At 30.7% G+C, this 115,383-nt stretch overlaps 1 long non-coding RNA gene across 1 annotated transcript; it reads right to left on the bottom strand.

The window, feature by feature from the left end:
• Positions 1–6,419: 6,419 nt before the first annotated feature.
• LOC142318239 (uncharacterized) lies at positions 6,420–112,821 on the bottom strand. The gene is made up of 3 exons (XR_012754860.1): positions 112,807–112,821; positions 41,988–42,078; positions 6,420–6,461 (listed from the first exon to the last, which is right to left on the bottom strand). It is a non-coding gene; the product is annotated as an uncharacterized LOC142318239 (long non-coding RNA).
• Positions 112,822–115,383: the final 2,562 nt, after the last annotated feature.

Genomic DNA, 115,383 nt, shown 5'->3' with positions numbered 1-115,383 from the left:
TTAAATTTCAGTAAAATAGAATTTCTTGTTAATATAAACATTTTATCGTCTATGTAAATTGTAAGCTATGATTTCTTGAAGAATGTTTCTAATTTTTGAGTAGATTTAACGAACTCTTTATTCTGTTTAGCCTCTGGGACCACGGTAAGGTATTACTTTAGAGGATGAGTGATGATTATATGTATGAATGTAAATGAAGTGTAGTCTTGTACAGTCTCAGGTCGACTGTTTCAGAGATGTGTAGTTAATTGACATCCAACCACCAAAGAACATCCGTATTCACTATCCAGTGTTAAATCCGTATAAAAGTAACTGCCTTTACTTGGATTTGAACCTTAGAATTCTCAACTTCGAAATCAGCTGATTTGCGATGACGAGTTAACCATTAGACCAGTCGGTGGGCTAGATTTAATGAACTGTTCTATAATGTTAATTATTCTTGAATTCTTCGTTATATGTTATATTTTATGAAATAAAACGAATTTATTTTTGGAATAACAGCGTATATTTTGTGTCATAGAATTAAATTTAAGTTGCTTAGTCAGAAAGAAGCATTAAATTACTTTTGATACGAAAAGCTACTTATAATAAACTTATGCAACAAAGAATAATGTAGACCTCTTATTAATGAATTATTTGCGTTCCGTTAATTCTTTAGGTGCTGCTGGATAAATACTGAAGTGGAAAATAGGATTATTTCGTATGATAGTTGTCTTTTACGACGATTATTTAACAGCTTATTTTTTATGATTACTTTTCTTTATCGTTATTTTTTATAATAAATTCTTTTGATAATAATAATTTAATCTCTCTTCAGTCCGACTTTCAATCATAATAATCATCAATGCAGTCTATTACCGATTACATTTATTCTGTTATGTTCCAAATGGTGCGAAAGACACAAATATTTAAATCGGCTACCGAGAAAAGATTGATTATAAAAAGAACTAAAAGCATAGTACACGAGACCGAGAGTTGTAGGTTTTGCATGTCTCTTTCTTTCATGAAGAACACTACTTGTAAAATAATAATACATCATCCGCATTGATGAAGCATTGAAACCAATCCCATTGATTGGTTTTTGAAACCAATCAATTACTGTGTTATACGTATTTCACCACATCAAACGTCCTTCTTGTGGCGAGTTAAAAAATTATTAATCGGGCACAATTTTTGCTGGGGATGGACCTAATGATTATACCTACAGTAACAAAACTTCCTCATAGAACGAACACAAAATCCATTTAAAAAATTAGCGTTGAAGTAACGTTCATGGATGTTTTTTAAAGTGAAAATCTAATTATATCAGATCCTTCATAATGGTCCTTTAAAGACCGATTTTTAACGGGCGTTTTGTGGGGAAATACGTATAACACTGTAATTGATTGGTTTCAAAAACTACTCTTGGTTTTGTACAAACAGATGGTTTTTAAAATATTTTGTTTTGAGAATATAGGATATTTTTGACGGTACAATCGATTTGGTGGAGTACAATGGCGTCTTCTTTTCAACTGTTTTTTAATGCAGTAGCTATTGAAATTACGTAGTGTATTGATTTCTTTATGTAATTGCTTGCAAGAAAAAAATTATTGTTTTTTTCACTCGGGAATTCCTTAATTCAACAAATAAAATAATACAAGCAAGGATTTAACAGCTATGGATACTTGTACGTACTAACCGTAAGTTTATTTTAATTCACGTGTTGGACTTAATACGAACACGTAAAAAAACTCGAAATCTTATTTTACTAATGAATATATCTCATTTCTGAATTCCAATACATGAATTTCAGTAGAGTATGTTCCTTTAATATTTTAGACTCGTTCAAAAGGTTTTCAAGACTAAGAAGTTTCTAAAATTGAAAAAAACATTTACTAGTTTACTTATTTTCTTTAAAATAGTCCAAATTTGTAACAACAGCATTAATTTAGTTTCAATTAAAAATAAGAATTGGTGTGAGAGACAGAAATGGAGTTTAAATTTTTCAAATAACATTTTCCAATTTACTTTAAACCCAAAATTGAGTATTTTAATGAAATAATTACTCTGAGTAGATAGGAAGGCTTCTCAGAATGGGAAATTATTTTTTTCTATTATAAACTCATTTCTTTAACTTAAAAATAATTAAAATTTGTGAAGTCCTTTGTATTTCACTATTGCGTTGTTGAAATACATAATTAAGATAACTTTTTTCTTGTAGCGTATTTACTTCAATGCAAACGAATATAAAAATGTATTTTTTAAACGGTCTAATCCCTGGAAAATATGAACATTTTTACTTCCTTGTACGAAATAAAAACAAACCAACATACTTGGCATTTATAGACCAAGAAAAGGCATTCGATAACGTAAACTGGAATAAAATGTTCAGCATTATAAAAAAAAATTAGGATTCAAATACAGAGATAGAAGAACAATTACAGCATTACAGCATTAATTATTTACAGGAACCAAACAGCAATAGTAATAATTGAAGAACATACGAAAGAACCCGTAATAAGAAAGGGAGTCCGACAAGGATAACATCCTTGTCCTTGGATAACAAGGACTTGTTATCCTATTCTCGTTACTTTTTAATCTTTACATAGAACTAGCAGTTAATGATGTTAAAGAACAATTTAGATCCAGAGTAACAGTACAAAGCGAAAAGATAAAGATTCTACGATTTGTTGATGATATAGTAATTTTAGCTGTGAGTAAAAAGGATTTAGAAGAAACAATGAATGGCGTGGATGAAGTCCTACGCAAGAACTACCGCATGAAAATAAACAAAAACAAAACGAAATTAATGAACTGTAGTAGAAATAACAAAGATGGACCACTGAATGTGAAAACAGGAGGAGAAAGGATTATGGAGGTAGAAGAATTTTGTTATTTGGGAAGTAGAATTACTAAAGATGGCCGAGTAGGAGCGATATAAAATACCGAATAGCACAGGCGAAACGAGCCTTCAGTCAGAAATATAATTTTTTTACATCAAAAATTAATTTAAATGTCAGGAAAAGATTTTTGAAAGTAAATGTTTGGAGTGTCGCTTTATTGGATGTGAAACTTGGACGATCACTCCGATCGTCCAAGTTTCACATACTCAGATACTCCATCTGAGAAGAAAAGATTAGAAGCTTTTGAAATGTGGTGCTATAGGAGAGTGTTAAAAATCAGATGGGTGGATAAAGTGACAAATGAAGAGGTGTGCGGCCAATAGATGAAAAAAGAAGCATTTGGAAAAATATAGCTAAAAGAAGAGACAGACTTATAAGCCACATATTAAGGCATCCTGGAATACTCGTTTTAATATTGGAGGGACAGGTAGAAGGAAAAAATTGTGTACGCAGACAACTTTGGAATATGTAAAACAAATTGTTAGGGATGTAGGATGTATACCGAAATGAAACGACTACCACTAGATAGGGAATCTTGGAGAGTTGCATCAAACCAATCAAATGATTGAAGCCAAAAAAAAAGTACGAAGTAAAGGAAGTATTGTGATCGCAAAAAATTTCGGTTTTCAGGTTTCAATGGAAGTATCCATTTTGACCATCCCTGAATCCAATTTGACTAGTTTCGGCGTAACTTCTGTACATACTTACGTATATATCTCGCATAACTCAAAAACGAAAAGCCGTAGGATGTTGAAATTTTGAATTTAGGACTGTTGTAATATCTAGTTGTGCACCTCTTCTTTTGATTGCAATCGACTGAACCAAAAGTGTCCAAAACAGCCCAAAATTCAAAAGAATTTGGATTTTTGACTTTTTTAACTGCAGTAATAAGTCCTTCATTGAGAGCTTTTCAATGATATATCATAAGCGGTACTTATTTTCATTGGTTCCAGAGTTATAGACAAATAAAATAATTTTAATTAATGAAATATTTGATCTTACAAGGGTAAGGCACATCGGTTCGAATTCGAATTCATCTCTTTTTTTTTACTTTAAATATATTGATTTATTAATAATAATTAACCTCTGATTGTAACGAAAAAAAATTACAGTAAATAATAATTAAGTAAAAAAAAAAAATGAAAAAAAAAATCAAAAGTTATTAATGAAATAAAATTTTATGTACTTTTCATTTTAAATAAAATGTGTTTGTGTAATTTAATAGAAAGTATTAAATTACACATATATGACTTCCAAGTGTACTTGGAAGTCATGTAGTGTCCAGAACTGATTTTTAGGTAGATTGCTTATGAAATCTACCTTTTGTAATGGGTACCATGATTCGACTTACGGAAAATTTCGACATGTATTCGCGTTTCAGACCCTCAAACCCCAAAACCACCGTCAGTTCAAAAGTTTATATATACTTTTATATATATACTCGTATATATATTTAACTTTCTTGTGCACACGATTACTTCCGTAATTTTCGCAAATCACTTTTAAATTCATACATAAAATATAATGACCCAAAATCTCGGTAGAATTCGTTAATGGACAAAATCGGACATAGAGTGAAAATGGGAGGGGCTTTTTCGAAAAAATAATTATAACTTCGAAAGAATTGCTATAACTTCTTAAGTAAAATATCAAATTGGTTTAAAGTTGCTACTGTTCTTTCGATAAGAGCCTAACACTCATCTAAGTAAAGTTTTTTTATATCACCAACCACTGGCCCAGGGAGTGGAAAAAATAGGGTTTTGAAGATAAAAATCATACCTCCCTTAATAGGCACAGTATCGAATCGGTTTAAAGTGTTTGTTAGTCCTGTAAGCATTATCTAAAGTCGTTTTCTGAAATAATTTTTGATATAACCACCAACCCTTACGGCAAGGGATGACGAAAGTTTTGCTGGAATTGTAAGAAGATGGGGCTTGTCATATGCTAAACATGTGAAACTTTTTTCACATGCAATCATTGTCGTATAGAGTAAATTTGAACTTTTTCATAACTTTAAGGTGGAAATATTTTTTTTATCCCCTACTTAGCACCGGTGAAATCTACCTCCGCCTTCCGGCGTGCCGAAACGGATATTTTTTTAGTTGAATAATGATATATGAATAATTTCTTTCTTTTATTTAACAATTCTGTAAATATAATAAAAACAGAATTTTCGATAAACATAATCTTTCATAATTTCTACACATCAAGTAAATTTCATCTCACATGCATTACCATTGAAAAACTAGGCTTTAATATTATGCTAAGGAAAGTTTCCGTCTATTTACTTTATGAATTATAATTTTCTAACTTTTGTCAATGAAATCAATGATAATTGAATACAAACTTCGAAACAAAGAACTGAAAAAAAATTAAAAATAAATCTTTTCAAATGTATTTTAAAAACTTGTTCAGTTTATCGTTGAAAAAATCTTATTTTTTAACTTATTAATTGCAACTCTTCATATTGTTTACTTTGCAGCAATTTAATTTATTCATATACAGAATGATTAACATGCAAATGTTTTAGCAATTGTAGCGGGGAAATTACTTTAAAAAATGTTATACTGTTTGTTTTGGAAATTAACTGCAAGCTGAAATTGCCATAGATGAAGCAAATACCATTATTATATTAAAAAAAATGTAAATTTTGCACATATATGCTTTATTTAAAAAATATTTATTTCATATTATTCAGAAAATTGAAATGGAAAGTTGTAAAAACCTATTATTTAATTTACGATTATGTACACCAATTATATAAAGTTGATGTATAAAATTAGACAAGCTTACAGGTGTTACTGCAAACACGATTGGTTTTACAGGTAAGAGTATGTTCTCTAATATTACCCACCTTCGATCCGTTATAGCCTAGAACATTAACCTTTCTATAATTTGTTCTAAATCATACGTTTTTCTTCAACACTCATGCCATTTTCTCAGTAAATAAATTTTGGCAAGACCGTTTTTTTTATATCCTACTTTAGAAGAGTCCTGTCATACTTAATTCAATTATTAAGCAATTTTCCGCATTCCTGATATGAAATATAAGAATTGGGTGGGAGAAGGAAAACTATAAAACTTTGTTGAATTAAATTGTTTAATTGACTGACATGTTTTTTATATAATTGATTAGTGGTAAATGATTAAAACAACGCATACTTGAACAATTTACAGTTAATAAATAATTTTATCTATAACTTCAGAAAGGTTACAATGAAAACAAAAACATGTTTCTCAATTTTTCCAGTTTTTAATGCAATTTATAATTCACTTTCATGACAATGAATTTATTTCACAAATTCTTCTTCGTCTTTAACAGACTCAAACATTATTCACTGAATTTTCAATTTAATTAATTATAAAATTTCTTCCATTTGAAAATGTATATTGCATTGTAAAATGGATATGCTATTGCACAGATGTGCAATACCATATACTGCTCGGTGAAGAATGATCACATTAGAGCTCTCTTTCTCCAGTAAGCTTGTCACAGAGTGCTGATTATTCTTGAGGAATGACTGTACCGTTTTTGGGGGTAATTCTCAGGTTGAAAATATTTGTGCTTATGTTAGTTACCTAGCAAACAAAACAAATTGTTTTATGTTAAAGACATCATTTGCTGCTACTACTACTACTACTATATTCTTCTGTTAATTTTTTATTCATCATTATTATTAATCTCACACAAACGTTTAGGGACTCCTCAAGATTGCATTATTTTACGCGGTTGATTGATGAAAATATAACGATATATTGCCCAGGAAGAGCGAATTCAAAAATGGCCTAAAAATCGGTACGGTACTTTTTTTTTAATTGTAAGAAATTAAATAGAAAGTGTATAATATTTATGATGGATAATATTTATTTTAGCTGAATTTCTATGCATGAAAAAACTTTACTTTACTTTATGAACATTTTTTTCATAAAGTAAACAAATTTTTTCATTTTCAATGCATATTAAGAAGGAACACCCCACTTAAAAGTATCCTGCAGTTACAAGGTAGGTCGCGGGGGAAAAAAGATAAATTCGTATTCAAAACGAACTCATTATAATGTGTTTCGAAGGTATGAGTGCAAGTACAATTCAATGTACCGTATATTAAATAGAAAAACATCATTAACCGTTAACTTGTAGTTACTTCATACGTAATTGATTATTATATAATTAATTTCTATTGAAATATTAATAAATAATAAATTTCGCTTCTTTTTCAACGTTGTGTTCAGTACTAATGAACTAAATACAACGTAATGAGCATTTACGCAACGTATATTTACTGGAATAAAAATTTGAATTCAGAAATATTTTACTAATATCGATTTTCAAGTGACAAAATTGTGCTACCTTTTATTTAGTCAGTATAAAAGACGATTTTCTCTATTTATAATAAAACAATTATTCTAAAAACTAAAGAAAATTTTGTCTGCATAAACACGTTTCATTCCTCACATCCACCGGCGCTAGTTAGTCTTTCTGGTTAATCGAATTTCTCAACAGTCTTCGAATGAATCAGTTTTTATTTTGTCGTATTGTCTATTTTTTTTTTGAGCAGAACATAAAGCGTTCTTTTTAACTAATACATTAAAGAACGCCGAACAGTATAATAGCCGATGCGGTTAAAAATTTATTATAGACATGCTGTCATTTACAGTTACACAAGATTGCGGGTAAGATAATTTTTAAGAAAACGTTTAAAAAACTTAAAATTTACTTGATTTATTATCACAAAATACTCGAAAAAAAATTTGCCGAATATTGTAGCACAATACTTTACGAAATCACATTTTTGGAAAAATGTGATTTCTTAAATTCAAAAATAAAGATTCGTTTACAAATAAATATCTTGTTTTTGCAGGTCTTCAGTATTATGAGAAGTTCTGTATATTCGTTTACTTGGATTAATATTTATGGAACCTAATTTATTATATCTATATTTTAATTATCACTAGTTGAACAATTCTCTAACTTTCCCAGGAAAGTGAGTAAAAATCTATAATAATAATAATTCACAGATCTTCTGTAAAAAGTGAAAGATACTGTATAAGTAATTTAAGAAATAAACATAATATCAGAATACTAAGCCGATTCCGTAGAAAATATATTACACATAAAGAAAATGCAGAAGGCGTAAAAATGATCGTAACAATTATCCCACTGCCATTATAGTTTTCCTGAAGAATTGAGTTCTCTCTCAGAGCTTCTTCTCCTGTGGATGCTATTCGCGGCCTTCTTGTAGAATATTGTAACAATATTTTTGCTTAAGTCATCGCTCGTTTCTAAGGCTTATCAAATCAGAAGAATACGAAAAAAGTGATTAAGGTAGTGTAGATGGCCCTTTCTTTCTGCAGAGCTGGAACAGTTTCAATTTTCTTCTATAAATGACAAATGTGTTAGCTGCTGGACTGAGATCATTGGTGATAAATGATTTCAGTCAATGTACATTCTATTATTGTAAATTTTGCTCCAATTGAAATTGGTTATTTCAATTCGTTTATTGTACATGAGGCTCATCGAAGATTGAAAACATTATAGCTCTCTTTCTCAGTAAGCCTGACAGAGTGTACATTTCTCTTGAAAATAACTTAACCATTGTCCTTACCGCCCTCTCTGGCATGTTTTCTTTTAAATCTCTACATGTGTTTTTTATTATCTATATAATTTGCTCAGTTTTTAATAAGATGTTGTATGGTCTTCATTTACACGCTGGTTCACTGATTCTAGATTTTTAGCTTATTTCCGTCCAATTTGCGCGCAGCACAATTCAAAAACATAGTTCAGTGATTCATAGCGTTTAAAGTTCTGGATGAATGCAGCCTTTGATTCAACAACGGTTCTGTGGATAAAACATCTACTTAAGTTTTCCACAGGCCTACATAAAATACAAGGCATGTTTATAAAATTAAGGTCCGTTTTGAAATAAAAACAACTGAAACTTATAGAAAATATTAATTACTTTCGCATAAAAACTCCATTTACTACTTTTCTAAACAGCCGCCTTAAACTTCAACACAATTTTCATAGGATTGTACTAGCTTTTTTATTCCCCCTTCAAGAGATTCCGCCACCAGTGACTTAAACCAAGCAGTAACACCATTTTTCAATTCGTTATCATCGTCAAACCTTTGTGATGCAAACCACTGTTTAAGGAAAAAGAAGAAAAATAATCACCAGAAGCTAAGTTAGGGATGTAGAATGGATTGTTAAAGATTTTCCAGCAAACTTTTTCTATTTGCTTCACCGACTGATTTTCCTTGTGTAGCCGGTTATAGCCATGCAAAAACAAAACCTGCAGGATATCATCCCACGTCGTTTGTTTTTCTTTTCTAAAATATTTTAATGTTTTGCAATACCCAATCGGCATTCAATGTAGTTCCGTGATTACTAAATTCGACATTCCAGACCCCCACTTTTTGTATAAAAAAAAAAACAGTAATGAAAATTCTATTTACCGAACGTTCTTGTTTGAAATTATTCGATGTAGAAGATAATGAAATTCACCATTACATTGACTGCCGATTTGTCGTGACATTTGAATAAAAAATCCAGGTTTCATCTCCGATTGCAATGTATTGAAACAAAATTTATCACCTTCATTTTCGTTATGTCACAAAAATTCATGGGCTACAGCAAGCCGTTTTTCTTGTTTTGTTGATTAAGATCTTCGGCACCCATCTGGCACACAATTTTTTAGCCTAATTTTTCAGTCAAAACCTCATAAATCAATGATCGTGAAACATCAGAAAACTTCCAAGACAGTTGGAAAAAACAAAACAAAAAACAAAAACAAAACCTGCTGGATATCATCCCACGTCGTTTGTTTTTCTTTTCTAAAATATTTCATCTCCGATTGCAATGTATTGAAACAAAATTTATCACCTTCATTTTCGTTATGTCACAAAAATTCATGGGCTACAGCAAGCCGTTTTTCTTGTTTTGTTGATTAAGATCTTCGGCACCCATCTGGCACACAATTTTTTAGCCTAATTTTTCAGTCAAAACCTCATAAATCAATGATCGTGAAACATCAGAAAACTTCCAAGACAGTTGTAACACGTGTAGCGCCCGTTTTCTCGAATTTTTTGTCAACTTTTTCAATCAAATCATCCGTTGTCATCAAAGGCCGGCCGCTACGTTTTTCATCATGAATGTTTGTTCCCCTTCTCAAAATAAATGGCACCACCGTCTTTAGCGTCTGTAACAATATCCGGCCCGTTAAATTTATTTTTTTATTTACATTATAATAACCGACTTACGCTCACTTGCAGTTACTAGATTAATGATAAATGAATTTTGTAGCGTGTGAAAAATGCCATGCCTGACCGGGATTCGAACCTGGGACTTTTGGTGAAAGGCCGAGGCGCTGTCAGTCCATCACGGAGATCGGAAAATTTCCATTACATATTTTTCAGTTAATTTCATCCGCAGAATTGTTGTTTGCTAACAAATATAAAATTATTCTTCTTACTTCACATTTGGGGGAATCACGAATTGTAGCCCTCATTATAAATGGATGATATTTAAAATAACATCAAAATGATCAGCTGTTAGTAACTATTGTTACTAAGAGCTGACTGTTGACTGAATTAACTGATCTATCAAAGTTCATTTGTTAGACTACATAGGCGGTAAATTTAAAACGGATATTACTTTAAAAATACCCTTCGTATATATTTGTGATTACTGTTCCTTTGGATGTAGCTGAAATAGTCGATGTGTGTCACATCATGAAATTACTCAGGTTCTGTGTAGGGATGAATTTCGATTCCTTTAGTGGACTACATTTCCCGGCAAGCGCTAATTCTCAGCGATCAATTTCAAAATCAACCGAAACACAATTCCAGTGTACTAGTCTAACATTTATGTCTATGCGGTAGGTCGTTCCTTCGTTATCGCAGCTGTTTTCTTTTTTTGTAAGTATCATCTTAATATAGGTTTCACAAGAAATAGATTTCGATATGTTGGGGGGTATATTATCTCCCAAGCCGTTGCGGGAGACTCTTTGCTATCTTATTACAAGCATGCAATTGCCAACAGACACTGTGGAAGCTTTCTTTTTAAGGCGTGACATAGTCTTCAACTTGGTAAAATACTGGGTAAAATTGAACTAATTAATTTGAAAGTATTTTAAAACCCAGGAAGTCACTGGTTTAAATAAGACATTTACATGATCGAGACTAAGGACAAGGGATCTGTAACTTATTGCAACCTTACCCTAATTTGTGTTTATTACACAATTATATTTTCATATTCCTTTTGAAATTTTCTCTTTGGTTCTATTTAAACGTTATTCTGTTATTTACTAAGTTGCAAAACATCAGCTAAAATTAAATAAAAATGATACAGCCTAATTTAAAACTCATAAAATGAGTATTTGTGAATGTACCCTATTCTTCAGTTTCTCGTTTGATTTATCTCAAGTTATTCTTATGAAATTAATTAAATTTTTATGTAAAAACATTCTCAGTCTTCCAGATAAGAAAAAAAAAGTCTTAATTTTTAAGTAATACCAAATTCAATTGATCAACTAGCACATTAAATCACCTTGAATTAAAAAAACCTTTTAGTGCAACTTTTAACATATTTTTTTTTTGTGTCGATATTTAGAAACTATAAAAAAACACTTGTCTGATATATACTGCATAGAAAAAAAGGAATGAATATTAAAAATGCAATATAAAATAAAACAGCATTAGCCAAAAATCTTTTTATCCTCCTAAAAGAGGATAATTAATCCTCCTTCCTCTTCACTGGAAATATTCTGGGCCTTGTTCATCATTTTCTACTGAGTACTTCCTTCGTTTTCTTTAGGATGCTTAGGAAGAATCGTTTTCAACCAAGGAGATCGTTAACAATGATTGTCTTCAGTTTGTCCACATACTCTAGGTGGGAGACTCTAAGTATTTTATAAAGAATAACGCTATCAAACTCGAGTTTTCCATAGAATCAGTAGGAAACCCCCTTCGGAGAATATGGAATTAATAATTTACTTGTTAGCAACATGGGAAGGTTCTATTCGTGTAGTTGCTGCTTGGTTTATTATTTTTCAATTAAAATTTGTGCGACTTTTGCATAAAGGTTTCTTTGTATAATATCCTGAGTGACTTTGAATTGCCCTGAGTGACAAAAATTCACCCATTATACATACAGAAGTAGCAGATCCTTATTATAAATGTCATTAAAACTAATAGATGTTAGAAATCGTACCTATATTATTTATTTAATTTTTGAAATCTTTCGTGAAAATTAAAGTGTATCTTTAACAAGAAACTATATACTCGTATAATATATATATATATATATATATATATATATATATATATATATTTATTTAAAACTACTTTCCACCAAAACACTGATTATTTTCAAGATTAAATTTTTTTAAATCGTTAAAATTAATAAAATAGTGTTACAATTTACTGATATTTACATCAAAGACATCCTGAACCTTCTGAAATCAGTATTTCCGTTTCTGCACAAATCAGAATAAACTGATAGAAAGAAACCAATTTTGAAAAAGTAAACTCTCACAGGCAGTACCGAATGAAACCGTAGATGTCAGAAAGTATCCAATATAACAAGCGCATCTAACCTCACATAACATTTTTATTATTTTTACACTAAAAAAAATTAGAGTAAAACATACTTTTGTGTCTAAATTTTTAAAATAAGCTGTTTGTATGTAAATTCTGTTTATAAATTTAGAAAATAAATAAATTTAGAATAAATGTTATTTATAAATTGTAAAATCATTAATCTAAAGTAAGCCACATAATTTAAGGTACATTCAGTTGTAAAAAGTCCTTTTAGCTTTTAAAATCTGTAAAATTAGGACTGTTAAGAGAAGATAAGTAGAGTTTATGAATTTATTGCTCAGGTTATTAGGAACATCATGGGATTCTTTTGCCTGAACCGGAAAAAATCATACGGTAGACGAATTTAAAAATAACGAATTACATTTTTAATAAACAGAAATTGTTAAGACGCTTTATTTGAACTATTCGAGATAAATATTGTTAGCCAAAATCTTATGACTGCTGCAATTTAAATAAATAACTCACATTTTTAGTAAATAATGTAGAAATGTAGAAGATACCTGTATATGCTTTATAGTGTTAGATTGCGGTGAAAATGTTAATTATAATAGTGATATTTTTTACTACGAATACTCGTACATCAGTATCTATAAAATTATAGGTACAGGAATAGGATTGTGTTAGTCATAGTCTATATACGTTGTCTTTTTTAAAAGTTACAAATTTTAGTAGAATAGCAGAACACTAGAAAACCGATATCAACAATCTATAGGATTACAACGCTCGTTGGAATTACGATCGCTTCGTTTTGTACCTCATATAGGTCATTGCTATCGGTTATGGATTTAAGATTTCACGTAGGCGGCAATTTAAGGTAACAGTACACTGCAGTACGTATATAAAGAGACAGAGACAGAAGGACAATGACAGAGCAGAGTCAGCATGAGGGAGAAAAAGAGAAAGAGAGACAGATAACGAGTGAGAGGGATTTAGGTATCCGTTACATCGGAGCGTTGCATGTCGCGGGGGGCGGGAATGGCGCGTGGGCGGGTGCTGGCCCTCTAATCACAGACCGCCAACGCCGTAATCACATACGCAGGAAACATCTCTATCACCCTTTAATAATCAGAAAAAACTGTCTTGATGAATGTTCATTGAGATAATAAAACGCTTCACCCCTCGCTTCGGACACCATCCTTTAATATACACGGCTTTTAGCACCCATTCCACCTACAAGAGTGTTGTGGATTCGGCTGACAGTGATAGTATTCACACAGTTTTAAATAATAAACGTATAGAATTACGGTTACACATCCTTGAACAAAATCCATTTAAACTGTTCATGATCGCGTTGATAACTAACATTTTGAAATAATTATTTAAGATCAAAATTATTCATTCAAGGCCTTAAATCTAGCGAATAAAGTGTTATGATACATTGTGATATCATTTATTGATGGTAGAACATAAACTATATTTTATCGGTTTATCGGTATAACAAGCGTTATATAAAATTTTTTACCGGAGATAACAAAGGTTTTAAACAATTTCGGCTCTAATATTTATAGTTACTAAAACGATGAAAAATCGTTTCGGTATACAAACAATATTTCTTAAAATTTCCTTCAAAATCGCAATTTTCGCGATGAGCCAGTTCCTGTGTGTTGATAGTTGAGATTACGGGAAAAGCGGTACCTTGAACTGTACCTGTAGGGTACCTTGAAGCGGGACGTTACCTTGAATTCAAAGAAAGAATACAAAATTATGTTCTGTTAGTTAACTATCAACGATGCAGAAATCATTAATTATTGTAAATTCTGTAGCAGTTTGCTATTTTCTATTTTAAATTTATGAATAAGTAAGGATTTCTGATACCTAAGGATTGAGGTAATACATTGAAAAAAAGAGTTTAATATTTAAAAATAAAAAGGTTCAGTCAAAAATCGGGAGAGGTATAAGAAGAGTTACCTATTAAACTAAAGTCAAGCACAAATATTATAGTTAAATAATTACATTGAATTATAATATAATAACCATAATTTATGGGAACGAAATGGTACTGTTAACGCTCTACGAATTTAAGTATACTCTTATATTACTAATATTACTTACTGTGAGCTAGTACGTTAATTGGAAGTACAATGTTGTCCTGGTAAAATATTTCTTTGTGCCGTATTTCAAGAAGGATAGAATCTTGCCCTGATACAAAAGCCTAAGCGTAAGAAGAATATAACAGCAACTTCAGTTATCAAAAAGATAAGACGATTTCTAATATCTAAAATATTTCTGAAGATTTTGAACAATAAGTGAAAAATATAAACGTTTGCTAGCCAAAAATAGCAGAATTTAAACGGTTTATTAACCAAACATAAGAGCATGTTTAAAATTATTTTGGTGATACTATTATTTTCAGAAAAAATTGTTTTTTTCTAAAAACACAGGTCAAATTTAATAAGTAAATTGTCTTATTATGATTATCGAAATTAAAAACCGGTAATTACTAGTCGATAAAATGTGGTCATCTTGAGGGTGTTACATCAAAATATTTTTTTAAAAATAATATAAATGTTTCAATAACTGTTTGCTGTAGCTTGGAAAACCTTCACAAAACTTTTGGAAAGTATAATTGTTGCGTCAACCATCTACTTTCTTTTATGTGCTGAATCATTTTCTATCTTATATTACTTTATAATTCTAATCGTTGCCATTCCCTACCTGCTACTAAAGGTGCTGAAGACAGGCAATGCATACTAACACTATTTCTCAGAGAAAGGAGTGCAATAATTTGTCATAATATTCTTCTTTTCTTTTTTTTTTTTAACTGATATTTCTTGATTCTGAGACGCTTGTAAACTATCTGATGTACAAGTGGCACAGTAAGAGCATTATTTGAAACGATATGAATAATGATTATGATGTGCCTAATATTATGAAATAATTTAAACCTTTTAGGGAGCAACTTGTGTCTCGTGTCAGATCGCCTAAAACTGTCAGGTTTAGTTTTAAGTACGGTTCCTAACAAACACAATAATCATCATTATTTACTTTTCTACCCGTAACTCTAAAGATGTGAGGCTACTCCGGGTGCTGACTTGAGTCGACTAGATAGGGACTAGATCGGACCGCACTTAAGGCGAGATGCAGACTCTAGACTAGACATGAGTTTTTTTTTAAAACCTCTCAAAAAGAAATAGTTCGCGTCGCTCAAATTCTTAGATTTTTTAGAATCTCCAAATTCGGAATTTGAATTTTTGGTGTGAACTAGTGCAGTATTTTTGTACGCTTTATATTGCAATCGCATTCTACGTCAGCCAATGTTTGCATACATTTGTATTATAGTACATATGTAATCATAAACATACAATTAAATGTTTAGTGCTTACTATAGAACGCATTTTCTCGTACTAATTTGACCAATTTTTCTTCTTCCATTTTATTATTAAAATGCACTCAATAGTAAACTGCATACTGTAAACAATTTGCTTTATAAAAAAAAACACTTCATTACAAATTGCATGCACCAGCCATTAAGCAAACGAAAGACAACCTGATGTAGCCTGCATTCCTAAATCCATTTGGCCTACTTGACTCCGATCGGTTTCTTCTGTCAAGTCAATTCCGGTCAGGAAGTTGTGCAGCCGTTTACAAACTTAACGACTGCATTTCTAATAAAGCCGTAGTCAGGTCAGGTGAACTCAAGTTAAAAGCAGATGTAAATTTATTTTAATGGTTGTAGACAACCTGATTTAAGTCAAAATTAACTCCCGAAAATGATATGCTGCTATAAGAATAATAAGCCTATCATGTCAGGTGTATTAACAGAAATGCAAATTTAATGTTTTCCAGTCGTCTTCTTTACGGAACCAACCAAATACACACACGTATATGAGCATGCAAAGCACTCCCAAATGCAACCGATTTTCGACGATACAAGTGAGGCCTTCACGTTTCGCCAAAGGGAATCGCTTCAAAGAGGACATTTTCATTCTAAAAGAAAGAGACAGTAACTGAAACTTGACAGATATTTTACATGAGATACGTTACAATAATGATAAAAACTGAGACTGATAGTTAAAGCAAGAGATTTATATACTCTTCTCTATCATGAAAAAAAAAATTGTTATTACTTTAGTTCAATCAGAGGATATATATATATATACATACACGAGTATTTAAAGAATAGAATGTAAAATAGAAAGTTCTTTTATTTCTGCCACTTAAAAAAATATATATTATCTAATTATAATATGGAAAATTAAAACTGTCATTAAATATCAAATCTAGCGAAGTGCAATATACAATTTGAACAAAGAATTTTATTTACAGGACTACTACATCACAGAACGTGTTTTACATATCTTTCACAGTCTTCTACATTCTGACAATAAACTTTGGGGTTCCAAAGTAGATACAAAGTAGATAAGTAGAGTGAAATACCACATAATATTCTTGGAGTGGCAGCTATAGCAAAAGAACAGTTTTTATTACGAAAAAATAATGTAGCGTATTATTCTCAAAACAAAAAGATATATACACATGTATATGTGTGTGTGTGTTTGTGTGTGTGTGTGTGTGTGTGTGTGTGTGTGTGTGTGTGTGTGTGTGTGTGTCTGTATATATATATATATATGTTATGTATGTATGTATGTATGTATGTATACGGAAAAAAGTTATTTTTTTCTGAAATTCTAAGATTGTATTTACAAATTAAATAAAAGTTTTAGTTATAAAGTTTTCATTATTTTAATAATTTTTAACTGCGCAACAAAGAAGGAGAGTCTGATGAAGGGCAATAACGGTTTTCAAAAAATATCAATACACTAATATTCAATTTAATAAACCACGCTCATATTTCTTCGGTTATTCTTTAAAGATATTATAACCGTCTCAGGAAAAAAGCAAGATCACTAATACAAGATCACTGAAGTTTTACCTTATAAATTGAATACTTTATCCTATTTTATGTTTATACGTTACTATTTCTATTATCGTAAAATAAAAATTTATATCCTATAGACTATCTGTAGTCATAAAAGGTTTTTTTTTCTAATTTAATATACGAATTACAAGTTTAAATATTAAGCGCTATTAATTTGGTTTATTTTCTGCTTAGTTCCAGAAAGTAATACTTTATTATGAGGGCAGTGACATGAAACAACATATATTATTTTGTACCCGATCGTAATAAGAAGACGACTAAAGTTTCCTTGCGAAGCAGAGTAGTTCGGAATTCTAGAAGAACTCAATTAGTAAGAATTCGGTTTATGACCGAATGGACGTCTTGAAATGCGCCACTGCGATATTTATATTCGTCACATATATTTCTGGTTGCTGTGAGCATGTCACACAAATTCTAAACATTATGTGATAGCCTTCTTATAACCTACAACCTATTAACCGAAGACTTAAACCCTATCTACTAATAAAATAAAAGCATGCGTCATACTTCACCTCCTCCTTTACGTTGCTCCTTGTTATGACCTGCCACATCTATAAGCCGACTGCAACGAATAAAGATATAAAATTATGCTTTTTAAATGTCACTTCATTTTTAAAAGGAACTCTTAGATCGATACCTCGTGATTTTCTTTCGCGGATTGTACCGACGAGATAAATGGAATGGCAAATTACAATTCAACTAGTTTTACTTTGAATAAGTTATTTATTACAATTCAAAGTCACAATATAATTTGTACCTTACTATGAAAAAGGTATTTTGTAAATCGTTTAGTGTAAATCACTTACACACACACACACACACACACACACATATATATATATATATATATATATATATATATATATAGCTAACTTTTTTTTAAATGCGAGGTGTATCACAGTAACACATTTTGTCTGTGATAAAAGGAGATAAAAGGAATGTAGAATTATGTTAACTTCAAGTTGAAAACAGTTTGCTGAATCTTAGTTAAATTAAAATACCCCGTTTAAGTGAATAATAATAAAAACACATACACAGTTCAAATTTTTAATTCTTGCGTATATTAAAATTTTGATTTAAAACATTTTAGATTCAGTTTTAAAATACAAACTGAACTTATCTAGGCGGCCTTTGCCAGTATGGTTATCATATCAAGTATGTTAATAAGATTAACTTTTTTCATGATTTTTGTTTGATTTCTGACGACAGAAATAAAGATCGTGATCAGAATACAAAGATTAACTCGGTAATTTTAATTCGATTTGTACTGATACTTTTTTTCTAAATCTTTCGTTTTCCATTTTAGAGTTAGAGTCTTATCCGTATAAATACAGCGGTTCCTTTTACATTACTGAATTTAAATAAAGCAAGACATGTTCGATAATTAAATGTGACTTTCCGGTTATTTTTTTAAGCTGCTAGTTTAGCAGCTAAAATCGGCGATTCACTCTCCAACACCTTCCCATCAAAGCCAAAATAGAACAAGAAAATTATATAAAACTTACGTAATTTTTTTTATTTTTTCAACTGGCCTAGTAGTTTACAAATAAATAAAAATTATCCGGCAAATTAGAAAGAAAAAAAAAATGAACCCCTTAATTTGACGTAATCTAGGGTCATTAAATTTCCAAAGTATTCTTTCGGTAATGCAATATTGAGGAGAATTATTTTGGGATATGAAAGCTTTTAAACCGACTTTCTTCCAAGGTGCATCTAACTTTTTTTTTTAATTTAAAGAAAAGGAAAATAATTTAAAATAATTTATGAATGTATCGATTTCTGAGTGATATCCCATGTATTTTATTTATAAAAAAGTTAAAATATTGATTTAAGTGTTTAAAACATGAAACCCTGATTATTGATTGCAGAAAATTATTATATAAATGAAGCCGGGCAACGATCACAATTATAACGATTATACATACACTTGAAACACAGTAATCTAATCTTATGTCTTTGAAAACTTATTTTGTTTCTCGTGGCAAGTAAAACATAATGTTAAAGTGGAATTTATTTTATACGGTTTAGTTAAAAATTAGTTTAACTGAAATATTAATAAAACTAGTTCGTTTTAACCTTCTGATTGTAAAAAGATTTACTGTGTTTTTATAAATAAAGGAGTATTTCAATTATTACCTGTTCCATTTCTTTTTATTCAAACAGTAGCAAATATCAAAGCTGTAGTTGAACATATTGAGTACTTTTAAGAATTATAAGGCGATGATAATGGAGCTTTATATGTTAGTTTTCTTAGCGATTCTTTCTCTTCAAAAAATGTTTGAAAAGTTAAATTTTAATATTAAAAGTTTTTTCAAACCAAAAGATAGTATTTTAACACCCTAAAGGTATGTGTGCCTTGCCACAGAGCCCATTAGTTTTACTTTTTAGGTTATAGTTTGGTTTCGGTTTGAAGATCAAACTTTACTTCTGCATATACCTTATTCCTTTCTACTCTAAGATACTTTAACCAAGATACCTTTATATCGCACACCCCAATTATCTGTTTCATGTTCATAATGTGTTATCTTTCTTTACAGGTTTTCCCTAACAAAGTTCATTAGAAAAGTTTATTTTTCTAATTCCTAGAAAAATTTAACACCGATAGTCAATGATTTCACCAACAATTAAGATCAACATTGTATGCTCAACACCAAAAATTTTTCTTTTCTTCATATTTGCTCTCCTTGGTCATGACAGTCTGTTTTTAACAGCATTTATATAATGAGCACAAAATTTTTAATTCTATCATTAGTTTTTTTTAAAACTAATTATGTAATAAATTTTACATCTTCCGAAAAATTCTTCATCATGATTTTTAGCTTCTGTCTTATTTTCTTTACTTTCAAATTAAGCTTTACCGAAGCATCAGATCGATAAATAATTTTTCATGCAAATATTGTAGAGCAATAAGTCGATCCTTAGTGTAGGTTTCAGAATAATAATTTATTTACGTACTTGATTTTTAAAATAAGGATCTATAAAAAATTAAAATGATGACTCTAATTTAAAGAAGAACGCAAACCTCGGAGACCACGTGCTTATATGATAAAAATTTATTAAGGTTTTATGAGAGCAAAAACTTCTGTTATTATTATATCTTACAAAAAGTTACGGAAAATTTTAAAAGCTCTGTTTAAGTTCTAACAAGCTTATTTTAAAATTTTTAAAAACAATCGACCAGAATTTTTTGTTACAAATTATTATAAATATATTTCTTTTTTACTTTAAATTTTCAAAAAAAAAAATATTCATAGAAAAATGTATAATCTTCATTAGTTTGAATTAGATATTTATGAATTTTTCTTTAATATTAATCCGGAGAGAAATAATTAAGCACTATTATTCACCAAGAAAAGACCGGTACCCTTTAAAAATGAAATGATTACGTATTTTTTTTTTTTTTTTTTTTTTTAGTACCGGTGAAGATAAAAGTAATCTACAATTTTTTTTAATTACGATTGTTTTTTATAAATTTTCAGATAAAAAGATAGACCAACAAAAATTCAAAAACGATAGAAATTTCATCTTATATAAGGAAAACCGTAAATAAGAATCACAACCACGTTTACTGTAGATGTAATTAAATGTTTATTTAATTTGAAAATATTTGCTTTAAATACTTACAAAAACAGATGGATTATATTGGCTTTTTAATTAAACTAATAAATTAAACCACATTAAGTCCACATTAAATTAATAAATTAAAATTTAAAAAAGTGAAATACAGTTCATACAAAAAAGGAGAAGTAGTCGTTTTTTCTGAGTACAAAAGTTGATTCCTCATTTCCAAGCTATTAAAAAAAAACACTTAGTAAACTTAATAAAGTTTATTAGATATTTGTGTAAAGTTAACTTTCAGTTAATTTTAATTAATCCCAGTTTTTTAACTTTTTAGTTATGTTATTTGCTTTAAAACTTAGGTTAATGCTACAAAATCCATTTTGCAATAATTTCATTATAGTTCATCATTTCGTTTATGATTCTTCATAGTAATTTTATTTTAAAATATTTGTATATCTTAATCTACTTTTAAGTAGCAGTGAGAAAATAGAGCTTTTAACTGTACACTGCATCTTTGAAGTTGCGTTCCGTTTGACCGTCATACAATATCGTTCTTGGAACGGTTCAGTCCGTTTATTCTTGAGGTATTGTGCAATTATTTTTGGTACGTGATTGTATTTTTTGAGTAATGATTTTGTTTATTTGTTGTTCTGAGGGCCATATTATTTTATCTAGATTTTTTTTTTTTTTTTAATTTGTAAGCTATTTTCTCAAAAGTCTTTGTTGCGGTATGTTAATATAATGCACCTTTTGTTTTGTTTGTGATCCTTTTATTTTTCTTACTATTTGTTTATTTATTTTCGTGTATAGATGTGTGTCAGTGACATTATGTCACTGTGCTGTTATGTCCTTTTGTGAGCGCAAGGTTTTATAAGGTTGAGTTATAAATAACCTTCAGGTAGTGTTAGTATGTTGTGTAGTCTGTGGATCTATTTCTATAAGCAGATAGTTTATGTAAAGTTAGATGGTTTGCGGTGTTTTGAATGAATCCTTTGTCGTTGGCTTTCAATAAACCTTGCAAGTGTGTTTATTTTGGTTACTTTTTGCGGTAGTTATTATAAGTAAATTTATTTGTCCGCATTTAGCGGAAAAGTTTAAGTGTTCTTCGTTAATGTACGTCCGTGTTGCATACTTGTGTTACATCGGTACGATAAGGTGATACTATCAGCGGCAATGTATGTTTTTGAGAGGATATTTTTTTTTACTGTAAATATATTTGTTGGATGGATTACAGATATCTTTCTACATCGATAAAAATCGATTAAGTAGTTTTTAAGAGTATTAAGTAATATTAACTAGTTTTTATAAGAGATTATTTTTCGGGCACAGCGAATCTTGTATTTTTATATATAATATTTATTTCTGTTAACATATTAAACTGATTTAAAACCGTTGCACTATATTTATGAATTTCTTTTGTTATTTTTCAAACGATATAATTTGTATTACAATGACAAAAATAGTTATGAATTTAGGCCATTTCTAAAATAATAATAATAAAACATTTGAATCGCCACTTTTTTTTAACTTTTCAAGATAGGTTTTTTATCTTAAAAAAATATAAAGGGTAGAAAATTGGAGCGCATCCGTTTTTTACGATTTTTATTGTAGAAAATAAAATAATTAGTTTCGCTTAATCTGGATTCCTTTGTTTTTTTTTCAGATTTAATTAATTAACTCATATTGTCGCTGTCGTTTAGATAATGCCATAATTGAAGCATATTATTGGATTTTTTTTATAATTGCCTAGTTTATAGCGAAAAGTTTTTTTGTTTTTTTTTTTTTTACCTACAGTGTGTTAATTTTATGATCATGCATAACCTACGATAATAACTAATTCCGTTAAAAAGTGTATTTAATAAATCAATAAAATTTGATTTTACGTTTGAAAAACCTTTCAATAAGAAAAATATTTACTGAAAACTGTCGGTTAATCACGGAAAACTCGGAGTTGAGGAAACTCGAATTCGGACAACTTGACTAGAGTAAAAGATAACACTGTTTCTGTAAGCTTTTGTTACTTTTAGATGATTTTCAGTTACTAGTTATTTGAACATCAATTTATGGATATTATTTACATATTGGAAATTGTTAATTACATTCAGTTATTTGTAGATGAATTCTACCGAAATAGTTCTCAATCGTTTTCTCCAACGTTAAACATTGTAACTCTTACTGTATTTAAAATATTTTCGCTAGAAATAAAACTGAGTAATTTTAATTTTTTTAAAATAATTAAAACAGCATTATCATTTATCCTTTAATTTATTTCTGGTATTTCTTTAACCTCATATTTATGCATTTTTATATTATTTTCTGAGGTATTTTAAAACATTACCTTGAAATCAACTCTTCATTACGGTACACTTCTTTTTAATAGATATTTGATTTTATATATAAATTTCGTTCAGCAACAGAATGATATAGGTTAATACTTTCTACTTCTACTTAAAATTATTATTACTGATAATTTTTTAATTTTTTATTTTGATTATTATTTTCCTCACTTACCCTATTCCGTTAAAAACTAAATATAAAATCCACATCAACCGGGCTGCTATAGTGTATTTGAAAAGTGAAATAGTGAATTAGCTAGAATATTCTAGAAACTTAAAACCTTATTAAAATTACAAAATTAATGAAATGATGCTTTAACACAAACCTTATCCGGTAATTATGCCGGTTAAAAAGTACAGGTTATAATTAATTAGAAATTGAAATACTTCTGACCTTACTGTTATTTATTTTAGAAATAAGTAATTATTATTCATAATAATCAATAACAAAAATATTTAATACTAACTAATCTCTATTCGGCGTGCATGGAAGGTCTAACTACTTATTAATTTTTACTTGAAAGGTAAAATTAAATAGAAGGTTAAAGGTGACTTTTTATTATTTCTAATAAAGTGCACTCATATTGCAAGTTTCCCACATGAAAGTCCTGAATAAAGATAAAGCAGAACTGACTATCATATGTAATTACATATTTTCATATTCATTCACTTTTTGCAATGTTTGGTAAAATTCACCCCCTTCCGCTAACTCTATAACTCTTTCTTTTTCTTTTCTCTTTTCGGCTCCCTTCCTTTCTATACTCTTCTACTCTTCTGTATCCCTCTCACTCACTAATTTATAAAATGCGGAAATGTAGTAGAGATGTTGTAAGTCGTAATTGAAAAGTTTTTAAAAACTCAAAACTTTTCCATTTTCCTTGATAACGTAGATTAGGTACAGATTGTTTTCTTTTTAAAGAAAATGTGTTATGTAAATCTGTTAAAATTTATTTAGATTTTCATAACTGCATTATTTACATTACGTCGTTTCAAATTTTACTTCTTATTAAGTGACATGATTATTAACTGTGAGATTAAAATTGTTTATTACTAAACTATGTTTCGAAAAACTATAAGCAGACTTAACTTGTGTAAATTTTTACCTGATGGAAAAAATGTAAATATTTAATAGTCTTCATAGTTAAAAAGCTCAGATTATTATAAAATAAATCTAATTTCTTTTTAAAAAAGAAATCACAAAAACTTATTGACTGAGCAGCCTAAAATATCTGAAATCGTATTGTAAATTTTGTTATGTGTAAAAGTATACTGTATAGAAAATTTTAAAATAAAAATTACGATTCTGTGTTTTTTTATTTACTTGTAACATATATGTAAGCTTGAAAAAAAAAATTTTTTCTTGCTCTTTAGATATCAGCAGTAGACAAAATTTTACATTTAGGTTATAAGTATCATTCAGTTTTCTGTTTATATTGTTACCACATATATTGTCTAGCTTAATATCGGCGTACGCAATGCACTAGCAGATCAAATGTCAACGGGAGTACAGTATACATACGCACTTGAACGGCGTCATACCCACCACGTAGCAGATCGCGCAGATCTTCCACCATAGCTGCGCTGCGACCCCACCACTCACATGCTACAATAAAAGAGCATAGACCAGGGTGAATTTTCATTCGTCATTGACCATCGCTTGGAGAACACCAAGAAGAAGAAGATAGAAGAAGTTCACTGGCCGACTCGACATTTGTAGTCCAATTTTAATACCAAGACTTGTGTCTGTAAACGCCTCAACCGTCGACTAAGTGACGAACCAATTCAGTACTAAACTCATACCGTTCAAAATGTGTTATACGTAACAACGAAATTCAGACCTGCGTCCAATCACCAAATAAACATCATACCTGAAACCACCATTGGAAAGTCAGTGCCACACCTCACAACTGCATGGATCATACCCTCGGTATCGCAGTCATCCTCGCGACAGCGCCTCCGCCACCCAACTTTAACAACTACTGTTCTAAATTAGCCGCGTGACATTTACTCCTCAACCATCCCGGCCGGCGGACTCAGCAGCAGAATCCGGCTCAGCGTGGGATCGCTCGGGGAGAACCGCCTTGGCCGCGCTGACAGAAGATAACCGACGCCGACCCGACACTGTGGGGCTCTGGGGGCCACCACCGCCACGCTGTAGTGGGGATCCAACTTCCGCTGAGGGGTAGCGGGTCTGATTTCAATGTTCGAGCCGCAAATCCCCGACTACAGCCGTGTCGACTTTGCCGGAGACCAGCTTTCGGACCCAACAGCTCTTCTCAGAGCTAACGCAAAAACGGGCTCTTTTCAGGTCCACCATTCCAGAACCTCAAACAGCCCTTTTCAGGGCTACCACAAGGTTTTAAATTACAGCTGTCGAAGACATTCGGCGACAACAACAGCTCTTCTCAAGGCTACCATAAGGTTTTAAGGTGCCACGTTCCGTCGAAGCCATTCGTCGACAATATTAATAGATCGGTTAAGATAAAGAACATAAGATTATTGTATTTCCAGTTAGTTATTTATTATCATTATTTTCCATTATATTTTTATTTACTGTAACAAAGATAATGGAAAAACATTTACTGTAAAATGATTCTTTATTTAGAGCACATTGTAGCTAAATCAAGACAAATATATGACAATTTTTATTTTGCTAAGTAAATTAGTTTTAAATTTGCAAATAAATTCAAATAAATTTGCAAATAAATTGCAACATGCTCCTGTTCTGAGGGAAGTAAAATGAAACAGTAAGTTTTTCATAGAATATATAAATTTTCTGAACCGAATAAATACATAAATACTTCATTCACATCATGATATAATTTTACATTATGTAGAAAAGGTCACCGATTATCCTATTATATGGATAATAGAATGGAACTGCTCCAGCGCCTGTTTGGCAGACTCAACAAAATTTAAACCGAATATTATTAAAAAAATATATATATATAAATAAAAGGGGAGTTGATTTTTTCAAGATAAAATTAATAAATAACTAAAATCACTAAACCAAAAAAAAAAACATTTTCAAGTAGTTAAATATTTGAGCAAACGTAAATCTAAAATTAAAAAAAAATCATGTTTTTTTTGATTATTTAAAAATTTATCGTCAAGGAATCCATTTTTTTAAAGGAATTACTGCATAATGAAATTACTTTTTTTTAAAGGAATTATAATGCAAATAAACTGGGTGGAAAATAATAAAGATCAGATTACCTAAGTATATACTTTGTTCATTAATTTATTAACAAAATGACAAATTAGTAACGTCTTTTATCGTAGGGTATGGTATTCTACTGTGATGTAAAAAGTGGTGTTGCCTAGTTTCATGTGACTGATTATTGACTTTTTCTTTAGGAATTCATTATTTGTTGTTTCATAGCAACGATAGCAACTTCGTAAACGCAACCACATGGAAACGTTATAAGTTTTAATTTACTATAAAAAAGTATCCACATGACTTTTCTTTACCGGCCCCAAAAATCTGAAAACCCAATTTTGTATCCTGAAATATTTCAACTATTCTCAAAATTCAATAGAATGTAATATACGAGAATATAAATATCAATAAAAGAATATTATTATTGTTGTATAAGAAAAATATTGGAAAAAAAAAATTTAAATAGTGTAAATACGTAATAATGATACCAAGGATAGCGATTAAGACTCTTTAAACGAAATGACTTAAAAAAAACTTTTTACAAACCAAATACTTTGGTCATCTCACGAAAACTAATCTTTAACAAGACGCCCAAAAATTTACTCTGCGCTCAATAAAAATAATACTGTTATCATTTATAGGAATAATACCTCACGATTTGCGATGACAAATATGAATAACATGAAAATGTTGCAGTGGTTTTATCTATCTGCTGAAATAGCACAATTGGGAGAGCATTAGACTGGAGAAGTTTTGTTTTGAATTATTTAAAATCCATCAATAAAAATTTTACTTCATTACAGTATTGTATGATTTAAAATTCAACGCTGAGAAATAATTAACGTGCAATAAGTGACTGAGCGAGAGTACTGACTTGCACTGCGTGAGTTTTACTGGGAAAGAAATTTTGTATTGTATTCATTTGTATTGTTACATATTTTTATTAATTACAAAGAATTCGAAACCATACAATTTGGGAGAAGAAAATTCCCAGTATGGAAATTGAATAAAGTTTTTTTTAACGGTTTTACTTTATTTACATCTGCATTGTCTTGTTAGTCCAATATAAAAAACAAAAATCCTTTATGAAATTTTACACTTTCAAAAATCATTTTCCTAATATACTTTTATGCTTAAAATCTTTGAATGTATAAATTTTTATTATCTTGATATAAATCAGTCATTATATCCTATCATGTTTTTTAGATGATAATAATAAGAACCAATGAAAATAAGTACCACTTATGATATATTGTTGAAAAGCTCTTAATGATAGCTTATTTCTGTAGTTAAGAAAAAGTCCAAAATCCAAAAAAACTTTGTATTTTGGGCACTATTGGTCCAGTCGATTGCAATCAAAAGGAGAGGTGCATAACTAGAGGTTAAAACAGTCCTAAATCCAAAATTTCAATATTTTACGGCTAATCGTTTTTGGGTTATGCGAGATACATAGGTATATAACTACTGTCGCCAAATAGCTTCGACGGCACGTGGCACTTAATAACCTTGTAGTAGACCTGAGAAGGGCTGTTGTTGCCGTTGATTGGCTTCAACGGTTCTAATAACTAATTCTGTAACTGATAACCTTGTGGTAGCTCTGAAACTGGTCGTTTTTTGTGTTAACACTGAGAAGAGCTGTTGAGTCCAGAAGCTGGTCTCCGGCGAAGTCGGGAACTTGCGTCTCGTCCATTGAAATCAGACCCGACCTCCCTTCAGCGGCAGTTGGGTCCTCACTACAGTGTGGCAGTGATAGCCCCCAGAATCCCGCAGTGTCGGGTCGGCGTCGGTCGTCTTTCGCCGGCGCAGCCGAGGCGGTTCTCCCCGAGCGATCTCACGTTGGGCCGGCTCCTGCTGCTGAGTCCGCCGGCCAGGGCGATTGAAGCCCAGCCAGCTGGAGGGGGAAGATAGCGTCCGCGTCTAGCGGCACCCTCGGCGGCCCGGCCAGGCCTGCTGCTCCGGCGGGGATGTTGACATCCGGCGGGAGGTCCCACGTTGAGGCGGCCAGGGTACGTCTTCTGTCTTCTTCCATCTTCTTGATGGAAGATGAATTCCATCTTCTCGTGGTCGACGATGAATTAAAAATTACTCTCGTGCACGCTCTTTTATTGGAGTCTGAGAACGGTGGGGCTGCAGCGCCATTATGGTGGGAGAACTGCGCGATCATCTGCGCGGAGGGAGTGACGCTGTACCAGCGGGTACGTATACTGTGTTCCCGCTGACAACTGAGGTGCCACCGTTGTTGCCCGCCGATATTAAATTAGGCATATATGTGGTAAAAATACGTGCGTACTTACATTACGCCGAAACTAGTCAAAATGGATTCAGGGATGGTCAAAATAGATATTTCCGTTGAAATTTAAAAACTGACTTTTTCGCGATTACAATACTTCCTTGTGCAGTACAAGGTAGTGAAAATAACAAAAAGATCAATTACCTGTTACGCATACTAGCAAATACAACATTTAAGACCAGAAATGTTATTTTTTTAATGTGAACCTTTTTATTAAAATAAAAGATAAAAATACAATAACATAATTTTACCCTAAATTTCATCAATCTACACTATACTTCTGGCAAAATATAACATTTTGTAGTCGCTCTTTCTATAGTGTTTAACTGCGTAAAACTTAATTTTTAACTTTGTACTTTGAAACTTTGATTTAACTGCGCACTTAATCTACGTTAAATTCATCGTCGCTTTGGTATGTTATTGATAATGATGTATACATGGATCATCTTAAAGTTGTTTTGTTTTTGAATTTAACAATTTAATATTATACTGTATGCATTGCAAACATTTTTCGGATATTTTACAGCTGATAGTAAAGAAAAAAATATATTGCATCACATGTGTATTAAGTTTAGGAGTATAATTCAAGCTAAAAGTTCAATGTCCTCACGTACGTGCGGGATAATCGTGGATCTCATTATTCCTCACGAACCACGGCGGTTCCGTTATTTTCTTGAGTATTTTGTTTTGGAACCGCTGGATGACCTCGAAGTTGCTGTCACAAGTTATGTCACATAGTTGAATTGTAGGTCATATCGGCTTTGAATCCATAGGTCATATCGTAGGTCCATATCGGTTTTAACAATACTTTACACAATAATACTTTGACAGACAACTAAGATCTCTGCCCAGTAACCAGTTCATCCTCTTAAACATACTTTCTTACTTGATCTCTTTGTGTCATATGACGATCTAGATGAAAATATAAGTACCGTACACTGTTATGTGGATTTTCGATATCGTCCAGGTGAACTCGCAGGCAGTCTCCTCTCCTCATCGCAAACATCACATGATTGTACTTCGCCGGATTAACATTTATCTTCTCTTTACAATATCAAACGCTGATAAAATCTAACCCTGATTGCAGTTTATCAGTGGCTAGAGTCAGGTCATTCTCAACCACCAAGACTGCCGTATCATCCGCTAATGATCCAACTGTGACATAGACTAGGAAGGTCAGGTATACCTGACGTTCACCTGTAGTTCAGATATAAAATCTGCTCCAAAACTGAATCTTGTGGAACTCCTGAATAAGTGTCAGAAAAGTCTGACAGCTCCTGATTTATCTAACTTGCGAAAAGAAAGACAGTTAAGTCGGATTAAATAGAATGGTTGGGGTAGGTTCGACTTGCGATAACTTCCACTCTAACGGGAAGTGCGTTGTTTGAATTTCTAAGTAAACAAAAATGTGTCATGTTTAATATGACTTCAGTCAGAAGTATAAATAACATTTTTTAAGTAATTGAATCAAATCCGGGAGATTTTTTCGAATTTTATATTCTCTTGAATTCTTGTGATATCTCTACAGATGAGAAGGGTCTTACAGAAAGACACAGAGGAATCGAGTTATCCAGTACCTTATGTAGCTGGAGGACCTTACTCCGGAGTGCAGCAAACAACTCGACCTTTTAGTTATCGCTAAAACCTCATCCATTCAATGTTAAAGTGAAAGGAAAGAGAAGGTTGTTTATGCTTCTTTGTGACCTTCCACAAGGAATAATCAATCATCTCTGCTAAGAAGGGACACAATTTGAACGTAATCCCTGAACTACTCATTTTTGATTCTAGTAGTCCTATTCAGAGGTCTTCTATCCTCAGGTCTCCTGTAGCATCTCATCTCTAAAAGAAGGATCTGTAATCCTTCTTTTAGTGGTAATAAGGTCCATAACCTCCCGAGGGTAAACTCTGCCTTCTCGCCCCTCACGTATATGAGCCGGGTGTCGAGCGTCATGCCGCCACGTGTATGATTGAGATTAAACGTTGTGTCGCATCATCGATATCATCTGCGCACTTGAATGGTACGTCCAAAGGTGACTCGACCTTTACCCAATTTCGATAGGGCTCTCAGTCTCTTCTATTATTATGAAGGATAGGGGAATTCTTCTTCGTTATATCCATGGTGCTAACAATTAGGAGAACAGGGGAGTGGTTGGACATGGAATCGTAGTTATTGCTCAGATCACTGTAACAAGACGAATCTTCCAAACACGATATAAATCCAACAAGTCGGAAACTTTTGTTGGATCTGATGGTAAATAAGTCGGTTGTAGTCCAGAGGTAACTCTGAGACGTATATTCTCGATAGACTCCTTTAAGGTTCTTCCACGAGTAGTTATTATGAGTCGGGATCCCCGAAGAACAAGTTTCGCATTCCAATCGGAATTCAACCTCCTGCAACCAATCGGCAATCCACTGTCCCAAAGTGCTCACAAAAATATCATCTGTGACCACATGACGAGGGAGACAGTTGATTACTGAGAGCCTTAGAGGCCCGAGCCTGTCCAATATCTCAACTGAGGTTGCTTGGGTGTGAATTTTTCTGATTGGTGGAAGCGAATTACGCCTTAATAATTTTTTTACTGAATCGCAGTACCCAGGATGCAGGATATATAAACACATTTTTTTTTAAAAGCTTGGTATTTTATCTATCTGTACTACCCTTTCTTGTAACAATGAGGCATTTGAAGAACCATAATATAAAGAGGAGAAATATATATATATATATATATATATATATATATATATATTATACATAAATAAATATATGTATATATTTACTTATTATTATATATTATTATTAAATAATTGGCCAGCTAGTCTTGGCTTTGGCTAATTGTTTTTTTTTTATTTTTATATTGTTATAATTTATTTATTATTATTTTTTTTATATTTATTTATTTACTTTTTTTTTAAATGTTTATATTTTATATATATATATATATATATATATATTTATCAATAATATTAAGAGGAGATCATATTTACTGCTTCTAAAGATATATTGGCGTATTAAGATGTGTTTTCGATTAGCGTTTATGTGTTTTGTTCTCTTTAAGTTCAAGAGGCTCCAGTAAGGTTACATTTTCTGAACTTAATGATGATATAACTTGTAGGGCTGAACATCACCTTATTTCGGTGGGTTTGGCATGAGTGAACAAATCGACGGATAATCGGATTAATTTTTACAATTTTCTATGTTCTCCTTGCACGGTATGATTATTAAGAGTGATTAGGCAATTTTCAAGAATGTCCTTTGACTTGGGTCAAGTTGCCTACAATTATTACTACTGTAATAATGCTCGACGTTGGTTCTGTAAAAACATAATTATCTTAAAGAAATTCATTCTTTATGACGATAAACTTTAACTATTAAAATACCCACTGGAAACACTTAACATTTTGTTTTTCAACTGTAAATATTACTCTACCGACTAGAAAGTTAAAAGAAGTATGCAATTTGTTTACAATTCAAACTGAACACTAAATTCACTAAGTCGACTTCAGCTGTATTGTTACAATAAAAATATTATCAATAAAACGAATGATATTTCGTCATGTTGGAATTTTTACAGCATATTTTCTTAATAAAATTTACTGTGTGTGAAAAACTAGAGGGACTGAAATGAAAACTGCATTTTATATTCGGCTGATTATCAACATGTGCACAGGCATAAAATAAAATGTTTTTATATCGAATCGCATACATTTCACTTTTTTAAATCTTTTATTCTTAAAGGAAAGAAACTATGAAAAATATATTAAAATTTTACATGATACAGGATTTCGTGGGAACGAATAAATTATGTCCACCTCGATAAAAAAAAACAACCGTAAAATACAAACACTGGAGTAGTTAAAACCTCAAACTAACGCAGTAAAACACCTGACTAAAAGTACGACTGATTTAACAAAACAATTTAATCATAATTTATAAAAAAAAGGTATTAAAATATAAACATCTAACTGGTATTATAGTTCTCAGGTTATGTAAAACAAAATTTTTCTTGAATAATTATTTTCCATTTTAACATATTATTTTTTCTTTGTTATTTTAATACGTTTACAAAAACCGTTTATTCAGCTTAATGTGAAAATAATTTTACATTACATGTTTAACCCCTAAATAATTTTTATTTCAGCCCATACTGCTTAGTTTTCTCAACTTATCTAGGAATTTATTAATCTAATTTTATGAATTTTTTTTACAACTTTTTTTTTTTTTTTTTGTTAAACCAAATTTTTTTTATTAGAATTAAAATAATTTATTTAAATTTTTAACTTTTTGTTTATTTATTTTTAACCGCTAAAATATAATTTATGTTAAAAAAACACAAAAACAAATTATTGAAAACTTTATTAAAAACATAGCTCCGTTTTATCAGATAAATTTGTCGAAGACACAACTCCAATTTTATGGGCTCAAGCCAGAACTGGTGAAAAGGCTAGTTTAAAATAAAGATTATTCATAAATTTATACAACCTTCTTATATATTACTTCGATTTTAATGCATCATTCGGCTTTTCATTTTTCTTTATTTTCCGGAGCGAGGGGCACAAAGACCTACATAAACTAGTGTTCATGGAATTCCATGGCAAAACTTGATAACGTATAAACAACTTAATTAATTTACTTAAGTAATTTAATTATTCTTTTAATGGTTTGCTCCCAAATTACGAGGAACCATTCGTCTGTAAGATCTTCTTGGAACTGATTGTACTGCTAGTTTGTAGTGGAGTTGTTAAGGTTATGAAACCGTTTTGATGCGAGTGGGAAACCCGTTTTTATTATACGGTTCAATAACGTGTTGTTTTTTGTTAGAATTTAGTAGTATCTTTGTAAATTTCATATTATTCAAGCGCGTTTAAAACTTGTTTTTTTTATTGTGTGTTATGTGCAAAATTTTATGTCCAGTTTATATAAGGTCATTTGCAAATATTGGTTCTGCTGTGCGTTCCTTTTTTCTTTGTTTTGCGAGTGAATTAGTGTTATCTACCAGAAGATTTTGGTGTAGGCACTGCAGCTTAATTTGTGTACTCCTGGATTACGTTGTTAATCAGTGTATGTTTTCTTAGTTAAATGATCCTGTGTATTTTTTTTTTTTTGATTTGAAAGTAACCCAGCAATCTTTTCTCCTACAAAAATTGATAATTGTTTACGACCGTTGTTGCTGAAGATTAGTTTTTAGTATTTTCTGCCTCTAAGAGTATTTTAGATTTTGCTTAATGCATACAGTAAAATATAGTACATGACATTCTATCTACAAATGTAGGCAGAAAGCCCCTTAACGAGTTCTAGAAATTCATTTTTAGAATAATTAGCTGACAATTTTGTGTGTGTGTGTATTTGTGTGTGCGTGTGTGTGTGTGTTTGTGTGTGCGCGTATTATTTAATATGTAAGAAAGCAAAGGTACGTTGGGTTTTGGTAAAATAAATGAGTTGAATCCATCTGTTGTGTTAATGCACTACAATGCATTGAAAGTTACAGTATAATTTATTGATGATTATGAGGAATTTGTCCGATTATCTTTGCGCCGAGATGGCACTAAGAACTGGTAAATTTAAAGAAACCTCGAAAACTACCGAAATACTGTTTAGTCAGTACCTATTTCGATATACTATACTTCGCAATACTTTTTTGCCCTTATTGTTTCAAACATTTCCACCATCAGAGATCATATTTACTGTTTCCAAAGATATATTGGCGTAATTACAGCAAAAGTCAATGCATATGCCTTTGTACCGTTTGTCGTAGGCAGAATACCAATAAATAATATAATAGTGAGATTTACCCAAACATTCGTTAAGCAACAGGTGTTCAATTTATAAGAATTTAAATATTCCTTTAATAAACTTCTGTATGAAAATGATATTCAAGCTAGAAAATTACCAAGAAAAAGAAGGATTTTTTGTGAAGAGAAGGACGATAACTTTGAAAATATTTTTTTAAATAATTCTACATGCCTAAGTAATATGCAAAAGCAAAATCAATCTATGTTTCTTATCCGTACATACAGAATGATTCAAGTAATTTAGGAACTAGTTTTAGTGCTTGAAATAAGGATAAAAATGCATACCAAGCATACGTTCGAAAACGCTTTTTCATCCGATTACGGTAAGCAAAATATTTCGTCTGGATTTCAGTTCCCCGGAAAATGAGGTCATACTAATGAGGAAATTTTTAAGGCTTTATGAAAGTAGTAAATCTGATTCCTTATGTTTTTTGAGCTGGAAAAACGAATAAAACAAGTACCATAACTTTATCGCCCGTAGCCTTCGTGATATCCAACTTAAAACACAAAAATTCGGTGGCGCAAAGAACGTTCTTTTTGGATTGAAGTACAATAATTTTGTTAAATTACTAATAACTGAGTAAGTTTTATTACAATTCTTGTAGAAAATTTCATTCTGAGAAAATTGATTTCATAAAGTTTATGAAATAAACTTTGTGAAATCAGGAAGGACTCAGAAAGGACCGGTAACACTACTTGAATCCTCCCCTCACTCTCGCTCACTCTTTATACATATATATATATATATACACACATAAGTTTAATAATTGCTATTAAAAAAAAGTTAAAAGTGACTTAAAAATAGTTAAACAGTAAGCAAGAAAATTGCCAATAATAGTAATAAAGGTAAGTTTATCTACTTTTATTTGTTTTAGAGTAATTTGAAAGTAACAAATTTTTAATTAATTTTTGTATTTCTACGATGACAATAATTTAATTTTAGAATTACTGCCATTATGGGTTTTAATATGAATGTTTTTTTCGTGGTGCAATAAAAATAATTCATTTGAAATTGAATCTAAATGATATGAGGTGTTTATTTTTTTCCCTCGCATAAGCATGCGTCCATGCCATTGTGAATACGATTTTACTACCTACCATAAATAACAGGCTCTATGGATTCCCACGCAAGTCCTCTAACATTAACTACAACTAGACTCAGTATCTCATTACATTTTATAACATTATAATTCACAGGTAGACTTTTTCAATATCATCAAAATAGAAGTTTAGAACTTAAGATATTGTGCACCTATAAATTGTTCAAATACGGGATCGGATGGACAGACAGGTGTGGGCGCTTCCAACAAATTACAATATGCAGAGACACGAGTTCAACTCGACTTATGATTTCTGCCTTCTTCATACAATGAAATACTTTTTTAACGTCCTCCTAACGCTCAAGATAGCTTACAAATGATCGTAGAAAAATACAATTTTATGTTACATGTAATTTAAAAGTATGATTTACACTACACTATCGGTTTTATTGTAACATATAAAAAATAGATAAATAACAATCGTTAAGATTTTGTGAATATCAGTGGGACTACTTTGTGGTGATGTATAATATTATTCCTTTCATTTCTTTTACTTGTAGTTAATAATTTATTTTAGATAAAGTTTAATATTACGCAATTTTTATCAGAAATTCATGTACGACTTAACCGTTATTTAAAGCTTCTAAAGTTTAATATCGCACACGACACTTGAAGTAATTGTAATTCTATTTATTCTTTTTTTTTTAAATAGATAGGAATTGCTTATACATTTTGAAAACAAAATGAAGAAAAATGGAGGTATTAAGTTGGCCTAACGAATAAAAATTAACGGTGGATTTAAGTAAATTAAAAAAAAAATTTTTTTACTGTAATTATTAATATTACTTCTAAAAATGGGAAGAAAATTAAAATCCATTAAGGTGAAACACGAGACAAAATATCTAGTTTTACGCTCTTATGTTACAGAAGGTGAGGTGATAGAAATAAAAATTTGAAAGAGCTCGTATTCCGGTATTGGATGAATTAGGAAGTACTGAAAGTTAAAGGATGAGGCAGAAAACAGATAAACTTGGAGAGATTAACAAACTTTTGGACCTGTCGCTTGACAAAAATCCTGAAAAAAAAAAATTAAAATTAAAATGCAAAGTATAACGTTAAATGTAAATCAGCGATTGTAAATTGAAGGTATGAAATCTAAAATATTCTTAATAACTTTCAGGTAGAAGTAACTGTTTACTTATTTACGTTGCATTCTGAATTGATACTGATCCATTCTGTATATCTACAAAAACCACTACACCTAATTAATTGTTCGGTTTTTATGCAGCGTAATCTGGGCTGAGACTATGGACTAACCTATACACTGAGACTACTGTAAATTGTATAACTCTATTTTATATTGCAAGTGTTTATTGCACAATAGCTTACTGAGAATGACTAAAAGTTACTATACCAGAAGGTAAGTTATATAGTCGTAGTTTTCGCTTTTGACATTACAATGAACAAGGTATACTACAGTGATCTCATAGATATCTTCACCGCTAACTACTTCTCGAGCAGACCAATCATCATTGACTTCCTAAAGTTGAACCGAGTCCTGGCATAAATCACTCAGTCCCTGATACCATTACTTAGTTTTAAGTACTTCACTAACCGCGGTATAATTTCATTCTCTCTTTTATTGTACTGTTATATTCGATTAAAATATAATAAATATATTAAATATTATATACCATTAAAAGCTGTTAGTAATTTTACTCAACATATTTATTTTAAAGAGTGCTGGACGCAATTACTACTACGCAATTTGTTCCCGATATATTTAAATTCTTGCCAAATCTATATTATTATTTTGTAATATTAAAAATTAAAAAGAATAAAATACATATAGTACAGAATACGTATTTCAGAATCACTTCTACAACCCGGTCTTCGTATTTCCGCAAGTCATAGGCGCAACCACGGTGAAGCAGAGTGAGACGCTTGACCCCCTGGCTTATTTATTCAAACGAAAAATTATAGGTCAGTATCAACAGGGTTATAGTATTGTGTGGCAAGAAAACATGTTTTAATCGTGGCGGGAACGCTCTCTGGTGAACGAGTGGGAACTGGCGATTCAAGGTCTGGATAGTTTGTGGTAAAACTCGAAGATTGTAGAATATTCAGATTGGATTTAACAGGAAAATTCTAATACCTTCTGTTCCCTATTTAAACTCTGCAATCAGTGCGAGTGAGTCAGTTGAGTGAGTTGACGCATTTGGCGTAGTTCAGACCGCAATTCTGTAATCATAGCAATCTAAAATGGATATCAGAAAATTTTTTAGCACAAAATGTATCTATATTATTTTTATATGAGCAAAACGATTTAATTAAAGCAACGTAAAATGTTCAGGAAATGCGGAGGCTGTTTTTTGTTTGTAATAATAGTGATTTTGATATTGTCTTTATTATTGAAACTTCATAAGTTATCATATTATTCAGTATCATACCATACTAAATAAGGAAGTAATAACAACTATACCACACTCCAGTAATTTTAGATATCGATTGAAAATTGTAATTGGCTACTTTTGCAACATTTTGCTTAATTTTATGGTTTTAAATTTTGAACAGGTTGATTTTGCAACTAGATACTTCTGCAAGTTGCAAATAGTATAATATAATAATAAATAATATAATTTATAAAAAATATTAAAGGTTTATTAAAAAATACAATCATTCAATAATAAAAAAACTTTAAAAGTTCGACAGCTAATAAATATTGAATGGTTCAAGATTCATAACAGTCCAATTTTTGTTATGATCAAGTTTAATCACTACAAAATTTGTTGTGCAAACACAACTCAATCTTGACATAAAAATTTGTAACCTCAAATCAGGGCCATATTGGTTCACATTAATTTCATTCTGCTACAGCTACAGCCTTAGATTTGACCATTCCATCACTTTCTTTGTGTTTTTTCTACTTATACCACTAGTATACTTTTGTAGAAATTAAAAATATTTACTTTTGTAAATTAAAAAAAAAGAAGACAATTAGATGATTTTGAAACACAACTCATTCTTAGGTTAATAACATTATTCACGAACAAAAAAATTTTTTATTGATTTTCTAAAAGCTGTAACTTTGTGAAAAATTATTTGAATGGAGACTATAAAAAAAAAATTAAGCTTGAAGTTTCTAATAGAGAGTCGGTTCAGAAGCTTAAATTCTTAGTTGCTTTAATTTTTTTGGGAAGTATAGTAGTAGTTATTTATTTTTTTTAGGGAGACAGAAGAGAAAGCAACCAGATAAAAGTAGTATCGAAAATGATAGCGGCGGAAAAGAGACATCGAAGCAGAATTTTGGTGAAAAATCAAGTAGATCTTCGCTACCTTGTGGTTCTGGTCTATAGGATCAAACTTATTGTGATAATGATGTGAGTCACTGGCTTGGACATTTGTTCAGTATGACCTCATCTCAAAAAATGGAAGTTTAAAAAACTATTGGTCACCAACTCTAAGTTACGACTTTGGTAACGATGCTGTGCAATTAAAACGAAAATTGAAATACAGCTGGTTGGCAGATTATGCTCCTTGGCTGGCGTATTCCAAGAAATTAAAGGGCGTGACCTATGTAGCGACGTCATTACATCATGACTGACGTAAATTGTGTAGAGTTGACTGACATAGATGCAAACTGTTGCATCTGCAATTAACAACATTACAGAAAAGATAGGCCTTGTTCCAGAAAAGTGCGTCGGTCAAGGATACGATGGGTGTTCCAGTATGGCAGGAAAGGATGATTGCGTCCAGAAAATTATTCAAGAAAAGTATACGAGAGCGTTATACTTTCACTATGCTAGTCACAAACTGAACTTAGTTGTAAACGACTTAAGTGAAATAGCAGTGATATGAAATACGGTCTCCACAATAAAAAAAATACTAAGAATCTTTTGAGAATTCATACCGAATATACCGCTCTGTGAAACCCGTTGGTCTCAAAAATATAAAAGTATCGCCGCATTCAAGAAACATTATGAGTAGTGGGGAAATAGTGGTACTAAAATTTATTACTCTTGCCACCAAATCTTCTTTGAGACAGATTATTCATCTTCCAGACAGAACGGTTCTTCTACCAGGAAGCAACCATAAATGGTATCGTTTATCCAGATGCTTCAAAATTGCTTAATTAGACGACGATGACCAAAATGGAAGCCATTATTATCAGCAAGACCAACACAACCTCACTACCGCCTTGAAATCCGAGATTTTCTCTATTCTCGATTCCCAGGTCGGTGGATTGATCGTAAAAATCCAATTGCATGACCATCTCTCTTCCCAGGTTCGACCCCGCCAGGTTTTTTCTTGTAGGATTTCATTAAATATCGGATTTACGTACCACCTTTGCCCGTTGATCTTATTGAGCTAAGACTTCGAATTAACGCTGCAGCTGCAGAGGTAAAGCCCGACTCGCTGGCTACAGTCTAGAATAAAATCGACTTCATATGGAATGCATGCCGCATTACAAATGGAAGCCATATGAAACCAAAGTAAATGTTGGATGACACATTTGATGTGGTTTTTTATGTAATAAAATCTTAACAAAATCTATAAGTTATCTCAGTAACCGTTTATATGCTTTTAAATTTGTGACTTCCTCTTTGAATCAACTATTATTTTACAATGTTCAAATTAGATATCGGTTTGCGTACAGGCGGATATTCATTCATTGCAAAAAAAAAGTGTTTGATTTTCAAGAGCATAAGAAGTTTATAAGTTAGTTATTTTACCAAACAATTAATAGAAAAAGTTGTTTCCATTATTTCCGGATTTTTCAATTGATTTCAATTTTTAGGTTTCACCTGTAAATATTACAGAAAAAACAGATTTTTTCTGTCATTACCAAACTTTATTAATAAATTATATTTTAAAAAAATGCATATAATAACAGAGTATTTGGTGGACAGGAGAGGTTTTTCCTTTGAAATGTATTTTAATCTATTACTGTAATTTATTACGTATTACTCATCAAAGTTTAGAAAGCTAAGCTGAAGCTCAGTGTGAGGATGGATTGCTGGACCGGCGATTGGCTTCTTTTTATCAAGATGTTCTTTCGATAGCAATATCGTAATCGTATCTTGGCAACTTGAGAAAGCATCACAAATAACTTCAGCTAGTACTGGATTACTCGAGTACTAGCTGAAGTGTTAATATTATCACTAGTCACTGATTAAACTCTGCTAAGTGTATATTTAGAAAAAATTTAACCAAAATAACTCTTTATTTTATTCCACACTTAATTTAAATTATAAATTTGGTTGCTTTCGTCTTAAAAATGATTAATTCTGTGTCATTTTCATCAACTTATGGATGTGTGGGTGAAAAAATTTTCAAAAAGAATGATGTAAACTTATCAACCGAACAGGTTGACAAGTTTTTATTCAAATGTAGTTCATCTAAATAAGTAAAGGAATATTTAAGTTGTGGGTTTATCATTGATAAAACAGGCATGGTTAAATATGTACAGGCTAAATAATAATTACTCTCTTACTATTTTAAAAAGGGAAAATAAACAAAAGCCTGTTTTAAGGATTTTGTGATCATTGTCGGTCAACTACTGCAATTATCCAACTGAGACATTATGGTGAATTGCTGGTTTTTATCTATTATACAATAGGTGGATGACAAAATAAAATATCATTGCAATTTCTAAACACAAACCGCAACCTCTAAAGGAATTAAACTGTGGCCAAATACACGCATAGGAGTAACGATATACTTCGGCCAAATACATATCACGACACAAGCAGAACATAAAATATAGCCTTTTTTTTACTTGTAAGATACACGCCAGCTAGAATATGTCAATTAACGCATTTCTATTATTAGCACTAGTTTTGATTCCGTATAACATAATTACTATTTTTTTTCTATTTATGATCAAAATTTATTTTTTAATACTTATGCCTTTGAAAAGTGACAGAATTTTAAACAATACATGAAAATCTTTTAAATGTCTTAGGAAGCAGATATTTTTGTCCATTAAATACCTGAAAATAATTTAGTGATTCAGGATAGGAATTTTGTATCTCTTAAGAAAATATGCAAAATTATTCATTGTGGTATATAGTTTCATCAAAATCGAATATTTCATTTTAGAAATATTACCAGTGATCTAGCTATATTACTATTGTTTCCTGAGATATATACATGTTTATAAGCATATACATTTCATTTATATCCATCTATTTTTTTTTCTTTTTTTTTGTAAAGAAGAGATAATTTTAATTCATACAGCTGTATATATAACTCTAATACTTATAGATAGTTGTACTACTAACAGAAAACTAAGTTTATAATTATTTTATAATATTTACACATTTTTTTTAATTTGTTTTGTTTTCCTTTAATTTATTATAAATTAGAATCATACGGTATAAAAATAACAGTTAAGTGAAGGAATATAGAATATAAAAAATAAAAAATAAATATGAAAATAGTTTTATTACCTCTGTTTCCTTGGAAATTATTTCTCTCGTAGGATATTGCGTGAACTTTGTAAATTCTTGCCAGTACATCTTATTTTAAAATATTATCTTGCTACGGACAGAAGGATCAAATAAATTATACCATCGCATTTGGTTGTTTATTCATTTCTATATACAAAGTAGGTAATAAAAATAAAACTGGTAAAGAGAAAAAACTCGTGATAAAAACACATTATTAATGCTGTATGATAATTTAAATAAAATAACTCTTTGTTCGATAGAGAATTTCAAATTGTGTTGTAAAATTTTGTTTTTTGAACAACAAAACAAGTTTATTAACAATAAAAATAAAAACTATCCGTTAAAACCAACTTATATATTAAAATTTCCGATAACCCTGTTGCCTTGCTACAAATATGAAGTTAAATTCTTGTTCAAATATGCTACCGCATCAGTCGGAATTACTAGTTCTTAGTAATTGTAGTTAATAAATTACGTTTGAGTTGCGTAGAATGAGTGAAGAGCAATCAGGCAGAAAACACCCGCGCGGTTTCTGCTGTTGTAAATGGGAACTGTGCCAGGAGTCTTGAATGAGGGCTTATTACTGCAGTTAAGAAAAAGTTCAAAATCCAATTTTTTTTTTTTGGATTTTGGACTTTTTTTGGACACCTTTGATTCAGTCGATTGCAATCAAAAGGAGAGGTGCACAATTAGATTTTACAGCAGTCCAAAATCCAAAATTTCAATATCCTACGGTTAATCCTTTTTGAATTAAGCGAGATACATACGTACAGACGTCACGCCGAAACTAGTCAAAATGCATTCAGGGATGGTCAAAATGGATATTTTCGCTGAAATCGGAAAACCAAAATTTTTCGCGATTACAGTACTTTCTTGCACTTCTTACAACAAAGTAAAAATACGTATTAGTAAGAGTAGTATGTATTATATTCAATTTATGGATAAAATGATCATGGACAAAGAATTTTTTAACTTGAGAAAAGTAGGCAGGCAAACGCTTAATCAAAATTTACATATTTTTTTAGTAATTACTTCAGATCTTAGGGATAATATAAATTGAGATTTTTATTAGAAAAGAGACAGTTTATTAATAATTGATATTATCTAATCCTAGATATCCCTAAGTGATGCAAAAATTCCTGATAATTTTTGTTTTAGATGACTAACAAAAGGTCTTCACAGAAGCTGTTTACTGAATTGAATAATTTTTACTTCCTTGTACGAAGTAAAGGAAGTATAGTGATCGCGATAAATTCTGGTTTCAGATTTCAACAGAAATTTCCAATTTGACCATCCCTGAATACATTTTGACTAGTTTCGACTTGACCTCTGTACGTACGTACATACGTATATACCTCGCATAACTGAAAAACGATTAGCCGTAGGATGTTGAAATTTACGATTTAGGACTCTTGTAACATCTAATTGTGCACCTCTCCTTTTGATTGCAATCAACTTAACCAAAGGTAAAAAAGCCCAAAATCCCAAAAATATTTTGGATTTTGGACTTTTTCTTAAGTACAGTAACAAGCCCTCATTGAGATCTTTTCAACGACATACATAAGTGGTACTTATTTTCATTTATTCCAGAGTTGTAGCCAAGGAAAATTTTAATTAATGAACTATTTAGATCTTACAAAAGAGAAGGCACATCATTTGAATCAACTTCATGTCCTTTTTTTAATTTAAGTATATTGATTAATTTATTAATAACGTTTAACCTCGAATTGTAGAAACATGTACGATGAATAATAATTTAATAATAACAACAGAAAAAATGAAAAAATATGAGAGGTTTTTAATGAAATAAAATTTTATGTACATTTCATTTTAAAAATATGTGTTTATTAAATTTAATAGGCGTACAAGGAAGTCATATGGTATTCACATCAGCTTTTTCTGGATGCTTTCAAGAGCGGAGCGAGTTATTTTCAGAGTTTATTATTCCGTTAAACGAATTTAAAAAAAAAATTATTCTCATTTTTAACGAATTATTTTACAAGATTCAGAAAGTAAAATCGAGAATATTGAAAGTAGCTTACCTTCCAGATACAACATCTTAAAATGAATCACCAGTAATAAAATAATTGCCGTTGTTTTCTTTTTTTATGACTTTTACTAATAAACCAGTAATTCTCACAGCCATTATTACACTTCATTCCACAAATTTAAATTAAAACACACAGAATTGTTATTGAGAACGGTTAGTTTATAGAGAATAGTCCTGAATGAGACAGCCGGTCGGCACTCTTTGAAGCCATGTCTTGTAAATTACTTTGTTGGAGTTTCAGAGAACCCGACTTGCAGCCTTTATATTTTGAAAAGAATTGTTTAGAGCCCCATTTAATATTCCTATCAGTTCTCTATTCCCTTTTAGAAGAGGGGAGTGTTCAAAGCGCGTCAGAACCTGGTCCTACAAATATGCATTACAATACCTTCTCATACTTAATCATTAACAATTTCCTGAACGCAGTAAAAGTTACAATTTATTCCTTTTTCAAAGATGTTGTAATCTTTCTTGATTTTGTTAGACTTTCCTTTTATTATAACCATTATCTTTTTACTAATAATATATTAACCCTTTACCTAAATACATTATAAAATAAATGAAGGACGTTTTTTATTAAATTTTACTTCATACAGACAGCTATGAAAAGCAGCCTATGGAAAATGTTCAAATTCTTTACAAAAACACACCGAATTAATATTTATTTAAAAATGCTCCAGTAAAGCATTTTTACAGGAAATGAATAACTTACATGAAAGTAGTTTTCCGCTATTTATTTAATATTGCGTGTTACTGGAAACTACATTTTCAAAGCCTTGTGTAATAATTCTTATAAAAACGTGAATAACAATTCATTAAATCCAGGATGTTTGGAACTAGTAGTAATGAAAGTAAAAAAAAAAAAATAATTAGTCTTTTTATTTAGAATTATATTAAGTTATACATTTTCGAGTTTTTCTTTAATATGATTCAAATTTAAGAAAAGTTTCTATATTATTGAAAATTTTCTATAGTCCACGTTTCTATTTTTTAATTTTGGGGACTAAACCGATCTAAAACTCTTATAATAAATTAAACATTTATTTAGAAAAAACATATTTGAAAATACACTTCGTTTAACCATTTGATAAAACCAAACTTCATCAAGTAACAATACCCAAATTAAAGCTCAAAAATATCCAGTTTCCAGAAATTATATTTTTGTCATTATATTTTACAGATTTTAGATTTAGTCATTCATATTTTATTGATTTTGATACGATAGCATTATCCAAATTTCTGGAGATAATTTTAATCTATATATTAGAGATAATGTAAAAATGTTATATGTGGTATACTATTTTTTTTTAGTTTGGCGGGAGGTTGGATGCAGCCGAATGCAGCGAATCAGTTAGATATTATTCAACTTCCTAAAGTTTCATCTAATTGAAAAACCATAACTACATGAAACATTTAAAAAGAAATACATCGCATTATATAAATATTTCCTTCTACTTAATTTCAAGAAATATAGATATTATATTTGTATATATAAGTATTGTATTGTATTTGTAATTGCATAAATATAGATATCTAATTGTATATTAAATAAAAAGATGTATTTTTAATTTTTAATAAAAACCAAACTTCCATTAGTACTATCAATACTATCAACTTCGAAAAAGAGTAGTAGAAGGAGAGGATGCGTTATACTACCTTTCTCTTTCATATCACCTACCTTCAAAAGAGAGAGCGAGAAAGAAGAGAAAAAGAGTATGTGTGCGTGTTTGTGTGTGTGTGTGTGTGTGTGTGTGTGTGTGTGTGTGTGTGTGTGTGTGTGTGTGTGTGTGTGTGTGTGTTTGAGAAAATATATATATACATATGACAAAAGTAAACAAAGAAAAGCTCATGGATTAATTATTTTTATAGAAAATGGCAGTTGTATAAGGTTTTTTAAATTAGTAACGAATTAATGAATCCTATTACTTAACTATAATTAAGATCGCATTAGCCACTCATTTTTTTAAAGTTTTTTCTCCTAGACTTACCTTTTTGAATAATTTAAAATGACTGTTATATGTCACTAAATTAAATATTATAACCCTAATATATTTCTACTGCTACCATATGAATGTTTATGTTTGTAGAAAACACTAATTTGAGACAAAAAAGGTTTCTGTTTTAATATTATTAAGCAAATGAATAGTTATTATTCTCGTCAGTATAATTTCTAAATTAAAAAAAAAAAAAGTATTATTAATTCAATGGATTGCTGCAAACTTCAGTTTATAAAAATACTGGCTGGTCTGGGATTTGCTTAGCTCATTTAACTGTCTATCCAGGAGACGCCGCCCCGGGACCCCTGCATTGTTCGTTATCCTCATGGTTGTGAGAATAGTAATGATAAATAACAATTAACGTATTCAGACTTTATAGAAACTAAATTGCAGAGACAAAAGAGTAGTAACTATAGTAACTAAATTTCACAATTTAACAAGGAAAACTTTACAACTTGCTTGAGTTAAGTTGACATGGTAAAAAAAACAACGTTGCCATGGTAACAGAAATATAATAATAGATTAAATGGATTATATTTTTTTGTTTAAAATTCTCAATTTGATTTAATTCTTATTTTTTACTTTTTAGAGGGTTTTTCTAATTATTTTACTTTTTTTTATTAATGTTAATATTAGTTAAATAAAAGCTTTTTTTAAAAAATAATTTTTTATATGTAATCAAATATATTTTCTAATTTTTTTTTGTATTTTTTACTTTTTAGTCTTAATGAACAATAAACTTTTTACATCCAAAAAAATATTCTTAATAATATTTATATTTAAGTTACATCCGTGTATCAAATTTCATTGATTTTCATACGATAGATCAAAAGATATAGCAATTGCAAGATTTGATTACAACTAAAGCAAGTTAAATAAAAGTTTATAAAAAAAAAGGATATGAAGTCTGATTCAAACCATACAAATCCAAATTCTGACATCCAAATATTTAATTAATTAAACTTTTATTTAGCTATAACTCTGGAACCGATGAAAATAAGTACCACTTATGATATATTGTTGAATAGCTTTCAATGAGGGCTTATTACGGCAATTAAGAAAAAGTTCAAAATCCAAATTTTTTGAATTAAAATTATTATTATTGTTTTTGGATTGTTACGTACCTACAGATGTCACGCCGAAATTATCAAAATCCATTCAGTGATGGTCAAAATGGATATTTCCATTGAAATCTGGAAACCGAAATATTTCGTGATCATAATATTTTCTTTACTTCGTACACGGAAGTAAAAATGAAAAGTAAATTATGTATACAAATATAAATTTAGAATAAACAAAACCATAACTTTTTATTATGCTGACAGTTGGATATCGTTTTATTTAATCACAATACTGAGACCTTTCAAAACATAGTTCACCACCAAAGTTTACGACTTTGAAATTTTAACAAATTACAGAACACAACAAAGAAGAATTTGAAAATAATAATTAAAAAATTTAAAAAAAAACGTATATGTAGCCTAAAGACTTTATCAATTATACCTCAGTTCTGAAGGTAAGTACGCAAACCGGAAAGTTCATTTCCGCAAAATCCTTTTCAATTCCTTTTAATCATTAAAATTGGGATACCATTGGCTTTAATTTTCAAAGTGATTCATCATCATACAGTGTTCATAGTAGTTTTTGTTAAACAGTTTTTTCTATTTTATTTAATTTAAAGAAATAATTAAATAGGTTGATTAATTCCTTTCTTGTATAAAATTATCGGTTGAATTAATTTTTATTTGTTTTTAATTATTTGTATAATTAATCTAAAAATCTTAAACAAAATAAAACCAAATAAATACTTTGTACAGTATTATTAGTTTTTTAATAATATGTTATTGTTGATATTACACTAGTTACAAGACACCTATATAATTCTATTTTATTAGGCAACATATGATTCCATCAGCTATTCGCAGCTACCACCTGTAATACTCTCGTAATAACAATAATATTAATAATACTGAACAGCACAACGGCAACAGATTAGCAGGACCATATAGGGCAAAGGATGGAATCAATTAGGTAGTCTCGGTGGCAGGTACATTCATAACCCATGTAATTACTAGAGTTCTCCATTCATCAACTCATCGGACAGTCTCATTTCAATTCTCCATCCTGTTGGTTCCATCAAATTTGTTAGTTTAACATCCTTGTAGTCTTTTATTTAACACGAATTTGCAGCAATAATATATATATATATATATATATATATATATAATGTCTAACTTTTTTTTGGCTTACAATGATTTTAAATCATTAAAAAGAAATAATAAGTAATAGTTTATTAACTTTTTATATATTTCATAAAAATCATTATTTTTAATTATGATCTATTTTTATAAAAAAGTAGGCTGCTGAAAAAACTTTTGTTTAATTTTAAGCAATTCTTCTTTTTTTAATGCAGGTCTAATAATGAAAAAAAAAAAACTATAATTTCAAATTTCAAAATGTTGGGATTTACCATACTGATTACGTCAAATATTTATTGATTTATATATGATTTTATATAATTTTCATACATCAGTTTGATGTTTATGGTTGTTACAAAACAACCTGGGAAAGGAAATTGAGAGAAAAACCTTCGTATGCTAAAGCTTTAATATTTTATACATTAATTACGTTTACATAATTAATACTTTTTTGTTATTTAAACGAATATCATCTAAGTTCATCTTAACAAAGATTTTTTTGATTTAACAAAGATCTTTCTTGACTTAGATAAACCAATTTATAAGACTTTATAATATTAAATGTATAAAATGAAATAATAGTAAAAGAAATTTATTGTAAAAAAGCTTTATTTATTTTTATAGTGTTTGTACTCAAGTTTTGAAAGCTTTATGCGTTGCGGATATACGCCGATAAGTGTTTTTCCCCCTTCTCGATGCTGTGTTTTCTATTATGTTGAGCTTATTGTATATAATGCATCATTAACGATAAATTTTAATATTACAGTAATAGGCGATGTAATGTAACATGAAAGCTTAACTTATTCAATTTTTAGATAAACAATATACGATAGATATATTAATGTTAAATATTGCTTAAAGATTTTTAATAAATGTTTTAGAATCTTAGAACAAAAAAATATAAAACCAAAACTTAGACCTTAGAATTAATAAAACAATCCATTAGCTGTGAAAATACACGCAACAATTTTACCGTAAATTCAAGAAAATAGTCACAAATTGGCTAGTATTTAAAGTTATCGTCACATATGCTTTAAAGGAATCAATTGCTACTAAAGGAGAAAAACAGCTACTTTTAGTATTTTTGGTAAAGACGCGTACCACTGAGGTTTAAAGCAGGACAATAGAACAGATAGCTGAAACGGGAGACAGGCGGACTCGCTGATTTACGCTGATTCGGCGCGGTTCTGACTTTGAAATCAGTGGGTTGCAGCTGTCCTCTGGTGTGGACTATTCTTTCCCCCTCAGGATTCTGTAGTTCAGTTACACTCTACCTAAAGTTAAATACCTGCAAAACCTTATTATTGGTTCTATACAATCGGTAGGATTATTTTTTCAAAGGATTTTAAAAAAAATTGTAGTACAGTAGGATATGTTTGATGTCTATACGCTGAAATAGTTTTTTTAATACTAAAAAAAAAAAATCAATAGCTTTTGTACATGTATAATATATATTTATTGATGTATACCCATATGTATATATATATATATATATATACTCGTATATATTTTATTTATTTATTTATTTTTTTTTGTTAACTTTAGTAATGATAGTCAATGATGAAAGTTTAAAAAAGATATTTCAACAAAAATCACATAAAAAATATCTATGTAGACACCATATGACTTCCTTGTACCCTTATCGAATTACGTATACAAATTTTTAAAAGTTCATAAAATTTTAATTCACTAATAACTTCTCATTTTTTATTGCTATTATTGAATTATTATTTAATGTAAAAATTTTTTACAATCACAGAAATGAAAAAAAATGAATCACGGAAATGAAGTCAAATTCGAACCGATGTGTCTTCCTCTTACGTCAAAATATTTCATTAATTTTAATTTTATTTGCCTATAACTCTGGAATCAATGAAAATAAGTAATATTTATGATATATCGTTGAAAGGTTCTCAATGAGGGCTTATCGCAGGAGTTAAGAAAAGATCTAAAATCCAATTTTTTTTTATTTTGAGCTTTTTTGGACAATTTTGATTCAGTCAATTGCAATCAAAAGAGGAGGTGCATAACTAGTTATTACAACAATCTAAATCTAAAATTTCAACATCCTACGGTTAATCGTTTTTGAGTTACGCGAGATGTATACATACGTACAGACGTCACGCCGAAACTAATCAAATTGGATTCAGGGATGGTCAAAATGGATATTTCCGTTGAAATCTGAAAACCTAAATTTTTCGCGATCACAATACTTCCTTTACTTTGTACAAGGAAGTAAAAACTAATGCACTTTGGAAACACTAAATTACTTATAAAATCAATTTCGTCCATATATTTAGTCTTTTTACCGCCTTTTTTAAATATTGTAGTTTAATCTTTAAGTTACTTGGATAACTAATTTTCTTTTAAGTTTCTTTAAAAGTCAAACTCAATAGTATCTTTCAAAATAACTAATTTCTTTCATAATTTCATAATCGGCATTTCTATGTATTCTAATATATCAATATTTCTTGATAACCATGGAGGGTTAATGAATATACCCAAATTTGTTTTGAAATCTGTAAAAGATGGGTAAATAATTTTTTTAGGCATCACTCGCAATTTCTTACCTTACGTTCACAAAAATGTAAAAATTACTTTGTTCACCAGAAGCTTGTTCTAAAAAGTACGAATTCTCCCTATCCCTTCACAAAAAAAAATTACAATATTCAGCTTTATACCTTGGAAGTATTACATATTAAAATTAATTTTCTTAATACGAAAGAAGTTTTCCCTTTCGAACATAAAAATAAACTTGCATTAAAATTTATTAGGAGAAATAAAGTTTTTATAATTCTTTAAAACTTATATTAAAACGTCTTCATGTAAAAAATATAGTACAAATTTTTGTAAGAGGGAACTTTGAGCGCACTCGAGTTTGGATGATGACAAAATTATTTGTTTAGTAATAATAATATGTACAACATTACAATTAATTAAAGGTAACATAAATACCTTCTAGTAACATACTCAAAGTAACATACCTTCTAGTAACATGAATTCCAATTAAGTGATTACTATTATGATTTCGATAACTTTTTTTTCGTTTAACTGTCATGGTTTATCATATAGAATTTACAATCTTACTTACATAAAACAAAAATCTTAAAAAAATTAATAGAAGAGCATAACACGCAAAATTTTTGTCAATAATGAATAGTTGTGATTCAACGTTACACAATAATGATTTTTACAAGATAGAAAAATTGTTAAAATACCCTTATTTTGCATTATTAAATATTGAAATATATTAAAAAATTACTAGTTAAAAAACAAAAATCGAATAACTAAATCATAATTCATAATTAGCGATTCTACTGGAAATTAGCATAACTAACATGCTGATGTAACTATGAACAATTATAAAACAATTTTCTCTTAGGATTATTTCTACTTTTCCATATAATAGAAAATAGGGTTTAAAATGAGTGATTAATAATTATAATCTGAACACTATTTTACTACTACCTCGCTTACTAAGTTTAAATTAAGTTTAAGTTTAACTTTTAATAACTTAAAAATTAAATTAAAAAATATATATAGTATATATATATATATATATATATATATACTATATATATATAGATTATATATTATAAAGAAACAAGCCCTCCGGACTAGTCCATTAGCTAACTCATCGCAAAACAGTTGTTTAACAGCTGATATTGTAAGTTGAAATTCTGGGGTTCAAGTCCTAGTAAACGTTTGTTTCTTTTATACGGATTTGAGTACTTGACAGTGGATATCAGTGTACTTTGGCGGTTAGGGTTATATTAACTACATGTCTCCGGAATGATCGGCCTGAATTTGTGCAAGACTACACCTCTTTTACATGTCATAAATATCATTTTCATCTAATTGGACCGTAGGGAATTGTTTATTGTTCACTAGTTGAAGAGATGCATCGTACACGTTAGGAAAATAAAATAAAATAAAAAAAATATATTTTAAAGAAAAAAATGGAAAAGAGAAAAATACTACAAAAATAGCCAGTAAAAATTTCCCACTTTATTTGTAATGAAAAAGACTGGAATATATATGTATCTATGTATTTGTGTGTGGTATTGCCTAAATTACTCAAAATTACAAAAGAAAAGTGGGAGAGGGAGAGCTCCAAACGTCACAGTAAAAATATTAATGTGTCCTACATGAAAAATTTAATGCGATTATAGATAAAACCTGAGACAGAAAAACTTGATAATTTCTATTAGAAGGCCGATTCCCAAAAGATGGATTACCAAACAGGAAGGAACGAGAAAAATTAAATTGATATTTTGTTCGAAAGGCTACATAGATTTAATTTTTTTTTAAATGTAACTCTATATAAAAATATTTTAATAAGCTTTGCTTAAATTACTGATTAATAATTTGGAAAAAATATTCTTCTGTTTTGAAATACAACTATTTAAAAAATAATGTAAAGCAATAATAAAAATTAATTAAAAACATTTTAATAGACGGTTCTTTGAATGACAGGATTATTCGTAGAAATACGTTAAGAATTTTATTATTACCTTAGTATATATGTTTCGGAAACCTTTCTTAAGGAATATAATGTAAAATAAAAACTGAATTAATAAATAATCCCCTTTCTCCTAAAAAAATATCTAGTAACATAAAATAAAATAGTCATTAATGATTTTATTGATCGGGGCTGATTCTAAAAACAGACTTTTAAGTCTAATATAATTTCAGTAGTTCTTATTTATTCTGAAAAAATTGCTGAGTCAGTACCTACAATCAACTGTATAAAGAAATACTAGATTTGTATCAAGAAAATATGATACCTGTTTTTAGATATAGATTTATTTATCTAGCTATGGGCAATAAGTAATAGACCGTGATGCTAACAGTTGAAGCCAAATGCTCGATAACAATTTATTGTTTTTTATTTTAAATTTATCCGCAGCAACGTTTATAGCGTATTTAATTCGGTAAAAGTAATGAACGGTGGCTTTACAAAGTAGTTTCGTTTATTCTATTTATAATCATTTCTACAGATAAACGTTTATTTTATAATATTTTGCGTGAAATTAATGAAAAAAAAAACTGAATTATACCTCTAATTAAGTTCTTTTGTTTTTTAACCTCCGGGACCACCGTTAGGTACAGAGGATAAGATGAATGACAGTTTTTGTAGCGTGTGAAAATGCCATGCCTGACCGGGATTCGAATCCGGGACCTTCGGATGAACCTTACATTATTTATTTGCAATACCGCATTAGAGTAAAATTGTTTCAAATTTTTTAATAGTTTTGCACCTTTTTTTTATTATATTTACATAATTTTTCGTATTTTTTCTGCATAATCTAAAAACCAAAAATGAAGTAAATAAGAATTTTGAATTAGTAATTTTTTATTAATGAAAAAACCTATTTGTATAGGGACTGTAATCGCTGTTTATTTAGAATAGAAAAGGTAACAAGTGGTGAAGATGAATTGAAAGCAGATCTAATGAAGTACATTAGGGTAACGCAATGCGTCACGAAAGAACCGTATCGCAACGTGAAGAATGCGATAAAGCATGCTCTATCAGGCCTGTGGAGAACCGCATTGGTTTCGAATATTTAGCACATCCTCACAGTTTGATATGATGGGACTTGGAGCCGGCTGCATCTTCAATGCGCGTAGAAAATTAACCGCCTAAACTAGAAAATAGTGTGAAAATAACACGATTTCAAGCTTCTACTTCATACAAGCAAATAACTTGACTCCGTAATTAAGAAAAAGTTATTTCAATTTAAAACTTTTTAATAAATTTTAAAATAATGACAGAAAAACCAGTATTTTGAATGAAAATAAATATTTCGTGAATAAAAATTTAACAAAAATCCCTTTAGGCACGCCAGAAGGCGGAGGTAGATTTCACCAGTGCTAAGGAGGGGATAAAAAAGACTTCCACCTTAAAGTTAAGAAAAACTTCAAATTTACTCAGTACGACGGGCATGTGGAAAAATGTTTCACACGTTTAGCATACGACAAGCCCCACCTTCTTATAATTCCAGCAATATTTTGGTGATCTCTTGCTGTAAGGGTTGGTCATCCCAAAAATTGTTTCAGACAAAAGTTTTAGGTAATATTTAGCGGACTAACGACAACTTTAAACCGATTCGATATTGCGCCTATTAAGGGAGGTATGATTTTTTTTTATCTTCAAAACCCCATTTATTCCACCTCCTGGGCCAATCGTTGGTGATATCAAAAAACTTTACTTATATAAGTTTCAGACTGTTATCCAAAGAATAGTAGGAACTTTAAACAAATTTGATATTTTCTTAATAAGAAAGTTATAGCGATGATTTGTTTTTTTTTTCAAAAAAGACCCCCATTTCCATCCCCATGGTTCGGTTTTGGCCGTTAACGAACTCGATCGAGATTTTGGGACGATTTACTTTTAAGAAGCAATTTGAAAGTGATTGGCCCAAAATTGCGGCAGTTATCGTGTTCACAAGAAAGTGAAATATATATTTATATATATATAAACTTTTGAGCTGACGGTGGTTTTAGGGTCTGGGGGATGTGAAACGCGAAGAATGACGAAATTTTCCGGAAGTCGAATCTACTTAAAATACAAGACATTTCATAAATATACTTTTATAGTCTCTGTAAAAGATTAATGAAAATTTGCCTTCTATTAGTTATTTTCAAAATGTTTGCAGTTGATGTACTACATCTTTCCACACAAGTATGAAGTTTCTTATGTATATATTACATACCAGTAGAAAGTTTGATGTATAGAAACTTAAATTAACAAAAAAAAAAACTTAATTTTGTACAATCCTTTACCTACGATTGGGTGTTTAATTTATTCCTTTAATCTCTCAACATTGTGCTCATACTCGTTTTATTATTTAAGTGACAAAAATGCTTAAAAGTTCATAAAATATTTGACAACCTCTTGCAATAAAATCTGTGAAAATAATTGACACACATAAAACGGAAAGAGAATTCTATTGTAACGGAAAGAGAATTTTAACAGCCTTGAATCAATAAGAAATATTAAAGTTAATAAATTTTAAACAAACTTTCCTTATATCGGTAGTATGCAACTGATTAAAAAAAAAAAATAATAATAATAATAATAATAATAATAATAGAATAGTATTACTGAAATATTTAAAGAACGTTTTCGAATTCAGATTTGCAGCTTTTTAAAATAATTTTGAAAAGAAAACTTTTGAAAGAATCTCTAATTAGAAACATTATTTTCCAAAAAATAATATTTTTAATTTATCAAATATCAGTTAAACAAAAGAAGTTTGGAATCCATTTCTTTTATAACTCTCCAGTTTCTGTTTATCTAGCACGGGCAAAGAAATTTACAAAGTGCTGGTTTATTATATTCTCATCACGTAGATGTCAAATTTTATTTTCTTTGCTTTAGTGCATTTATTTTATATATAAAGCCGGAGATTTGTATGTTTGTTTGTTCTCGCATAACGCAAATACAAATAAAATCAGGTAACAAAAAATCATGCGATTTATGCAAGTTGTCATTTAAAGATATTCATTAAAGATACATATTAGGAAAATAAAAGTTAAAAATAAAGTATATTTTTTACTTCATTATTATATTTCGGTCACAATGAAAACAGAAATAAGTTATTATGAAGTATTCCTCGTCAAAGGTTCGTGTACTTTAGTTACCGTAGATACTGCTATTTTATCTTTCGTAATTTAGTTCCTTTTTCACATTTCTGTAAAGGCTGAATACTTTGTTATTTATCAATACTATTCTCAGAACCATGAGGGCAACGAAAACTGCGGGATTCAAGGGACGGAATCGTCTGGCTAGATAGGAATGGCGAGCGAAGCGAGTTCTGCGGGAATCCAGGCGCCGGTCAGGCAAGAAAAGCAAGGCCCAACTAGCTTGGAAGACCCTCAGAAACCCCGGAATTCCCCAAAGAGGGCAGGGGCTGGCCGCGGTACAATAGGAGGGGCTGAGGATCCCCTGGATCGGCCCGGAGATGCAGAGGGTGCAAGGTACCGTAGCAAGACGGCGGGCTATATGTATAAAATTAAGCCTAAATGTTGCCTGTTTTGAGGTGTCGTTAGCAGAATTCTTGTTTAAATAAAAATATATTTAACAAACCTTTTTCAATGCTAGGTGTTAAAAAACCATACAAACGATAAAATATTTTATAACCTACATTTTACTCGCCTAGCAGTATAACATTATTTTAATTAATTAGTTTTATTATTAGAAGAAGAGTCGATAAATTAAAAAATCTAAAGGTTAATTTTAATTTTTAAACAATTTTTAAAACTGATGATTTCACTATCGTCATAAATGCGTTCTTTTAATATACTTCTATAAGTAAGTTTATTAAAAAAATCTTCTAAATCGTTACATAAAAGTTAAATTTAATGGCAGAATCGTTTATAACTTAATTATATTATAAATAGAAGGTTTATTTGTACTTACACTTTCATATTTTTTTCTTTTTATACTTTTAAAATTCTACTCATTAAGAGAGCTTCTTCCCATTATCACATGCCTTTTACGGCAATTTGTTGTTAACTCATCTGAGTTAACAACTAATTGTTAACTAATCGTATACAAAGCATCTGCTTTGAATACGATAATTTTATTTACCCATCACGCACAACGTAACAGTGCAATGATATGAGAACACGATATCGGTAGAAATTATTTATTTAATATCACAAACAAATCCTACTCGTCATGCCAGAACAAATTACGAAAACATGAAGTGCAATCAAACATCAGACCGATTATTTTGGAAAAGTGATTCATTATCTAAAATAATTATACTAGAGAATAACCTGAAAACAAACCAAAAATTTTCGTCATTACGTTTTTCCATTTCTCATAAGATTTTTTGTATCAGTTTTGAATCAATGAATGTCAATTGACTAGGTATGAAAGAAACTTTCAAAAACCTACTGAAAGCGTTATTTTAATAAATCAACTGAGATTATCATACTACAGTTGCAATGGTAGAAGAGGAAGAAAAAGCTATTGTGAGAAGGGAACGTCAGGCAAACTGGGGTAGGGGTTGTAATGTATTTCAATGGAGCACACAAGATGGTTTAATGTAGGTTTTCCGCGTGGAGGGTCGCAGAATTTGACACAGTTATGGTGATTTTACTTTCCGCGCAGTTGTTTATTGTATTTTGTTGTCTGCTGCTGACTGTCCCCCTATAATACACACACAGATACACATACACGAAATCATCGTTCATTTATGTATGTTTCTGCAAAGGGCTTGAAAACTGGTGGGGATGTTTTTTCCTACGAACCGCTGCTACTGTATTTATAAAGCAAATTAATCGATTCATAGCAAAGGATATTTTACTACTCGTATGTTATTTTAACTCGCTAAAATGCTATACTAAAACTTATAGATTATCAAATAATTAAAAATAAATTTACCAAAAATCAATTGCAGTAATGTATTAAGTGTTAAGCAGGGAGTGTATTAAATAAAAATTCGAAAATTATAATTATTATTTATTATTGTTTATATTGTATTACATTATATAATAAATTACATTAAAAAAAGGACAGAGATGAAACCTAATTTTAAAAGGCTGTAATTATCTTTCCTTTCCCCTACGGAATAGAGGCAATATGTGAGATATTATTTCAGAAGAGAGTGGTCATTGATTTGCTACTGTCCACTATCTGATCCAGTTTTTCCTGCACCTGTTACTCAGTTAAAGAATATTAGTGCAAGAAAAACCGGTAGCGGTTGGAGAAACCAACCGCTACCGGAGTAAAAATGTGCAATATACAGTTAGTCGCTGTGATAAACTGAGAATACAAAAGTTATATAATCAAAAACAGTACACACCGATAGAACGCAGGACTGTGCTATTGTGAATCAACGATAATACTGACACGTAGAATGCATAGAAAAAAATCAGTACTTCTAGAAGAATTAATTTACTGTTCATTTTTTATGCCGTTGCCATCTGTGATTATACAAACGGTCTAACTTTGTTACGGTTAATAACCGATAGTAGAAATAAACAATTAAATTAACTTATATTTGTGTAACATCTAACACCGTAAAATAACATCATCGTTCATCAAAGTGTTTGGACTTCTATTACTTCGCTGCCCTTTGATAAAAGTTTTTTTTTACGAAAGCATTTTTTTTTCAGCCTGGTATTATGCAATGTGATTTTTTTTCTGTTCGCCAAATTTCAAAAATAAAATTTATTTTTGAATTTGGTCCAAAGATTATTTAATAATCTTTGAACTACTCTGTTTGATTTTGAAGAAGATGCCTAATCTTTCTTAAACGGAATGTGTTTTTATTTTTATTACCAATTGTTTTCCAATAGATTACCGTGCGCCAAACCAAAAAAAAAAATATATATATAATAATATTAAGCCGCAAGATAAAAAAAACACCGGACAATTTCATGTGCTAAAATTTCGTTTTGTATTAAAAAATGTATCAACAGAAATAATAAATAAAAAAAAATAAATATTGCGTACAACAGACGTGAAAGATACGAAATAAAATACGAGAGATAAAACTACACAACAAAATGAGTTGCTGGAAATGACAAAAAATTATTATATATAATCTGCAAAATGATGAAGATTAGTTTGTCTTAAAACAAACTATTTTTTTATAGCCGTTAACTTTGAAAATCCTCAGCAAGATGGTTAATGTAAACTGAATATTCCACTTGTCTTATGTCTATAATTAAAAGAATAATAGTTTAGAAATCTTGTCTCCGTTATCAGCTAATATTATGCAAACACAATATAAAAAACGGCTAGCGTATATAACTAAACTGTATCAGAAATATTAAAATTTTATGTATTATAACATATGAAGTACCTCGAACTATATGAGGTAATATTTACAAAAATATTTCAATTAAAAAATGTCGTAATGTTTTTTTTTTTTTTTTTTTATTATTACGCAATTTTATGAAAGTTGTATAACAAATATAAGAATACAATTTTTACGTAAATTAATTTGTAGAAAGGTATAGAGAAGGTAATAAAGCAGATTGTTAATACTAATATTACACTTTATTTATATTAGGCTATTACTTAACTGGGATTTGGAAATTACAAGACTTACAGTTCCAAGCAGCGCCGCTACGACTAGATAAAGAATTTATTGCTATTGAAATTTGTTGTATACAAAAGTAGCAAAAATAATGTCTGTTAATTTTTTTTTTTTTCAAGTAACTGAATTCAATAGTTCTTCATTTTTAGTTTTAAGTTACGATCAGGATTTTATTCTTTATAAAGTGATCTACGAAATAAATCTTCATTGACAGTTGGACATAGCACAATCTACGTTATGGCATCCATTTGTTACATCGAGCCTCAGGAGCGGTGCCTATGCTCTCTTTTTCCAGGAACACGTTGCCTAGAAAATTACATCCGCCTTCAAGTAATGGACAACCGATTAACATACGCCTTAATTTTTTTTTATATTCAGGTTGTTCTCTTCCTCGAATTTTTCAGAACACTCAAGCTTATATAAAATTGTATTTTTCAGTAGATAAATTATATAAAAGTTATATTTAACAACCACTTACACGACCACCGTTATATTACACGACAATCAGTAATCAAAAACGTTTGCAAAACTTGAAATAAGTATTTGGATTTTTCAAATATTTACTTTTGTTGTTAGATTTGAATATCTTTCCTAAGCCTCATCATTAAAAAATCTTTGAAATTTTAAACCAACATTCCTTTTTAAACACCCATGGTTTATAATAATATTATTAACAAATTTTCAGCAATTTGAGTAGGCAATAAATAAGCTCATTACTGCTTTTGTTTTAATTTAATTGGAAGTATAAACTGCATTTTTATTTTTATTTCTGATCAGTTAGATTACTTTTATACTGTTTTTCTACTAGTAACGCTATTTGACTCGTAATCATCAAAATCTAATAGTATTATGACTATCCGAGAATTACATCACGATTTAAATAGATAATTATCTATATACAATTTCATCTATTAGCTATTAGATCTATTTCCTCATCTACATAACTAAACACTAGGTAATACAATTAATTACATTGATAAATACAGCATTAAGTTATTTTCAGTTGATATATATATACATATATATATATATATATATATATATATTATATGTATATGTACATGCATATATACCATATACCACGTACATGTGTACGTGGTACACATGTACCACGAATGTGTTTTGTATATGTAGACTATATATATATATATATATACAAACGCGCGCGTGCGCGCACACACATATAAATGCAGAGCCGCTCTACCAGTTGCCAGAAATCAGAGAGCCGTGAATCATAAAAATTTACAAAAAAATTACTTAAACCATATCAATAAAATTTGTATTACAAAAAAAAAACAAATATGATGGTTTACCGTGAATATTGTTATAATAATGGTAAAACAAAATTTACAATCATAATAAATTGAAGATGCTAACCCTTGAAGCACAATGCTATCAATTAATGTGAAGGAAATTATGTTGAATTACCTAAAATGTAATGCACTGTAAATAATTAATTATCTGCGAACGGCTAAGTTACATAAAGAAAGAGAAGTAAAGAGAAAAAGGAGAGACAAAAGACTGACAGAAAGAGAAAGAGACACATGCGAAAATATACATGATGCTAATTCCATTTTATAAGAATTATTAAAGAATGACAGAAATAAACGTGAAACTGTTACAGAAACTGGTGCGGCGGGCGGGAGGATTTAATGGGTGGGTAGGTAAGGCATAATACTGCGATCGGAGGGATTGTGTTCAGTTGTAAATGAAGACCGTGTTTATGAGAACGCGTGAGTTTTTCACTTTCACGACTGGCCTCAAACATCAAAGTATTTATTAAAAGCAAGAGAAGGGCATAATTAGAGACATATTACGTCTACTCTGTCATTATAGAGCTTTCTCCAATACCCTGCCCCTCTCTTATTTCCGTAACATTAGAAAAATTAGATAGGCTATAGACGATAACATCTGTACAGATTGTAGATGCATATAATTAAATTCCAAATTCACTTAAAATGATTTGTTTATATTCTATAAATGGTTAAAAATGTAAGCCTATATTAAGGGATGTCAGCTCTCTACGTATGTGTATGCTCTTGCTTATTCTCTTTAGATAAAACGGTCCAAAAAGAAATTTGTTAATTTTTAACGAGTAACTCTGTAATTGTTTTAACAAGCAACTTGGTAATTTTATAAAGTGTTAAAAATATATAACTTATAATATTATTTTTTTTGTAAATTTAAAAAAAATTATACTTTGAATTTACAACATACGAAACTATTATTCTAGAATTAGCTACGAAAAATGTCGATTTAAAAACTCATCTATAATTCACCTCATAATTTATTTTTGTTGTTTGATTTGAATATATATTCACAAGAGATATCATTAAAAATCTTTGAAATTTTAAATCAACAAAGTGGATTAATTCTTTGGTAAAGATCCATCCTTTATAATATTATTGCGTAATAAATTTTCAGCGAATTGAGTACGTAATAAATAAACTCAATTTTTTTTTTTTAACTGAAAACATAAACCGCATTTTTATTTTTATTTAAGATTAATTACATTATGTTTTTACTGTTTTTCTACTAGTAACACTATCTGACCCGTGAGCCTCATAACCTAATAGTACTTCTAATCGTTTTGACTAACAGAGAAATTACATTAAGAATTAAGTAAATACTAATCTATACAGAGTTTTACCTATTTAACATACTACTGCATTTATATGACTACACATAAGGTAATAAAATTAATTACGTTGATAAAAATGGTTAATATACGCAATAAAATTTAATCGTTCATGTTAAAAGTTTTAGACGATGATCATTGACCAGATTTATAAATATCTTTTTATTTACTAGAAATTTACATAATAAAAATAATTATTTCTGATAACTTCTAATAAATCGAAAATTCATCAGAAAACTTTCACCAAACTTTTTTTGTTTATGGCAAGAGGTATTAAATTAAGCTCTTACTTCAAACACTGTAGTTCAAAGTTGCATTAAAAAGTTTTTCAGTTACTGTTGTTTTTATAATTCTAATGTAAAAATAAATCATACTGTAGACATTTTTATAAATCATATAAAAAAGAGAAAGAATTTATCATAGCAGTAATTGGAATATACCTATATTTACAGAAGAAAAAATTAGTTATATTTTTTCATAACAAAAATGTTATTTTTTGAGCCTTCTTTAAATTAAAATTTAAAAAGGCTAATTTTATGCTACTTTTCTGGTATACAAAGAATGTGCATCCACATCGATTTTAATTACCATTAATTTAAAAAACAACAAGTTTGATTACTTACAAATAAGGAAATATTCGTGAAGGTAATTATTCTTAAAATATTTACAATAATTTTACTTAAAAGATAAACATTTCTCCTGTTAAACAGTCATCATCAATGGCGCACTACGGAAAAAATGTATTTATAAATTAAATGTAAATAAATTAAACAACAAGAAATAATAATTATGATAAATATTAATTGATAAGTAAGCAAGTCTCATAAAACGCAATAATTTAAATACTTTAGCAAGGCTTTTTGAATAAAAAAAATATATAAAAGCAATTTGGTTTGCAGAATAATAATAATAATAATAATAATAATACAATATAATCTGCAAAAGCTTTGTGCTACTTTTACTCCTATCAAAATCCCTACCAAAAATATTCGTTTTGAAGAATTTTTTAATACTTTTCAATTAATATGTCAAAAAATATTTTTTGTTATATATTTTTTTCATTTAATTATTTTTTTTGTATGTTATTTTTTCCACAGTGACTATTGATTGATGATGATGATGTTTTAAAACTAAAACGTCCATCTCAGATTTTAAGTAAAATTTTTGTAAACGGTTCTTTATCCCAGTCTTGTTTTACAGTAAATTTTTTGACAGTTAACACGACCGGAGAGACTAGAATATTTTGTTACTATTTATTGCATCTGTAACGTCAGTTAATTGTAAATAGGCAGTTTTTGATGACCTGGACTAGGGAGACCGAGCAAGCATGCCTGCATAGCGAATCAAGTCACTGAATCATTGAACGTGCACCCTTGTAACCGGCATGACGACTACACAGCTGCCTGACCTGGCCATTGTCTGGCTAAATTTAATTTAACTTTGATCTTTGAAAGAGCTTGTTCTGACCTTTTATTATTAAATATTTATTGAAGTAGGAATACATACAACATTATGGAATATTGTTTACACGAAATATCTCAAAAACTGTGAATGCTGAACATATAATTTTTATTATAACTAACTTTAAACGCTATTGAGATAGAGAATACTAGACTAATACTGCAGTTAGTTTATCTTGAATTAATTAATGCCATTATTTAAGTAACCGAGGCTGGATAACTTTTTTCTGTTTATTTAATTACACTTGAAACATTTTTTTTTTTTGTTTAGCCTATTTCCTCCCTCGAATTATTCTAGATCGACGTATATTACAATTCTGAACTCGGAAGAGTTATGTTTAACAGTGTCTCAGATAAACAATCAACACATCCTGCCTACTTCATGGCTGTAATCCTTAGAAGCTGCCATCGGCATTTTATAATTTATACGTAGTGAAACAATCTATAATATTTTATACGTAGATTTGTAATAATAAATTTGAAATCACAAACGGCTCGATTCTCCCATAAACCATAAATACTTTGAGAAATATGGCAGACTGACCATGAAAACAATCGAATTTTTCCACTCTTCCGCTTTACTAATCAAATTAAATGAATAACTTAATTGAATTTAGGTTAGCTGTAATTGAGAATATGTCTATAGTTACTGAAGAAAAACGTAGTAATATTGATATAAGTACATTATATATAGATGTTACTTCAAAGCCCTCCATTAAATAAAAAAAAGATTACTTTTATGTTCAGGAAGGCTTTAGATTTAGTTGTTATTTCTGAAAATCATTTTCCTTAAGTCTTAAACTTTATGTCTGTCTTAAAACTAGTCGAGATTTCTTTACGGATGTCCATTGCTCGTTCCATGATCAGATATTAGGATGATAGTGTCTTCAATTTTGGTTTAGCAAGTTCAATATTTATTATAAATGAAGATTGAGATACGGTAACAAATATTTTAAAACTGTATACGAGTTAGTATGAAACTTTAAAATAATCATTTACCCATTAACTTCAGCGATTTTTAATTCGCGTCGTCTTTAAATCGGAAATTCTGAATTAGGTTACGTTTGATTTATTGTTTTAATGAGGTAAGGTAATTTTTGTAGCACTAATTCTATTAAAGCTGTCATAAAAGACAAACCGCTGATGCGTTATTAATAAATAGTTCATTACGATTCGGATTGTTTCTACAGCCCGATTCATATTCTTATTTTACATTTATTAACTTAAGATGTTTATTCTTTCCGGTTGAATAACAACTCTTACAAAATAATTTAGACTAATATTTTCCAGAATGTTGAAACTTTAAGCAGCATGAAAACAAGATGATTTTACCATATTATTCTAAAAATATTGTCAGATTTTTCGGTTACTAAAAATATTAAAATCCAAATAATATGAATGATTTTTTTTTTTTTAATTTAAATTTGTGAATTGTAATTATTAGATTTTTTTTAATAAAAACAGAAGAAAGTAATGACAGTCATTTAATAATAGTAGCTAGAGAGATATCGTCATTAGTCAGTAGGTGAACGTTTTTTTCATTGTTTTACTTCTTAATTTCTATACATTAGCCTTTTAACCGTAACATATTTTCTGTATCCGACATCTCAAATTCTGTTTGCTTTATAAGTATTTCTTCCCTAACAGCTTTACATGTACGCTTACCTATAGTTCTGCTAGTTTTAATTTGGTAACCCAGGATATTTTTAGAAGTAATTTATCAACTATTTATCTTCTTATCAAAAGGCTGTTACAGGGTTCTTTATTCATATTAATACTTATTTTCAATTGAAATTATCAAACGTTTTAAATCTAATTGCAGTCTCGTGTTATATTTCAAAAGCATATTGTCTGTTCTATTATTCATCACTTTTTCTTCACTTAAATGCTGCATTCCTTTCAAATATTTTTCAGATTTTAATTTCTAAATTTATGGCCGTATTATCATATTGCTTTTCTCTTTTCACTGGGCTATTTCTTCCTCTGTTTTCAATTTCTTATCAAAACATTTTCCTACCTGAGGCGTCCCCGTGTGTTTTCTTGTACTGCATTACACTATCTTTGTAAGTCACTGTTCATCCGTTCTTCTAATACGGCTAGTTTAAAAACTTTACAATTTTAAAAACTTTACAGTTCTTTCGCACATTTAAAAACTTTTCTTTTTTCCAACTGCACTAACGATATTTTCTGTGAAATTATTTTTTTCTACTAATATATATATATTTTTTACTCGTATTTATGTATTTATTAATTTTATTCTTCTGAAACAGATAGGAATTTTTATTCTCTCTGACTAACAAGGTATAATATTCTACACTGTTAAATTTTGTACACTCGTTCAAATAATTTTTAAAGTTAGTCAGCAAATTTATTATTATCCAGACTTTTCTACAATCTCCCTTCTTTTGAAATAATATTTTCTCCATCTGCTAGTGAGAATGATGTTAATAAAACAAAGAAAATATTTACTTTATTTTTGTTACTTTTAAGATCTTTACCCATAATCTTTTGAAATTAGAAGAAAAAGCAAAAGTAATCACCACTAAATACATTTTTAGTGTCAATTCTGTCTATTTAAAGTTTTTTTTTTAATGTTTATAGCTAAACTTAAGCATGAGTTTTAAACATGCGCCCGTGAAATTTCTTAAAAAATTCTGCATGTATACATATAAAAGTCAGATGATAATGAAAAATTATTCTCTAGAATGTAAGTGAAATCGGTATTGTTAAAAAACGAAAATTATTTTATTTTGCAACTATTATTTATCCGACTAAATAGGTACGAGTGACATATCAATTAAAAAGTAAAATGGCTTCAGTCCCGTTAGAATAAGAATTTCGTTCTGCCACCATTTTATCCACACGATTAGGTAATATGTATTATAAGTTACCCTTCGTTGTCAAATGACCTATATTTAAAGGGGTTGGGGTGAAGTCACCCTAAAATATATTTTACATAATACTAACTCCCTCTGGGATTTGACCAATGGGAAAAGAGGAGGCCATGCTTGTAGAGCGATAGGATCTGGTTTTATGTTTGCTTATCAATGTAACATTAATCAATTGTAAAGCGATGCTAATGAAAGCCGTATAAATTGCATTGTTAAGAAAGAGTAATGTATAACTGCTTGTATGACAGTTCTTATTGCCTGCGCGTTCCCATGATTGCTACCCGAATTATAAATTCTCTTATGATTATTTTGTTTGCATTTTTATTAGCAGTAAATAAACAAATGAAAAACTATGTTGTAAATATAGACCAGAATACGAACAAAAGTAAAAGTACATTGTAAACATTATATTCAATGTATCTCACATTGCAAGTTGTATATAATTAACTACATACTACTAACCTGGCAAACAATTAAGGAAATCTCATAACCTATACAATATATTATTTATTTATTTGAACTATTATGTAATACCAGAAAAAGTTATCAAAACTTTTTAATATTTCAAGAAAAAACACCCAGCTCGTAAGTAAATTAGTTAAAATTGGAAAAAAAATTAAATACCGAGATAATATTTATAAAATTACAAATTTATTTTCAGAAAGTAATATGAGTTTGGAAATTCCTAATTAGAAGAAATATTGGTGATTTAAAAATTGAAAAATTTGTAAATTACAAAATGATTTTGAGGGCTTATTAAAATTAAAACTTTATCCTAAATATTATTATCATTAAAATTTTTATTATTATAGTTTTTAAATTTTACAATATTATTAAAAATTTGTTTGTTGTAAAGTATTTAATGATATATTACACTGAAGTATTAAAAACATATAAGTATTTTTTAAATGAATTTGATCATATTAACAAAATAAATTGAACCAATATAGTCTCTGTTTATAACCTTACGAAAAATGCAGATCAAGGACAGAAAATTTTTAATAAACATTTCTGTCCGTCGAAGAATATTTACATTCCACGTCAATGAAATTTTTAACAAGTAAAATGTTCATTACCTGCTGTTGTAACCGTGGCTACTTACTCCAGTAAACGTTACCAATATTTATCACAATGTTATTTATCACAATGTGTATTTACCATAACGTTTTATGTAGTTGGTTGGGTGTGCGATATCATAGTAAGAAGAATTTTTTCAGGATAATGTCGGTCATTAGAAAACTGTTTATCTTACATTCTAAAGGTATGATAATTTGGCGAACATAGGTTTCACCAACTATCAACAACAAATTTTTTTTTATAGAGTGAAAATGATTTCAATAAAATTGATGAGACATTAATTTAGCAGAAAGATAAACGGCCTTGTGAGAAATCTTACAAAACTATACAGGAATAACGGCCTGTCATTCCTGTATATTACCAGCGATATTAGCGATATTACTAGCCGTTTTTTAGATAATGAGATTTATTGTTACGGAGAATTAAAATTATTTTTGTTTATAGTATCAATGATATTTCAAATATTTTTCTTGGACCAAATGGTAATGATGAATTGAAAACAGATATTCATGAAGAAATCGGAGTTATTTCTTTAAAAACGTTAAAAAGGACATGTAAGAAGGCGTATATTCTTACACACACCCGCGCGCGCGCACAAACACACATTCTAATAAGTTTTATTAAATTTGACGTGGATTACAAACCTTAACAAATTGTATATCGGCGTAACAGACAAATTAATCGAGTCAAACTTTTATGATATATTTAAAAAATTAAAGTTTTGAAAACCATTATTCAAATCAATGTAATAAAAATTAAACAAATGATTTACAAACATATCTATTGAATGCACGCAGTTTGAAATGATTTAAGAACAATCCTCTCTTTTCTTGCCTCCTCAATTTTTGAGAAGCGGATTTTTAATTGAAAAAAGAAAAATTGTACTTAACAATCAAAATGTGAATTGTTCAGGCCATCTTCTCTAACAGAAAAGTGTTGTAATTTGAGAATGATGTAGGGACATTGTATTTTAAGGATTTGTCAAAGTACTTAAATAGCTGTAACGAATTTGAGTTTCTAATACAGTGTAAAGTACTTTTTTCAGTGAAAACTACTTGTTTTTACAAAAAAATAAAAAATAAATAAATAAATAAAATAAACGTAAAAGTCTTTCCGTACACATAATAGATAATTTATGTTTCCACAAGGATGGTCAAAATCTGTGTGGTTGAAACAGAAATGATAGTATCTGTTCAAACGTGAACATAATGGACTTAGCTTTTGTGAACTGAATAAAAGTTATACAAAGATGATTGATTAATTTGTATCATACAGACATCGGCAATTAAATAGTCAAAATTAAAAAGTAATTATATAAAAAACTGTTACAGCGGTATGTTTTTTTATCGGGTCCCAACTCAATCACAATGGTTATACGTATCTTACATAATCCACCCATCACTTCAAAAAATAGCATAGAATTTCTCAGGAATAACTATTAATTGACAAGATAGTTATAACAACGAGCAGTGAACTGGTGCCTTCTGCATTGAATATTTATCTATCGTGTAGTAATATTAGACTGAGGAAGGAGGACTAAGATTGAAATCTCAGAAATACATCTTTGAAAAAAATTTGAACATCTTTTAAACAAAGACTTTGATATTAAAACTTTAACCCCAAGAAGCGACTATAATATTATAACTGACAATTCCAGATAAGTTAAAGCTACCTCTTATCGTGTTCCTTTTTTAATCTACCCAGTAATCGAATTTTAACGTAAATTAAAGTGTAGAGAAACGGGTTTGAAAGATTCAAAATATGTTGGATAAGTGGGAAATTTTACCTATATCTGGCTGTGACTGCAGTGAGCTGTATCAAACAAATTAAATCTTGGTTAGATTTCCTAATATACTACCCCACACATTCCTGTGAATATTCATAATACCTGAAGTACTCAAACTGTTAAAACACTGAAACTTTTCTGGGCATAATATTTAAAAATCTAAGTTTTATCTAACAGATGAGAAAAGTTTTCACAACTGTACTGTATCAGCGTACTGACTATTTCATCAAAATGCAGGTGATATTCAGTATTATAAGTGTTACGTTCTTTCTTTTAACCGTAGGAATCTGCTGTAAAGCGCTCAATATTACTCTCAGAAAAAGCAATTTACAACCTTGTAACCCCGAAGGTTTACATTTTCTAGATAGGATATTCCTATCTAGAAGCAGTTCCAGATACCGATGGAGCCATTTATTACCCCGATCTCCAGACGCATGACCATGTGATTTGCAGGATAAGCATCTAGGGTCCTGCTAGCAGTCCTTGCCTAAATGACCAACCTTACTGCTGTAAAACACTGGCCGCTTTTGTCTGCGCCAGAACAATACTTGGCCCTATGGCCTGGATTCAAAAATCTGAAGCAAAGATCGTCGGATGTACGCCGCACCACTCGACAGGCCACCCACACAATTAGAACTCTGTTATCAGACACTAGTTTGTTCGCCAGGACGGACGACATTGACAGTGTAACCACCTGAGTGGAGCCGTAAGCCGGCCGCATTGACAGGACATCAGTAGTAACCGACTCATCTATCGTCTTGCGAAGCCCCCGAAGAAACTCATCCTGTAACGTGAGGGTATCCACGTCCTTAACCAGGACCTGGGCTCTTCTGCCATCCCTATCAGTCAGGGCCGTAGTAGCAACCTCCACCCTTTTGCCAATATCCTTTTGCCAATATGGCGGACAGCTGGTCCGCCATGCCAGGGGGGCAGCTGGTCCGCCATGCCACTGTCCGCCCGAACCCTGAGGTGAAGATCCTCCCCTTGGCCCTGCCGTAAGGAGAGGACTCTTGTCCCGTAGTGAAACTGCCCCTTTCACCGAGCGGAGAAGATCTGCAAAGGTCCGCCCCTCCGCCTTGACCACAACTATAGTAGTCGGCGGACCTGCGGGTTGCTTCTTACTTGTCAATATCGATGATGTGATGCCCAAGTCAGATAGACGAGAAGGCATTTCCCCATCCTTCTCCTTGCGTACTCCACGGACCGCCGTAGGATATGTCCGATCCGCCCTTGTGAACCACAGAAGGACACCCGCCGATCTTGTCCATCCTCCAACACCCGTGACCTGCAAATAGCACAGGCTACCTCATAATCCCCCGCTGCAGAATCGATGACCAGAGCGTAATCGGTCCACCCAAGTGCGACCTCACAGCTGCTATCCTCTTCGGAGAGGTCTGAGTATTCGACTGCAAAAGGAGGACCTGGCCAGGCTTCAATCTGCCAGCAGTAGCTAAGTCCATAAGCCACGGAGCTTTCCGAAGTACTGTCGTATGCTGAAAACGGTCAATCCCAATCGCCATGTCAACAATCCAGGCGGAGCTAACTCATTCGTCCAAACTGTCAGTACCCTCAACAAGGGTGGAGAACGGGAAGATGTCCTCGGATCAGCCCCTAAGGATCAGCCGTTCAAAATCGGCATCAGGGACCCCATCTTCGACCGCCCGCCCCATCCTGATTTGAGTTGCCCCATCAGAGACAATTTGATACGTCTGTATGGCTTTGTCCTTCCCACTTGGCCGAAAATATTTTCGCCCCTGAAGTCCCTCTTCTAGTCAGTCTAAAACTTTCTCAAAAGACTCCAACATAAAAACGCTTCGGTCCATGTCTCCGAAGCACTTCTTACCCTCTATCTTAGTTGTCGAGTGTTGTCAGACCAATACATTCAACTCCCTCACACTACGAAAGAGAAGCCTCATATTCTGGGCAAAACACTCCTGTTTCAGAAGAGCCGACTCTGCACTTACTACATGCAGCTATCCAGCAGATCCTTCTTCCCCCATACCGGAAACGTCCACCGACGACTTGTATTTTTCCAAGGCCTAGGCCTCCTCCGCCGAATATTGGGAACTCCAACCGGCCCGAGACCTTCTTGTTCCTCTCAAAGGCCGGAAGAGAACCATGTAGTCGACGCTTCCCTCCATGCTTAATCGACCTCTGTTCATCATCCTGGTTGTCATCCGATCCTGTCCGGAGAGACAGAAAATCTACTTCATAATCCCTAGCGGGCGAACCAGACGAGCCAACAACCCTCTTCTGGCGTCAAGCCGGAGCCTTTTCAGTCTTCTTCGACTTCTTGAAAGCAAGTGATCGGCACGCTAAGTCTCCGCTACATCCACCTTTCAATACTCTCACCACCACTACTGTCTTGCACGATGACCCTATACCCTCCCTCCGGCAGGATCTCCGACCCGAAACAGGAGAAAATCCCTGCTTGTCGATCGTACTGCGATGACGACTTAACCACTATACCAACCCGTTGGGCTTTCTTATTAACATGTTTATCTCAACTCAACTGCACTTACTACTTAAAATAAAATAGAAATGTATATTTTAAATAAAAATATATACTCTTTTATAAAAAGAGGAGTAAAAGATATTAATACACTATAATTATTTTCAATATTATTTCTTTTTTTTTTTCTTTTTGCTTAGATCTCTAACAACTAATTCACAAAACCGTGTTTTTTTAGATTACCTACTTCTTGAAAATTGCTCATCAGGCGTGTCCTTACTCTCTTAATCAGACAATCAGCCATCTACATAACGTGACAAACTTTTCGGATTTTTTTTATGAAATTTTTTTATTTACATCTGAAATCCAACCTACTGTTGAAGTATGGTGCCCATAAGTGCTAATAACTATCCTCCTTACTAGGCTAGAAGAATATAATTACTGCGTAGTTTTTGTTCGTATTGGACTGCGATACGCGAATTTTACACAGCAGCTAAGTTCAGGAAATGTAAATAAAATCAATATGTGCAACAACATATTTCTAGCTGAATTACGGATGCCTAAATTATTTCAGCGTTCTCCAACAAAAGAAATGATGTATTTACAATGGATATCGAATCCTTTCTTTTCATATGTTTTATTATAATTATTAGTTTTTACAGTCATACTACATTTTGTTCTAACCGTCACGTAATATAAGAAACACAAATGCTTGTGTTTGCACGAGAGCCGCACAGGTGTCAAAGAACATCTTTAAAATGACATTGATGGACGCGGTGATTTTCTTGCGAACTGTGTTTGGACGACTATTTATTAAATTATTATTTACCAGTGTGCGATGAAGTATAGAAGTTGACGGGTGGTCTTGTAATATATAGCGTCGATCACTCACCCATGATGGAGGTTTCATTAACCGGACTCCAACATTCTAATGAATCTCTTACACTCACACGCTCAAATACTAATAAAAAAAAAGCGGTACCATCCTCATAACTGCCCAGAACGAAGGTCAGAAACTAAACTACTGCTGACTTGTAGTGGTGTATGTTACGATAAAATATTATAAACTAGTATGGATGTAACTGTAATTTTTTATGATTTACTTTCATGTTCAAGCAAGTATTTCTTATATCGGCACTAACTATTTTATAAATGCGATAGCTAATCGTGAAATAAGTTAGATTAAAATAACAATTTAAATTATCTTTACATTTTTTTAAAATTTAAATAATTAAAATTTGATTTTAAAAATTAACTTTAAAAAACTAAAATTTATTAATTCTGACCCCAATATATCTTTTAACAGTGGTTATTTATTTATTTATTTTTATTTTTTTGCTCTTTTCATGATAATATTTAGTATTCTTTGCAAAAATCACTTAACATATTAACACTAAAGTCAATATGGACGTTTGTGATCGGAATTATCTAAATAATTAAATAAAGAGAAATAAACTCATGAACAATATTGAGCACATAGCCTGTACTGAATAAATATTATCTGAAAGAAAAAGAATAGTCTCTATGAAATCTTATTTGTATTGAATTTAAAATCAAGAAAGACAACTTAAGTGGGAAACGGAAAACTAATTCGAAATTCTTTTTCCAGGATGTATTACGTTAACGGAAAAATGTAAATAAGTTGAAATTTTTAGAACAGCATAATAATGAGCACAATACTTAATTAGTTTTTTCTACTAAATTTTTTATAAGTCATCATCTTTTTCATTCTCATGTGTTAGGTTGTTGACTTTTTCTGCTTACAATTATCATTATTATTATATTTTTTTTTTTTTTTTTAGCTTGGCTGTGGAGGCAAATCCTAAAATAGAAACAGAGTGAAAGAAACTTATAGCTATACGGATTGCTACTGGCTGAATATAAAATAATACTTTTAATAGTACTGTCAAAAAACACAAATTTTGTATCACAAAATGTAATATAAAACTCTGTCTTTTATGAGAAATGGGATTCATCAAATGAATATAATTCCATACCTTTAAAAAGGTTAAAAATATGTTTACTGATTTTTTGAATGATTTTTCATCTTTGTAATTTCCTCTCCTTAGACATTTTTGTATTAATTTAGCCCCTATGCACGTTAGAGTATTTTGGGATATTTCTAATTAATACAGTTCAATGTGAATATTGCTCTTATATCTTCGTTGAAATTTGTGAATATCTTCATTCTTTTTTAAACTAAAAATGTTACATGCATAATAAATTCATAAATATAAAACTTTTGAGTTTCATTAAACAAAGTGAAACATCAATAGGGAAACCTGTCTATTTAGTTACTTTCTTCATATTTAATAAAGCTTTATGACATTTTTTGAATTTCCAATCTTATTTTTAAATTAGAACATGATAAGGTAATCCAAAAATAATTCCATCTGTCAATGAAGCCACCAAACCGCACATTTACTCATAATTTTATATTGTTCAGCCTAGCAGTATTTCTGACTCAACTTTACTACTTAGGGCATCACTATATTCGTTCCATAATAAATACTTGTCGTCAGTAACCCAGCATATTATAACTAAAATCTTCATTTATTGTATTTTTTGACTGTATGTTTAATTTTGTTCTTGTTTAGTATATTTATTATAATATTAAAAAAAAGATTGCTTTCTTTTGATCTGTTTCTATTAATATATTTTATTTATTATTCTTCAAATTTAGATTTATTAGTCAATTTGTAATGGGAAAGTGTAAATTTGTACCTGAGCTGATGATAAACATAACCTCTATAGATGATATGATTACCGTCTTTCTAAAATTAGTGAAATCATCGTTCAATTATATAAATTAGAAATAAAATTGGACCTAAGATTGAACACTGTAGGATACCAAGTACCCTTGTAAGAAAGTTGAAGGCTGTATCCTAATCATTGTGCTTATTTATATGATACAGAATGTTCAAAAAGTGACGCAACCTTATGGGAAAATGTGTACGTTATAATAGCTGTTGAAAGTAGCCTCCATTACGCGATTCACATAATTGAATACGACTTTACATGCTCTTAAACACATGTAACGTTTGTTGAGGAATTACAGCAACTCATAGCTCTACAATTTGGAAATGATGTATGGATGAGTTTTGTAAACAGCATCCTTAAAGTAACCTCACAAGAAATGATCAGGAGGGGACAAATCAGGAGACCGAGGGGGCTATAAAAATCACCCTTCGAAATCACTTGTCCATGAAAACATTAATCCAAGAAAGTCATAGTGTTGTTAGCTGTATGAGCCGTAGGATTGTCCTGCTGAAACCACGTGTGTTCTAGCCGGTCTGTAGGTATAGTATTTACAAATTGTTGTACCATCTGTATGTAGCGCTCACTGTTCACTGTGCCATGAAAGAATGTCATGAAGATTCGCTTACGTGAAATTGCACACCAAACAACCATTTTTTTCGTACAGAGGATACTCGTGCAGCTGATGTGTCCCGTACACCCCACGTGCATCAACGTATCCATCAAGGTGGGACCATACCTCGTTAGACCAAAATCAATCATCGAGTTCTTCCTTATCTGGCGTTACAGATGACATGAACCACTAACATAAATTACATATAACTACATATTTAACTAAACATATTTACATAACTATTAACTAAACATATTTTACTTAACTACATATTTTCCAGTATCTGCAGGTAACAACTCGTAAAAAACACAAATTCTGTACGGGTACATCTTTAAACATTTGCGCGATGCCATGTGGCACTATCAACAGAGAGTCAGACTGGCTAGATGACATTGCACAGAATTTTTGGAACTAACAGAATATCCAAATTGCACGTCAATTAACTTTTCTGATGTTCGCTCTTTTCGACCACTTTTGGTTACATCATTCTCTTACTGTTGAAACTTGTCGTGCAGTCGCTTGATGGAGGATTTGTTTGGTGGATCCACACCATACTTTTCTGTGAAGTTATTTCTGGGTTTGGGTATAACTATTCTCTGCTGCATTGTGTAACCCATTTTTCCTCAGTTTTTCTCAATTAAACCAGCAACAAAAGAAGGAAACATTCTTCCCTAAGGTTGCACCACTTTTTGAACACTCTGCGTAATAATTTGTTGATGACAGAGTACTGACTAGTATGATTACTGATTTTAGTTTTTTATCCGTCTTATGAATCGGTTTAATTTTTTATAATTTTATTTTAATAGGAAATTTATCCTCGCTGAAAAAATATTTACCAAATGAAAGAAAGGTTCCGCTAAGGATCTTTTACACTAGAAACTGTAAAAGGAACTAAAAGTCCGCAAACAACTGAAATGGAAAAACCGTCTGCACCTATAATTTGTTATTCTTTTATGGATTATATTTCAGATTCTACTTCATCTGCTAAGGAAAGATGCAGTTTCATTCTCCCAAACACAATAGCTTGAAAACGGGCTACAACAGATTTATTAAAATTATTTTTAATCTTATTTAGTGCTATTCATATAAAAATATTTATTGATAAATTTCATCATTTCTAGGAGGCTGCCGAATCTTTTCTTGTTTTAATATTTTATGCTTACTTCCTTATTTTTCTGAATTTAAATAGAAATGAGAAATTCTTCATTCTTTATAATCTTGTTATCCAGTTATCCTGAGGGTTTTTTCTAATGGTTCCACATAACACAGAATATTTTTTCTACGATTTATATTCTTTTTTAGGTCATATTAGCTGTAACAACCTAAGCGGAAAATATACAACAGGAAAACACAATCGAATACAGTTTTGATCAAAAATATATTTCCATAGCAGTTATTTTGATGTATTAATACATATTTTCCAATAAAATATGTATTTGATATTTATTATAAATTTATAATTTACGCATTTAAATTTAGTTCAACATCGGATTTTAGGCAAGTTCAACCGTGTAATTTTTAACAGTATTTTAAACACATATCCTACATTTTCATTCAATGAGTGATCGTATGTCCCACAGAATAACAACCCGTTGAATCGTAGATGTCGTACAATTGCTACCTATTCCCGAAATAAGGCCGTTGTAGTTTCAAGATCAATACGTAAAACTCCTTTTCTTTGATCTTTCTTATAACTGTTTTGTTATAAAAGATTTTCAGTAGCACTGATCACATGAAGATCTGCCAGAATAAAAGGGTTATATTTTCTCGGGAAACTTTTACAGAATATATATTTCTGCATTTCAGAGAACCCTTTAACTCACGCTTGGAAGCAGTCACTTTAAGTCTATTATGATATTATCTGCATTCCTTTTTACAAATTCGTTACAGACAATTTTAAGAACTTGTTCAATGGGACAATCCTTATTTTAAATAAAAATAAAACAAAAAGGAAGAACAAAATTAATTTAAAGAAATAATAAATCAAAATTCAAAAAACTTCATTATAAAGAAAAATAATAGTTCAATTCATTTTTCAATAGTCATCGAATTAATGGCTAATAACTTACTGGTAGTTATTCTTAATTTGGTATCGACCTCTTCTAAAATTTAAAGAATAAATATTTCCTTTTTTCCTTTAATAAGATTTCTTTAACTTTATCTAAATTTATTTTGAAAATTGTATTCATACAGCGATTTCAAAATAATAGTAAATGTTGGTGGAGTAGAAGTTTTATTTTATTTAAAACGTAAAATAAAATAGTTTTAATCTTAAAAAAAATGGAAATAAAATTTGAAAGTTTAAATTCAACTGTTTGTGCGGGTGATTTACTTTCAATGTGAAATACTTTTTTAGATAAAAATAAGTCAATTAATTATTTAAATACCCCTTCATAAATAAAAATACTATCAAAATCTGGCGAGTAGAAAAAACTGTTGTAAAAGTTAACACGCTTATTGATGAATTTACGGGCTCCCTAAAATATCAATCAAATAAATTTCGGTTGGCCCAAAATGACGTTTTATAAATATTAGTTTGAATTTTTTTGTTTTAAATTTCATTTATTTTAAATCCAGAATTTCAAGCCATGACCCATACCTGCTAGTATACCAGTTGCCGTGTGATATATCGCTACTGCTTGTGTACAACCTCTACTGGTCATGTAAAAAAAATTACAGGATTATTTTCTCCTAAAAATCTTTAAAAAAAAGAGTAATTGTATCGGGAATTGTTAATGTTAGGGAATGACTTATCGTAGAAGTTATTCATAATGTTATCGATAACTTATATAATTCTTTTTATAAGGTGTTTAATTTTAGTTATATACTAAAATTAAATTTACTGCAATTTTATGGGTTAAAAATAATCCTTTTAAGTTATATTTATATAACAAATCGTTTTACATTATAAAAGTATGGAAATACCATTTTATTTCATTAATTCGTGTTTTAATAACCAGATTTTAAAAAAGAGTTTGAGTTAGTATATTTATGTGATTTAATAGACCCTCGTTCTTTTCTTTATATTCTGGGATTATATTTTATTTATATACTTAATTAATCAATATTTAGTCATAATTAATTAATGTTGAACTCCAATCTGCGAATTTACTGTGTTAATTTGACCTAGTAGTAGGTATTATTATTTTTAGTTTTTCATTTTAGTTAATTACAATTACAACCTTTATCTTTTTTTATTACATTGATTATAATACACTTCAATGAAAAATATTCTTACTTGAATTAGTTTTTACATGTATGAATGCCTCTGCATTCGTTATGAGTACCGCTATCTATAAATACTTAGTATACCGACTACAAGGCTAAACCAATGACAAAACTTATGTTATAACAATCTTTATGAATAAATAGTGAAAATTTATACAAAACTTTTCTTTTAATTTAATTTCATATATTAACATCTTGATTGAAAGATCGTTTTTTTGGAAGGGTTAATATGGTAGCGGGTGGAAGAAAGCTTCGCCCTTCCCCAAAAATAAGAAGACTCTACGTACATTACAGTCTTATAATAAGAAGTAAGTGTTCTTTCATTGAAAGAATTAGTTTTTCTAGACAAACTCCATAAAACTGATTAACATTGCAGTAATGTATACGGTTGTTGATTTTGTTATCTGGATGTTTTTACGTTGTGGAATTATGTTAAATGAGAGCATCTTTTATTAAGATTTTGAAAATAGAATTTCTTTTTAGAAAAAGTATGCACAACGGATGAGTGAATCTGCCAGTAAGCCGATAATAAATATGATCACTTACCACCATTGTACACTGGTAGTTGTCTTTTACAGTAGCGATTATCGATTTCTTACGCCCGTACAGAGCATATGACTAATACTCAGTGGTTTCTAGAAGAGTAACTTTAATTTCAGTATTTTTTAATGGAAATCTGTTTGATTTTAATGTAGTAATACAGTTTCTGTCAATTTTTAGTAAGATAAATCTTATAATTATCGCAACTAAAGTTTTTTCTTTTTTTTTGTCTTACTACGCCATCAGGAGTGTAGTCTATCTTTTCTGTATGATTTTGGCTTGTATGTTTTGTGGTCATTGATGGTATAAATATAGGATTCAAATTACACGTGTTAAAGGATTTTTTAAAAAAACATTAGGCATATAAAATAGCTATAAAAGTTTTAAAAAATGCACTAATTGTTGGACACTAAACACAAGATTACGAATAAAAAATATTTGAAATAAATGTGAATATTACTTAATAAATCAACATATTTATGAATATTAATGTTAAAAAAATAATAAATAAAATTGAATTCAACTGAAATTATTGGAAACACTTTGGAGAAATTATTCGAATTAATACTGAAAGAAATTAAAAGAAGAAATAATAAATTTAATAAAACAGATTTTCAATTTATGGCATTAGAATATCGATTATTCAGAATTAAAATAATTTTGAATTACATTGAATAAGTAATTACTACTCGTTTCTTATATCCTAGGAATGATACTGGATACATAAGAGTTTATTAAATGCAATGTAATATCTGTGAATTTTTTTAAACTATTTCTGGTCGAAAAAACCGATTATTAAAAATCATACAGTTTTGTTATTTCCTTTTATTTAGTAATATATTTATTTGTTAAAATAAATATATTCACATTATTTGTCTCAAAGGAACAGTTAGACAAGATTGTTTTGCGAGTTTTTGTCAATTTTTCGGGTTCTTTTTAAAAGAATAGATTTACTGAAAAAATTTAATCTTGCATATTATAATGAAATTTATCTCTGTCTTTCCAATAATTCTACAACCTTTAAAATCTCTTCAAAAATTCTTTTAGTTAGAGTAACGGAGTACGCAATTTTTGGATTCACATCTTACGCGTCAAAATTGTTTACATTAAACTCTCCTTACTTCTGATGTTTCATTTCATTTTAGCAATAAAATATATAGTGATTTTAAAAAATTCTTCGACATAACAAATCTTACTAATAAACTAAAATACATACATATTGTTGAATCATAAGTATCAAAAGAGGATATTTAATTAGTTGTTTATCCATAAGCCTAATTTAAGTAATTCAATTTTTCTGTAATCTATTCTTTTCAAAAACCTTGATAACAACTTAAATGAGATGATTTCCCAGTACTACCAAAGGGAGCGATAAAACTAAATCTACTTAAATTAGTTCTAAACGTAAATTCTGTACTTTAATTTGTGCAATAAGAGAGCTTAAATTAAAAATATCATGGAATCTTCTCCATATTTTGATTGTAAAAGTTAAAGAAGATTACTTAAAAAGATTAAGAAATTTTTCTATGCTTTAACTAAACTATAAAAAGCATTAATGTTTAGAAATATCTTATTCATAAATTAAGTGTTGCAAATTCATCCGAACGATTGAATTTTTTATGAGGAAAACAAAAAACATAAAGAAACATAATAAATTTGTTTCATGTTAACTCCATATCACATTCTGAAGTTAAGTAGACTTTAATATAATCTGATCTACGTTTCATTAGAACGCTTTAGTTGCAGAGAAATATATAAATCAAATTAATATTATGAAATATTAAAAATTCATTTTCATTTACTAATTACTCAATGGTAATAAATCTTTAAATTACATATAGAATTTAAAAAAAATTATTTAATCATTTATTGGAAAGGAATGTCAAATAAATTAGTTTTTAAGCATCTAAATGTGCATAACCTAATTCATAAATAAGAGAATAAAACATGGTATACAATATTGTTTTCTTTCTTTTCATTTCTTTCTCTCATCCAATTTAAAATGAAAAACAAATAAACCATTGCAAAAATGAAATCTCATCTAAAGCATAGAAAAACAATATTGAGTTATGTGTATGCGCCGTGCGCATGCGTGTGCGTTTATGAATGTGCAAGCTTGCGGACTTCCCTCTTTCATGGTATAAAAACTCAACCGTTTGGTTGTTTCAGAAATCTTTCTTTCATATTCTTTTTCACTTTCCATTAACATCACTAAAGGGTAAGTAATTGTGATCTAATTTCTAATAAAAGCCTATATTTGTGAAAATTCTGAGAGTTATGTAATTTCACAGCAATCGATTTTTTATCACATTATTATAAATTTCATATTATTTTATTTCTATAAATAATTAAAAATCATGATTTCTTTAAACGTTTTCTTTATCTAAATTACTGTATTCACAAAATAAATAACCAACTATTGTTTGTTGTTTTACAATATTGTGTTGTTAAATTAAAATAATCAGTTGGAAATATATCCTATATTTTCTTCACTTCAGTAGTTTTAAATTCGACATGAGGTGGCAACGTTGAACTTAAAAAATAAGTAAATATGGAAGCGTGAATATATTTTACTTCAATATTTTTATTTCGAATAAAGTACATCATTCACACAGGATTTTAATAAAACTTTTTCGGGTCAAAAAATGAAAATGAGGCAGACGGTTCTTGTATAGAGTGAGAAGATAGTTCCTCAAGCTGCTAACCATTGCAGAAGCGATGTTTCTTCTCAGAGTGTAGGTTCCTACTAATAACTGGAAACTGGATCTAGGAACTAGAATTAGTTTCCTGGAACTGGAAACTTCTATTTTCTGTTTGAAGTACGAAAATAAAAACTTTTTTTATAAATGACGAGTAAGATATTTTAAGTGAATTTTTAACTTGTTTATTTATTTATTCGTTGTCGCTAGGATAATAAAATCTACTGGATTTTTCATCGCTCGTTTCGTTTTTTACAAAACTGCTACATAGATGTTTTCATAATCACTTATTGATTTCATTTACCAAAATTATAATTCGCAGTTGTAGTTAAATGATGATGAAAGATGAATTATATTATGTATGAAAAATTGATATTCCTAACTAAGATTTGAATCCAAGATCTTACGGAAGAAGTTCATAAATTCTAATATTCCGCCGTGCAGATCGGTGCAATTATATTTGATAACTGTGGTTCGAAGCTGACAGAAGAATATTAATGGAACTGTCTTTTCAAAAAAGACTTTAGGGTGAAACTTTAAAAAAAAAATAACTTTATAAAAGTACATCTTTCAATGAAAGTCTCTCAATGACTTTCTAAATATATGAAAATATAATCAATACTAAAAAAAATATTCCAAAAGATACACATATCTTATGAGGAAGCTATCCATAATGTTGTACGAGACATAGAAGGAATCAAAAGAAATAATCAGTCTGAATTTTTTTAATTCATAGCTGTAGTACCGATTTCAGTTTATTTCCTTCATGTTTTAATATAAACTACCATCAGAATTTAAAATGAGTTGTTTATTTCTTAATGCATGGTAAAACACTTGATTCCATAGGGGATAATATGAATATATTTGTTGAGGTTTACCCATACAAATATTCAACGTCTCATTCACTTTAATTTAATAATAAAGATAAATTCAACTTTATATGTAGAAGTTTTGCAATTAAATCTTCTAAACAAGAAAATAATGATCATCACAAGATATAGGACTACTACTACTAAAAATAGAAGTTCTTAGATATAATAACACTGATAAACATAATTTGTGTTTCCTAACATGCGATACATGATTTTAATCTGCTATTGGATGCTGAAAACGAATATGAACTCAGAATCTTTCTATCACCTGCCTTTATGAAAAATTTTTAAATTTTTATTAAAGGGTTATTTTCAATTTTCAACATATGGTTAGCAGTTTAAGCTCCTATATTGTATTTTGTTAGCTCATTTTTTATTGTTTAACGTTGTTAACATAATTTGTAAGCTAAAAATAAACAATACTAGACAAAGAATTAAATCATATCGTAGTCACATAATATGACATCATACCTGATACTGAAGAGTGAGCTTTCATAGACAAGATTAATCATGTCTGTGCAGGTCAAAACACGCAGCTGGAAACACAGCTGTGTTGTTTGTATTAAGCCCTGACTTTTGGAATGAATAAATTTTGTTCACTCCTATTGCTGTCGTAAGTTTGTTAACAGTGCAGTGTCATAATTCCTCGAAACTGTGTAAATGATATGGATGCCTTTAGTTATGTATGTGGTGAATTTACCTAAAACCATGTAGAAAAAACATTACACCTTTAATTAAAAAAAACATATCATTTGTAATTTCAGTATAAAATTGGTGATTAGGATAAGACGTGGGTTCTTCATATAGTATGCACTAATTGTTCTGTATATTTAAGAAGATGGCTGAATGGTACACGGAAGGCTTTGCCATTTGGTGTACCTATGGTTTGGCGTGAACCAAAGGATCATGTAACCGATTGTTACTTTTGTTTAACAAGTGTGTCTAGAATTTCTAAAAAAATCTAAACATACCGTAAAATATCCTTCATTGCAAACTGCAATCACGCCTGTACCTCAAAGTGAAATTATTTCAGTTCCTGAGCCACCTGTGAATGTATATTTCGAAAGCACTGAAGAAGACAACAATGATTTTGATTTTGAATTATCTTCCGATAAGCCACATCTTATATCACAAGGTGGATTAAATGACTTGTTTAAGGATTTAAATTTATCAAAAAATCAAGCAAAACTGTACTATTAGGATCAAGATGCAAGGTTGGAATTTACTTCAAGAAATACAAAAATGTTGAGCTTTAGAAGCCGACAAAAAAAACCTTCTCAGTACTGTATTGATGAAAATAATTTGGTTTATTGCACAAATATTGAGGAGCTTATGTTGCCCTTAAGACAAGTTCATAAACCTGAGGACTGGTGCCTTTTCATAGATTCGTCCAAGTATAGTTTAAAAGTGGTTCTACTACACAACGGTAACAAATATCCTTCGATACCAATCGTTTGTAGTATTAATTTGAAAGTGACATGCGATGCGATGAAAGAGGTTTTTGAAAAAATAAATTATGAAAAACAGAGCTGGAACATATGTGGTGATTTGAAAGTTGAAGCTATTTTGTTAGGCATTCAGCTAGGCTCTACTAAGTACATGAGTTTTCTTTGCGAATGGAACAGTAGTCTAGGGATAAACATTATGTTTCCAGAGGGTGGAAGAAACGAGACAACTTAACTCTCAATGTGAAAAATATTATTCATGAGCCCTTAGTTGAACCACAAAAAAATACTTTTCCCCCTCTCCAAACCATGCTAGGACTAATGAAAAATTTTTTAAAAGCAATGAAGAAGGATAGTCCCGGATTTTGTACATCAGGCAGAAATTTCCGAATGTAAGTGAAGGAAAAGTTAAAGAAGGAATATTTTTTGGTCCTCAAGTAAGAGGGTTGGTTTGTTGAGAGAGTTGTTGTTGTTGTTGTGTAAGATTTAACTCAATGTTAAATAATGTAGAAAGTGCAGCTTGGGCTTCATTTAAAGACATTTACAAAAACGTTCTCGGAAAAAAAATCCGACAATTACTGCGATGTTGTAAATCAACTTCTTACTCCATACAGAACTATGGGATGTAATATGTGTTTGAAAATACATTTCCTCCACTCACATCTGGATTATTTCCCGAACAACCTAGGAGACGTAAGTGACAGTGAACGTTTCCACCAAAACATTTCGGTGATGGAAAGCCGCCGTAAAGGGAAATGTAATACTAACATGCTAGCCGGTTACAGTTGGATATTAATTCGGAATGTGCCTGAGGCTATTTACAAAAGAAAAACATCAGCGAAATCATTCTAACACAAGTATGGCCATGCAAAATTATAAATTTTACAGATTTTAATTATATTTTCCCTTAATTTTTTTTGAAGAGTAATTTATTTAAAACTAAGGGTGATAGAAAAATTGTATTTACAGATCTGTAATGTACGCAAAAACGGAATTCAAGAAATGGTATCACACTTACAGAAACATTAAAAAAAGATTTGTTTGTTTATCAGCGCAATTAATCTCTCTTGGAATGATCATGTAGATAACGCTTTTAAAAATCAGTTTAAATATATTGCTCTAGGATTAAATCGGTAATGGCAAACTGATTAGATTATCAGTGGATGGTCTTTCTCGATCACAAGAATTTATGATCACCCTTAAACATGAACAAACAATATTAAAAATTGCATATAATCTGGAATTAAAAATTTGTAATGTTTATTGCTGAACTTTACATTTTTTGTTAAAAAAGTATATCTGATTACAAAAATAACATATACCAACAATTAACTTCGGTTAACGGAAAAACTTTTATTTTTTTCGTTAATCTTTTGTTTTAGTTTAGTTTATAAGTAAACTTTGCTTTTGTTTATAAGTAAACTAAACAAAACTTGCCCGTCAATTAATCACTTTAATCGATGGGACTTTATTAGTCTATCAGTTCGCGTATATTAGATCGCACGACTGTAACACATTTTTTTATTGTGCGGTAAATATTATTTTGCGAAACGGGAGGCAAAAGAAAACTATCACCCGCTGTTTTACAAAATTCAGAAGCGATTGATTATACCGTTAGTTTGTATTCACCGCATGTGTTTGAGACGTTAACTTATACACGTTATATTAAAAGAAAGGGATAATTACTTTTATGGAGCTGTATAATGAATTTTATATTATACTAATTTTTCACTAATGGTTAATTTAATACTAAAATTTGAGCCTTAAAATGTTATTTTAAAATTCATTTTAATTAATGTAACTTAATATATTAAAATTTATTATTTACGCCTCGAGTTAAAATGTGATGTTATGACGGTGGTCCTTCAAGCCAAGGCTTTTAAAACAGCTTTTACCCGCCTTTTAAAAGCAATTATTTTCTCATCACTCACGTTGATGACCTAAATCATGAATCGCTGCCGGCAACATCTACCAAGATACCTGTAAAGATATCGAAGGGCATCATCTCGGTTAAACTTATTCGTTACTCGCATTACTGTAATTACAAAATCTGAAGCGATTCACATAAAATTTCATGAAAAACGTTTTCTTGTGAAATTTCTGGCACTAAAATTAAGATACGGATAATTTTATTAAATGTAAGTAAAATATTAAATTGAATATAGAATTTTTTTACAAAAAATATATTGTTTTCTTTTTTATTACGGAATATAAAAACGCATACTTTATTATGTTAAGAAATATTTTCACAAGTTAATATCACTTTATATATTTCGATACTTTTAAGCAGAAACTTCAATTTTTTTTACAGAAACCGATTATCGGTTCTAACAATGTCCAAAATATCACTCTATATGAAAAGTACCTAGAAATAAATGTATAGAATTAGCAACATTATAATAAACTGACGTACCGATAGAAAAATTAGTAAATTTGTAAATAGATAAATATATAACTTTTAATTAAACGAAAAAATTATGAGTATATAGAATAAAATATTTCTTTACGATTCTATAGAGTCACAAGATTATTAAATAATTAATATTTAATATCGAAAAAATTTCTAATTTCAACATTTGTTCTTAACTTATTCCCTTAACCGATTTTTTTATTAATGTTGATTTAATGGGTTTTCCTAAGGCCTGTAATATGTAATCTCGTACTGTTTACCCAAAATTAGTTCGTTCATCTAAGTTAATTTTAGTTTAAAGTTCACGTTCTCTTATTTAATTGAGGTACAGTTTCTGTGCACGTAACAAGCACAAAATATTAATATATCGTACATGATTTTAATTTAGAATTTATATCAAATTAAATCACCCCTTTTTTTAGGGCAGGGCGAAGTTGGAGGTTTTATTTCATAGTAATATATTTTAGTTATCCATTTCAATGATGATGAAAATAGAAAAAAAAAGCCTAATATTAATAGATTAGCTTTTATGAGCTTAATTTATGTTCGTTATCCTTATAAAATCCTACTAGCAATAATGTTGTTACTATGTTTATCTACTACGATGCCTAACTTAAATTTAATTTTTATTTTTCCGTCTACTTAGCGCTACAGCAGAGCTGTAGCTCTAGAAGGAAAAGTATTGTAATCGGTCCAGTTTGGGCATACGCGGTTTTTGCTGGATCATGATGTTTTGACATCTGAGGAACCCAAAAATCGGATGGAAATTTTGCGGTTGTTAATGTTCGTATGTACGTGTGTTCTGTGTTAGCCTCTAAATCACCTTATATCTCCAGAACTATTGGACCGATTTCGACCAAATTGGATCAGATTGCTTCTATACACGGGGCATTGATGCCATTAAATCTTCATCTTAAAAGATCAAGGGATGAGGCTGCAGAGCAAGGTCACTCTTAATATCTCGAGATTTTGCCTAATTAAGGTCATATTTTTCTTAAGCACATTTGTTAACAATTAAAAAATAACAATATATGCAAAATAATTTTTGAAAAGTATCACCCTCCCCAAAAAATAATTATTTTTTAGTCGTCTGCTATGTTGTGATGTCACAGGTGAGCGATAGAATTAAATAAACGAATAATAATAATATCTAAGTATAAAAAGGTACTTCGGTCTGGCTGGATCTTGAACTTGATCGCCCGTTGACTCGATACCTAGTGCGTTAACCTTCGAAGATATACCAGCCTACCGACTGTACAAGCGAAATTTGTTTCATGTAAGCTGTGAAATTACATTAGTTTACTTAGTACCAACCGTCGGTGCTAGTACCGCCCTACCCGCGATTATTAAATAAGGTATGCGCGCGCGCTTTAGTTAGAATCATTAAATTAGATAAACGAATAAATATTATGTTTAAATAAAATTATAAATATTTTAAACTGAATTGTGTGTGTATAATCCGTGCATCAGAAACAACCCACAGTTTTAGCCGTCACGCGACTCAAAGCCGCGTTCCGGGAACGTCCTACAATTTTGTTGTCAGCTTTTTTAGAGTTCCAAAGGGACATCTATAAAATTAGAATTACAATTATATATAATTCGTTTCTTAAGAAAGAGAATGAATGTGTCTCATATAGCATCCAAAATTCAATATTCAAATCAAATTTTTAATATTTAATGAGGTAAAATAACTCTTCAACTACGCTAGACTCTTCATAATATCACAATGTGGTTTAAATTGAAGTTAATGTGTTTAGAGTCAAGTATAAGTTTTTAAAGTTAATTTGTCGAACAAAGAAATTTATTTATAATGTCAGAGCCTAAGGAATTAGTGAAATATATTAGTTAAAATAGTTCATGAAAAATAAATAACTTATAGTTTCGTTTACGTCTAACAAATAAAAATTCCAGAAAATCGAATTCATTGAATTTATTTTTATTTCTTCACTGAGGAAAAATTCGTTAAAAGCTCAACAGGGAATAATAGCAACTCGGAAAATGACCTAATAATCTTGAAACTGTGCGATCAATAAATAATACTTTACGTTGTGTTTTAAATAAATTAACAAAGCAACAAAACATATTTATTTGATACTTAAGCATTTTTTCAAATTCAAATAAAAGGCTCGTTAAGCCATACAATTAAAGAAATCAAATGAAGAACAGATTTAACTGTCACAGTTTTTTTAAAATCTATTAAATAAATTAAATCTGTTTAATTTTCCAAGTGAAAAAATTATCGTTTAGTTCGTAATAAAATAAATATTAATCAATATTAAATTACGATTAAGTCATCTTACAATGCTTTTAAAATGTAATAGTAACATAAGAGGTAAAGATAAATTCTAATTAAAGGCAATGCCAAATAACTTAAGTTACAAAACAATGCAAATATATCTCATCTCAAAGTTTTAGTAGAGCATAAAATAATAACTATTGCCGTAAAAATAACACACAACTTTCAGTTATTGAAACAAACATAAAATTAGGTATCTAATAAAATTATATACTCATAAGTTTTCAAAATTTACTATTCGTGATTTATGTTAGTAGATATCTGACCCTAATTTATGAATGTTTTACGCACATGTATACTGTTAATATTACTACATTCTTCTTTTGTTAACAAACAATTCATATTTCACTTCTAAGTCTGAAGTCGCATCAGCACCATTTTATTTTTTCTCTCATATTTTCTTTTTAGAAATAATTTTCCTTTCATGGATTTAGTAAACGTTTTATTTTATTTTTACCCTTTCTTTAATTTCTTATCGTATATTTAGCTAATTTATTAGTTAGGCGTGTTTACTAGCGAGTTCGGTTAGTTGTTATTGTACTGTAATTTTTTTTCAACTCTGTTTTTCATCAAGTAGGTTTTTTCGTTGCTTCGATTTCTAGAAGATATGGTCTGCTGTTAAAAGAATTACTTTACAAAGATAAAAAAACAGTTTCTTTAAACCCATTTTCTGTTGTGTTAATTAATGAATTAAATTAATGTGAATAACTAACTTATTCAATTGTCAGTGTAAAAATAATAATTTAATTATCACATGAATACTTTATAAAATTATAAGTGGTTCTAACGTCACATAGTGCGATGTTAGAAATATTAAGACTTAGAATCTACTGCGTTATTCATTTCTTCTTAATAATTTATAGGCTAAGTAGCTACTCAGAATATAGCTATTATAAGAAACGAAAACAGGGAAATCTTTAACTTTAGCAAATGAAAACTGTAAAACGCTATTTTGTTTAGTATAAGTTTTAAAAAACACTTAAGATAAAAGTAAACAGGTCTTCTTTCAAAGCGGAATTTAACAAATATTATCAAAATATTAGATGTTGAACACGTCACAGAAATTTTGTTCGTCGTACTACTCCTTAGCGGCGCAGTTATTTAGTTAATGCTGTCGAAGACAGATTGCAGTGTAATGCAAAGTGCAGTCAGTATTAGACACAGTCCCTGCGTAAAATTTAGAAATACTATTAATATTTTTACAGATCGTTTTCTTTAGTTTTAATTTTTAAACGATTTTAGATTTCTTATGGCACAAAAATTAAATACACTAATTTCATACAAATTAAATTACATATATAGGTACTTATCGGTTATACGGGACCCCTACTGAAATCCAATTGTTTTTGGCATTTTACTTGTCCTAGAAGATTTGCATCATCTATCTATTAGTTTATTATTTATGATATGAATTTAGAAGTATAAGATGATAATTTTATAACCTTTGCACGCAACCATACGATAAAACTTTCCTAATAACGACACTAATATACATTTGTTTCTAGATTAATTGATTTAGTTTATCACTAATGGGTGTTCGGGAAAATATGTAGAGAAACGAAGGAGGCATTCATAGTTCTAGTGCAGAATCAAGACACTCGATTAAGGCTATCAAAAACTATATCATGCCTGGGTCTACAATTTATTCGGATTGCAAGCGAGTTTACAACACGCAACAGCTTGCTGCAGTAGGTTACGGTCCTCAAACCGTCAATCATTTATATAACTTTGTAAATCCTACGGACGAATCGCATACACAAAATATCGAGCGGGTATGGGGCTCAGCGAAGTGGCGAAATAAGAAACATAAGAGTACGGTAAGACATCATTTGGAGACATATCTAGCGGAATCATCATGGAGGCAACATACTGATGTAACTGGGGCTGATACTTTTGAAGCATTCTTACTCGAAATATCTTTCTACTGACCACCTAAATAGGAAAAATATGTATAATTTGTATATTTAATGTTAATTAAACGAGGTTAGAGAGCGAAGCGAGCGTAGGTTTTGTTTGGTTAAGTTATGTTGATATTCGTGCGCGATTCATCATTATACGGAATCAACATAATCTAATCAAATATAACCTGCGCTTGCTTCGCTCGCTAGCCTCGTCTGATTAACGTTAAAACTAAAAATTATATACAATAAGTTATACGTATATAAGTTTTATCGTGTCTAGTTGTGTACAAAGGTTATGTATTATCTTATACTTCTAAATTCATATCATAAATAATAAACTAATAGATAAACGGTGCAAATTTACTACAAGTAAAACGAAAAAAACAATTGGATTTCCGTAAGGTCCCGAATAACCGATAAGTACCCAAACGTGTTAGTCGTAAAATTAATAAAACAAATTGTCATAACATTTACTTCAAGAAGAAAAATGGTAAGTTATAATAACAAATTAATATTGATTACAAATTTAAATTTAAAGACAAAATAACTTAAAGAACGATGTAGTTTGATGAAAATAAAAGTATCCTACCGCGTATAATGAATAAGATCACAGAATATTGCACCTAAGGTGTAGATTTCACGGAACGTTGGTAACGTTGGCGTGCATAGTGAATCGGATACGCCTCGGGTCAAACGATACCGATCAAAAATCGAATACTTGCACCTTACCGACTGTCACTCCTTCAGATTATATCTCCATTATCACACAGGGTTCTCTATCGATTTTAGAGGACTAAAAAAGAAACAAGAGGTACCACCGAGTTTAAATACACTGAACACGAATCTTAAAGCGATGAAAGTGTTGCAGCTGATAGTTCATACATTAATAAATACTACGTGTTAGATGCGAGAGAAGTTTACTAATTCTGAAAGTATTGTAGATGTATAGCGACAGAGGTTCAGTCGAAGATTTTTCAGATTGTGATTTTACCATTTTACCTTACTGAGAACTACAGCATTCCATAACATCAAAAATATTATGTTATGTAAATCCATTATCGTAATTTTTATACTTATATAGTAATGTGATATGATAATATGTGATATAGTAATATGTGATATGATTATTGTGTGTGTACAGTAAGGGATTCAAAATGTGTAACGATTAATAGGTATTTTATACGTTAAAAAATAATAAAAGGGACGTAATTTTAATATAGCATTATAAGAATGACTTTCTTATTTTGAAAGACCAGTTTTCTTTTTAATTTGTAATATATTTAAGAAAAGCAGAAAACTGATATAACCTCTATACCTGTTTACCGTTTTCTGTTTGTCCGTACGTGACTTCAGACCGTCGAGCAAAAAGAAATGTGATGTTTACTGAGTTACAATGCTTCATGTTTGGTTCGAAGCGTAGTTGCTTAATCCGTATTTATTTACAAAAAAAAAAAAATCACAGCCATTATTAATCAGTCATTGCATTTTCCTTTTTTTGAGAGTATTAATAATCCAAATCAAGTTAACCCACATCAAAACACCTTAATTAATTTTATCCGTTATTACCAACATATTTTCAGCATGTGCTAGTAATAAAATATAAATTAAATAAATAGTTAAACATATAAAATAGTAATAATAAAACCGAATTAAAAAAAAAAGAAACAAATTAAAAATAAAACCTTTTTAGTTCTTCCTTTTCTACTTTTTGAAATCAGCAAAAAATAAATCCCAACTATCAATAACTTACTCGTCCTTAATCTCAATAGACTTCTAAAAATCGGCATTTACCTAAGAATTTAAAATGATTATTTCTCATTTTCAGTGGTTTTTTTTAAAAATATTTTTGTCATTAATTTTTTTATTTTTCATGAATATAGGTCTCCCTATATGCAAAAAATTTTGCCTGTAACAAATAAGAAATTGTCTTTCTCTTGTAAGAAATACAAGAGAAAGAAATCAGGTTCTTGATAAAATTAAGAAAAGAAATGAAGAAAGCAACGCAAAGAGATACTATGAGATTTAATGTTTTGCAGAATACGAAAATGTTTTTTTTTTTACTAAGTTTGTGAAACTTAATTCTAATAAAATATATTTAAATAAAGTTTTTCAAAATATTTTTTTGGATTTTTACTTTTAGTAAATTTTTTAAACAATTTTTTGAATTAATAATATTGTAAATAACAGAATGATATCTGGCTTTAATTTTTTTTTAAATAATGTACCAGTACTTAGAAAAGATGACAATAGAAAAAGAAATCTTTCAATCTTCTGTGTAGGTAATGTAAAATTTTGTTTAAAAGTGTTTTCACTTTCTTCTTGAAAAAACTTACTAAAATAAAATGGAAAAAATCTTTTTACAAAATCATTGAAAAAGGTACATTTTCAGGTAAATTTAAGTCACTTTAATGGTACAAAGTAGGGCCATTAAAATATTCGTTATATCTACATAATTCGGTGATTCAGTACTAAATACAAAAAGAGACCGAACAGACATGTGAACTGGCTCGCAGTTAACCTTCTGAATAATAGCGAGGACGTTAAGCGCCTAAAGCGGCGCATATATTGGATTTGTGAGGTAAATGTGAAATGGCTCGCAATCAACCTTCTGGATAATAGCAAGGACGATGCCTAAAGCGGCTGTGTATATTGATTCTGTGAAGTTCTTCGAGATTTGAGGTTAATCAACTAGCTATCTTAGGATGTTATACATCGTCAAAATGTTTTGTTTCGTTTTGCCATTTAATTTTGTTGTTTTATTTTTTAAAATTTTTATTTCACTGTTTCTTTATTTGCTGTGTTTTTGCTGTGTGATTGATTTGGATCACTACTTGGTTTTTTGTTTCTTTTCTTTTTTTATGTTCTGGACTTGATCATTGTTCTTTGGACTCATCATTGTATGTACTGGTTAATCTTTATGATATATCTAGGTGTATTGTTTAAAATATGTATACATATGCATACACAAATATGCATATATGATTCTTTAAGAATTTTCATATTTTTTCTCTTTTTGCGTATTATTTATTTTTTACGATCAAATCTATTTATGGTTCTGGTTAATTGGAACTAAGTGTAAATAAAAATAATTTTATAGTCAAAAAAAATTACACAATTACCAGATTATATATAAAAAATAGACATATATATACAGAGTGTCCCATATAAAACGCAACCCATCAATCACTCATCCAAGAAATTTCAAAAGCAAGCTGGGAGTAAGCTTGACTTTTGAAATTTAAAACTACTCGTTACTGAAATGGACTTGTCCAACATCTGAACATCGCGGCGACGCAGTAGAACACTACCGATAGTAACAACAATGCAATCATAACGTTCAGTGTATTTCTAGAGACAAGGTGGTGTTTTCGCTAGATGAACGTGTTTTCATTGTTGAGACGTACTTCAATACGAAATCAGTGGTTGCAGTGCAAGATTTGTTTCGCCATAAGTACCCAGATAAACCAGCTCCTAACAAAACATCAGTATTAAGGTTAGCTGCAAAATTTAGAGAGAACAAGGCACACAAAAGATCTGCGTCAGTGTTGAATACAGATACAGTCACTGAAATCAAAGACCGATTACTCGCCTCGCCAAATAAATCGATCAGACGTTTGTCTGCTGAAATTCATTTGTCTAAATCAACTGTTCCATCGGGCGACCAAACAATTACAATTACGACCTTATCGCATTCAAACGGTTCATCAACTTCTTGAGCCCGACAAAGAAAAACGGCAACAATATTGTCAATGGTTCCGTCGATTTCTTCGTGAGGGAATTAATGTTATGGATTCGTTATTTTTCACAGATGAAGAACGGTTTCATTTGGATGGCTACGTAAACAGCCAAAACAGTAGAATTTGGAGTGCTGAAAATCCCCACGTTTATCACGAAAAACAATTACACCCGCAGAAGTTGGGCGTGTGGTGCGCGATATCGTGGAAGAAAATAATCGGCCCTATTTTTTTCAAGTACACCATTAATGCAGAACGATAGCAGGATATTTTATTTCAGTTCATTGCACTCTTGGAAGAGGAAGACAGACACTGCTGGCAACAACATGGTGCGACATCGCACTACGCAGGTTCAATTTCTGATTTCGTTGAGGAATTCTTTGGTAATCGTGTTATCGGTCGAAGCTTGTGGTCACCAAGATATCCAGATTTGACTGCGGCGGATTTTTTTCTATGAGGTTACCTCAAAGAAAAAGCCTACAGCAACAAACCACAAACTTTTGAACAATTGAAAGTCAATATTGAACAAGCTGTATTAAATATCCAGCCCCAAACTTTGAAAAAAGTTTCAAGAAACGATGTAAAAATAATTGAAGCTTGTATTCAAGAATATGGCGGCCACTTCCAACATTTACTCTAAATGTAAGGTAACGGATGGTAATAGTAAAAATTACATTTACATTTACACATGCCTTTTTATTATTTCAATACCTACCAATATAAGGTTGGGTTGCGTTTTATATGGGACACTCTGTATATATATATATATATATATATAAGCATGACTATTTTTTTAAGTTTACTCAAATTTATAAGAGGGCTTCTTTTGTGGTGAAGATAATCCGCCTAGTCGTCTTAAAGAAAATGCAATCGTTAAACACGAACCTTTCCTCTAAATTTATTCTGAGATAGTCCGAGCATTCCTGTAAATGATAGCAACTAAAACAATTAAACAAAAAAAAAGTACTGTTGTAACATAAAACTGATTTTCGTCCAGGTCTTTTTTTAATTACTACCATATGGCTTTGTTTTTGGAGGTATTTTCACCCTTTCCTCCATATGTATCGTCTACAGTACTATTTCAGACTTTATCGTTACAGGTAAGATAATGTTTAATTGAATTCACCATTTTTTTTATTAAAAATCCTTTGTAATCAGATTTATTACTTTAATCAAATCAGCAGCAATCTTTAAGAGGTCTCAAGGATAAAATTAACTCTTCCACATTATTCAGAATTTTCTGCTAATTTATTTCTGTAGACTAGTTTCTCGTGCTTAGACTACGGTAATTCTCGATTCATCAGTCATCTGATATACGTATCTCATTCGGTATTCGGTTTAATGCTTTCATTGTGACAAAGTTTTCCTCCAATAAGATCGAATCACAATAACCATCAAGTATCGATGCAATCCTTAATTGCGAGCTGGTTTTAGCTCTTTTTCCAGACGTATGTAGAACTATCTTAGTGCAATATCAATTCATAAATTAACCGTTAGCAGAATCTATTTTATTATATCATGCATTCCTGCCATTATTATTATTTTCTTTACTAAAGAAAATAATAATAATGCTGTGTGGGGGTATTTGAAAGCATGTTTATAAACAGTTATATATACTAGTAGCAAAAAAATAACTTCTGTTGTCTATCAATAGAATAATCGCCAATTTTACCTTTTTTAGCCTTAACTTTTCGAGCACGTTAGGTAATAATAATTAAGAGTACGGTTAATGAAATTTAAAAAAATAAAATGTTTGCGACTTATTCTTAGGTTCAAAGAAGTTTAGGACATTAGATAATAAATTACAGGAATTTAAAGTTACACGAGTTAAAAAGTAGAAAAACGGAGAATGGAGATAAAAGTGACACAATAAAAAAATAAAAAATACGAAATAATAAAAATGAAAAACTCTTTCATGTAGAGTAGAATTACAAATTTTAGTTGAAAAATAGAACATAACAATTTATATTTTAATGAAAACTGGAATTTAACGGTGTGTATTATCATTTTTTTTGCCGCTTTGAAGTTTCTTGAGCTCACTACATACCGTTCATTGATTATTATTTTTGGTTTTACTTTGCCTATAATGTCCATAATTATTTATAGAATGCTATTAAATTTATGTTACTTATGAAAATTATAATAATACAGTTACTTAATTAATGTAAAAGTTAGAGGATCGAAAAGCGATGAAGTATAGAATTACAATGACGTCTTTAGGCTGATGCCGATATGAACAAACAGCCGTGGCAGCCTTATCGTGTTATCGAGATGTTTTGTTGCGTTGTTGCGGCCCAGTAGTATTGACTCCATAAACACATTGAAGGCCAAATTGCAGGTTAGAAACTCTTTGAGTGCTGAAAGCCGCCGCCTCCCATTAAATATTCATGAGCCATCTCAGATCATGCATTGCCCATTGCCCACCATAACATAACACTCACCACTCATCTCTATGCTAATTACTCTATCACGTACTCATTACAATTACACTCCTTTACCCCTTTTGTTTACATTATAGAGAATGATAAAGACAAATGAAACTGACACTACTGTCTAGGCCCTCCCACTGCGAATGTAGAATATTAAACGAACATTCTTTGTATATCTGTTACAGAAGAAATTTGCATTGTAAATACATTATTATGTTTTAAATTATTTATAAAAATAACTTAATAGCATTCGTTAATTATTTAAAATTGATATTTTTTCATTAAGCAAATAGTCTTATTAACCAATTTACAGAATTATTAGCCTTTTTTATTTATTTTTAAATTAATAGGTGGTCAAGTAGTCGATTCTTAATATCGTATTTAGAATTTAAAGTCTTTTGACGAACATAATCTTTTAGAAAAAATTATATTATTATATATTTTATTATAAATATCCGACTTATCAAAAAATAAACTGTATGTTCTCTTAGAGAGAATCGAAAACCGCACTTAATAGGTGAAAACTATTTTCACTTATTGACTGACAATCAAATAATCATAAAACTAGAAATAAAATTAAAAATTTATGTCATACTTTACAACTGTTTTACACAAGTTTTTCGGATAAAAGTTACTTGCCTATTTACGATCCATCATTATAATTTACACAACTGACATTGAAACACGGAAATGATACCAAGAAAAAATTGACCATCATTATTTCTGATGATTCTTTGAAATCCAAATCTAATCAACACAGATTTAAGATTATAAAAATATTACCTGTTATTTTTATGAGTTTCTCTAACTGTGTTAATCACAGTAAAAAATTAGAATTATTCCTATATTTATATTATAAACAATGTTTCAAAATAGCTAATTCTACCTCATGTTTAACCATCATGACTGAACAGCAATGCTTTCCTTTCATCCGATACGTTTTGGGTTTGAAACTCACTCAGAATTAATATTTTTCCAGCGGTACATCAAATTTAAATGTTACTCTCACTCGTAAATTAGTTTATGAGGTTATTTGTAACGTAATAAATTATCTGTAAAGAACCGCGTATAACGCCAATTGTGAGAAAATCTATGTATTTATATTGTGGATTTTAACTTTTCTCTGCCCTTTAAGATCTCAATAGAAATAGCAATAAGAAATATTAGTCACTAATTGGGAATTAAAAGTATTATTTATCTGATTCTCGATAAGCAAAAAACCAAGACCTATACCATTTAAATAGGACTCATTTTTATTACGGTTTTATGGGATGAGAATGAGGAGTAATGAAAAAATATTCAGACCCTCTTGAAATTAAATCCAAAAAATATTTTATTTGTATCATAAACATAATACAAAAATGTTTTATTATGTAATAATAATAATAATAATAATAATAATAATAATAATAATAATAATAATAATAATAATAATAATAATAATAATAATAATAATAATAATAATAATAATAATAATAATAATAATAAATACACAAGAATAGATAAAAATGGTTTTCGTAAAAAAAATTTTATTTTTCCTATGTATGGAAACTTATGGGAACCTCTGTATTGTGTATTTTCTTAGCTGAGAATAAATAATACTTAGTAATAAAACATTTGTTGTTTAAAGGAAATTTTTCGGTTTTTTTCTGACGTTTTAGCAGAAATTTTGGGTTAAAAATTTGTAAGTAATTTTAACATATTTATTTTATAAATGGCCAAGAAGTACAATGGGTACACTCTCAAATTTCTCTCTTTTTCTGTTTAGCCTCCGAGAATTACCGTTCAGGTATTACTTCAGAGAATGAATGAGGATGATATGTATGAGTGTAAATGAAGTGTAGTCTTGTACAGTCTCAGTTCGACAATTCCTGAGATGTGTGGTTAATTGAAACTCAACCACCAAAGAACACCGGTATCCACAATCTACTATTCAAATCCGTATAAAATAACTGTCTTTACTAGGAATTGAACGCTGGAACTCTTGACTTCCAAATCAGCTGATTTGGGAAGGCGCGTTCACCACTAGACCAATCCGGTGGGTTGGGTACACTCTCATCTATACAGACGGCTGTGCCTCGGCCAACGGATGCGGATGTTCAATTGTACTCCCTGATACCGAGATATTACATAAGCTTAGTGCCTGTTTCTCTGCATTCTTTTGCGAGGCCTATGCAATTTACTTCGCCTTCAAAGTTATCGAGACCCGCAATTACGATAGCTTCATTTACGCAGTGATGATATCCTTTCAAGGATAAATAAGACTGCGGTATTGGTATGGGTTCCTGGCCATTGTGGCATTCTCGGGAACGAACAGGCTGATGAGGCTGCCAAGAGAGCGGCAACCGAAATGGCCTTCGAGTAAAATCGACTTGTAAAGAGATTTCATAAAATCTGTCCGGGTAAAATTGCGAGCTTAGTGAAATAAGCTGTGACTGCTGAGTCCTCCCACGGCATTATATAACATCTAGAAGAACGTGCTCAAGAAATCTCTTTTCTCGAGCAGCAGAAGAGACTAAGTCATCTTAACTCGGCTAAGGATTGGGCATACCAGGCTTACCCACGGTCATCTATTTTGCTCTCCTCAGCAGATCTGTGAGGCATGCTAAGTCAAATGGTCCGTGCACCACCTGATCTTTTATTGCCAAATCTTTGGAATCATCCGACAAAACTTAGGCTGGCTTCAGATATGAAATCTCTACTAAACCGGAAAGAAGGTATATAACGTCTGTTGCGGTTCCTCTCCTACAGTGGAATGAACAATACAATTTAGTGGTTTTTGTCTAATTTATATATTTTACTCGTAGTTCATGTATTTTGTTTCTTGTCTTTGTTTATTCTTTATTGTGCTTGTTTATTTTTGTTATTTATGATCATGTAGTGTTATTTTAGTCGCTAATGACTGCAGTTGATGCCACTGTAAATAAAAGCATTAACAAAAAATTTTATCACCTAAATATATATTTTGCAAAGATGAAAAAGAATATATTTATACTTTTTTTTATTTTAAGTTCGATGTAAAACGGAAAATAAAACAATTCTTGTAAACAAAATTAAAACCTATTAATATGCAATTATTTTACGATTCCTGTTTTCAGATTTCAAAACGACTATTTAAATTGGATTTTGATTTTGAATTTTTTGATTTGGATCTCTTACTTTTAAAAATCGAGTAAATCAATTAGCTTCAGAAAAAAAATAGTCCATAAGTGACTGATCTACCAAGCTTAATTTCCAGTGTAAAAATGTTCTCTTAGTTTGAGAAGAAATTTTTCTTGTACCTAAAATGTATGGAATTTCTTCACCTACTTCTTTTTAAGTCCAAATTTTTTTAATAATTTTAATTCTTATTTTTTTTGGCATATATATCATCCATCGTGGTTATAAGGTCAACCGGTTCGGTTAACGGAAGTTTTACTGCATTTTACAATGGAATAATAATATCCTAATGCCCTGAGGTAGGTAATCCCCACGTCCGGAACACAACATCTACGTTCCACGTCCAGGGCGGTAACAGCCGTACTTATGTACAATACATATAGCTGTCTAACGGGGCTCCCAGTAAATTCCTCGGATATGCTTTTCTTTTGACCTGTTTCCACCTTCAGGTCCTCACATGGATTGGATTTTTCGGCTACCTGCACGATATGAACAATTTATTGATTAGGAAGTGGACATATACCAAACTTAGAGCTGGCGATGTGGCGGCCAGGGTCAATGTTATTGCAGGTGTAACGGAGACCCTTCCGTTGTCCACATGCCCCCCGCGATGGCAAGCATGTAGCAATGGTGCCCATGTATGTCGGTGCATGGGGGCTCTGAAAGCTTCGGTGAGTAGGAGCCTGGAGTCAGTGCAGAGACTGCGCATCCGCTCTCTGCCAGGACATATGCCGATTCCACCGGAGTATCGGATCGGACCTCCAAGCTTAGTAGCCCTGGAGTGGGGGTGTACCCCGGCGGCTAGCCTTGCTACAGAAGGGATTAATGTTCATGAATATTCCTGAACAAACTAACGTGGCAGAGGGTTCACGTAAACACCCTCGTTTAGAACTGGCCGTTTCGCCTGAGGCGAAACGCCGAAAGAGTGCAGAAACCAGAAGGATTGAGATTGAGGCTAGGAAAAGCTTGCAGAAAGCTTTTTTCAAGAGCAGCATTCCAAAACCTAAGTATTTGGTTATCACTAAGGAAGAAGGTAACTTCTCGAAGGTGAGTCCTTTCCTCATCGCTCGAGAAATAAACAAATGTGCTGGAAGTCCTGTTAAAGAAGTAAGAAAAACTTTCACGGGACTTCATGTAGAGACTGTTAATGATATGCAGTCTCAGAAGATTCTAGGACTGAAGAAAATTGGAGAACTAGCTGTACGTGTTAATCCCCACGGCACGCTCAACACCTCAAGGGGTGTTGTGGTCTGTCGGGATCTTTTAAATTGTTCGGAGCAAGAGATTGTAGAGGAACTGGCAGCACAAGGAGTAATAGAGTGCCGTCGATTGAACATGAGAAGGAACGGTGAGGATTTACCCTCAGCTTCTCATGTCCTCACTTTCAACCGGCCTACTTTGCCGGAAAAGATAAGAGCAGGGATTCACCGATTGGATGTGCGGGGATTTGTACCACAGCCAATGAGGTGCTTTAAGTGCTAACGCTATGGCCACACCACTCTTAAATGCGAAAGACCGCAAATATGCGTGTGCGGTGAAGAGGTGCATGAGGGAGAGCCGTGTAAAGAGCCTCCTACATGTATCAACTGCAAAGGAGCGTATTCTTGTAGATCAAGGAATTTTCCTGTCTACAAAGATGAAGTAGCTGTGCAGGAAGTAAAAACCCTGCAAAAGGTCAGCTACTTCGATGCAAAGAAGATAGTTAACGCCCGTAAGCCTAGAGCAACAACAACCTACGCTCAGGCTGCGGCTGCCGCTCCTGTTCCTGCTCCAGTTGCTGTCGATGAAGGTCAACTCATCAGTAAACTTGCTCCGACCTTGGCTAATATGATCGAAAGAATTATTGACAATAAAATCCTTTCAATAGTAAGGATCCTATGAAGCCAAAGATATTAGTACAGCCTCCTCCCGAAGATAAAACACCGAAAGCTGCTCCTGTTCTGAAGTAAACGGACGCCAAAGCAGAATGCCAAGTCCGACTCAGTGAGATTCTTGATGACAAGGAAAAAGTGATACCTACAGAGACTGTTATGGAGGCTCCAAAGCCTCCTGTAACTGAAGTGGCCTCTAAGTCTCAGAGGCCACAACAAATTTCACAGGGGGGACGAATGTCCCCCCCTCAAAGGGGGTGACCGGTGCGACCCCCGCGTCTGGGGTCGGCCAAGTTGCCGCCCCACAATCGGCGCCTGTAACCGGTGCCGATCCATGCCCATCGTCGTCGGCGGCTTCGGTGGTCTCCGATACGGAGACCGGAAGCCTTACAGGCGACGACCTTCTCCGCGAACACGATGCTGTTCGTAGGATGGAGAAGAAAAGAAAAAAAGGATGGCCGAAAGGAAAACCCAGACAATAATTTAATTAAAAATTAGCGATTCGATTGTACAATGGAACATCAATGGATGTTTTTCAAACATCCATGAGCTCCAACGCTTGGTACATGACGTAGACCCGATTTGTATATGTCTGCAAGAAACGCATTTCCGCCGAAATGTAAATTTTAAGTTAAAAGGATTCGATATATTTCGGCGAGATCAACCGCCAAATGTAAGAGTTAGAGGTGGAGTAGCTATATTAACATCGACTAGAGCTACCACCGAAGCGGTTGTTCTAAACACAAACCTACAAGCGGTCGCCGTTAGAATGAAGCGTCCGCTTCAGATCACTGTTTGCAGCATATACTTGCCGAATTTTGATTGGAATAAGGATGACATAGCAAGACTAATTTCCGAGCTTCCCCCACCTGTTTTACTGGTGGGTGACTTTAACGCTCATAATTCTCTTTGGGGATCGGATCGAGTAGATCCCCGTGGAAGAGAACTGGAAGGGTTCCTGATGAATTCAGAACTTATTATTTTAAACGACGGATGAGGAACCTTTTTCAATGCCAGAGATGGATCGACGTCCTGTATAGATCTTGCACTTATAACCGGATCGATAGCACCGAGGTACAGCTTCCATGTCATAGACGATCTGCATGGAAGCGATCATTTCCCGGTGCAAAATGTAACTGATGTTACAAGAACAGTATATCTCATCCCTAAAAGATGGTTATTTGATAAGGCAGACTGGACGAGCTTCACAGCTAGAACGATACTCCCAGAAACAACTGGAGTTATCGGAGACGATGTCGACGCCATAACAAATGCAATAATTGAGTCGGCATCGAGATATATTCCCAAAACATCTGGGAAACTTACGAAAAAACCCGTTCCCTGGTGGAACGATGAAATAAGTGAAGCTATAAAAAGAAAGAAAAGGGCGTATAACGCCTTTAAGAAGCGTCCTAGTACAGAAAATCTTGTTGCCTTTAAGAAATACAGGGCGTATGCAAAACGACTTATGATATACTCGAAAAAACGATCCTGGCAGCAATACGTGTCATTCATTGACAAAACTACTACTGCAGCAGATGTTTGGAGGAAAGTGAAGGCGATTTGTGGGCGTAATGATTTTGCTCCCATAACTAGCCTTAAAGATGAAGATGAAATAAAAGACACTTCATATGAAATTGCAGAGCTGTTATCCAATCACTTCGAAAAGGCCAGCAGAACGGCCAACTACGAAGAAGATTTTCGTACTAAAAAAGAACAACTTGAAGGTCTACTAAACTGAGAACTGAGTATAATTACTCATATAATGTACCTTTTAAAATGGAAGAATTCGCGAAAGCATTAGAAAAATCAGGTAACACAGCTGCTGGTCCGGATGAAATCCACTATAATATGATCAGGCAGCTGAATACCACTGCAAAGCGTAGATTATTAGAACTTTATAATAAAATATGGCGGGATGGAACGTACCCGCAGCAGTGGAAAAAAGCTCATGTTGCTCCAGTACCAAAGAAAAATAAAAATTGAACAGACCCCAATAGCTATCGTCCTATTTCTTTGACGTGTGCTATGGGAAAAATACTGGAAAAAATTATTAATAATCGACTCGTTTGGGTTTTGGAAAAAGAAAACCTGATATCACCGTATCAAGCAGGTTTTCGGCAATACCATTCTACCACTGATCAAATGATCAGCTTAGAGGACGTTATATATAACAGCTTCATTAAAAGGAAACATTGTGTCGGAGTCTTCTTTGATCTTCAGAAGGCTTTCGATATGACCTGGCGTCATGGTATAATGCTCCAGATACATGAATGGGGCATTCGTGGCAACCTGCCAGTCTTACTGAGCAACTATATGAATGACCGTCTTTTCCAAGTACGAGTCAGTAGCGAATATTCATCTGTAAGAAATTTGGAAAATGGCATACCACAAGGTTCGCCGTTGAGCGGTACCTTGTTTACCATTGCCATCAATAAATTGATATTAGCCATTCCAGCAGAAATCAGCTAAAGCGTCTATGTTGATGATCTGGCAATTATGTATGCCAGCAACAAGACTGCTATGGTGAGGTACAAATTACAACGAGCGATCAATGCTCTAAATGAAGTTGCAAAGAATAACGGATTCCAATTCTCACCAGAAAAAACGTGCTGTGTACACTTTTGTAGGAAGAGAATTCCTCATCAAAGTCCTGCGTTGACAATTGATGATAATCCAATACAATATAAAGACAATGAAAGATATTTAGGATTAGTATTGGATAAATCCCTTACATGGGGATTACATATACAGGACTTGAGTGATAGATGCAAAAGAGCCCTAAACATTATAAAATGTTTATCGAACTTAAATTGGGGCTCAGACAAAGAGACATTATTGAGATTGTATAAAGCATTGGTTCAATCTAACTAGACTACGGATGTATCGTATATTCATCCGCTAGAAAGTCGCATTTAAAAAAGATAGACGTAGTTCATAATAGCGGAATAAGATATGCAACAGGCGCTTTCCGCACAAGTCCGGCGGCTAGTCTGATGTCTGAAGCCGGAATAATGCCACTACATTATAGAAGAGAGATCCTCTTGTTAAGATATGCAGCAAATGTATGGGCTTTCCTGCACATATAAATAATAAATTGTTTACGAATCATCCCATGGCTGCATTATACGAACGTCGTGCTACCTATTCCAGACCAGCCGGAATTAGGTACCACGAATTAAGAAGTAAATATGAAATTGCCATTTCAGATACATTGGCAATTTCTACTAGAGAAATACCGCCATGGCTCTTGCCAGCGGTAAATACAAATTTGGATCTCTCTCAAGGAGAAATAAAAAAGAAACCAGCAGTGATCATCCAACAGGAATTTTTGGCAACCGACAGTAGTGACGAAGAACATATTAGAATTTATACTGACGGTTCTAAAACCGAACATGGTGTTGGATGCTCAATATATGTAAATGAAGAAGCCCACTTTTGGAAACTGCAAGATGTGGCTAGTGTCTACACGGCAGAACTCACTGCAATTCAGCAAGCTCTTCGCTACACTGAACACTATTGCGAAGAGAGAGTGCTAATATGTTCCGATTCATTAAGTGCACTCGTCGCAATTCGGAACAAGAACATTAAGGATGTCCTAATTGCAAACATCCTGTCCATTTTATACGTACTTAAACAACGAGGACAGCGATGCGTATTTGTATGGACTCCAGGGCATGCTGGTATTACAGGTAATGAAATCGCAGACGAAGCTGCCAGAAAGGCAACAGTCTGCGATGACTTGGATGCATTTCCTGTAAGAGTGGCAGATGTTAAAAACCGTCTAACAAACATAGTAAGAAACAAGTGGAACGCTGAATGGAGGAGTTTAAATACAAAATTAAACTCAGTAAAAACTTCTCCTTATAAATGGAAAAGCGCCTTTAAGTTGACTCGCCGTGAACAAGTAGCGGTGACCAGACTTAGAATCGGTCACACGCGATTAACAAATTTATATATGTTAACCGGCGAAGTGAGACCAATGTGCGGTGTTTGTAATAAAACACTGACAATCAAGCATCTAATAGAAGAGTGTACCATATATGAGGACCTCAGAAAAAGGTTCCGTCTTAGAAATAATATTAGTGCTGATCTGGGTAATGGAAATGAAGAAAATATAGTTGTATTTTTACACGCCAGTGGACTTCTTAAAAGTCTATAAAATGAAAGTTTAAAGCTGTGATAAAAGAATCTCTAAGCGGTAGTTTTATATATATATATATATATATATATAAAGAAAGAAATGCTATTGATAAGTTGAAATTTTAATTTCATGGTCTTTTGAGAACCTTATCTCAAATTTTAATATCGGGGCCCTTTACACCCCGTAAGTGTTTGTGATTGTCCTTGTCTTTTATGTCTTAAATGTTTTTTGTAGTTTGTGTTTTTAAATAAAATGTAAGGGCCCTTTACACCCTTACATATGACGATCCAGATGGTGATAATAATTTCTTTTAAAGATTGTGACGAGAGCTAATGACCTTAGCAGTCGATGCCCGTAAAATTCCAGATAAAAAAAAATATATATCCTAATACTACGCTAAATATTTATAATATATACTAAAATAAATTACCTCACGACCCTGCAGTAATTGGGCTGAGCAAATCATTAAAAACCTCATTTTATATCAAGAAAATCGAAATCAAAACTAAAGCTGATATTATCGCTAATTTTTTTTTAAGTTTCATACTACACGAAAATAAAAAACATAATGATCTAAAGAATACAATTTAAAAAAAATCAAAAAAGAGATTTGTTTTATCGGAAGAAAAAGAACATCAAACTCGGTCTACAAAAGAAAGCGAATGAATCCTAGGTAAGGTGGGGTAGCGTTGAGGGTGATACATCTTACGGAGTGTCGACAGGCCTTAGGGTGGTCTACATTCGTTCATTCATCTCTGATTCTTTTATGGTATTTCGTATACATTTAAGTCGATCGATCATTGCAACTTCTTCGCTTTAATCTTACCTACAATTAGCAGCGATTTCAACCCTTCCTATACGTTCACACCTTCAATTTTTAACTGCCCTCGGGTAAACAAAACTCGTAGAGGAAAAAGAAATGACCAATTTATCAATCACTTTTTTTTAAGTTATAATTAATATTACTAATTCACTATTTTCTTATATTTTGCTTGCATAATTAGATCAACCTTGCCGTTCCTGCTTACTCTCATTAATATTTATTATTTCGGGCGCTGTTTACTTGCTATATATGATGGTAACCGATTTCTTTTTGTTAGCTCTCAAAAGAGATAATGTACAACTTACCATTTTAAATTTTCTTTCATTATTACGGTGTATGTTGCTTGTAATTACAATTGCATAATTTATATATACAGAATGTCATATAAATTTTCATACATAGAATACATAAATATAAATAAATAATAGTAAGTAATAAATACATACAAATGGATAAAAATGATTTTCATAAAAAAAAAAAATGTTAATGTTTTCTATGCATAGAAACTTTGGGCATTGTATATTCAGTAAATATATATATATATATATATATATTATCTTATCTGAGAATAAATACTATTTCATATTATAATGCTTGCTGGGTAAAGGAAATTTTAACGTTTTTTTTCTGACATTTTAGCAAAGTTTTTGGGTTAAAAATATTTTTAATTAATATTATTTCTAAAATATGATATTCATATGACATTTTCGATGGACATGTCATCGCCAGTTGAAATAATTTTTAAGAAAAGTTTAATGTTTTTTAATTTGTCCGGTTACCTGTCTATTAGTAAAATTATTAAAATAACGATAAAAAACTAGCATACACAGATTTTTCAAATTATTATGTACTTATGTACTTATGTATGTATTATACAGTACATAATAAAGTACATAATAAAGTTATGTACTTTATTATGTCAATTATATCATTTAACATAATTTATTTTTACTTTAATTTAGTATTATTTAAATATGAAGTCGAATAATCTATAATTACGAAAATGTATTAAATTATAATTAGTTACTTTATACGAATGGCTTATCTTAATATAAAGCATATTTCCCCACCATTGATATCTTTCTCTTTATGTCTTAAAATTCCCAAAGAGTTTCTTTTTCCATCTTTATGTATTATAATTTTTATTAAGTGTTCATAGAATACCGTGATTGATAATTTTTTAAGCCTTGTAATCCTATCAATAGCTTTTTATAAACAGTTCTAAGTAAATAAGTTTACATATACTATTTAATCATTTTATCAATAGTTTAATGACAGGATAAGCTAATTATATTTGTTTTTTTACTCGTTATCAGTTACAACCTTTTTTAATGAACTAGAAAAAAAGTTAATTCAAGATCTCTGCAGAACCTTCAAAAAAAAAAAAAAAAAAAATCAATACATATCCAATTGAATGTGATTGAACGATTATCAAGTGACTTATTTAACCTTGAAAGCAAAATAATTTAAAATGAACTAAGAAAGTAAGTAATATAAAATGACATATTAATTGTCAACATAACCGGTTGAAGAATCACAATAATGATAAAATGGTAAAAAATAATTTCAATGAATTAACTTATTGTTCTTTCAGAATACTTCAGCTATCTGTATAAAAATATTTTTAGTTATTAGAAATGAAATTAAATCAAACTCGGCTGAATGAAAAAGTTTAGAATTATATGTTTTTGAATGAAAATAGGCACAAAGTAAGGACTACAATATAAATAAATTATAGAGATTGTAGTTGAAATCTTTATCGAGTTATTAAATCAAATCTCTCGGGCACCCTGGGATGCAGGTTCCCTAAGAAGACCACCCGCCGCCCATAACACGATGTAAACTATTCAAAGACAAGAATAGATGCGAAAAAAACACGTTTTGTACGATAAATCACGACGAAGAGTCAAAAATGTCTTCGGATTATGACCGCAAAAAGTTCACACGGCCTTTTATTAGTTCTTGTGTACCGTGCCGCCTCTAACTGACCGGAAGAAGTCAGTTGTGTGGACACAATGCTACCCTCTTTATTACTTACAAAGACCACCGGCAAACTGTCAAGAGGTCTGTCTTCGCAACCCCTAAAATTACCCTCTAATTCCTTTACACCTACATAAAATCCGATGCTTTCTACATGCGTACAAAATACACACACGGATATAAGTGAGCATATACATACAATCATTGCGGAAGCTTCAGATTATGCGCCCCTAAGATCAGTATCATCATATTTCAATATGGATTAAGGTTTATTTATGTAGGTAAAAAGAATGATGGCAAAGAATATGTTAGTGTCAATATAGTATTATTTCTTTAAATACCTGATCAAATAAAATTTTTTCCTAGCGCGATTCATGAAGAATAGTTTAGAAATCGGAATATGAGGTGAAAACATACAGAGAAATGGAATTAGCATTCCAGAACATCACAAAAACATTGTATTTACCGTTTACCTCATATTAACAGGTACAAGCTACAGGTTTTTTTTCTAGGAATATACTTCTGTAAAAAAATGTTTATTTCCCATCAGTTTGCATGAGGAAAAAAATAAAAACACCTTCTGAGAGCTTACAAATATTCTGCTAGTAGAAACTTACTCTCAAACCCTTCAAGTCTATTAATCATGCATTGTTTTTCATTTAAAAACCAGCATACACCCAATCTTAAAATAAACAAAAACGTGACAAATTGAAATTTTATGTAATCTTCCAGTGTTACATAAATTAATACTTAAGTATTATTAAAAACATACACAGAATTTATTAATTATTACATAATTAATAAATTAAATTTTAAAAAAAATGTTATAATAATAACATTAAAAAAAAAAAAATTTTTTTTTAATGTTATCTATATGCTTATATTTTAGATGTTTCCCTAAAAAATAGCTCTTCCCCTCGGACGGATAGTCTGTGTCTCAACGGTGTTATTTTGGTCTCGACTCAGATCGAGTTTTCTTGATTCCATTGTACACAAGCGCAATACAATATTTTTAGAAAACTATTTTTAAACAATAAACCGTGCGTAAAAATAATTTACTTCTATCGTTTCTTAATCGGTTATTCATCAGTAATTAAGGTAAAAGATGAAATAAGTTAGTTCAATAAAAGGAAGAAACAAAAACAAGAAAAAAATATTATGAATTAATAAAAGGCAAATAAGATCTATTCTAACCATTCAATCAACTAGAATTTCAATCTGAAAATTGATATTAATTATTTTTTGAATTTTAAAATGGAAAAACCAAACATTTTAAATAAAATTGAAATTTCTTATTGAATCATTGGAGCTAATATATATATATCTAAAGTATATATAATATAAACTAGATATATCTAGGTACATGAAGGGCCTGATAACAGCTCAGTTGTGATTTACAGCACTAGTATTCATTTCTAAAAACTACAGTTTTCTAAAATGTTTCTCCATGGGTATGTAAAAAAGTAAGTTGGAGATGCATCATATCTGAAATTATCCTGGACTATTAAAATTCAGATTTATTTAAAATCCACTTTGCGTACATCGGCTCTGAACCGCATCTTCTCGACTGCATAATATTGTGCGCCAGTGTGGCTTAACAGCCCTTATGTTCATAGAATTGGTGGTCAACTTAATAACACTATGAGAATGATTGCCGGGGTTATCAGGTCTACTTCTGTGGAATGGCTCCAAGTATTGAGCCACATACCACCCCAAATCTGCGCCGTATAGAAGAGGAGTAGAAGAAGATTATGGACAATCGAAACCTACCGATACATGAGAATATTGAGGATGCCAATCATGTTCGCCTTCGATCTAGAAAGCCATTTATCAAAACAGCAATTGCTGCCACAGAGGAAGTATTCAACCAAACTGACGCCTGGCGTCAAGAATGGACCACAAAGCAGAGTAACCAAATTCCATGTATTATTCAAAAGCCGCCGGGTATTGACTTGCCACGTAAGACATGATCCACGTTAAACAGAATACGAACTCAGCATGGTAGGTGCGCCTATTTCCTGTATAAATGGGGTAAAACACCGACGCTCCTTTGCGAGTGTGTAGAAAATCAAACTGTTAAAAACATCACAGAAGTTTGCCCTAGGACAGCTTATGAAGGGACTGAAGATTTCCTGATGGCGACTCAAGAATCAATAGCTTATATTAATTTGTTAGATGTTTGTTTATAATTTTTGACTGTAATTGGTGTTGTGTCTTGGTACCACACGCTAAATAAATATTTAAAATAACATTCTACTTACGAGTCTCATATCGGGTTAAGGATTTCTAATTCCTCCTTACACGATTGAATAATAGCTAAACTTCCGTTAGACAATCTACGAGAATCACAGGAAATCAACGTAATCTGTGAAAGTACCCAATTTCGAAGTAATTCCAAGATTGTACTTGACATTTTTCATTCGACTGTATTCATCCTAAATTCATAAATTGGGATACTCCCGATCCCAATTTTGTTTGCTCTCTATCTTCTCTATTACCGTCCCAGAAAAGGCTGAAATCTATCGTTGGCTTCCAAGTTAGTCCTGCAGTCCTACGTACCAGATTTCCAAGTTGTAAATTAAACTGGATTGCACGGTGATCACTAGGAAACTCCTCGTCCATAACTCTCCAATAAATAACCTGCGATAGCAACCTTTCAGGAATCGCAGTTATGTCAATCGTTTATCCCGCACCTCTACCCACAAAAGTCCTGACATCTTGAGTATTCAACTTTACCATATGCAGTGCTCCGAGTAACGTCGCCAGCATGTAACCCCTAAGGGTTGATCCCATTCCGCCTAACTCGATACACTCAGCGTTAAAATCTCCCGTCAGGACGACCAGACATCTTGACATACGCATAATTTCCTCGAGAAATAGAACAGCTACAGGTGACTCGTAAGTATCACTCCTGAAAATACCGTAGTAGTTAGTTTTCCTTGTAAGAAGCATAAAATTCGACTGTACAATAAGCCGAACAAGGACTTAATAAAAAAATAGGGGTGAAATACTCGTTTTTACTAAAGTATTATTTTAAGTAAATATGGTATTAAAAATCTGTAAGCCAAACACACTGAAATAAGCTAATATTTAACCGTAAAATTGATATTATTATTCATTACCACCATAATTATTAAAAAATTCTATCCTCAGTAGGAACTTGCAGTATAAGCAAGCATCGTTGCTTTCAGAAACAACTCTGACACTACCTCTTTTATCTGAGATTGTTTACATGTATTGCAGGTTAAAACAGAAATTATATATTACTTCCTACCGAGAAACAATGCATTTAATTTACTCAATTGGGGAAATTTCAAAGCTTACATATGAAAGAAAGAAATTTTTTAAATTACTGAAACGTTCTTTAAATTAAACAATTCCGTTCTTATGAAGACACTGATTGAGAAAAGGAGATTCTTTACTGTATTAAATTTGAATTATTCTTTTTTTTTTACATTAATGAAAATTAATTACTGTTCAATTATAAAATTTGACTGACAAATGTCATTAAATATAAAAAGTAGGCTATGGCTACGCTGCTTATTGTCTTCTGTTATACCGTACTTTAATTTTTGTTTTATTTTTTATATTAACTAATTTTACTGGGTTCTTGTTAGCGCTAATTTTTTTTGGAAAGTGAATACAGTTTGGACTCGAAGAATTATTCTTTTTTTTTAAAGAATAAGTATTGATTTAATTTATTGTTTTATTTATTACGCTCGAGTATAGTGCAATATATATTTTAGTAAATTTTGTTTCAGTTATAAGTTTTTCTTCTTTTTTTAAGTGAAAAGCTGATATATAGCGCTGTTTGCAAAGAGCACATTTGCATGCTCGCGTAGGTAGTTGTGAAGTGTATAATATAGTTTGGTCGTTAATCTCTACCCTAATTGATTCTTGGGTCCTTAGTATTGTTGTTCGATCCCGGGTCTCGGCTAGGTCTACCTACCACACAAATCCATGTTCATTTGTTAATAGCTGCAGTCCTCGTCCGCCACGTAGCATGTTTACTGCCAGGTGTTATGTTGTCCATGCTGCTAAGCCCTCTGGGCAAACATTAACCTTTGCTCAGTCTCAGTAATGTAAGCCGAACGACAACATATCCTGTACTCATATGAAAAAAAAATACATGGGCCGTATGCAGGTTCATATAATAGTACAAGTAAATGTAGATATTAGCATAAAATTCATATTAAAATACTACAGCGTTACATAATGTAAAATTAGTCTTATTTCAAAATAAATATCAAGTGTTTCGAAGTATAATAAAAAAGTTATATAAACTAATTTTAACTATTACTTTTATACATACCGGTGCAGTTTTATTTCAGTCAGAATAAAAAAGATACTTGTAAAAATTAATTTTATACCTACAGTTAAATTTTTTTTTTAACTTATTCATAGCCAATCGACGTTATCTAAACTTAATTGACTTTCATCGAAATTTTTGATCATGAAAAGTGTTTTCTGTATTTCGAATTGGTTACCAGATTAGAAATATGTAATCTATATATGCAAAATGATAAACGCAAGTAAAAATTATAAACGTAAAATTAAAGAATTTGTAAATTTTATTATATAAAGCTTATTTGCAAATTTCATTAAATAACAATGTAGTATCTAGACATTTCTGCAAAAAGTAAAGATGTTAGTACTGGCCATTTTGCTTATCACTAATTTGTGTTGGCCGTCAAATATTTTTTTCGTTCTGTGAAATAAAGCTAATGAATCATTCGCCTAGTATCCCACCGGAAGTATAAAATAAGTTTTCAAATCATTAAATACGTTGTTAGAAAAAAATAAATATTATATTAAATCTTACATAGTATCAATGAATATTTTATTTTTAAATCCAGAAAATCCTTTCCTTTTATATTTGCAAATTAGATTCCGGTACTCGAACAGATCTTTCTCAGTGGCTTTAATAATATTGGAAGACCATCATTATTTTTAAGCTATGAATGACTTAAAATTGTAAATGATGGAAAACTGTCCTGTAATAACGTTTTATTTTTAATTGCATTATAGTTTATTTTAAATCAATTTTAAGTTTTTTTTAAGGTTATTTTATTTAAAATAAAGTATGTACAAAAATGTCCACAGTAAAAATTAGTCGTTCACAAGAAACAATTTTGATAAAAATAAAACAGAGAAGCTACTCTTAGTGTTCTTTCGAAGGGACTATTACTTTTATGTGAAAAAGCTTTGAATATTGCAGCGAAATCAGTTTGTATTCAGAATAATATTTAATGTAATAATTAAATATAAAATATAAAAAAATGCAATTATATAAATAATGTAACATAAATAATGCAATAAATCAACCTATACATTGATTGAAAACTTCCTCCATTTTTAAGGGAGTTAAAAATATAACTCGATTGTAAAAATTAAGTTACAAGAACAATAATAAAATTGATTTAATGCTTTAATAGCCATATAATAAGTAGTCGTTGCTACCTTGCGTAAATATGTGTGAACTATACGAATAAGAATTATTTTAATTTGTTACCAAACTCAACAATTTCACCCCTTCTCTCTCACCGTGTGTGTGTGTTAATATATATTTTTATTTCTGTTGGATTCCACAATAAGCTCAGAAGATGGGAATAAATTATATGTTTTACGAAATTTGTTTAAATTGTGTTAATTGTTCATGTATACACAGCAAACACATTTTCATAAATCACCGTTTTTAATCTCTATGTCGATACGTTCTTCTACAATTTCTGCCTTACAGACAACCAACCCAGAGCTGATATACGTAAGTTGTCTAATAAAACCTATCAATCAAGTACTTTTTATTAATTTTCAAATTGGATATAATACTAATATTTTCTGAATATAATTTACGTTTGATATAATGTTAGAATAATTAAATAATCACATCTTCAGGGAAAAATGTTAAAAATCCCACTTTCTGTTCAATAAATATTCATATTCCATGTAACATTCACTACGTGCTGAGAAAATGAATAGCACTAAACAATTTTAATTAATCTACGACAGTCAAATTCATTGCAGGAGAATACATATTTTCATTACACACAGAAGATAAATATTTGTTTCATGCGTTTGTTTGAAGTAATTAAAATCATTCGCATTCAGTAGAAAGAATGAACATAGTATAAGTCAAAATAAAGTACCGTGTAATTTTTCGAAGCGTTTCTGTTTCCAAAGATTCAGATGAAATATTTCAACTTTTTTATTTTTGGGTATTCTGAAATTAGTATAGTTCTGCTATTTGCTAACGAGGAGAACGTAAACAACTGAATCCTTTCTTAATTAACGAAATTTCCGAAAGAGTATAGTTATGCTGTTAATTAGAACCAAGAACAATGGTGGTTGAAAGAAAAAGTCGTCCAGCTATTATCTTTAATATGCAACCGATTAAAACTGCTGACCAAGAACTGTCTATTTCCAGAAGAAAACAAATTAAAACTCTGGCCCTCTTCGATATAAATTTAAGCAATATTTCCTCCCTCAAATCATGGATTAAACACGGGTTTGCCTTCACGACTACATGTTAATACACAAATACTGTTATGTTATATGACCGGCATTTAAAACCGTATAATGCACGGTCACTTTTAACTAAAATATCTGTTTTATTTATGTAATTCGGAAACTGGAATTCAATTAAAGGCATTATTTCGTGTGTAATTAATCTAAAATTTGATATGAAAAACTGCCGATCTGAAGTTCTCTTACAGATTTTTATGCAGCAGTGTAGTCTGAAAAATCAAGTACCACTATTTTGTGTGTACATAACAACAACTGTAATACAAATTTACATGCAAATAAAAAAATGTTCGTTTTTAAATAGCTTTTAAAAAATAAACTGCAACCTAATATAGCCTAAATTGTAGAAATATGATTTCAAAACCGT

The sequence above is a fragment of the Lycorma delicatula genome, chromosome 1 (assembly GCF_047948215.1).
Source record: "Lycorma delicatula isolate Av1 chromosome 1, ASM4794821v1, whole genome shotgun sequence".
Taxonomy (NCBI): Eukaryota; Metazoa; Arthropoda; class Insecta; order Hemiptera; family Fulgoridae; genus Lycorma; species Lycorma delicatula.
The sequence above is the reverse complement of the archived record's forward strand: the minus strand, read 5'-3'. Positions and strand labels throughout refer to the sequence as shown.